Source organism: Pongo pygmaeus, chromosome 15, assembly GCF_028885625.2.
Source record: "Pongo pygmaeus isolate AG05252 chromosome 15, NHGRI_mPonPyg2-v2.0_pri, whole genome shotgun sequence".
NCBI lineage: Eukaryota > Metazoa > Chordata > Mammalia > Primates > Hominidae > Pongo > Pongo pygmaeus.
The window spans coordinates 101,037,794-101,150,158 of record NC_072388.2 but is presented as its reverse complement, the minus strand read 5'-3'; the positions used below and the strand labels follow the sequence as shown (position 1 = coordinate 101,150,158).

At 48.0% G+C, this 112,365-nt stretch overlaps 1 protein-coding gene across 1 annotated transcript; it reads right to left on the bottom strand.

Moving 5' to 3' along the window:
* Positions 1–15,228: 15,228 nt before the first annotated feature.
* Positions 15,229–103,849, bottom strand: DYNC1H1 (dynein cytoplasmic 1 heavy chain 1). Its single transcript, XM_054448399.2, has 78 exons — positions 101,428–103,849; positions 90,588–90,675; positions 86,902–87,075; positions 86,420–86,675; positions 85,844–86,030; positions 83,111–83,382; positions 82,792–83,019; positions 79,662–80,738; positions 78,794–78,973; positions 77,572–77,721; positions 74,721–74,867; positions 72,066–72,206; positions 71,539–71,715; positions 71,294–71,404; positions 71,090–71,209; positions 69,096–69,335; positions 65,794–65,949; positions 65,539–65,652; positions 64,872–64,982; positions 64,582–64,791; positions 64,255–64,401; positions 63,240–63,406; positions 62,978–63,151; positions 61,272–61,437; positions 61,005–61,193; positions 60,719–60,913; positions 59,787–60,069; positions 58,854–58,954; positions 57,619–57,778; positions 55,879–56,122; positions 55,508–55,691; positions 55,015–55,227; positions 53,851–54,089; positions 53,494–53,650; positions 50,643–50,870; positions 49,891–50,121; positions 49,487–49,627; positions 48,977–49,210; positions 48,682–48,888; positions 48,472–48,593; positions 47,362–47,527; positions 45,921–46,084; positions 43,128–43,257; positions 39,206–39,339; positions 38,625–38,739; positions 38,362–38,523; positions 38,073–38,287; positions 37,765–37,969; positions 36,194–36,367; positions 35,968–36,087; positions 35,610–35,730; positions 33,311–33,506; positions 32,601–32,718; positions 32,299–32,514; positions 31,598–31,810; positions 31,329–31,456; positions 29,145–29,298; positions 27,168–27,314; positions 26,926–27,076; positions 26,520–26,773; positions 26,268–26,402; positions 26,083–26,177; positions 25,416–25,590; positions 25,153–25,228; positions 24,095–24,255; positions 23,705–23,816; positions 23,541–23,601; positions 23,322–23,445; positions 23,080–23,193; positions 21,781–21,951; positions 21,336–21,553; positions 21,129–21,232; positions 18,026–18,237; positions 17,384–17,537; positions 16,466–16,608; positions 16,166–16,334; positions 15,831–15,958; positions 15,229–15,592 (listed from the first exon to the last, which is right to left on the bottom strand). Exons 1-78 carry the CDS (start codon positions 101,681–101,683, stop codon positions 15,464–15,466), a joined length of 13,941 nt encoding a protein of 4,646 aa, XP_054304374.1. The 5' UTR covers positions 101,684–103,849; the 3' UTR covers positions 15,229–15,463.
* Positions 103,850–112,365: the final 8,516 nt, after the last annotated feature.

Below are 112,365 nucleotides of genomic sequence, written 5' to 3'. Positions count from 1 at the left end.
TACTAAAAATAAAAAAAATAGCTGGGCATGGTGGCGGGCTCCTGTAATCCCAGCTACTCAGGGGGCTGAGGCAGGAGAATCACTAGAACCTGGGAGGTGGAGCTTGCAGTGAGCCAAGATTGCACCATTGCACTCTAGCCCGGGCGACAGTGCAAGACTCTGTCTCAAAAAACACACACACACAAAAAAAGATAAGAAAAAAGAAAAAAAACTGAGCAGCTAACATGACTTGTGGCAGATTCAGGTCACCAATTCCTTTTATTATTCATTCAAAAATGTTTTTGAAGGTTACTGTGCCAGACACTGTGCTAGGGGATTAGGAGATTAGGGTTCAGAATTTCTAGGCTCAGAGGTGACAGTATAGTAAGCATCATAGAATTCAACCGACACGGCCGAGCGCCGTAGTTCATGCCTGTAATCCTAGCACTTTGGGAGGCCAAGGCAGGTGGCTCATTTGAGCTCAGGAGTTTGAGACCACCCTGGGCAAATGGTGAAACCCCGTTTCTACTAAAATACAAAAAATTAGCCAGGTGTGGTGGCGCATGCATGTAGTAGTCTCAGCTACTTGGGAGGCTGAGGGAGGAGAATTGCTTGAACCTGGGAGGTGGAGGTTGCAGTGAGCCGAGATAGTGCCATTGCACTCCAGCCTGGGTGACAGAGTGAGACTCTGTCTCAAAAAAAAAAAAAAAAGAAAGAAAGAAATCAACAGACACTTTCTACACAGGCTGGTCTGGCCTGCTGTGGTAGTACAGAGGAGTTGGCTGGATCCTAACAAAGACTTGAGAGGTCAAGGAAGGGTCCCTGGAGGAGGTGTCAAACCCAAAGGTTAAGTCAGGGCCAGGGATGAGGGTGAAGGGAGCATTTTTGGCAAAAGAGCGAGCTGTGCGTGGCTGGAAGGAAAGGTGGCTTGGTGCCTCCCAGGAATGAGAGGAGGTGGGAGTCGCTGCAGCCTTGGGGTGAAAGGCTCTCAGATAAGGACTGAAAAAGGGGTTGCTGGGTGGCCGGGGCAGCGTGGGCCCTGTGGCCACGTTAAAGGATTTGGACGTCATCCCAGGGCATAGGGGAATTCCCCCAAAGTTTTGTGGCATAATCACGACCTCACAGAGGCCTCTCTGGCAGTGAGTGGAGCCCAGAGTGGGCCCAGAGCAGACAGGAGGAATCTGAGGAGCCTTGCGGGGGCCTGGGCTATGGGCAGGGCTGGCAGGAAACAGGCAGGGGATGGAGGAGCAGCGGGGCCTGCGGGGGAGGTCCTGGGTGGGTTGGCGGGGCCCTTCCATGCTGGGTTGCCGTGGGGACAGCAACATCATACAGGCTGGACCCCAGGACTCCCGCCACCCTTAACTCCTGGGTGATCACTCTGGGAACAAAATGGACATCCCATCCAAGAGGTAAGTGCAGAGTGGCAGCCCTGTGCCCTCTGACGGCCCTGGAGCCTCAGCCTCAAAGATTTTATATAAGTGTCACCCCCAAGGCCAAATTGATCTTGAGCCCGGATTCACAATGGCTCCAGTTTGAGTAACAACGCCCTCTGCTCATAGTCGGAGATCATGGACCAACTATTTGCTACACGAGGCTGAATTTGGGGCTGCTTTTCTGGGAACAGAGGAAGCTCTGGCCTAGCCCGGGTCTCGGTGCAGATGGGTGCAGACATGCTGGCTGAGAGTGTTCCCAGGTGCCCCCAGCCAGGTGTGTGGGCCGCTGGAGGGGCTGTCACCATCAAGAAGAGGCCCCCAGTGCCAAGAGAGGCCCGAGGCAGTCTGGCTCACCCGGGGAAGTGAGGACTCCTCCTCACACATAGAGGATGGGGGTGTCCCCGCCCCACGGGAGTGAGGATATGACTCCTTCAAGAGTGTGCTGGGTGCCAGTGGCTCACCCTGTAATCCCAGCACTTTGGGAGGCCGAGGCCGGAGGCTTGGTTGAGCCCAGGAGTTCAAGACCAGCCTTGGCAACATAGCAAGGCCCTGTTTCTACAAAAAATAAAACATTAGGCTGGGTGTGGTGGCTCACGCCTGTAATCCCAGCACTTTGGGAGGCCAAGGCGGGCAGATCACCTGAGGTCAGGGGTTTGAGACCAGTCTGGCAACATGGTGAAACCCCATCTCTACTAAAAATACAAAAATTAGCTGTGCATGTGTTGTACCTGAGCGAGTTAGAGAAAATGCCACACTTTGAGACGAATTAAGAGTCCATTTATTTAGCCGGTGGCCAAGAGACGGCTAACGTTCAAAATTCTCTTGGCCCCGAAGAAGGGGCTAGATTTTCTTTTATACTTTGGTTTAGAAAGGGGAGGGGGATCTAGTTAAAATAATTTTACAGAAATAAAGTAGGTAAAAAGTTAAAAGGATAAATGGTTACAGGAAAATAAACAGTTCCAGGTGCAGGGGCTTTAAGACTATTACAAGGTGATAGACTCGGGGCTTTGGGCGTGATCAATAAGACGAATTCCTGGGAACTGCGGATATTGCTTGCCACAGTATCTTATCAGTTAATTGCATTCTTGGATGTGCTGGGAGTCAGCTTGCACAAGTTAAGTCCTTGAGGAAGGGGCTGCCAGTGAAAGAGCCAAGATGGAGTCTGTCTGGCTCTCTCAGCTAAGGGAGAGTCAACTCAGGTGGAAACAAAGCTAGGTGAGTAAAGGAAAGGAGAGTCTAAGAACAGGGTTAGTAAAAACAAGGTTGGGCATTACACGTGGTGGCAGGTGCCTGTAATCCCAGCTACTCAGGAGGCTGAGGTGAGATAATCACTTGAACCCAGGAGGGGGAGGTTGCAGTGAGCCGAGGTCACGCCACTACACTCCAGCCTGGGCAACAAGAGCGAAACTCCATCTCAAAAAAAAAAAAAAAAAAATTGGCTGGGCGAGGTGGCATGCACCTGTAATCCCAACTACTTGGGAGGCTGAGGCAGGAGAATCGTTTGAATCTGGGAGGCAGAGGTTGCAGTGAGCCGAGATAATACCACTGCACTGTAGCCTGGGCAATGGAGTGAGACTGTCTCAAAAAAAAAAAAAAAAAAAAAGAAAAAGAAAGAAGTGTGTGTGTTCATCCTGGGAAAAAGGGCCTCTAGGGCCCTCTAGGGCTTCCTGCTTTCCCTGGTGCCTGATCCAGAAAAGGTGCTCAGATACTGAAAGCCTAAACCAGATCAGCATTGCAGGTGGGTGGAGGAGTAAAGATGCAGCACCCTGGGAACCCAGAGCATTTCAGTATTGCCCGAGAATGAAGGGGTCTGAGTCTCAGCTCACACTAAGGCTCTTAGGAACCACGCTGGGGAGAAGGAGCTTGAGAAAGCTTTCACAACACATTTCAAGGAAAGGATGTCTGGTTTTGAACTAAAACTATTGGTGAATTGTTAAATATTGTTAAGTGGGAACTTCTGAATCACGTTTTTCCTCTAAGGCAGAAATGTGGCATTGAGTTAAGCCCTGGTCTGAACCTGAGAGCAGTCTCGAGGTCAAGGCAGAGGTCATCTGTTCTGAATCCTGACACACCCACCATGCCTGGAGTGGGGGCCTGGAAGATTTTCTCTTTGCTCTTTGACTGTGTGGAGGGTGGGGACAGGTCTGGAGAGTACATTTGCTAACCCCTCTTTGTGGAAAGACCATTCTGCATCTGCTGGGACCCCAGTCTCCCCCGCTCTTCTCTCCGGAGCTTGCTCCCCAGACTACACTCCGCCTTCTGGATCCCAGGTAGGAGCTCTTGGAGGCGTTCTGGCCTCGCAGCCACCAGGCCCTACCGGCCGCCGCTCCCCAAGGCGTGGCTGCAGGGGCGGGGTGACAGGGCTGGTGGCTCCGGGAATCCGGTCAGTCCAGTCTCGGGGAGGGAGGCCGCCAGCGTGCCTGAGGCTTTGGGCTGTCTGGGGAAAGCCCTGGCCTGTCATCTTTGTCCTCTTACTGCCTGGTTGACAAGCATTTAATTATTATTATTATTATTATTAATGTTTTGCTATTATCCAGCATTTTACTAATGCATCAGACAATTGCATTTACAAACTAAAATGTTAAAGGCGTTCATGAGGAAACCTGTACTGATCCTTTGCCATCTGGCAGTGGTATGTGCAATTAGCAAAAGACTCCAGAAGACGCCTGGTGACAAATGCACCCTCTGGTGTTCCACTTGTGTTTTGCTGTTGGGTTTTTCATACTACTTAATCGTCACAGCTTATGAAGTTGGGAGCCGGCGTGGACGCGGGGGGCGGCGCCAGGGGGTTGGGGGCGGGGCAAAAATGGCCAGGGGTGGGGCCCACACTAACAAGGGGCGGAACCGAGGGCTGGTCAGAGTTGCTTTGCTACTCCCTAACGTTTCCATTCTATTTTCTTTTATTTATCTATTTATTTTTTATTTAATTTAATTTAATTTTATTTTATTTTTGAGACGGAGTCTCGCTGTCGCCCAGGCTGGAGTGCAGTGGCATGATCTCGGCTCACTGCAAGCTCCGCCTCCCGGGGTCACACCATTCTCCTGCCTCAGCCTCCCGAGTAACTGGGACTACAGGCGCCCGCCACCTCGCCCGGCTAATTTTTTGTATTTTTAGTAGAGACGGGGTTTCACTGTGTTAGCCAGGATGGTCTCCATCTCCTGACCTCGTGATCCGCCCGCCTCGGCCTCCCAAAGTGCTGGGATTACAGGCGTGAGCCACCGACTCAGCATAATGTTTCCATTTTAAAATGTCAGTTTTGCCGGGGCGGTGGTGCCTACCTGTAGTCCCAGCTACTTAGGAGGCTGAGGTGAGCAGATCCCTTGAGCCTAGGGTTTCAAGGCCAACCTGGGCAATATAGTGAGATGCCTCCATCTCTTTTAAATAAAAAAAAGGCCTGCACAATGGCTCACGCCTGTAATCCCAGCACTTTGGGAGGCTGAGGTGGGCGGATCATCTGAGGTCAGGAGTTCGAGACCAGCCTGGTCCACATGGTGAAACCCCATCTCTACTAAAAATACAAAAATTAGCTGTCATGGTGGCGGACACCTGTAATCTCAGCTACTTGGGAGGCTGAGGCAGGAGAATTGCTGGAATCCGGGTGGCAGAGGTTGCAGTGAGCTGAGATTGGGCCACTGCACTCCAGCCTGGGCTACAGAGCGTGACTCCGTCTCAAAAACAAACAAACAAACAGACAAACTGCATTCTAAAACTAAGCTATGAAGTTGAAGGATGATACCTTTGGAAAAATGAGACCATAGTTGCATTGAAACTACCCCCCACCCCTTTTATCTGTTTTCCCTACAAGTTGGAGTGTTTTGGAAATGTCACTTTGAAATGACTGAAGTTGTGGCGACCCACACTGAATACTAGATGATTTTTTGTCTAGTCTGGTCTTTTGCCTATCGTGGGTCCTTAAATGTTTGACTAAAGATGCCTCCAGTCCGGACTGATGCCTCTCCCTTTCCTCACTGAGTACTGGCATCGTGAGTGGCACTTGCTCTTCCTAACTTCAAGTGGAAGGAACAACATGTCTCTTAGATAATCTTTTTCTTTTTTTTGAGATGGAGTTTCGCTGTTGTCACCCAGGCCGGAGTGCAATGGCACGATCTCGGCTCACCGCAACCTCCACCTCCTGGGTTCAAGTGATTTTCCTGCCTCAGCCTCCTGAGTAGCTGGGATTACAGGCGTCTGCCACCATGCCCGGCTAATTTTGTATTTTTAGTAGAGATGGGGTTTTACCATGTTGGTCAGGTTGGTCTTTTTTTTTTTTTTTTTTTTTTTCCTGAGACATAGCCTCGCTATCTTGCAGGCTGGAGTGCAGTGGTGCGATCTCGGCTCACGGCAAGCTCCGCCTCCCGGGTTCACGCCATTCTCCTGCCTCAGCCTCCCGAGTAGCTGGGACTACAGGAGCTGCCACCACGCCCGGCTAATTTTTTGTATTTTTAATAGAGATGGGGTTTCACTGTGTTAGCCAGGATGGTCTCGATCTCCTGACCTCATGATCCACCCGTCTCGGCCTCCCAAAGTTCTGGGATGGTCAGGCTGGTCTTGAACCCCTGACCTCAGGTGATCCGCCCGCCTCGGCCTCCCAAAGTGCTGGGATTACAGGCGTGAGCCACCGCGCCTGGCCAGAAATCTATTCTTTCACAGTCCTGGAAACGGCCCTCTAGGGCTTCCTGCTTTCCCTGGTGGTCTTGGAGGTCAGAATTCTGACAGGGCGCGTCAGCGAGGCCGGTTTCCTCTGCAGGCTCGGAAGGAGAGTCTGCTGCAGGCCCCGCTTCCGGCTTCCGGTGGCTCCTGGCAGCCTGGAGCACTCCTTGGCTGGGGGATGCCTCTCCCCTGTCTCTGCTTCCGTGTGTGTGTGTGTGTGTGTGTGTGTGTGTGTGTGTGTTTGAAATCTCCTTCTGCCTTTCTCTTATAAGGACACCTGTCATTGGATTTAGGGTCTGTCCTAAATCCAGGATGATCTCATCTTGAGATCATTAATAATTTCTGCAAAGATTCCATTTCCAGATAAGGTCACAGTCACAGGTCCCAGGAGTTTCGACGTGGATATGTATTTTGGAGGGGTCACCATTCAACCCACTCCACAGGGCTTCCTGAGAGCATTTTAAACAAGACCCTCCCTGCAAAGAGGAAGACACTGGGCTGGGCACGGTGGCTCACGCCTTTAGCCCCAGCACATTGGGAGCGATGTGGGAGGAGTTTGAGACCAGCCTGGGCAACACAGCAAGACCTTGTCTCAAAAAAAAAAAAAAATAATAATAATAATAAATTATCTTAAAAAAAAAAATGGCCGGGCGCCGTGGCTCACACCTGTAATCGCAGCACTTTGGGAGGCCGAGGTGGGCAGATCACCTGTGGTCAGCAGTTCGAGACCAGCCTGACCAACATGGAGAAACCCCGTCTACACTAAGAATACACAATTAGCCGGGCGTGGTGGCGCATGCCTGTAATCCCAGCTACTCGGGAGGCTGAGGCAGGAGAATCGCTTGAACCTGGGAGGTGGAGGTTGCAGTGAGCCGAGATCACTCCACTGCACTCCAGCCTGAGCAACAAGAGCGAAACTCCATCTCAAAAAAATAAATAAATAAATAAAAGACACTGCGTGTGGCATGCAGACTTCCACTGTCCTGGGTGACAGGTGATGCTCTTATTTAAAAAATGCACTTTTCCGTGGCTGGATGTCCTTTGAGCCTTGTGATTCCCATGAGCAGTGATTTCTGTGGGAGTGGGAAGTTGGATGTTGAAGTGAAATGTTTACCTTGAGGTAGCCAATGAAATGAAAAGCCTCTTCACCTGTCACAGCGGGGACTCCTTACCGTTTTGTGCAGATTTACTGATGGGAAAACAGGCTAGGAGAAGCCACTTTAGATGTCTGAAGTCACACAGCTGGGTTCGTGGCAGATCCGTTTTTTGGAGTCATGTCACTGCACAGTGGGTTCTTCCTGCTGGCTGCACAGACAAAATCAATCTACTTTAGTGCATGGCATTGAACTAAAGAAAGAGTTTAGGAGGCCGAGCATGGTGCCTTGTGCCTGTAATCCCAGCACTTTGGGAGTCGAGGCCGGTGGATCACCTGAGGTCAGGAGTTCAAGACCAGCATGGCCAACATGGTGAAATCCCTTCTCTACTAAAAATACAAAAATTAGCTGGGCGTGGTGGCTCACATCTGTAATCCCAGCTACTTGGGAGGCTGAGGCAGGAGAATCGCTTGAACCCTGGAGGTGGAGGTTGCAGTGAGCCGAGATCACTCCACTGCACTCCAGCCTGGGCAACAAGAGCAAGACTCTGTCTCAAAAAAAAAAAAAAAAAAAGTTAAATTGACATGAGGCTGGCCACGCCACAGAGGAGACGGAGTTATTACTCAAATCAATCTCACCAAAGGCTCGGAGGTTACACGTTTTTCAAAGAAAGTACGGTGGGCAGGGGGCTAGGGTATGGGTGCTGCTGCCTGGTTGGGAATGGAATTGTAGGGGTGTGGAAAGTGGTCTTCATGCACTGAGTCGGCTCCTGGGCGGGGACCACAGGACTGGTTGAGTCATGATCTGGCTGGGGCCATCCTGTTATCAGAAATGCAAAATCCTAAAGACATCTCAAAAGGACAATCTTAGCTTAATTGCAAGAGTGATTGTGGAAGTTGCAATTCTCGTGACCTCCAGAACAATGGCTGGTAATGTTTTAACTAAGCCGACCGTTAGCAGAATTCAGGGCCCTCTCGTCCTCCTGACCTGGTGGTCTTTCATTAGTTTTACAAGTGCAGTTTAGTGTGGGGAAGGGCTGTTATCATTCAAACTTCAAACTAAATTTCTCCCAAAGTTAGTTTGAACGACTCCCAGGAATGAGTGAAGAGGCCAGGCTGTGAGGCTAGAAGCAAGATGGGGTCGGCCACATCAGATTTCCCTCGCTGCCATCATTTTGCAAAGGTGGTTTCACCCAGGGAGTCTGGTTCTAGACCCATCAGCTACTCAGCCTCCAGTGGAAGCTTTGTGGCTTCCAGCTCAGGAGTCTTTGTGGATGATGGGAGGCAGGTTTGCCCTAAGCAGTTCCCAGCTTGACTTTTCCCTTTAGCTTAGTGATTTTGGGGCACTCAAGGAACACTGCAGACAGAGGGGCACGTTTTGTGGGAAAGGCATTTGGTTTGGGTGTTAGGTGAGTGGTCTCATCCAGCAAATGCCTACTGAGCACCACTGCCTGCTCAGAGCCAGGGGTTTGGCTTCCAGGACCCAGCTGTTGACAAAGCAGCCGAGCCCCAGGCCCTGGAGCACAGGTCATTTTAGGAGGGAGTGACTCTGATCCTAACGTGATAGAGGTGGTAGATGTGAGCACGTTAAAGAGCGCAAGGACCAAATAGAAAAATGCAGCATGTGTGTGCACGTGTGTGCGTCTGTGCAGCGTGTGTGTGCACGTGTGTGCGTCTGTGCAGCGTGTGTGCATGTGTGTGCAACTATGCAGCGTGTGTGCAACTGTGCAGCATGTGTGTGCACGTGTGTGCACCTGTGGGTGTGTGAGGTGTGTTGAAATATGAGACAGGGACTCCAGGAAGGCCTCAGGGAAGGATGACCTTAGAGTAAAGACTGGATGGAAGGAGGGGATGGCCAGGTGGAGGGGTGCAGGTGGGCTGAGCTGCAGCGGGAGTTGGTGTGGCGAGGGTTCAGTCTCTCTGGTGTGCTGCGTGGTGGGGTTTAGCAACATGTGAAAAACAAATCTTGGGGCCCCCAAATCACTAAGCTGAAGGGAAAAGTCAAACTGGGAACTGCTTAGGGCAAACCTGCCTCCCATTCTATTCAAAGTCATCCCTCTGCTCACTGAGATAAATGCATGTCTGATCGCCTCTTTGGAAAGGCTCATCAGAAATTCAAAAGAATGCAACCATTTGTCTCTTACCTACCTGTGACCTGGAAGCCCCCTCCCCGCTTTGAGGCTTTTCCAGACGGAACCAATGTCCATCTTACGTATGTCGATGGATGTCTCCTATCTCCCTAAAATGTATAAAACCAAACTGGGCTCTGAGCACCTTGGGCGCGGCATGGCGTCAGTGCAGCAGGACGAGCCGCAGACAAAACCCCTCAGACACCGAGTTGTAGAAGGAAGGGCTTTATTCATCTGGGAGCATCGGCAAGCTACCATCTTAAAATCCGAGCTCCCCAAGTGCACAATTTCTGTCCCTTTTAAGGGCTCACAACACTAAAGATTTCATATGAAAGGGTTGTGATTGATTGAGCAGTCTAGGGGACACGTGACGGGGGTTTCATGCGCCTGGCGGTCAGAGTGAAACAACAGAGCAGGGAGTCTCACGATGTTCTTCCATACAATGCCTGAAATCTATGGGTAACGTCGGGTTCTAAGTCGTGAGCTGATTTTTAACTACTAGGTTTAGTCCAGGCAGGCCCAGGCCGCCTGTCTTTGATTTCACTTCCTTGTTTTTTTCTTAAAACAGGTACTGAGTATAAAACAATATAAAACAATATGAGAGAGTCTCTCTCTCCCCTCAGTCAGGACCTCCTGAGGCTGTGTCATGGGTGCCGGTCCTCAACCTTGACAAAATAAATTTCTTTTCTAAATTAACTGAGACCTGTTTCAGATTTTCAGAGTTCACAAGCATTGCTCTGGTCTGAGAGTGGACGCTGGGCTGGGGGCCAGAGCGGGAAGCCAGGGCAGAGATAGTGATGGAATAGTGGGGCCCAGGGCCAGGCAGGGAAGTGGGGAGATGTGGCTGAATTCTGGACATGTTTCCAGGTTAGAGTTAGCGTTTGCCAATCAGCTGCCTGTGGGGTTTGGAAGGAGGAGGAGCCAGGGCCTTGGGAAGCATTTCAGCCTGAGCAACCAGACACCTGGAGGTGCCGCGGAGCAGGGACAACCTCAGGGTTTTACCTTGGACAGGTGGAATCGGAAGAACCCATTAGAGAGACCTCAGCGGGGGGCTGGGCAGAGCGGGAAACCAGGGCGGTGCGTGGAGCCCTGGCCAGGTTGAGGGGGTGCTGGACAGATGTCCGGATGCCAGTGGGGACATGGGGGTGGAGCTTAATTGGAGGTGGAGGTTTGGTGGCTGTTGGCACAGAGGCGGTGACTCCAACAGAAGAGCATGAGGTCATATTCTCCTTGCTTCAGAGGTTGTCAAGGACCGGCCGATCCTGTTTCATTGCCCCACCCGCGCCCCGCGTGTCTCCCTCAAAGAGGAGGCCTTTGTAGACACAGCCACGCACCCCCGGTCTCGGTGTTCCCAGCCTTGTGGGCTCTGCCGGGCGGGGCGCTGCTGCAGGAGGAGCAGAGTGGTGATCATGAAGTGCACGCTGGATCTGTCACTTAGGTGGCTTGTCACCTGAGTCCAGAAGACAGCTGGGATTCTGAGGTCAGAAAGCTGACTTCCAGGGGTGGAAGAGAGAGGGTGGAAGTGAAGAGGAGGGGGCTTCTCCTCCAGGGTCCTCCCCAAGGCCCACTTTGACCTGGGCTAGGAAAGAAAAGTCCAGAAGGGGAGTGGCCAGGAGGAACTGTAGATGTTTGTGTGTAACAAGGCGACTTCAGTAATAATAAGGTTGCGCCGGGCACGGTGGCTCAGGCCCGTATCCTAGCACTTTGGGAGACCAAGGTGGGTGGATCACTTGAGCCCAGGAGACCAGCCTGGGCAACATGGCAAAACCCTGTCTCTACAAAGAAATACAAGAGGGCCAGGCGTGGTGGCTCATGCCTGTAATCTCAGCACTTTGGGAGGCCAAGGTGGGCAGATCACCTGAGGTCAGGAGTTCGAGACCAGCCTGGGCAACATGGCGAAACCCTTTCTCTACTAAAAATAGAAAAATTAACCGGGCATGGTGGTGGGCACCTGTAGTCCCACCTGCTTGGGTGGCTGAGGTAGGAGAATTGTTTGAACTTGGGAGGCGGAGGTTGCAGTGAGCCGAGATCGCACCACTGCACTTCAGCCTAGGCGACAGAGCAAGATTCCGTCTCAAAAAAAAAAAAGTTCTGCAAAGGCCATGTTGGCGATGGTGTTGTAACTGGTGTTTGGGTGGCCCTGGGGGTTGGGGATGGGCTGCGCCACCTGCCACTGCTTCTCAGGTGCATTGCTTTGAGAACAGGCAATGGGCATCTTTGAAAACAAGGTTCGGACTTAAATGCCCATTTCAGCTTCTTGCTAACCACCTTGGCGGCAGCCTTCGGTGTGAAGGTGGAGGCTCCCCAGAACGCCCTTCAGGCCCTGGATGCGGCAGAGGGAAGACTCGGGGGTGGGTCTGGCCTCAGCTTTGCTTGCCCCTCACCAGGAAAATGCTGCCTTGCCCTTTGGAAGAGCTGTTGAGAGGAAAAGACAGAGCTCTGCCCTGTCAACGGAGGGCAGGGTGCCAACAGAGGGCAGGGCGGTTTGGGCCAAGCCTCCCAGGTCTGTGCCCAGCACTGGGTTGAAGGCTTTCTGGGAACAAGGCTCAGGCTGAATCCCCAGCGGTGGCAGGCTCTCAGACTGTTTTTGTGTGATATGAATATTGATCTAACGCATTTTAAAAAATTCATTTGCAGCTGGGCACAATGGCTCATGCCTGTAATCCCAGCACTTTGGGAGGCTGAGGTGGGTGGATCGCTTGAGCCCTGGAGTTCAAGGCCATCCTGGGCAACATGGCAAAACTCCATCTCTACAAAAAATACAAAAATTAGCTGGTCGTGGTGGTGTGCACCTGTAGTCTCGGGAAGCTGAGGTGGGAGGATCACTTAAGCCCAGGAGGTTGAGGCTGCAGTGAGGTGAGGTTGCATCACTGCACTCCAGCCTCAGTGACAGAGCCAGACTGTGTCTCAAAAAAAAAAAAAAAACAAAGAGGCCGAGTGTGGTGGTTCACGCCTGTAATCCCAGAACTTTGGGAGGTGGGCGGATCACGAGGTCAGGAGATCAAGACCATCCTGGCTAACACAGTGAAACCCTGTCTCTACTAAAAATCCAAAAAATTAGCTGGGCGTGGTGGTGGGCGCCTGTAGTCCCAGCTACTTGGGAGGCTGAGGCAGAAGAATGGCGTGAACCTGGGAGGCAGAGCTTGCAGTGAGCCGAGATAGCGCCACTGCACTACAGCCTGGGCAACAGTGCGAGACTCAGTTTAAAAACAAAAACAAAAACAAAAAAAACAACAAAAATTCGGCCAGGCGTGGTGGCTCACATCTGTAATCCCAGCACCTTGGGAGGCTGAGGCAGGTGGATCACCTGAGTCAGGAGTTCAAGACCAGCCTGACCAATATGGTGAAACCCCGTCTCTACTGAAAATACAAAAATTAGCGGGTGCCTGTAGTCTCAGCTACTCAGGAGGCTGAGGCAGGAGAATCGCTTGAACCCGGGAGGTGGAGGTTGCAGTGAGCCCAGATTGCGCCACTGCACTCCAGCTTGGGCGACAGAGCAAGATTCTGTCTCAAAAAAAAAAAAAAAAAGAAAAATTCATTTGCAAGGCAGAGCCTGCAAAAACCAGCATCAGTGATGGGAGGAAGAGTCAGCGCATGCGAGCATGTTAGACTTGATTCCGCCTCGCAGAACTGCGCATGGACTGAGAAATACTTTTGTCCTCAGCTTTTAGATCTTTATGATGGCGATTCGGAAGACACCGCCAGTCATTCTGACTGGAGCTGCAATGACTATTCTCTGGTGACATGAGCTGTAAGGTGGCTTCCTACGCACTGAAGTCAGAGTCCAGAGGAAGTTCATATAGTAGACGCCCTGTCACCAAAAACCCACATTCTTGTCATAGAAGTGGCCAGCTGGGCCCGTGTCCCTGGAAGCCAAAGATGTGGACACGTAGCCTGAGGACTTGAGGGTGGCAGAGGAGGACCAGACGCCCAGGGCCGCCGAGCCCCTCCTCACTCCCATGGAGCCCCCTGAGACTGGCAGACACGTGCCAAGCAGAGCTCGAGGGGCATAGCCACCACCTAGGTTCGGGAGAGAGAAAAGGGGCCCAGAATCTCCTTCTCCAAGAGGAAGCTGGAGGGCTTCCTTGCAGAGCCTGAGAAAAGGAAGAGGAAGAAGCAGTAGGTGGCCTAATCCAAGGTGAGCAGACTCAGTCCAGGAAGGGGTCCCAGCCCAAGAAGAGCAGGGGCTCTTCTGATCAAAGCTGACGTCGATGCACATAAAAAGTGTTTTCAGGGGCTGGGTGTGGTGGCTTACACTTGTAATCCCAGCATTTTGGGAGGCCAAGGTAGGAGGACCACTTGAGCTCAGGAGTTGAAGACCAGCCCGGGCAACATGGTGAAACCTTGTCTCTACAAAAGATACAAAAATTAGCCGATGTGGTGGTGTGTGTCTGTGGTCCCAGCTGCTCAGAAGGCTGAGGTGGGAGGATCACTTGAGCCCGGGAGGTTGAGGCTGCAGTGAGCCATGATCACGCCACTGCATACCAGCCTGGGCAACCAAGTGAGACCCTGTCTCTAAAAAGAAAAAAAAAGTTTTTAGGGGCTGAACTCAGTGACTCACACCTATAATCCCGGCACTTTGGGAGGCTGAGATAGGAGAAGCCCTTAATGCCAGGAGTTTGAGACCAGCCCAGGGAAAATAGCGAGATGCCATCTCTACAAAAAATACAAAAATTTGGCTAGGCGCAGTGGCTTATGCCTGTCATCCCAGTACTTTGGGAGGATGAGGCAGGAGGATCACTTGAGGCCAGGAGCTTGAGACCGGCCTGGCCAACATGATGAAGCCCTGGCTCTACTAAAAATATAGTAATTAGCTGGGCATGGTGGCGCATGCCTGTAATCCCAGCTACTCAGGAGGCTGAGGCAGGAGGATCACTTGAACCCAGTAGGTGGAGGTTGCAGTGAGCTATCACACCACTGCACTGCAGCCTGGGCAACAAGAGCGAAACTTCATCTCAAAAATAAAATAAAAGACATTGAGATGCCAGAAGCCTGTTTCCACGGGTGTAGCACACCCATTACTTCTAGCACCGTGAACGTGAGATGCAAACAGTCAGCTGTATGGGCCACTGTCATCGTCACCACTGGAAGGTCGTGTGGGAATGGACGTGCTAGGGCACGTGCATGACCACGGGCGGCCATGGGCAACTCCCTTGTCTGGAGCAGAAAACTCCCTTGTCTGGAGCCAAGTCCTGGGGCCCCGGTCAAGAACACAAGCGGCTGGGGGCTGCCCTTTTTTTTTTTTTTCAGCTCACCGCAACCTCTGCCTCCCAGGTTCAAGCAATTCTCCTGCCTCAGCCTCCTGAGTAGCTGGGATTATAGGCATGTGCCACCACGCCCGGCTAATTCTGTATTTTTAGTAGAGACGGGGTTTCTCTATGTTGAGGCTGGTCTTGAACTCCTGACCTCAGGTGATCTGCCCACCTTGGCCTCCCAAAGTGCTGGGATTACAGGCGTGAGCCACCGCGCCCGGCTTTTTTTTTTTTCTGAGACAGGGTCTCGCTCTGTCACCCAGGCTGGAGTGCAGTGGTGAGATCACAGCTCACTGCAGCCTCGACCTCTTGGGCTTGGGTGATCGTCCCACCTCAGCCCTCAAGTAGCTGGGACTACAGGCACGCACCACCACACCTGGTTTAATTTCTTGTAGAGACGGGGTCTCACTATGTTGCCGAGGCTGGTCTTTAACTCAACTCCCAGACTCCCAAAGTGCTGCGATTAAAGGTGTGAACCACTGTGCCTGGGCCCCAGGGCTTTCAGAGCCACAGCTGGCTGCGTCTGTATCTGTGAAGGGGCCCCAAGGTCTTCATTCATGAGTGCTGTGGCCGCTCTGGAGCGAACTCATGATGAAAGTGAGGCGGGGAGGGGCATGGCTGCCGTGGGCTGCCCGGAAGGCAAGGCTCTGTGCCCTGGGACGAAAGCGGAGACAGAAGAGGCGGAGCCGGCTCATGCTTAGTGTTTTATTTCCTCAAAGGAGCCACGCCATTGGCCTTCCCAACTACCTCCTGGTATCCTTCCAATTTCCACCACTCCCAACCGTCACATTCCATTCAGCTTCCTCCAACCTCAGCCCAACCACTTTCTTTGCGCAAGCTCAGACCTTCCAAATATTTTAAAAATGAATAAATGTTAAATACCAACTTTCACTATTACAGAAAGGGGTAGCTAGAAAAGTTTAATTCTACTCTGTGCACAAGACCGCGACACCCCGCTCGTAGAAGCTGCGAGGATCCTCCTTTGTAGCAATTTCGAAGTCGACGGTGAAGATGAGGTCTGCACGGGTGAAGTTCAGGTACACGGGTAAGGTCACCTGCAGGAGACGCAGAGGGGTTTACTGGTGGCTTAAGGAAAAAGTAAGAAAACTGGAAGACTGCCCGGGACAGCTGATGGGGCCCGGCAAGGAGAGGTTTGGACAGGTGTGAAATGGATTTCCTCTGTGAACCTCATTTCCCGTTCCAAGTGGAACCCAGGCATAGAAGAGGAGCCGCCTCTGCCCTTGTTACCGCAGGGGCCCTGCAGAACGCCCGGGAAAGGCAGTGCCTCCTTACCACACTGGCCTTCTTCTCGGTGTTTGTCTGCTTGACCCAGCGCAGCTGCGTCAGGGGAAGGGCGGTTGAGATGGCGTTGGACAGTGACAGCTTGTTGTTGTTGCACGTGGCCCCTTGAAGTTTCAAACCTGTGAGGCAGAAGCCAAAACCCAGGCTGAGGTGAACACAACAGCCACGCAAACCCCGGTCACAGGGCGCCCAGAGGCTGACAAACACGGCGGCTCCACCCAACCACCAGCCGGTCACCGTAAGTGCATGTATCTGGGAACAATGGTCTCAGGCCACCGAGGTCACCGGCAAAGAAGAGCCAGTATTTTCTGTGAGACTCCACTCACCCGTGACTCCAAAGCTGCAAGCGTCAAGGGTGGCGCCCTGTGAGGTGGTGACGTTGACTTCCAGGCAGAGCTCCTCCAGGGACCAGCTGTTGGCCTGGGCCACGTACTGCCTAGTGGCAGTGATGTACGCCTCAGGCACGAACAGGCCACCCAGGCACACGTGGATGTTCTGTGGAAAGCAGCAGCCCCCAGGGGAAGGAGCTCAGGTCAGACCTGGGCCCTGTGTTTGTCCCCAGAGCCACTCCCACCCCAGCCCAGGATAGCTGCTGACCACCCCAGACTCGTCAGGAGCGCCTTCACCTTTAGCTCCTTGGCGCCACCAGACGCAGCCGCCAGTGAGATGTTCTGCAGCTGTTTGATCCTCTCGCTGAAGTCGGACACCCACTGGATGACGGTCATGCCGGCAGGCACCGTGTAGTGGGACCAGCTCCGAGGCAAGATCCCTGCAGCCAAAGCACACAGAGCCCAGGGCGTCAGCTCTCACAACTCACCCAGCACAGATGGGACAAATCTGCAAGTGCTCCGGCATCCTGGCTGCCCACACAGGCGGCTGGCGGCTCCACCTACTGCCTTTCCCAGGCTGCGCGTTATGCCCCTGGCGCCGCCCTCACCACATCTGCTCTAGCTCAGGCTGGTCCAGAGCATGTCTCAGAACCGTGCAGTTTCTAGGGTCAAATTAGTCCAGGTGTGTCTTTCTGGAGGACCATAATCACATTCAAGTAAAACCGCAGCTAAAAACTCATGTCACACAAGTGGCTCAGTGTTCCTGGCGATTAGGGCTTTTGGGGCAAATAGGAGGATGCTGGGGGCTCCCCACAACTTTGGATGAGCCCCCCATGCCTGCCTGCCCCTGCTTTTCCACTGTCCTGGGGGACACCCATTCTTCACAGACCGTAACCTACTACTGTCTGTCACCATCCTGGACCACCACATTCCCCATTCACTGTCTTGGAAGACCCCTAAAAAACTGCAGAAGTTGTGTAAAGATTTTGGTCGACATTCAGTGAACCAGCAGAGAAGAAAAACAAATTCTTCAGCATTTCTAAGCCCCTCCCCCTCCCCCCGCCCACCTTGAGGGTAAGAGCACAGAGCTGCTCTCAGAGGGAAGCTCCCACAGGCCTGGCTGTCCGCACGTGATGCTGTGTGGCTGGGCTGGGTCGTGGCCCCAGGCCAAGGTGCCCGCCGGAGGCCACACCACGAGTTCGGCCTCTCACGCACCTTTCACCAGCTCGTTGATCAGCGTGCGCAAGTAGTTGGTCTGCTTCTTCTTTCCTTCGCACACCTGGACGACATCCGCAAGGTCCTGGCGAACGTCCTGAAGCAGCTTCGCACCCATCTTCACTTCTCTCTCAAAGAACCTGAACAGAGGATCCTAAAATCGTTCAAAAGGGTGAAGAGAAGTTAGGAAGAGGTCCCTTCTCCAGCGTAAAGGTCAAACAGAAGTAACTCGGCCTCCGGTGAGAGCCCCAGAGCTTCCGAACTGTCCAGGGTCACGGACAGCTTTGGCAGAGCATGACTTGGAACCGAACTTGTGTGAAGCTGAGGCTGCTCAGAAACCCGCTGAGGCCCCTGCCTGAGTTGCAGCTCTCGGGGCTCTCTAGGGAGGAAGGGCTGCGGCTGCTCGCTGTGGAAGCTGTCTGCCTATCTCATAATCTTCTGGAGTGTTTTCAGTCCATTTCAAAAGGGCCAACTCATCTTGCCCAATGCCTGGGCTCAGCTGGACACCTGCCCTGAGGTGACACCGGTTTGAGTATGTTCTGTCCGGCACAATGGAACCAATGGTCCACGGAACAATGGTCCGTGACCATACCCAGCACCTGGGACCTTGAGACCTGGCCAGCCCACCACCCTCTCAGCTACCTTGATATTCTCCACAGTGCGCTTGAGGTGGCTCAGCGTCTGGGGGATGAGGTGGAGCCAGTTGGACGCGGTGGTGTGCAGCGTCCGCATCCAGGCAGGGCGCCCGTCGGATGTAGAGTCTGTCCTCGTCTTCTTCTCGGTCTCTGCATAGGCCAGGTCGTCCTCATCCTCCAACATCTGCATCTTCAGCATCTTACTGATCATGTCCACCCCTGGGCCACAGTCCCACAGTCGCAGCAGGAGGGAGGGAGGGGACGGGCAAGAAATCACAGAGGGAAAAGGGACTTGAATGTAAAGCCACATGGTGAGTGAGTCCACACTGGGAACTGCAGCAAAATCTGGAAGGTGCTCAGCCGTGTGTACATATATATATATATATATATATATTTTTTTTTTTTTGAGACGGAGTCTCACTCTGTCACCCAGACTGGAGTGCAGTGGCGTGACCTTGGCTCACTGCAACCTCTTCCTCCTGGGTTCAAGCGGTTCTCCTGACTCAGGCTCCCAAGTAGCTGGGATTACAGGCATGCGGCACCGCACCTGGCTAATTTTTTCTTGTATTTTTAGTGTAGACAGGGTTTCACCATGCTGGCCAGGCTGGTCTTGAACTCCTGACCTCAGGTGATCTGCTCGCTTCAGCCTCCCAAAGTGCTGGGATTACAGGCATAAGCCACCACACCTGGTCAGTCATATATGTTTTTAAAGCACAGACAATGGCCTGACCAGAAAGCTAAGGAGACAAATACAGAAGAAGAATTACCAGGTCAAGTACATGACTATTAAAACTGACCCAGCAAGACACCCACAGTGGCTCATGCCCACAATCCCAGCACTGTGGGAGGCTGAAACGGGAGCATCTCTAGAGCTCAGGGGTTCAAGACTAGCCTGGGCAACATAGTGAGACCCTCATCTCTACAAAAAATTAGGCAGGTGTGGTGGTGGCACCTGTGGTCCCAGCTACTTGGAAGGCTGAGGTGGGGGGATCGTTTGAGCCCAGAAAGCTGAGGTTGCAGTGAGCTGTGATTGCACCACTGCACTCCAGTCTGAGTGACAGAGCAAGACTCAGTCTCAAAGCAAAACAAAAAAACAGAACCAGCAGCCTGAGTCCAAAGACTCAAGGCTCTTCAGGACCCAGGGTTTGGGTTCACTGTGAGACCTGGGTCAAGCCCCGGCCCACTTTGAGCCCGACCATGAATGAGTGGGTGCTCGAGAAGGGCTCCAGGAAGGGGTGCCACCTGCCCTCTTAACTCAGAAAACTGGTCACCACAGTGTCCCTTGGCCTGTGACTGCCACCATGTGGCTGGGATTACCCTGAGCCTTGTGGTGCCTGCAGTGTGCTCTGGCCTCGCCCAGCTCACCTGGCTTTCCCTCCAGACCCGCCCAGATCACCTGGCTTTCCCTCCCGATTCTGTCCTGTTAACCAGCTGTGAGCTTCACCAATGCCCTTGTCTTCTTAGCTTTTCGTGACTTTTTCCCGTAACAAAAAGTTGAGATTTGATCAGCTGCTGTCAACCCCACGTGTTGTGCTTGGAGGCTTTGTGAAGGCCAATTGCGGGCCCGTCCCTAGTCCTGATAGAGTGCGTCTGGGCAGGGCCTGGGAACCTGTATTTCTTTCTTTCTTTCTTTTGACAAAGTCTTCCTCTGTCACCCAGGCTGGAGTGCAGTGGCACCATCTCGGCTCACTGCAAGCTCTGCCTCCCGGGTTCATGCCATTCTCCTGCCTCAGCCTCCTGAGTAGCTGGGACTACAGGTGCCCGCCACCATACCCGGCTAATTTTTTTTTGTATTTTTAGTAGAGACGGGGTTTCACCGTGTTAGCCAGGATGGTCTCCATCTCCTGACCTCGTGATCCGCCCACCTCGGCCTCCCAAAGTGCTGGGATTACAGGCTTGAGCCACCGCGCCTGGCTGGGAACCTGCATTTCTAAGAAGTTCTGGGGAGGCTGCTGCTGCTGCTGGTTTGGGAGCCACACTGTGAGATCCACTGGGGTAGAGAATTTCTTAGCTCCCTTCTGGCTCACAGCACTTGAAGTCTTAAAAAACATCTTGTAAGTGAAAAGGAAAAAAAGACTGCTAAAAAATTCTAGGGAAGATGAATCGTTTTAAAAAAATCACTTAATATCAGGTACTTTTCAACTTTTGAAGAAAAAAAAAAAGAAACTGATTTTCTTTTTCTTTTTTTGAGACAGAGTCTTGCTCTGTTGCCCAAGCTGGAGTGCAATGGCGCGTACTCGGCTCACTGAAACCTCTGCCTCCTGGGTTCAAGAGATTCTTCTGCTTCAGCCTCCCGAGTAGCTGGGATTACAGGCACCCACCACCACACCCAGCTAATTTTTGTATTTTTTGTAGAGATGGGATTTTACCATGTTGGCCAGGCTGGTCTCGAACTCCTGACCTCAGGTGATTCATCCACCTCGGCCTCCCAAAGTGCTGGAATTACAGGCGTGAGCCACTGCGCCTGGCCTTTTTTATTTTTTATTTTCTTTGAGACAGAGTCTCACTCTGTTGCCCAGGCTAGAGTAGAGTGACGCGATCTCGGCTCACTGCAACCTCCACCTCCCAAGTTCAAATGATTCTCCTGCCTCAGCCTCCTGAGTAGCTGGGATTACAGGTGCCTGCCACCACGCCCACCTAATTTTTGTATTTTTAGTAGAGACGGGGTTTTGCCATGTTGACCAGGCTGGTCTGGAAATCCTAACCTCGAGTGATCTGCCCGCCTTGGCCTCCCAAAGTGCTGGGATTATAGGTGTGAGCCAGTGTGCCCAGCCAGTAACTGCTTTTCAATATAAGATGATAATCTAAATGTTATTTCTAGGCTCATTTACATAAATATCAGGCCTTTTCTCTAAAACTGAGTTGATGCTGCAGAAAAGATCCCTGTTAGAGCCAGTTCTTTCCTCTGCCTCCCCTTGGAGTGGAGCTAGGAGCAGCTGGAGACTGGCAGGAAGGCCGAGGCTGACAGAGCCACACCCAGCATAACCAGGGAGGGCCCTGGGACAGCAGCACACACTCACTCTGCGTGTGGGGACCCTCGCCACCCACCCCGCGTGAGGGAAGGACCCTCGTCACCCACCCCGCGTGTGGGGAGGATCCTCGTTACCTACCCTGTGTGGTAAGGAGGACTCTCTCGGCGTTGTTGGGCAGGCCCAGCCAGGAGGGCGTCTGGGTGTCGGGGAGCAACTCCACCCACTGCACAAACTCCTCTCGCCTAGAAAACCAGTGCATTTGGAAATGATGTCAGGGGTCACCTCTGAGTGACACCAGATGCCCTGACGTCACAGCTGTCTCCCTTCCAGCAGGCAGCAGCATACCTGATGCCATCTGGCATTTGAATGTCTTTATGCCCGTCGACCTTGCATGCCAGCTTAAACTCACTGTCGAAACTCCTGGTTGTGAACAGGCGCTCCAGGAAGGTGTTGAGCAGACGCTGGTCAAACTCGTTGTCCACGCGCCCGCCATAAATGGACTGGGCCATTAAGGTCTTTAGTGCAGACCACGGGATCTTATCCGGCGAGATGTTCTGCCTGCCCTGGGGGAGGAAAAGCAGGGTTCGTGTGTGTGGTCGGAGGCGGGCAGGCCCAGGGCTTCCTTTCGAGGGGCACAGCTTTTCTCCTCACTCCCCATGCCAGCTGGGCTTTGGCGGTCACGAGGGGTCAGCTCGCTCTTCCACGCAGAGTCTGGCCTCTCAGCACCACGCCCTGCGGCATCCTTCCCGGGTACATGTCCGCTGCCTGTCCTGGCATGGCCCACACTTGCCTTGGCCGTGTCATCCAGCCACGTGTCCACCGTATCGCAAGCTGACCGCAGGTCAGACTCTCCAAACTCATACTTCTTTGACCACCCCAGTGGTGCGTATCGTAAGCGTTCTTGGATGATCGCATGGAACCAGGCCAGCAGGAAGTACAAGCGGGCACGCTCATTGGGAGACTGGTGAGGAAAGTGACCAAGCACAGAGTCATTAGAAAACAGCACTTCGCCAAGAACAGCGCAGATGCCAGGTCAGCCAAAGCTTTACAAAGAGCTCTCCACATCCTGACGATGGCAGCAGATTCACACGAGTGCTGTTGCTAGGAGAAAAGTATGCCAACTTTTCTATTAATAGACATGTCATCCAATGAGACCATCAGAGAATTTATTCAGCCAGTAAGAAATCTAGAGAAAACAGAGTTTCTAAGAATGTCAGAAAAGGTGAATGTGGCACAAAATAGAACAGAATTGACAGAACGAACCCCCTGCCACAATCCCCCTCCTCTCGCCCAAGAGTTTGGGTCTTCACTTGGCGCCTGGGAAGGTTCTGCTTGGTCTCGGGGGCCTGTGCTGGGGGAGAGGAGACTGCCTGCCACCGGGGGACACAGCTCTGAGTCCCAGCTTCTCTGTGGGCATCTCTGCTCTTCTAGGACCTCATCACACCCCATAATCAAACATGGCTTTTACTTTTCAACCTGCTCACAGGAAGGAAATTTTATATAGAGAGACACGATCTACGTTGCCCAGACAGGTCTTTTTTTTTTTTTTTTTTGAGATGGTGTCTTGCTCTTTCGCCCAGGCTGGAGTGCAGTGACGTGATCTCAGCTCACTGCCAACCTCTGCCTCCCGGGTTCAAGCGATTCTCCTTCCTCAGCCTCCCCAGTAGCTGGGATTACAGGCATCCACCACCACGCCTGGCTAATTTTTTACATTTCTAGTAGAGACGGAGTTTCACCATGTTGGCCATGCTGGTCTCGAACTCCTGACCTCAAGTGATCTGCCCACCTCGGCCTCCCAAAGTGCAGGGATTACAGGAGTGAGCCACCACACCTGGCCTGCCCAGACAGTCTTGAACTCCTGGGCTCAAGTGATCATCCCACCTCAACCTTCCAAAGTGCTAGGATTACCAGTGTGAGCCAAGGTGCCTGTCCATGGAAGGAAATTTTACCCATGGCTGAAAAGCAAAAGCAGCTGTGCAGTTCACCACATGGCACTTCCGGGGGCCCCAGAGACCCACTTCTGCATTTGGTGATGGGACTGGGCTTTGGCTTCTATGGAGAAAGCATACCAGGAGGACAAGGTACTTACCTTGCATATCCGTGAGACGGGAATGCTGCTGAACGTCCTCAGCATGTTGGCCTTCACCCCTGGCGGTGGCTCAAACACAAAGATGCGACCCGCACGGAGCAGATTCACAGGTACCTAAGGGAGAGCGCCGTTCCCGTTATGGCTCGGGTGTGGCTGCGGGCGCCTGTTCAATTCCACCACACACGTGCCAACAGGACAGTGCCAGGCCAGCCTGCAACGTCTCCACTCCTTCAACCACCCACCTTGGGGTTGATCTCCATGGTGAGGAAGAGTCGGAAGCAGGCATGCGGCTGCAGGGAATGCAGCTTCTTCTCCAGCTGCATCAGCCACCCTGGGGCCAGATGCACATTCTTCAGCATCACCCACCTGCACACACAAAGTGAGAGTCACACAGCACGCCAGGCTGCCTGCCTGAATGCCTGGGGACTAAGGCTTTCTTCAGCCAAAGAGAACAGGCCTACCTGCCCGACTTCACAGCAGTGTTTATTGCCTTATCTGCTTGGTTAAAGCCTTCTGCAGAGCCTGGTGCAGGGAAACTTAGTGTTAGCAGCGGCAGCCTCGGACATCAATGCCTACCACGAATCCTGCAGGGCTCCAGCCCATGAAGCCCATCAAGCATCCTTACCGATTGCAATTGAAGTGATCTGCGTGTTCTGCTCGGCTGCAAGGTCCTCGACATGCCCACTGGCATCATAACCAGGCACAGAGCACATTAAGACAGGAGTGTTGGGCTTCACCTGCAAACAAAGAAGGCAGAAGTTATTGCGGTGCCAGCAAATAGTGTGTACCTGTCAAGGGAGAGGAGAGCCCCGAGTGAGGGGCCTAAGAAGATGTTCTTTCTGGGCCCAGAGGGGTGGGCACCATGCAGCCAGTAATTGAGAATCTGCAGCGAGTTCCTGGTCTTAGGAGAAGACTGTAGCCCGGAGTGAGAGCAGATGCCAGGGCTGCTGCCAGCTGTGGTTGGGGAGGTGGGCATGGAGTCCCTTGGGAAGCCCGGGCTGTACCAGGACATTACCTCTGTGCCCACAATGTGGGTCAGGTCGAGCGGCTGCTCCATGATGGACATGAAAGACTCCCCAAGGTTTGTTGAAACAAACATGTGGGCCATGGCCAACAGGCGATCGGGCCGGAAAGCCTGGATCAGGAGCAGGCGGTGGATGGCCTGGCCAATGGGTGCTGAAACAGGTACAGAGGGTGGGTGCTGGGTGGAAGCCATGGACTCGGAGATGCCCTCCCCTGCCTGGACTGTTCTTCCCAAAGCACCCACTCAGCAAACGCTCAGCATTTCAGGATCAGCTCAAATCAGGAAATTCAGCCACATCTCCTGTGCCTTCCGTGAGCCCTCTGGGCACGCCTGTGAGAACACCTTACTACCTGGATGTATCCGTAGGACAAGGTGCCATTTGCTGATTTTTAAATTACTACACTAATACCTGCTCACTTCCTGAGAACACCTGAAGGTACTCAGGAAGGGGGCTCCACGCTCTGCCCTCCACAGTCTGACACTTCCTCTCAGCCTGGCTAGCCCAGGGTCTGGCCTAATACACTCAAAAACGGCTGATGGCATTCCATTCCTGTCTGCAGCATGAATACAGCCAGTTAACTCCTTACCGTCAGGCAGGAGCTCCCCATCTAGTTCTCTTGTGGTCTTGAAGCATGAGATGAATAGGAATTGGAAATTTCTGATTTACTTCTAAGCCAACACCTACCTAGAAGCGATCTCCCTAAGTGGTTTCCTTAAAAAGTTTTAACACTGAAATACTTATCTTGGGAATCAGTGACCATTCATTCAGAGACAGGCCTCTGTCTGCTGCCCAGGCTGGAGTGCAGTGGCGCAATCACAGCTCACATAACCTCGACCTCCCAGGCTCAAGTGACTTTCCTGCTTTAGCCTCCCAAGTAGATGGGACTACAGGTGTGCACCGCCATGCCTGGCTAAGGTTTTATTTTTTGTAGAGATGGGGCTTCACTATGTTGCCCAGGCTAGAAACTGTGTTTCTTGAAAGCATCCCTTTAAGTAGCAAAACCCAACTTTACATTCAGGTCCAGAAAGAAAACCACAGCGGGGCTTACTTGCAGGTGTTTCTTCACTCCAGAGGTAGGGCACGGTCTGCTCTGGGGAGCTGCTGTCCAGCCAGATGCCAAATTGCTGTGGAGACAACAGTGGAAGCACCCATGGAGCAGGGCTGGCCTCTGGGGCAGAACCCACGACTGACGCGAGAGTCTGACGCGAGAGCGCAGGCACAACATTCTGGGTTTTATACCACATGCAATTCCTTACATTTCCTGGGAAAAGGCCAATATTTATCACTGGGAACATTCAAGAGAACAATCACCTCGTCTGCCTGAACCTTTGCAATCAAGTCCTTAAACGCGGGAAGGCAGCTCAGCCTCACCACCGCCTCCGCCTGCTCCACAGTCAGGCCCTGGATCCTGGGGGTGGAGCCAGCACTCAGGACAATCTCGTTTCCTCTCAAGAAGTGCTGGAATTCTGCATCGTAAGTGGGCTCCCTGCGAAGGGTGCAACAGGTTAGCTAGGGTCTCTCACGTTCACTCCCACTGTCACTAAAATAACAGTTGTGATTCAAAGGAAAGAGAAAACAGGCCGGGTACAGTGGCTCAGGCCTATAATCTCAGCACTCTGGGAGGCCGAGGTGGGCGGATCACTTGAGGTCAGGAGTTTGAGACCAGGCTGGGCTGCCAACATGAAGAAAATCCGTCTCTACTAAAAATGCAAAAAAAATTAGCCGGGTGTGGTGGCCTGCATCGATAGTCCCAGCTACTTCGGAGACTGAGGCAGGAGAATTGCTTGAACCTGGGAGGTGGAGGTTGGAGTGAGGTGAGATTATACCACTGCACTCCAGCCTGGACAACAGAGGGAGACTCCGTCTCAAAAAATAAAATAAAGAAAAGAAAAGAAAAAATAAAAGCATGTATCTGATCATGAAAGCCTTGTGGGCCACCAGCCACACGGCACCCTCCTGTGGGTGTGGGTGCTCTTACCCCACGGTGCCCTTCAGTTTGATTCTCGCCAGCAGCATGGCAAAGGTGATGTGGTCCTGATGCAGCATGCCTCGCGCCACTCGGTTAAATGCCACCTGGGACAAGAGCAGGAGGCGATGTTGTTCCATAAGAGAAGCAGCACCCTGCTTCCCCCCGCCGGGCAGCGGCTAAGGACCTCACTCTACCTGGAAGAGGTCCTTCGTTATAATGGACAGGCGCTGTGTGTGGTCGGTGACACCCTTCAGGTTCGGGTTCTCGTATAAGACGTTGTGATAAATGTCCAGGAAAAACTGGAGGGAGTACTGGTACAAGAAGTGTATCTGAAAGGAAGCAGCGGGCAGCGGTGAGGCAGCTCCCTCGGCACCCCGCTGAACTTCTGCACGGCCAAGGAGCTACTGTGCGGGGCCCGCCAGCCTCTGCGCGGCCAAGGCACCCACCTGCTTGAGGGACTCCATGGTGAAGTAGATGCTGCTGCAGGCGGTAGAGAGTGGGAGGTACTGCTGGGACACGGTCTCCACCTCCTGCATGACAATGTCCGTCTCCTCAACTTTCCTGGTGACCTCTGCAGCCTCTCTCTTCAGGTTCTCCAGAGTGGTTATGATCGTGTCGTCATCCAAAATGCGCCCTTTCACCTCGTTCAGAGCTTGTAGTAGAGATTTTTCCAGCTGACGCAAACGGAGCTGAAATTCCCCTTAAATGAATAAAACATCCAGAGTTTGCAATAATCCTTCAAAAGGTATGCTCTCAGAAGTGTTTGCCACAAACGTGGAACATCGTAGTCACTTAAAAGTTCAGCCCCTTCACCTGCGCCAACCATCTAAAAGCCACAGGTCCAGATCCTACCTTGAAGTTTAAGAAGATCAGATCGTTTCTCGTCCACATCAGGTCTTTCTGCTTTAAGTACTTCATTTAGACACTGGCTTTGTAAACTGCTACGAGTAACTGTGAAGTTTACAAAAGTAACCCGGGAACAGAGATCTGGTGGGAACTCGACCTGCCAAAATAGGTAACAGAACAGTCTGTCTTAATCCAGCTTCAAAACCAAATCCTGCCAGATTTCCCTGGGGAAGGGTCCCATTCCTTACAGTTGGATCCCGGGTGGACAGGAAGATGACAAATGACGGCGACAGGTCTATGTCCTGGTCCCCGAGGGTGATCAGCACTCTCCCCCCTGTGCGCCGCACTTCACGGTTCAGCACTGGGTTCAAAACTGGATCGTAGCTTTCCACATCCTGCATACCACACGGGTGGAACTTGATGGTCAGGGCTTTGTAGCTTTATCTTCACCCAAATGCTTGTTGCTGTCCTACTCTAGATAAGCATACCTTTCCAAAAGCCACCCGCCACTTGTGTACGGTGGCCACTAGCTATGTGTGGCTACTTACATTTAAATGAACTAAAATTAAAAACTCAGCCAGGTGTGGTGGCTCATGCCTGTAATTCCAGCACTTTGGGAGGCTGAGGCAGGCAGATCACCTGAGGTCAGGAGTTTGAGACCAGCCTGGCCAACATGGTGAAACTCCATCTCTACTAAAAATATGAAAGTTAGCTGGGGGTGTATGGCACATGCCTGTAGTCCCAGCTACCTGGGAGGCTGAGGCAGAATTGCTTGAACCTGGGAGGTTCAGACTTGGGGACAGAGCAACACTCTGTCTCATAAAAAAAAAAAAAAAAAAAAAAAAAAAAATTAAAACTCAGTTCCTAGTCACACTAGCCATGGGAAGTGCTCAGTAGCCACCCGAGGCTAGTGGCTACCACACTAGACAGTGTGGACCATAAGGCATTCCTGCCCCTGCAGAAAGTTCTGGGGACAGTGCTGACACAGACCCTCTGAATGGCATTTTATTTCATTTCTTAAAAATTTTTTTCAATTTGCATAATGAATTCATCTCATTGCAAATCTGATGCTTCCTAGTGACCTTACGTGATTTAAAAACAAATTTTTAACTTTTAAGTTCAGGAATACAAGTGCAGGTTTGTTACATAGGTAAACTTGTCATGGGGTTAACTGTACAAATTATTTCATCACCCTGGTTATAAGCCTAAACCTCCATGCTCTGAAAGGTCCCAGTTTGTGTTGTTCCCTCTGTGTGTCCATGTGTTCTCATCATTTAGCTCCCACTTCTAAGTGAGAACATCTGGTACTTGGTTTTCTGCTCCTGCATTAGTTTGCTGAGGATAATGGCCTCCGGCTCCATCCATGTTCCTGCAAAGGAACATGTTCCTTGTTCTTGTCTCTTGAACATTTTTCTTGTTCTTTTTTTTTTTTTTTTTTTTTGAGATGGAGTCTCGCTCTGTCACCCAGGCTGGAGTGCAGTGGCGCGAACTCGGTTCACTGCAGCCTCCGCCTCCCGGGTTCAAGCAATTTTCCTGCCTCAGCCTCCCGAGTAGCTGGGACTACAGGTGTGTACCGCCACACCCAGCTAATTTTTGTATTTTAAATAGAGACGGGCTTTCACCATGTTGGCCAGGGTGGTCTTGATCTCCTGACCTTGTGATCTGCCTGCCTTGGCCTCCCAAAGTGCTGGGATTACAGGCATGAGCCACCACGCCTGGCTGTTTCTTGCTTTTTATGGCTGTACTGAATATAATTTTTTTTTTTTTTTTTTGAGATACAGTCTCTGTCTGTCTCCCAGGCTGGAGTGCAGTGGCATGATCTCGGCTCACTGCAACCTCTCCCCCTGGGTTCAAGTGATTCTCCTGCCTCAGCCTCCCGAGTAGCTGGGACTACAGGTGCCCGCCACCTCAACCGGCTAATTTTTGTATTTTTTGTAGAGACAGGGTTTAGCCAGGCTTTTCTCGAACTCCTGACCTTAGATGATCCACCCGCCTTGGCCTCCCAAAGTGCTGAGATTACAGGTGTGAGCCGCCGCGCCCGGCCTCTGAATAGAATTTTAAATGCAAATAATGATTCTGTTGAATTTATCTATTATAGAACCACCTCAAAGCTTTATCCTTCTGATACAAAATGAAGTCTTACAAAGTTGAAAACTAAATGCAGCCCCCAAAAAGGAATTCACTCTTGAATGCAGTGTTTCAAGAATTCAAAGGCCAACACCAACCTGGACCAGAAGGGGGTTACCGAATCTCAGTGCACTCTCTAAGTTCTTTCTGAAGGCGTCATCCAGGAAGCTGGTCCGTGTGATCTTACGATCCTTATATTCATTCATAATGAATTCTGTGGCCTGTCCAGAGGGGTCAATGATCAGCGGATACCTGAGGATGAGGCCACAGAAGAGAAGGTTGAAACACCGAATGGGGAAAGCACAGGATCACGGTTAGCCGAGTCCCTGATGAGAGACCCTGATAGGCTATTACCACCACCCGAGAGTGCTTTCCGGAGACGTTTTCAGGTTTACCAATAAAGCTTACATGCTTGATGCTAACATCACCTCATCCTTTTGAAGAACTACTGGCATGAGGAGGCAGCTTGAGTCATACACCAAGAGGGCCACAGTTAAAAATCTTTTTCCTTCTGGGACAATCATCCTCTCTCAGCATCCTGCACTGTTAGAATAGCTTTTTCATGTTTACGATCCTGCTAGACAGCAGGTATCGACACCAATGCTGTAGCAGCATCAAGGGATTAACATTATACAGAATTTTAATTGCCAAGGACCGTGTCAAATTACAGACACTACCTCACGTAATCCTCACAACAGCCCTATGGGGCTGACACTGTTATCAAACCATCTACAAATGAGGAAAGACAGGCACAAACAAGCTAATGTGATCTACCTGCGGCCTAGCCAGATAAAACGCTACAAAAAGCCCAACTGGTAATATACACACAAGCGTCTACAAAACTCAAACTATAAAACAGCGTAGGTGAGAAGAACCACGCTGCCCCGCCTTGCTGACCCTATTCTCTGGTCACCAAAGCCCCTTCCCCAGGTGATGGCTTTCACCAGTTTTTCATCTGTCTTTACAGAGAAGGTCTAAGCATTTACAGACACGTGTCAGTGTGGGAGTTGTGGCCTTGGGGGAGGCCTTCACCATCCGCTCTGCACCTGTCCAGCCTGTATTAGAATGTCCTGTGTTGGCAAAGACTACCCAGCACCACGGTGTGGTGAGACCTCAGGAGGGCCATCTGAGTTATCTCCAGTCTTCAGCTGGTACACACTTGGTACACACACACATTTTGTACCTAGGCCAGGCTACTGTTGAATGAACACCTAGAAGTGGAACTCCTAGGTCAAAGGGTCATTTAGGCAAATCCAGCCCTGTGCACAGGCTGTACTGATTGATTCATATTCTTGTTGGCACCAGCTGGTGAGACATGGAGCCCTCTCAGCACCTAGCCCATCTTCACTGCAGTTACGTCCCATTTCTTATTCTGTCCTTCCTAAGCAGAAAAACAGGTAGCACTTCCCCTTTAACTAGCTATTTTCAGTTCTTGTAACAGAGGAGGACTGTTTGAATGTCCACCCCCAAACACAACCCTGCCAATCCATTTTATTTTTAATTTTTTTGAGATGGAGTCTCGCACTGTCGCCCGGGTTGGAGTGCAGTGGCACCATCTCGGCTTGCTGCAACCTCTGCCTCCTGGGTTCAAGCAATTCTCCTGCCTCAGCCTCCTGAGTAGTTAGGATTACAGGCGCCTGCCACAACGCCCAGCTAATTTTTTGTGTTTTTAATAGATACAGGGTTTCACTATGTTGGCCAGGCTGGTCTCAAACTCCTGACTTCGTAATCTGCCCACCTTGGCCTCCCAAAGTGCTGGGATTACAGGTGTGAGCCACCGTGCCCGGCCTATTTTTATGTTTTTTTTTTGAGATGGATTCTCGCTCTGTTGCCCAGGCCGGGGTGCAGTGGCGTGATCTCGGCTCGCCGCAACCTCTGCCTCCTGGGTTCAAGAGATTTTCCTGTCTCAGCCTCCTGAGTAGCTGGGATTACAGGTGCATGCCACCACGCCTGGCTAATTTTTTTGTATTTTTAGTAGAGACAGGATTTCACCATGTTAGCCAGGCTGGTCTCAAACTCCTGACCTCACGTGATCCACTGCGCCTGGCCCCTGCCAATCAATTTTAGAAGGTTACAAGAAGCATTCACTGCAGAATAACTCAGACACTTGACAATAAAGAGAACAGCACACGCCCCACCATCAGAGGAGCACCAAGCTGCCAGCACTGTATGCCCACGCCCCATTTTCTATTCCTCTCTTCAAACAAGGGTGTATTTTGAAAAACATTCAAGATCACCACCCACATTCCTCCCATGCCTCTCCCTGGCACCCGAGCTCATACCTATTGAATCGTTTCAGCATGATGGCATTTTCTGTGCAAAGGTCATCAGCAGGCAAGGAGCTGGCCTGCCAGCGAAGACGCTCATCAGCATTGGAAAGGTATTCCGTCCTGGCAATATCTGTACGGAACTGAAAGGCAAGGCCGTTACCTTTCCTCCTCTTCAAAGCCACAGATGGGATTGTTCTCAAGTTAAGACTCTAACTGTGCACTAAACACCAGCTTGCCTCACACTGCTCGCACATCCTTTTTGAATTCCCCGCGATTCTCACCTGGATGTTGGCTTGCTGTAGGTGATGGGACCAGGTAGTGAACAAGTTCTGACGCATCTGCTGGTCAAAGTAACCCGCGTAGGCAATGAACGCAGCCGACAAGAGACAGTCCCCAGCAATGGTGGACATCTGGTTTTTGAAAGTTTCACTTGTTTTTTCCCATCGTTCACGTTCAGCAGACAAGCTCTTCAGAAGAGCAGTGCTCCGGTTTACCTAAAAGGAAAACCAAACAAGATGCTCAGGGATCAGGCCTTTCAGGATTTATACCGAATCCTGCAAATCGGTTCATCCACATTATGTGCAGGGTTTTGCGTGGGTTAGAAACGTGCCCAAGTTGTTCACAATCCCAAAGGAGATGAGACCCAGATCATATATAACTAATGACCACACAAGACTCAGAATCTCAGCGGGGCAGAAGCTGGGTACGGAGCGAGGCCCCCAGGCAGCAGAGCAAACAGGTCTGGGGCTGCCGTTGGGGGATTCAATGGCTGTAAAGTGTCCAGTTTGTATCAATCTATCCTAATTAACAACACTTAGTGAATACTCACTGTGTATTATTTTCCAGGAAAAAAGTCCTCAGGGGCCTTACAGATGTTAAAGAGCTAATTCACTGAGGCCAGCATGGTGCATACAGCGCATGTTAAAGTGTGTTAATCTCTGCTTCCACAGCAGGGACTGAGGATGAATGATGATAATCTTACTTTTGCCTCCACAGCTGCCAGGTCTGCCTTGATAGCCTGGGCCTCTGAGATCAGGACGGCGTATTCCTCCTTGTAGCGGGCGATGCTGGCTTCCAGGTCTCGGATCATCTGCTCCACCTCGTTGGCCTTCTGCTGGTTGTCCTTGGCGTCATCTTCCAGCTTCTGCAGCTCATTGCGTAGGGGCTCCACTCTCTTTAACATGTCTGCATAGTTAAGCTGGGAAGAACCAATTGATAATTGTTATTTAAGTGACAGGAAAAGAGGTCACCTTTCACACGGGAGCTCCTGGCTGTGTTAATCACCTGTGCAATTGCCCATTTCACCATAGGGCCGCAAGCCAGGGAAGCCCGATTCACAATTTCATAATTGTAACTTGGATTGGACATGTAATTTTTCTTCATCTTCTCCCTTATGGCGTCACTGTAAAAGATGAATGATATTTCTAAACACATGCAGGACAAAAGCAAGGAAGAGTTTTCATAAAATTAAAATGGAAGAGACCAGAGCCAGCTCCCATCTCATTGCCCCAGTGACTGACCACTGGGGATGAGCTAGACTGACCCTTGGTTCTCAGGCGAAAGCTGAAAATGTGCTCAACGTCGGAACAATTTCTTTCTTCTTTTTTAATGAGACAGGGTCTTTCTCTGTCACCCAGGTTGGAGTGCGGTGGTGTGATCTCGGTTCACCGAAGCCTTGATCCCCTGGGTTCAGGCAATCCTCCCACCTCAGCCTCCCAAGTAGCTAGGACTACAGGCGCATGCCACCCCACCCAGCTCATTTTTGTATTTTTTTGTAGAGACAGGGTGTCGCATGTAGCCCAGGTCGGTCTCTAACTCCTAGGCTCAAGCACTTCACCTGCCTCAGCCTCCCAAAGTTCTGGGATTGGAGCCGTGAGCCACCGTGCCTGGCCTGAAAAGCCGAAAGTTCCGGGATTGGAGGCGTGAGCCACCGTGCCTGGCCTGAACAGCTGATTTCAATTTCTGGCAATACCTTGGCACTTCCACTTTCTCACCTGATCTCTTCTGCAGAGAAGTTGACGATGGTGGGGATGAAGTTCTCCCGCATGATGATGGAGCGGATCTGCTTCCAGTCTGTGGTGCTCTCCCCCAGCAGCAGGCAGATGGACTCCAGCGCCAGCTTCACGGCAGCAGGAGGGTTGGCCATGGACCTCACCTCCACCAGGTGCTGCTTCTTGATCGACTTCACAGCTGAGTAGCAGCAGGAGTGGATGAGGGTCGATGGGTGGGAGAAGACAGAGCAAAGCATGGTGAGAATGAACCAAACAGCCAGGAGCTCCAACTCTAATGAGAGAAAGGACAGCTAGCTGCTCAGAAGAGCTAAGAAATGAGAGACTTTTCTGTATTAAACCCTCTGGAATAGGGTAAGTAGCTGATCTCTTAAATGATTATGAAGATCTTACAAAATGCAAGCATTCCTTAAAAAGCAGGATATTACCTTTAAAATGTCTCACAAGTCCTAATTTCTTTATCTCCATAAAGATTAAGAATATATTTACTATTTATTTGAGACAGAGTCTAGCTCTGTCGCCTAGGCTGGAGTGCAGTGGCGCGATCTCAGCTCACTGCAACCTCTGCCTCCCAGGTTCTAGCGATTCTCCTGCCTCAGCCTCCTGAGTAGCTGGGATTACAGGTACGCACCGCCACGCCCGGCTAATTTTCTGTTTTTAGTAGAGACGGGGTTTCTCCATGTTGGTCAGGCTGGTCTTGAACTCCCGACCTCAGGTGATCCACCCGCCTCGGCCTTCCAAAGTGTTGGGATTACAGGCATGAGCCACTGTGCCTGGCCAATTTTTTGTATTAAGTAGAGATGGGGTTTCGCCGTGTTGGCCAGGCTGGTCTTGAACTCCTGACCTCAGGTGATCCACCCGCCTCTGCCTCCCAAAGTGTTGGGATTACAGGTGTGAGCCACTGCGCCTGGCCAAAAATATTTTAAGTGCAATTGTGCACTTATTTTATATAATTTCAACAGACATTTTAAATTTGCTACAATTTAGAGGAATGAGTAAAGATGTGGAGTTAACAGTTCTAAAACAATGGCTGCCAGGCACAGTGGCTCACACATCTTAGTACTTCTGGAGGCTGAGGCAGGTGGATCGCTTGAGCCCAGGAGTTTGAAACCAGCCTGGGCAATATGGCAAAACCCTGACTCCACAAAAAATACAAAAATTAGCTGGGTGTGGTGGCGTGCACCTATAGTTCCAGCTACTCAGGAGGCTCAGGTGGGAGGATCATCTGAAACAGGGAAGGCTGAGGCTACAGTGAGCCATGGTTGCACCACTACACTCCAGCCTGGGGGACAGAGTGAGACCCTGTCTCAAACAAAGCAAAACAAAAACAATGGCCGATGACTTCTATACACTGAAACAGTTTTCTAGGCTGAAATTTTTGTAAAACAATTTTAAGTAATATTTAGAAGGTGAGAACTACATTAAATTATCATCCAAATCCAACTCTGAATGAAAATCTATAGGTTGAGAGGTGCATTTGAATTCGTCTTGTTGTATAAGGTAAAAACTACAGATAATTGGGTTATTTGAAACAGGTTAAATACAGTGGGCAAGAAGAAAGCACTCTTTTTTTTTTCTTTTGTTTTCATTTATTCATTTATTTTAAAATAGAGATGGGGGTCTAGCTATGTTGCCCAGGCTGGTCACAAACTCCTAAGTTCAAATGGTCCTCGTGCCTCAAATGATCCTCCTGCCTCGGCCTCCCAAAGTGCTGGGATTAGTGCGAGCCACCTCGCCTGGCTGAGAGCAGTCTTAATCACTGTGTAAATTGCAAACTAAAACAGGATGGCAGGTTATTGCCCTATTTCTATAGCATCTTATAGGCATGTAAGGAATGGAAAAAGAGAAGTAAGTGACTGCTATCAATACTTAAATTAGCAATTGGGTCATAGCCAGAACACTCAGAAACAATTACAAGACAGTTACACTGAATATTTTATATTTCTTGGTGAAATTCAAGTCAGGGATTGATAAATAGCATACTTACGTAATTATCAACAGATCTCTAAAAACGTATATTGACATAAAGCTTATATTGTGAGGTTTCTTTTATGAGAGGGGTTTCACTATGGTAAATACAATCTAGCTTTGTAGGAACTTTGCTTTGAGAGATGAAGACAATCTCAAGCATTCAGAAAAAGCTTCAGATGGTTACTAATGATATTTTTGGAAACCAGAACCTTTGAGGGAAGCGTATGTGCAATGTTCAGTGACCTGAACTCCACAGTAATGTTGACGGAGATCACCCTTCCTAGACATCAAAGCTCTGACAGTCTTTACATACCATTCTGGGCCTCAATGACGGCAGGTTCCACCTTATCAAGATCTTCTTTGACACTCATCTGTTTGTCCGCAATTACCTCCTGCTGCTTATGCAGCTGTTCCTGGATTTCTTGGCTCATAACCTAGAAAGGAGGGATGGCTTAGGTATGGGTTAAGCATTGCTTAATTTGCTGACTAAATTCTAAACAACATTCTTCACTCTGCCAACACACACACACACACACACACACACACACTCAGACACACACTCTCCCTCTCTCTCTCTAACCCTAAGACCCATTTTGAACTACATTTCCTACTCTCTCATTGGAGACTGAAAATGCTCAGTCCTTACAGGCCAGAATTCCCTGACACCATACCTTCTTCTTTTCAGCCTCCTGCTGGTCTTTCACCATCTTTTTCAGCTTGTCATTGGCTGCTGCATTCTTCACCTCCAGCTCTTGGCTCTTTATCCTCAAGTCACGACGCAGTTCTTCTACCTAAAGAGCAAAGCCCACACTCAGAGACGAGAAACATGCAGAAATCATATGGAAAGGGGTCCTCACTGCAGCTCACTCCCGTGAGGAATCTGTGCCTGTGACGCACCTGGTCGACTGTCTCTTTGATCTTCCTGAGCCCCACGTTCAAGTGCATCTGCTGCTCCTCCAGCTCGCTCCGCTTCTCGTGGAACAGGTTGGCATAGTGATTGATGAAGTCCAGGTAGTGGCGAGGGGTGATGGCCATGGTTCTGCCGCCTCGCTTTGCTAGCCGAGCATTTGCCTTTCAGAAAATAGTTACATCTTCTCACTCTTCAGGAAACTCTGTGACTTAACCTCAGAAAACAATTTTGGCCTTGGCAGATGGGTGTGACATGATAGAAGGAGCCCAGCCCTCGCGGCCAGAACACTCGAGTCGGGCCTCAGCTTAGCCACTTCGAGCTTTCGAGATACCCCTTACACTTCCAAACTTCTCTAAGCCCTTTAACTTCCCTAAACTGAGGATGGTGATTACACCAACTTTAGAGGTGTACTTATGTGAAAAGGCATCACAAATGTCAGTTACTATAGAAAGGTTAGCTAGCCTGCTTCCACCTTTTATTAGTAAGAAATGACAAGAAAGGGGCAAGGCAGGCCTGATGTGAGAAACTGCTCTGGTCCCTTGATTTCTGAAGCACAGCAAGATGATCAGACCACCAGGGGAAGCCAGGGCTGGACGATATTCCAAGGGCAATGGAGATGGCCTGCAGGGGCTGGGCGCAGGACACCTACAAGCTCAGAGTGGATTTCACAAAGCTCTTCTGGGAGAGAGGAGTAGACTGAGCTCTTCTATTACAGAGAATCTACAGCAAGGATTAGCAAAATATGGTTAGCAGGCGAAGCCTTGCATTTTTCAGTAATGAGGTTTTACTGGCCACAGCCACACCCTTTCATTTATATATGGTCTCTGGAGGCTTTTGCCCTACAATGGCAGCACTGAGTAGCTGTGCCCGAGACTACTCCAGCTGCAAAGGCTAAAACATTTATGATCTGGCTCTTTAAAGAGAAAGCGTGCTGATTCCTGATCTAGAGGAGAAAGTAAGGGCCTGAACATACAGCAGCAGTGGGAGACAAAGGCAAAGGAGATCATTTTATCAGAGGCAGAGTCAGTGGGGGCACTAAAGTGTTAGACGGCTCCAGAATTTGCAGCCCAGTGACAAGAATGAGATGTTATTAAAGAAGTAAGAGGTAAAAAACAAGTATTTCCTTTACAAATAACAGTACAATGTCAAACATGAAATGCCCTAAGGTCTATTTATGTTTTTTTGAGTCTGGGTCTCGCTCTGTTGCCCAGGCTGGATTGCAGTGGCGTGATCTCAGCTCAATGTAACCTCTGCCTCCTGGGCTTAAGTGATCCTCCCACCTCAGCTTCCTGAGTAGCTGGGACTATAGGTGCCCACCACCATGCCTGGCTGATTTTATTTGTATTTTTTTGTAGAGATGAGGTCTCACCATGTTGCCCAGGCTGGTCTTGCACTCCTGGGTTCAAGTGATCCTCCCGCCTTGGCCTCCTAAAGTGCTGGGATTATAGGCGTGAGTCACTGCACCTGGCCTTAAGGTCTATTTTTATAGCAATTTAGTTTTATATTAGCATGATGGTTAGTTTTGCATTTTATGTGTTGATCTCAAAACTGAACCCACCTGGTGAAGAGTCTGATGAACAAACACACAGCTGTTCACAATGGCTTCCCGATGGGATGGTGGCTGTGGCAGCTTATCATACACAACTGGCATGTAATCAGGCACGATATAATTTGGCTTCTCCAAGTCCATCTTACTTGTGAATTCTTTGCCAACCTGATACAGTGCTTCGGTGGACCAGTCTCCAAACCAATTCAACACACACCTGAGAAAGAGGCCCATGTTTCAGGACAGCTATGAGGGGCAGGCTTTGTCCCCTGGAAGGACACCGACTTTCCTGACCCAGAGCCAAGTAAAGGCCCGCGTACCTGTTGAAAAGTGCTGGCGATGTGGCTGCCCGGTCCTTGAGTCCCTCCGAGGACGGGTTCATGGTGAACACGACGTGGAGGTTGCGGATAACCTGGCTAGTGAACCACTTGTAGAGCTCCTCGTGCGAGTCCAGCATCAGGCCTTCCTTCTGCGCCCCCTCTTTGCACTGTGTCATCAAGGTGGCATACTCATCTCCTTCAAAGAGACCAGGCACCTGGGAAACAGCACAGTGCTGACTTACTGGTCCCCCGGTAACACGTAACGCAACGCAACACGTCACCTAATTACCTCTCCATTGGCCAGAAGGGTATTCATTCGCTCCAGGAATCCAGAATCTAATACATTAGATTCATCCATTATAAATGCTATCTTTTCATTTTTACAGCCAGAACGTCTCAATACTGTCCGTAGATCTTCATCAAAGTCTTCCCCTGTGTACTTCCTATGGACCTACAGAAGCAGAGGCAAGTTAGGTCCATTCCTACTCACTGAGCTCTGCACACACATCAAGAATCTGTTGCTGGGATTAAGAGGCCACCGACCAGACGCACCTTAATCTGGTACACACTTAAACCGTTCATCCAGGCGACGAAACGAGACAGAGTAGTTTTTCCTGCTCCACTAACACCAATCAGAAGCAAGTGGCCTTGAGGTTGACGGAATATTCTGAAACATTATGAGAACTGATCAATGTTAAGGCTTATAATGCCTCATTCCCCTTTTGACTCATATCTAGTGTCTACAGTATTTTGGACATGTTTTAACTTGAACTTGTATATTAAACATTTGCTGAGCAACTGTTATTTGTGAAGTCCAGGAGGAATGCAAAGACCAGTAAGACACGGTCCTGTCCTCTAGACTGACATGAGAGACTAATGCAATTCCAGCAGAAGGTCAAAGGGCCATAATCATGGCAGGTATGCAGTGCTGGGGGAGGAAGAATGAAGTTCTGCTTAGGATAAACTGAGGATGGTTAAGCTGGACTTAGAAAGAAGAGAAGGGGGAAGCTGCTTGGCGGAGAAGGCTGAGGTGGAGGTGGTAGGACAGCATGAGGCCTGGCGTGACCTGGCACACACACTTACTCAAGAGCAGCTTAGGCGAGAGGTGGGGCTGTAACAACAAAAAAGCCCACCTGTCAATCCTCAGCACGTGGTCTAGGACTTCATTAAACAGGACCAGCGGAACATCAAGTTCTTCTTCATAAAAGACCTTCAGCCTAGCCTTGACATAATCTCTTAACTCTTCTTGGTCTACTGGGATGTAATCCTATAGAAAAAAAGGTAATACCCAAATTACTTAGAAAAAAACATTAGTTATTAGACCAAAGTCAACTGTATTTCCACATACCATGAAGAAACTGTTGAAAAATGCAACAAAAAAGGTATCATTTACAACATAGCAAAAAAATATAAATTCACTAGGAATGGATCTAAAAACATGAAAAACTTTTATAGGGAAAACTGAACTTCACCAAAAGGCAATGAAGATGACCTCAATATATGAAGAGACATACCATGATCATGGAGGAAAAAACACTCTACTATAAAAATGCCAGTTCCATCAAACTCATCCATAAGTTCAATGTAATCCCAATCAAAATCTCAGTGGTGGGAGGTGCTTATTGTCCTGGTGCAACCTGACAAGCCAATTCTGTATTTCATTTGGAACAGCAAAGATCCCTCTAAAAAAGAACCAGGTGTGAGGGCCTGTCCTTTTTTTTTTTTGTAGCCTCGCTCTGTCACCAGGCTGGAGTGCGGTGGCGCAATCTCAGCTCACTGCAACCTCTGCCTCCCGGGTTCAAGCAATTCTCCTGCCTCAGCCTCCCAAGTAGCTGGGACTACAGGCACGTGCTACCATGCCCAGGTAATTTTTGTATTTTTAGTAGAGACGGGTTTCACCATGTTGGCCAGGATGGTCTTGATCTCTTGACCTTGTGATTTGCCGGTCTCGGCCTCCCAAAGTGCTGGGATTACAGGCATGAGCCACCACACCTGGCCTGGGCCTGCCTTATTAAACAGGCTTATTACCATAATCAGGACCATGTGGTTTTAGCACAGAGCGCAACTAACAGATACCTATGCACACAAGGAAACTATGATGACAGACAAATACTGCAGAGTAAATTATTATTTAATAAACTTTGCTGGGATAATGGGCGTCCACAAGGAAAGAACTGAAAACGGACCCACTGCTCACTCTATACACAAACTCAATTAGAGATGTGATTAAGGGTTTCAAAGATACATTTTTTTTTTTTTTTTTTTTCCTTGAGACAGGGTCTCACTCTGTCACCCAGGCTAGAGTGCAGTGGCCTGATCTCGGCTCACTGCAACCTCTGCCTCCTGGGTTCAAGTGATTCTCCTGCCTCTCAAGTAGCTGGAACTATAGGCACACGCCACCATACCCGGCAAATTTTTTTTTTTTTTGAGACAGAGTCTCCCTCTGTCGCCTGCCTCTCAAGTAGCTGGGACTATAGGCACACGCCACCATGCCCAGCAAATTTTTTTTTTTTTTTTTTTTTTTGGAGACAGAGTCTCCCTCTGTTGCCCAGGCTAGAGTGCAATGGCACAATCTCGGCTCACTGCAACCTCTGCCTCCTAGATTCAAGTGATTCTCCTGCCTCAGCCTCCTGAGTAGCTGAGATTACAGGCATGCACTACCACACCCGGCTAATTTTTGTATTTTTAGTAGAGATGGGTTTTCACCATGTTGGTAAGGCTGGTCTTGAACTCCTGACCTCGTGATCCACCCGCCTCGGCGAGACGGGGTTTCACCATGTTGGGCAGGCTGGTCTCGAACTCCTGACCTCAGGTGATCCACCCACCTTGGCCTCCCAAAGTGTTGGGATTACAGGTGTGAGCCACTGTGCCCAGCCTGAAAGATACATCTTTAAGAACGTTTGTTCTTCAAAAGACCTTATAAAGAGTAAAAAAACGGCTGGGCGCGGTGATTCATGCCTGTAATTCCAGCACTCTGGGAGGCTGAGATGGGCGGATCACGAGGTCAGGAGATCGAGACCATCCTGGCTAACATGGTGAAACCCCATCTCTACCAAAAATACAAAAAATTAGCTGGGGGTGGTGGCGGGCGCCTGTAGTCCCAGCTACTCGGGAGGCTGAGGCAGGAGAATGGCGTGAACCCAGGAGGCGGAGCTTGCAGTGAGCTGAGAAAGCGCCGCTGCACTCCAGCCTGGGCGACAGAGTGAGACTCCATCTTCAAAGAAAAAAAAAAAAAAAGTTAAAAAAAAGATAAGCCACAGGGAGAAGTTTCCTATAAATGAAAAAGAATGGGTACCTAGAGTCTTAAAATGTATAGAAAATTCTACCAATATTGAACACACTCACCTTACTACTCCCAGCTCCTATCAGGCCCTCTGCCTTGTATGCCCTCCCTGACGTGGTGAACCTTTCTAGAGAAAGCTGAACTTCACTGAAAGCCATTCAGAAGACCTAAACACACGAAGACCAATGCAAGGGTCAATCTCCCAGAAATCTCTTCCCAGCCTGAGTTATCTCCCTCTGTCCTGCTCTTTCCTCCACTGGAGTGGGAGCTGCCGAAAGGAAGCTCTTACTCATGTCTGTCACCTGGGGCTACTCAATGAAATGCATGTCAAGACTGTAACTCAGTAAACGTCCTCATCCTTTTCAGAGAAAAAGGACAACTCACAGCTATTCTGGAGAGGTGAACTCCATCTGGCATTTTAGCATATGAAACACTTTCACACAAGTTATTCACAATTGTCCTATTTTCAGTGTGAGGAATGTGAAAACAAATTTGTGAAGCAAAGATTTCTTTCCCTGCAAACCCGCTAAAGCAACACCTTCCACCGGCTCCAAATCCAATGGCTCGACCCTCACACAGAAGTCAGAACCCCAACAGCAGCCAGCCAGCCATACTCCTGGGAATTCCTGCCCTAAAGTATCAGTGACTGCAAACCTGTAGCACATCACTGCTGTAACCGCAGCCTGTTTTATAGTGCACTTTAGGACAAAGAGATTTTTCTTGTTTTTTAAGTGTTTTTTTGAGGTAAGGTATCACTTTGTCACCCAAGCTGGACTCTTTTTAAGTTTTTATTCTTTTTTTATTTTTTTTTTGAGACGGAATCTCGCTCTGTTGCCCAGGCTGGAGTGCAGTGGCGTGACCTTGGCTCACTGCAACCTCTGCCTCCTGGGTTCAAGTGATTCTCAGACTCCTGAGTAGCTGGGATTACAGGCACGTGCCACCATGCCTGGCTAATTTTTGTCTTTTTAGTAGAGATGGAGTTTCAGCATGTTGTCCAGGCTGGTCTTGAACTCCTGACCTCAAGTGATCTGCCTGCCTTGGCCTCCCAAAGTGCTAGGATTACAGGCGTGTGCCATTGCACCTCGCTGTATTTTTTTTTTTTGAGACAGAGTTTCGCTCTTGTTGCTGAGGCTGCAGTGCAATGGCACGATCTCAGCTCACCGCAACTTCTGACTCCTGGGTTCAAAAGATTGTCCTGCCTCAGCCTCCTAAATAGCTGGGATTACAGACATGTGTCACCACGCCCAGCTAATTTTGTATTTTTAGTAGAGATGGGGTTTCTCCATGTAGGTCAGGCTGGTCTCGAACTCCCGACCTCAGGTGATCCACTGCCTCAGCCTCCCAAAGTGCTTGGATTACAGGTGGGAGCCACTGCGCCCGGCCGATATTTTGTTTTTTAAAGTATTTTTTGAAACAGGGTTTTGCTCTTTTACCCAGGCCGCAGTTATGGTGGCGTGACCACAGCTCACTGTGACTTCCTGGGCTCAAGCCTCCCAAGTTGCTGGGACCATAGGCGTGAGTTACCTTGCCTGGCTAAATTTTCAAATTTTTTTGTACAGGTGGGGTCTTACTATGTTGCCCAGGCTGGTCTCAAACTCCTGGGATCAAGTGATCCTCCTGCCTCAGCCTCCCAAAGTGCTGGGATTACAAGTGTGAGACACCATACCCGGCCTAAAGATATTTTTGAGTAGAAGATAATTCGTTAGAATTCGTTAGAGTTAGAAAGGGATGGCAGAAAAAGAAGTATGTCTGAAATGATGTGAGTTTGCTACCTTTGACAGCCAGTTGCTGTACAAGATGGGTCGACTCATTGCCTTCTCTCTGTCGATGTTAGGGAAGTGCTTCAGAGCAACCGTGTCGATGTTCTCATCAGTCCAACGCCTCTCCTCATCCTCTACGAGTCTGTGGGGAGAGCAGCATGTGCATTTGGGTAACTAGATGGCATGGTGAAGAAGCACCATGTTTGTGGGTGCTGTGGGCTCTTCCAAAGGATGCAGTCAGTCTTTATCACACATCTTCCTTTACTATGCATGGACGAACCTAAAAGCTGAACTCATGACAGCTTAGGCAGCCTGAAATTTTATATATATATTTATTTATTTACTTACTTACAGAGTCTCACTTTTTTTTTTTTTGAGACGGAGTCTCTCTCTGTCGCCAAGGCTGGAGTGCAGTGGCGCTATCTTGGCTCACTGCAAGCTCCGCCTCCCGGGTTCACACCATTCTCCTGCCTCAGCCTCCCGAGTAGCTGGGACTACAGGCGCCCGCCACCACGCCTGGCTAATTTTTTGTATTTTTAGTAGAGACAGGGTTTCACCGTGTTAGCCAGGATGGTGTCCACCTCCTGACCTCGTGATCCACCTGCCTCGGCCTCCCAAAGTGCTGGGATTACAGGCGTGAGCCCCCTCAACCGGCCCAGAGTCTCATTCTTACTTACTTACTTAATTACAGCCTGGCAACAGGCTGAAGTGCAGTGGCGCGATCTTACTTACTTACAGAGTCTCACTCTGTTGCCCAGGCTGAAGTGCAGTGGCACGATCTTGGCTCACTGCAACCTCTGCTTCCCAGGTTCAAGCGATTCTCCTGCCTCAGCCTCCTGAGTAGCTGGGATTACAGGCATGTGCTACCATGCCCAGCTAATTTTTGTATTTTTAGTAGAGATGGGGTTTTGCTATGCTGGTCTCGAGCTGTAATCCCAGCACTCTGGGAGGGCAGAGGCAGGCAGATCACTTTAAGTCAGGAGTTCAAGACTAGCCTGGCCAATGTGGTGAAACCCTGTCTCTACTAAAAATATAAAAATCAGCCAGGCATGGTGGCACATGTCTGTAATCCCAGCTACTCTGGGGGCTGGGGCACAAGAATTGCTTTGAACCCAGGAGACGGAGGTTGCAGTGAGCTGAGATCATGCCACTGCACTCTAGCCTGGGTGACAAAGCGAGACTCTGTCTCAAAAAAAAAAAAAAAAAAAAAAAAAGAAAGAAATGGGAACTGTGATGCATGTAGTTTTAGAGGTGTTAAGACTTACTACAAGGCAAGCAGGCGAGACTGTGACTGTGCTGCTGTGTGAGGACCTTTTGAGAAGCTGACTGTAAGATCGCCTATGCAGGCTACCAGGTGAGGGTCTAGTGAAGGCAGGCATATACTTATTGAAGCCAATCTGAATTTGTAAGCACAACTGCTGTTGTTACATTTGAATTTAAACAAAATTCTCTGTGGTATTAGAAATCTGTGAAAACTATATTGTGGGAGACAGGGTCTTGCTCTGTCACTCAGGCTGGAATGTAGTGGCATGATCATGGCTCACTGTAGCTGCAGCCTCCCAGGCTCTATCAATCTTCCTGTCTCAGCCTCCCAAGTAGCTGGGACTACAGGTACACGCCACCACACCTGGCTAATTTTTTATTTTTTGTAGAGATGGGGGTTCTCACTATGTTGGTCAGGCTGGCCTTGAACTCCTGGGCTCAATGATCCTCCTGCCTCGACCTCCCAAAGTGCTGGGATTATAGATGTGAACCACTATGCCCAGCCAATTATTTTTTAATTGAAAAGGGGAGAGTGAAGGTAGCTGACACAGCAACAATAACGAAAGACTGTTTAAAAAGCAGCAGAACTCCAATAAGAAATAAAAACAGGGCTGCCACGGCCAACACGCTCTGCACTCTGCCTCGCCTGCTCATCTCTTACAGTGGCTCTCGGTAATGTACCCGGTGTTGCCCAAGAACGCCAAGGACTCGGGTTGGAAAGCCAGTAATTACAACTAGGCAGTATTCTGAGACTCCTTATACAGTAATGACAGGAAAAACTGCAGGATGACACCTGGTCCAGAGGCACAGCTGCCAAACACTTAAGCATTTCTTAGTCTGGAGGGAACCATCTGCCAAGTCATCTTACTGCAATTCAAACCACCAAACCTTCCACAGTTGATGCCAATCAGTCATCCGTTAGCAATTTTTTCCCTTAAGTATTGGTCACTTAACTAGAAAAACTCAAAACTTACCAGACAAGAATTGATCCAAGTGGGCAACAGGTAAAAGAGAAAACCAGTGCCCCAGAGCTGCAGCTGCAAAGCCTTTGATGAGAACACAGACTGAGAATCAGGAAGAGGGGTGGTGGTCACGGAGCATGCACACTGGGCAGTTGTTGGGAGACCTTTTAACTCAGCAGTGAACCCGTGCTCTGGTAAGGTTATCACAGGCAGCTGCTACTTTATATGGTCCCACCTGACAGTTCAAAAGGTTTATTTAAGTGCCCCGTTTTTTGACTTCTACGGTGTATCTTTAAAAAAAAGTACCCTGTTTACGGCCACAAGGTTTATGAAAGTGCCTTGTGTAAGCAGACAGTGGTGGGCCAGCCGGTGCATTCAGTGCACTGTGACTTTGTTACCCTGGGGCAACTGTGACCAGTGTCCAGACGGGAGGCTGCCCTGGCTGACTCTGCTCCTTCCACCACTGGCACCATCTGGCTCTCACTTAGGCAGGCCACCCCTGCAAAGACCCCAACTCCGACAGCTGTAAGAACTCAGAGCAGGGGACAATGGGACCAACTGGATCCTCGGCTTCCCTTACCTATCTTGGAAGAGACGCAGAGCTTCATGTGCCCAAATCCGAATGAGGCCTTCAACGGGCAGGGTCTCCAGAGGTCTCAGTGCTTCAAAGATGCCTCTCACCCACCTAGTCATTTCACGGGGTGAATAGATATAGTGAGGTTGTGTATCCTGGGTGAATCTCTCCTATGGGAATGAGAAAAATGGAAGTTACATGTAAATATCTTAAGACACAGAGAAGTGGTCAAAGGGTAAAATGCGGCAAACATGTTTACATTAAAGAACCTAGACCCTGAAATATTTAAGAAGATAGCTGGACATGGTGGTGGGTGCCTGTAGTCCCAGCTACTAGGGAGGCTGAGGCAGAAGAATCTCTTGAACCCAGGAGGCGGAGGTTGCAGTGAGCCGAGACTGTGCCACTGCACTCCAGCCTTGGCGACAGAGCGAGACTCCGTCTCCAAATGAGTAAACAATGTTGGAACAATTGGATAACTGTCCAGAACAAAGTTAGATTCAAGCTGCTCACTTTATGCTGAAATACATTATATTTAACGATTTAAATATTTAAACAATGAAACTACAAAAAATCCTTCTGGAAATACTTAAAATTAAAGGCAAATTAAATGCTGGGAAAAAGCATCTGCCACCTCTGACAAACAAGCCGTTCCAAAGCATGAAGAGTGAGGGAGACACAGCAGGGCAGTCAGCGGCTCCCACTCATCCCCCGCAGCCAGCGGCTCCATGGGAGGCTCAACAGAGAAATGCAAATAGCAACGAGAGTCATTTCTCACCAAATGGACAAAGACATTTTTGTTAATGACTATTTTTTAAATGTTGCAGAATATAGGGAAGCGGGTACTGCTGGTGGGAGCGTAGCTGGTCCAACTATCTTGAGAGCAATTTGGCAGATATGCAGCCTTTATATACATTTAGACACTGCATAGCTCTATTTTCATCATATACACATACATACACACATATAGGATAATGATTAAGCACGGAAATGTCAGCAGTCTTAGTACCTGCATAGAAAAGTGACTTTGATGACAGACCTTGGAGAAAGTCTCTTGGCTCAATAACATCTCTGAATAAAGTCCAATCTTTATTTCAATAGAGTTCTCATTTATTTTTGAGATAGAGTCTCACTCTGTCACTCAGGCTGGTGCAGTGGCACAATCACGGCTCACCGTAAGCTCTGCCTCCAGGTTCAAGCAACTCTCCCACCTCAGCCTCCTGGGAAGCTGACACTACAAGCATGCACCACCACGCCCACCTATTTTTTGTAGAGACAGGGTTTTGCCATGTTGTCCAGACTGGTCTCAAACTCCTGGGCTCAAAGGATCCACCCACCTCGGCCTCCCAAAATGCTGGGATTACAGGTGTGAGCCACCACACCTGGCCAATAGAGTGCCTTAATTATGAGAGGAAAACAATTTCTGGAAAAGCAAAGAAACTCTGCGTACCTGAGACATGGTGTAGAACTCCACCATGGCAGCAGTGAGCGGCTCTGCATACGTCCGCAGGGATGGAATAAGCCTCAGCATGGCGCGGTTGAAGGTGCCGTAGATCTGTGTGAGGGAGGCGGGGCCCGGGTAATCCACATACACCACAGGCACGTGACGCAGGAACCTGTGCACAGACAGCCCAGCTCAGCGCCCCTCCCTAACAGCGCCTCCAAGGAAGGGGCACTGTGCCAGTGGACTCGCCCTGTCCAGGGCCCTGTCTGGAGGTCGCTTCCTAACCCAGCTATGCAGACTTGACATCAGTGTTAGGTGAGATCACACACACACTGCTCAGGCTTGGGGTCTGACACACAACGGTTGATGGAAAACACTTAAAAAAGAAACCAGCAAAGATGAAAAAATAACCAAGGCTTATTTCAGCCTCATCTTGGCTCTACAGATGAGTCTGGAGCAGTTCATCACTACCAAGAGAGCAATGCTTTTATTTCATTTTATTTATTTATTTATTTTTTTGAGACGGAGTCTCGCTCTGTCGCCCAGGCTGGAGTGCAGTGGCGCGATCTCGGCTTACTGCAAGCTCCGCCTCCCAGGTTCAAGAGATTCTTCTGCCTCAGCCTCCCTAGTAGCTGGGACTACAGGCGCCCGCCACCATACATGGCTAATTTTTTGTATTTTTAGTAGAGATGGGGTTTCACTGTGTTAGCCAGGATGGTCTCAATCTCCTGACCTCGTGATCTGCCCGTCTCGGCCTCCCAAAGTGGTGGGATTACAGGCGTGAGCCACCACGCCCAGCCTTAATTTTTTGTATTTTCAGTAGAGATGGGGTTTCACTGTGTTAGCCAGGATGCTCTTGATCTCCTAACCTCGTGATCCACCCGCCTCGGCCTCTCAAAGTGTTGGGATTATAGGCGTGAGCCACCACGCCCGGCCAGTGCTTTTATTTTTAACATGTTTTCCTGGCATTACAGCACAGAGAAATAACCCAAGAGGAACTCACGATAAGCAGTATTGTTGTCTTTATTATCAAAATCAGGTTTTTGTGGCGTTGTGTTTACAGCAATCCTGGAGCTGTGTGTGTGTGAAGCAGAGCAGTCTACCAAGCTGTTTTACCTGTGTGAGAGGGGCTTTCTTCCAGGGTCCGTGGGGGGATTACAAGCCCCAACAAACTGGATTCTCTCCAGCTTCACCCACGTTTGATCTGAGGTACGGTAAAAGCCTCCATGCTCCACCATCTGAAGGAAGGGACAGGTACCACATTAGGGGCAAAATGTGAACAAGAAACACTGTGGGGCAGGAAGGGCCTTGTGTATAGAAACAAACCTGTCTGATGAAGGATATGACCCTCTGGGTCCCATATTTATCCATATCTGGCAAATTGATTTCATCACAGAACAACACCAGCCACTTTCCAAGTTGAACAGGAGCCAAAACAACTCCGTTAGGCGTGCGCCTGTACTCGCAGTAGTGATCGAAAGTCTTCAGAAGCAGCTCTGGAGTAGTAGCACTGGAGAAATTGAGACCCACCACCTTTGGAGGGAAGACACAAAACCGCACTGTAAGACCAACCCCACGCTCAACACCAAAAGGTCTGCTGTCCACCTCCTGGTCTCTTTACCTCCATGTCAGGCAAGGCCCGGAGGGCGCTGAAGAGTGTCATGGTCTTGCCAGACCCAGGAGGGCCACACAAGACCAGGGGTTTGTGCTCGGCCAGCCAAGTGTACAAGAGGGCTTCGTGGCGGACTGTGTCCAGTGTCGGCACGACGACATCAGGGGCTGCCACCTTGTGCGTCTCCACTTCAATCTGAGGCACCTTGGCCTGCCATGGAGACCACTCTCCGCTGATGGACACCTACACACAGAGATGGAAGTATGAGTCCGGCTGCAACCAAGGTGCCTCCTCACGAGGTTTGTTTACCTGAACACAAACTTGAACTTTCAGAACAAGGAAGAAATCGGTCAGGTTAATCTGAATTCTTTGCTAACACATGGAACTAAAAGGATAAAGTCCTTCTATGAAATGGAATAAAATGAAAAGATGAAGTCAAGGTCCATAGTCAGCTTGTTCCAGGATGAGTTAAATCAACAAGGCGAGAATCAGAAACACGGATGGTAACTGCATGCTCACCTCATAATCGATAATGGGTATGTTGGGCGCAGTGGGCAGAGGCACGGTCGTGATTCTTCTGATGTATTCACCCAGCTCTGCTCTCATTTTTAGCCGGCTGTCTCCAGACAGGGACCAGAGTATGGCATAAACCAGATATCGCTATTAAAAAAGGAATTAAACTTTGATTTTTATAAAATTTCAACAACAAAAGAAAGACACTTACAGCAAAGTTAACCTAATGACAGTGGTTCCCGGTCTTCTTGCATCACAGACACCCACTGCACCTTTCCTAGTCCCTCAATGAAGGCTCTGCCCTCGCCTAGGAGACAGCGCACATCCACACAGGTGCGGCATTTCAGAGGTCCTCAGACCTGTGGTCTGGCACAGTGGTGAGCTCTGTGAAGCCCCTGATGCCCCCTGACCTGAATGTAGCGCTCCAGCTGCTCGATCTGCATGGGGAAGTCGGGGTGGTTGGCGTTATACTGCGCCACGTTGCGGCAGGCCTGGTGCAGCATGGAGAAGAGCGAGCCCAGGCAGCGCAGGCGTGTTAGGTCCATGATGTGCTCCAGCTGGAAGGCGTGCTCTAGCGCCTTGGTGACCAGGCCGTTCGATGTGAAGTACGGTTGCATGATTGTAGCTGCATCTCTTTGGATCTAGAAAGTGGAATGAGTGATACTTAACTATCTTTCAAAAGGCAGGCGAGTCTCATCGATTCTAACCTGGTCCCAGGAGAAGATCATACGACCTTGGAAAATAATTTTGGATGAAGCTTCAATGACCAATCCTCATTCCTTCACCCTGGTGGTTCTCAAAAACCCTGCTTCCCAGGAACTTTGGTTTTCCCACTGAACATGGAAAAGGGCAGTCTTTCATCAATTTGTAGAGAAAAGTAAGATTATGGAAAGAATTCTTTAAATTTTCCCATACATGACTTTTAACATTTGTAGCTGCTACAGCTGGGCTTCCTTGTTTAAGCTGGCAGAAGACAACATTGATTACACAAAACTTGGCTGGGTACAGTGACTCATGCCTGTAATCCCAGCACTTTGAGAGGCCAAGGCAGGTGGATTGCTTGAGCCCAGGAGTTCAAGACCAGCCTGGGAAACACAGCGAGACCACATCTGAACATCCTAGCACCCTCAGGTCATGATATGTGGGTCCCACGTGGGCGTACCTGCAGCATGGGGGAAGCGGCCTCCTCCCCCTCATCCTCTTTGCCCTTACGCCGCCGCTGTGCCTCATCCTCCCCTTCATCCAGCGGGATGCTGCGCAGCCTGGCCAGGAAGTTGTTGAAAATCATGTCGGTGCTCAGCACATCCTCACTGAACCAGACCATGCCGCAGCGTGACACTGTAGCCAAGGTCGCGTATTTCAAGTCCTGTACCTCAAACATTATTCTCACCTTGAAAGAAAACATTAAGCAGATTTAATGACATAGATTTGGAAGAAACCTGGACATTAAGATTCTTTTACCTATATATACACTGAAAGGGTGACTTAAAACTTAATTTTCCTATACAGAAAGTAGCCGGCCATGGTGGCGTGTGCCTGTAATTGCAGCTACTTGGGAGGCTGAGGGAGAAGAATCACTTGAGCCTGGGAGGTGGAGGTTGCAGTGAGCCGAGATCATGCCACTGCACTCCAGCCTGGGTGACAGTGAAAACCTGTCTCAAAAAAAATTTTTTCTGCACTTATTTAAAAAAAACAAAAAGCACCTACAGCTCACATCACTACAGTATGCACCATTCTCTCTACAGGAATCTGGGCAGGACAAGTGTGTGTGGCAGTGAGAAGGGCAGGGCAAACCACCTTAAGGTTTCCCACTGTTCTTGAGGGCACAGAAGCAACAGCCCCTCCAAGTGTGATGTCAGCAGTGACTGTGTCCTGGGTGCGCACCGGGTGTGGATCCCTCCAGTCTCACATAACCTGACCAGGCAGGCACGCTGTCGTCTCCGGTGTTTTTCTTTTTTTTTTTTTGAGATGGAGTTTTGCTCCTGTTGCCCAGGCTCGAATGCAATGGCGTGATCTCAGCTCACTGCAATGCCTCCCGGGTTCAAGCGAGTCTCCTGTCTCAGCCTCCTGATTACAGGCATGCGCCACCACGCCCAGCTAATTTTTTGTCATTTTAGTAGAGACGGGGTTTCATCATGTTGGTCAGGTTGGTCTTGAACTCCTAACCACAGATGATCCACCTGCCTTGGCCTCCCAAAGTACTGGGATGACAGGCACGAACCACCGTGCCCGGCCTCATCTCCAGTTTAAAGATGGTGCAGGTGACTTGCTGGGGTCCCACTGCTAGTAAGTGGTTGAGATTCAAAGCAGGTGGTCGGACTCCAGAGCCTTAACTTCGGAGCTGTAATTGCCTCACAAGGAGATTAATCTCCTCTGACAAGAGTTAGACTCTACTGGATCAGCTGTCAGAGCAGAACTTGAGTTGCTGGAGTAAGTGCACACTTTCAGACAGTACTAAGAATCCATGGCTGGCTCCTGAAACTGAGATAAATACCAATCCTAAGCCTTGTTGTTAAAGGCTCATAAGCTGATCAGGCCAGAAACCTCACATCATCCTTGATTCCTTTCCCTCACACCCACATCTAGTCCATCAGCAAATCCCATGCATGCTTTAAACTCCAGCCACAGTCAGTCACCTCTCAGCACCTTCGCTGCTGCCAGCTCGCCCCCTGTCCCTGGTGCCTGGAGGTCTGAGGCAGCCTCCAACTGGCCTCCTGGCTTTCACCCTGCCCTCTTCGTTCTCCAAATGGCAGCCAGACGGATCTTCGTGGACATACATCAGGGAACATCGCTCCTGTCCAGGCTGCTCCATGGATCCCAGCTTGCCCAGTGTACAAACTCACACCCCCCACAATGACCTCCAAGGACCCTGACCTGCCTTGTTTCCTCTCCGGTCTCAGCCCTGACTTGTCCTCCCCAGTCCTCTCCGCTTCAGCCGACTGCCCCTTGCTGTCCTCACGTACACCGGCCCCCTGTCCCAGACCTGCTACTCCTGTGTGTTCCTTTGCTGAGAATACTTGGGAGACTTGGGACCTACTCCCTCACTCCCCTAAGTGTCTGCTCAAACCACGTTCTCAGGGAAGGCTTCACATTTTAACCTCCAACCCCCACCAACACCTGACAGCTCGCTTTCCATTTCTTTTTTTCTTTGCACCAATCACTATTCATTTTGTTTGTCCAATTGCATCACACGTGAGCAAGGGCTTTTGTCTTCCTGCTTTTGTTTTTTTTTTTTGAGACGGAGTCTCGCTCTGTCGCCCAGGCTGGAGTGCAGTGGCGCGATCTCGGCTCATTGCAACCTCCGCCTCCCATGTTCAAGCGATTCTCCTGCCTCAGCCTTTTGAGTAGCTGGGACTACAGGCACCCACCACCATGCCCCGCTAATTTTTTATATTTTTAGTAGAGACGGGGTTTCATCATGTTAGCCAGAATGGTCTCGATCTCCTGACTTCGTAGTCCACCCGCCTCGGCCTCCCAAAGTGCTGGGATTACAGGCGTGAGCCACCGCGCCCGGCCTGTCTTCTTGCTTTCTTACTGCTGTATTTTCAGCATCTAGAACAGGGTGTGACTCAGTGCAAATCCACACCGGGCCTGACTGTGTTTACTGATCAGTAGGTGTTGTCAGGCACCTGCATCATGCACTCATTTTCCAAGGGACAGCCTAGAAAGCCCCATTCCAAATTTCTCATTTTCCCAACTCTCTAGATGTATAACAGCTTTAGAAACCTTAACGACAACCCCACCATACAGGGTTAACTCATAATCATAGAGTGTGCTTATTACTCAATAAATGATAGAAAGCCATTAATAAAACCTATTAAAATGTTTCTCACTAGCCATGGAAATGGAAAAAAAATCTAGCAGTTGAGATGCTACCTTTGAAAATTACTTAGACAATGATCACTACTCCATGGAATGTGGGTCCATGACTCCAGAGCTGCACTTAGCTAGCACATGAAGTTTAGTTGGTCAAAAGGAATTACTCAGTTGATGACATACAAAAGGCTACTTACATTGGGTGGAAGACTGAGGCGCTCTCCATTGGGCAGAGTTAGGAGCTTATTGTCATCCAGCACTGAGTTCAAGTTCTCAACCCACTCTGGATCCACATCGCCATCAAAGACGATCCACTGGCGCTTCTGCAGCTCGCCTCTCACGCTGTCGATGATCCTGGTTGGGAAGGATTTTAAAATAGCTGCTGACTAAATCAAGATTTTAACATTAAGCATGTTTACAAATGATGGTTTCTGAAGTGACCTTTAATCTGCTCAGACTTCAGTTGAAAAATAATGTATACTCTGCTCTTGTGAGAGCAAAGTAATTAGGGCCCATATCCAGGAGAACACAAACACAGATCAAAGAAGACGTACTTTCTCAGCACGTGTGTGAAGAGCCCATCTGTCCATTCCCTGGTGTTGGGGTCCAGGGTTCCGTAGAGGTGGTCTTTGCTGATGGCCTTGGGGTCGATGATATGGGCCACACCTTCTACACCCTCAAGTCTCTCCAATGCCTTCAGCAGGACACGCCAGGCCATGCTCTTCCCACTTCCCGAGGGCCCCACCATCATCAGGCCATGATTGATCTGGGTGATCTGATAGAGCTGGAGAACCTGCAGGGCCCAACAGACCAGCACAGTGACCATCCCAGAGGAGGAATGGGGACAGCTCCTCACTCAGCCACCTCTTGTGAAAATGAGCAAGAAACATTATGTGTGGATTTTTTTTTTTTTTTTCTGAAACGGAGTCTCTCTCTGTAGCCCAGACTGGAGTGCAGTGGCATGATCTCAGCTCACGACAAGCTCCACCTCCCAGGTTCAAGTGATTCTCCTTCCTCACTCTCCCAAGTAGCTGGGATTACAAGTGCCTATCTATGGATTATTAAAGGCAAGTACTGAAACTCCCCAACTGGAGAGATGTTACACAGGTCACATCTAAGACAAACATTTCCAAACTGTGGCGAGTTCTTTACTAAGTCAGGAAGGCTGAAGCCAGTGGGAAAGGAGACACCAATGAGCAGCCTCAACAAGCACACATCAGATCCCGCCAAGGACAACAAGAGACCGAATGGATGAGCTGTGTGTTCAATCCCGTACAGCATCTCTCAGGCCAAACACACACAGCTTGTATAAACAATAAACTTTTTCTTAAATGAATCACATAGAGGAAGGAAAGAAGCCAATACAGAATGTAAACTACGTATTGATCAGCGATTTAGGTTGTTCATCTCTGGCACTGGAAAGTCTTGTAAGCAGAATTTTTACCAGTATAAACAACTTTCCAATATAGTCATGCACTTAGCATTTTCAGAAATTGAACTGTATCATGTAAAATTTTCAGGTTAAGTATTGTTTCCTCTTCATTTAAACAACAACAACAAAAAATTCAATTAGGCCTTGGGAAAATCTTCATAAAGCATATTATGCACCTCCACAGCCTTTGTGGACAGTTTCATCAAAGGGCCCACGGTTGTCATTACCGGACACTAAAGCCAGCAGGGTCTGTGAGGGCAGTGGCCAGTGAAACAATCCAAGTTACCTTTTCAACCCACATTCCACCAACTTCTTCTCCATCTCCATATGTCAAATACATCTCCTGACACACTTTCTTCAGCTCTTCTCGAAGGGCAGTCATCTCACCCCTGTGATACTGGACTCCAGGGAACACGTCCGACAGGAGGCTGAAGAGCAGCGGGATGTCCTCTGCCACCAGCTTCGGCACCATTGTCTCACAGACGCTCTGTATCAGAATCTACGGGGAGAGGGCTGGGCTGTGAGCAGCGGAGCATGGCTCAAGTACCGCCTGCTGCATCCCCAGGAGGTGCGTGATCAGTAACTGTTGGTGAACAAAGGGTACGAGCACCACTCGCCCACATTCGTGCACTCGACTCACTGGGTCAACATTACAGTCTATTTCAGCCATCCCAAGACATGTGAACTGCAAGAAAAACTCACAAGTCATGGCTTAAATGTTAAAAAGGTAAATTTAAATAACGTATAAGGTTTGAGTGATCAAAACGTTTGTAACGAACCTCTTGTTCAGGGAGATTTTCAGCAATTTCTCCTTCATCAACTGCTTCCCCTCGTTCCTCTTTCTCCCTCTTTATCTTCTGGATTCTCTCTCTCTTCACATTGCCTGCACTCACCAGCACACTCTTCAAAGCCCGAAGACCAAAGTCATAATGGCTTTGGGAAGAGAGCTGCTCATCGCATAGTCTAGAAAAGAAAAAAAAAGGCTTTCTTTAATAACAGTATACTTTAAGCAATAATAGGGTCAAGTGTCAAGAAATCAGAGATGGATATTTTAAAGACGTACCATCATTACACATAAAAATTTTAAGGTTAAATGGACACATTTAACATATGCAAGAAACATGATTATGAAGAATTCTAGGCTACTTACTTAAAAAACGGGACGATTTTGTTGGCAAGCACTTCAGCAGTGCGGAAACCCTGTGAGTACAGCATGACCTGGGCGATTAACTGCCGGTCAGGCTTGGTCATGGCCAAGCTCCGGAACAGTTTCTTCAAGTTGTCAGGAAGGTTAGACCGGCCCGCGTAGCCAGGGTTCATGGTGATGAAGATGGCCATGTCTGGGCTCACCTTGACTTGTTTGTTCAGCAGCTCACAAGTAATGGGGGCAGAGGCTAAGAATGAGATGATAGTGTTAAGACTAGAGATGTTTAAAAAAAAAAAAAAAAAAAACAGCCCATTCTAAAATGTCTCTAAAACAACAGACAAAGCTCTCATTCTCCCAGAGAGCTGGAGTAGAGGCTTCCTGGGGGGGCTGCTCTCTGGCCTTTCTTCGGGGACCACCAGCCACGTTCTCCCAGCCCAGGTGGACCCATTCCCAGGTACCTCATGTGCACATGTGTCCCAGGTCAAGCCACCAGAGGCAGAGATCACTATTTTACTTGGGCAACACAACACTGAGTGTCATGGAGAACTCGAGATAGAGATGCAGTCCAACAAATGTGCAAAAATAAAAAGGAATAAATGCCGTGACACTGACTGGCTTAGATCATGGGAATTACCTGCTCTTAGCATCATCAAAATAAAAAAAACCCAAACCTCCAAGCACCTCTGAGCCACTTTGGAACAAAGTGTATTCTCGCCTTAAGAGAATACTGATCACAAAGGCAAGTGTTGCTTTCCTCCACACTCCTTCTGTTTTATTTAGGAGGTCTGGGGAATTCTCCATAAGGCAAGTTGTTATTATGCAATAAAAGGAAACATTAAAAGCTACACTGTGCACATAAGACAGAATTTCACACCTACCCAATACCCAAATGTTTGCCTCCTTCAGCAACCCACCCTCCCTGACCCCACATGCTGGGACTTTGTGTTGAACCGGGAAGGGAAGTGGTCCCTGGGGCCTCTCCGACAGCTGCTCCTATCGTGATAAAGGGCTTGTTTCCAAAGACAGATGGCAGAACACTGGCCAGACAGGTGGCTGGGGAGGCTGGCTCTCTGATGATGTGAGAATGAAGAGGGGGCACCAAGGGCCTACACCAGAGGACACGCTCATCCCGTGGCAAAGACCATGGAGGGAACACACAAGCTCTAAGGGAGCACGGGGGCAGCTGGCTGGCTGAGGAAGGACTGCTCAGGTTTTTGGTTGTCCTAGGACATAGAAACCTCTATGCTGCTGCCCTAGAATGAGGACTAAAAGCTGTAATGCAGTACAGTCCTGGGTTTCTTTTTTTGGGGGGGACAGTTTTGCTCTGTGGCCCAGGCTGGAGTGCAGTCGCATGATCTCAGTTCACTACCACCTCTGCCTCTTGGGTTCACGGGACTCTCCCTGCCTCAGCCTCCTGAGTAGCTGGGATTATAGGCGTGCACCACCATGTCAGGCTAATTTTTATATTTTCAGTAGAGATGGGTTTCACCATGTTGGCCAGACTGGTCTTGAACTCCTGACCTCCTCGGCCTCCCAAAGTGCTGGGATTACACACGTGAGCCACTACGCCTGGCCTGGGTTTCTTACCTTCCGTCTTTAACCACAGCTCACTATACTGCCTGTAACAGTGAGTTCCTGTGAGCTAAATTCTTGCTTATTTCTAATGCAAGAGGTAGAAAATTAGTTCACTACGGAATTTCCCTCTACATTCTCTAAGTAATTTTTGAAGAAGAGGTGTCTTACTCTTGTCGTAGTTGGGGTTGGAATGTTCACGCAGTGCTTCCTGTATGCACTGCACCTGCTGTGACACAGCCGAGAGCATCCGCTCCTCCAGGCGGTTGAACTCGTCAAAGCAGCCCCAGGCACCCACCTGGCAAAGGCCCACAAAGATCCGGCCCATTGCCTGGAAAGGAGAGGAAGAAAGAAGCTAAAACCACCTGCTGTGCCCTCAATTGTCTCCCCTCTCCCTTGCCACAAATCAGTATGTTGATGCCCTAACCTTAGTGGGTTTGTCTTTAGCGAAAGAGCATGTAAGGCCATAACTAAGGTTAAATGAGGCCGTAAGGGTTGGGGCCGCTGATCCACAGGACTGGTGCCCTTATAAGAAGAGGAGGAGGAACCAGAGCACTCTCCCTGCATGTATTCCGAGGAAAGGCCTTGTGGCGACAAAATAGCCATGTGCAAGCCAGGAAGAGGGTCCTCATTGGGAACTGAACCTCGCTGGCACCTTGATCTTGGACTCCCCAGCCTCCAGAACTGTGAGGAAATACATTTCTATTGTTAAGCCACACAGCCTGTGCTGCTTGGATATGGTGGCCTGAGCAGACTACCATACCACCTGCCTCAGTGCAGTGCTGGCTTCACAGGGCTCAAACCCTGACTCTGACGATCTGGTTGGCCTTGGGCAAGTCATATCTTTTTGAAACGCACATCTCCTCATCTGTGAAATGGGAATAATACTACCTACGCCCACGGCGGTTGTGAAGGATAAATCAGAGTCACACCTCAGGTGAGGGGCCCAGTGCCTACATACAGCAGTTACTTCATGAACAACAGCCATTATCAGGACAGATGTAAAGTATAACACCTTCTTTCCTTCTGTGCCAATAAAATCTCAATGACAAAGCTACTGTTTTTATTCTATCACTTTTTGTTGATTAAAGATAAACCTCTTCCATAATATGTGCTTATTCCAAGACACAGGCACTAAAAATGTCTTCAAAAAACTGACATGTTAGAAAAATATTACACTAAAGATCTAACTTTGAAAACATAAAACTAAAGTCAACTTCAAAGCATGTATGCTGGACACCTCAAACACTTTAAAATAACACCTATCCCTACTACAGGACTCAGGAGGCCATATAAACCACGATGAGCTGTAAGGCCAATGGCTTTGAGAGAGGTATGAGCTTGATATTCCCCAAATGATCCCTGCAGGGCATTACATTTTAGGTGGATCCCATAAAGTGTCTCACCTGGAAATCAAAGGTTTCATCACAGTTGAAAACTAAAACAAACCGTCCAAGCTGATGGCCAAGAGCTTTGACAGACTCTGTTTTCCCAGTTCCAGCAGGTCCTGTTTAAAGAAAAGCAACAGAGTGCTTGAGTCCATTACCTAACTGAAAACATATCTTTAGCTTTAAAAGAACTACAAAAAGCAACTCATTTAAAAAATCCAAGTAGTGGCCAGGTGCGATGGCTCATGCCTGTAATCCCAGCACTTTGGGAGGCCAAGGCGGGCAGATCACCTGAGGTCAGGAGTTCGAGACCAGCCTGGCTAACATGGTGAAACTCCATCTCTACTAAAAATACAAAAATTAGCCGGGCATGGTGGTGGGCGCCTGTAGTCCCAGCTACTTGGGAGACTGAGGCAGGAGATCACTTGAACCTGGGAGGCAGAGGTTGCAGTGAGCCAAGGTTGCACCACTGAACTCCAGCATGGGAGACAGAGCAAGACTCCGTCTCAAAAAAAAAATCAAAGTAGTAATAAATGCAAACAAATTTAAGATTTTAGAATGTACACACCACATAATTAAGAAGTATATTCAGGCCGGGCATGGTGACTCATGCTTGTAATCCCAGCACTTTGGGAGGCCGAGGTGAGGGGGTCACCAGGTCAGGAGTTCAAGACCAGCCTGGCCAACATGGTGAAACCCTGTCTCTACGAAAAATATAAAAATTAGCCTGGTGTGACAGCGTGTGCCTGTAATCCCAGCTACTCAGGAGGCTGAGGCAGGAGAATGGCTTGAACCCAGGAGGTGGAGCTTGCAGTGAGCCAAGATTGCGCCACTGTGCTCCAGCCTGGGCGACAGAGACTCCATTTCAAAAAGAATCATTCAAATCATTAGCTTTATCTTTAAACATTTTAATATATGATTCCACCAGTCCAGATCCGTGGAAGAACTTACCAAATGGAGAACCCCCCAGCCTGGCCTCCAAGGCTTGTGTCATTGTCAAATAGCAGCGGTCAGTGAGGGGGGTCTGGACCAGTTTGTCCTGAACACCCAGGTACTCAAAGCCATAGTTAAATTTGGCATTTGCCATTTGAATTGACAACTGCTGTAACACATCAGTTTGCTTAGGGTCAAAGTAAAATCGCATCTGGCTGAGCCATTCAAAAGATTTGGCGTTGTCAATCTTGCTTTTGATCAAGGACCTTGTAACATCTCTCTGGTGAACCAACTCTGTAATCTGAAGAAAGAGAGTCACTTTAAAAGTTCATCTACACTAAAGCAATACAGTGCATTCTCCGGGTTTGTGGACTGTTAAACTGAAATTGAGGTTCTAGGTCCAGTTACAATAGCTTTCAGTAAATATTCCAAAAGGCAAATTCACTTTCAGAGATGAGAGAAATGTTACTCATGGGATGGTATTACAAAGAACCCACAGCTGCAGCAAAAACAAAGAAACAGAAACACCTGGCTTTAAATATTTTAAAATTCTGCAACTATCCTAAAACATGATAGAAGACTAGTTTTCTGATGTCTGTCCTAAGAGTCTGCCACATGCCGCCATGGGGCTCGGAGCAAGCACTGCCCGCGCCGTGCAGCTTAGCACTGCTGTGGCCACCTCTCTGGGGAGATGACAGGAAAGAGCAAGAGATCCTGACCAAGGTTGATCCCTTCCTCTCTACCGTGATGTCGTGTAACCCCTGCATGCCCGAGATTACCTTTCAATAGGGACAGGGAGCCAAATGCCCACCCTCAGAGGATATCCATACACCATCCACTGTTCTCCTTGATACTACCTGAAACCTTTTTCAAGCATGATTTCCATTTAACTGTGTGGTTGAGGGTGTAAGAGTCTAACTGGTAAGGAAGCAGCCAGGTGCGAGACTAACCAAGTGTTCTAGCTTCCGCCTTCGGAGTGGGGGCTGCTCCATGAGGACAGAGTCTGCTAACACATTGAGGGTGACCTCCACATTGCTCAGCACGGAGTGCAAGGGCGCGGCATCTCCACCTCCACCCATGCTGCTCAGTGCGGTCTCCACGTTCTCAGACCAGGCTATCTGGGCTGACAAAACCACAAGCTGCGCCTGAAAGACACAGAAACAAGATCTCAAAGGATCATTTTAAAGATTGGTCCGTGTTTTCACCATGAGCCCACTCACTTCTACTATAGATTACCTGGTATTTATCAATCCAAGTGATGTAGGTATTTGGGTCAATTGAAGTTGCTTTACCAAAAATCTCAACTTCCGTAACAGACTCAGCGAGCAGTTTGGCCAGAGTGACTCTCATCTCCTTTTCTACCAATGTGAGCCACTCATTGATTTTGGGATGTTCAGTAATTGACACAGGAGTTTTAAACATAACCTGAAATAAATACAATTTTAAAAAATGAGGTATGCAAAAATGTGAGAGAAGTTTTAAAAGTTACAAACATAAATTTACCTCCTCTCCTTCCCGAGATGAAATACCCAAAACAACAGAGTTATCCTCGTTCAGGATGATGCTCGAAACTCCAGCAAACATCTTCTTGAAGTGTTTCTGTAATTTAGCGACATTCTTGCTGTTTCCAATGATTTCAAGCAAATCTTCATCACCCACAAAATAGAACCTAAAATTAAAATAACACTCAAGTTGAGAAAATATTATACACACATATAAGGTGAATCAAGGCAAAATTTCAAACTGCAAGAAGGGAAAGAAGATGTGGCTGGTGGTGGCAATCTCCAGCCCGAATTCAGACCACATCAAAATTTCTTCCAGCCCTTGGCAAAAGATACACACTTACCTAACAAGATCTTGAAGAGGAATTCAATGAATGCAAAGAATTTCATGTCATTTGCCTTAGTAAGTTACTTTATTTATTTATTTTTGAGACGGAGTCTTGCCCTGTCACCCAGGCTGGAGTGCAGTGGCACTATCTCAGCTCACTGCAAGCTCCGCCTCCCGGGTTCACGCTATTCTCCTGCCTCAGCCTCCCGAGTAGCTGGGACTACAGGCGCCCACCACCACGCCCGGCTAATTTTTTTTTGTATTTTTAGTAGAGACGGGGTTTCACCATGTTAGCCAGGATGGTCTCGATCTCCTGACCTCGTGATCCGCCCGCCTCTACCTCCCAAAGTGCTGGGATTACAGGCGTGAGCCACCGCGCCTGGCCAGTAAGTTACTTTATTAACTCTTTTTTATTTTTTGAGATGGAGTCTTGCTCTGTCACCCCAGCTGGAGTGCAGCGGCGCAATCTTGGCTTACTGCAACCTCCGCCTCCTGGATTCAAGCGATTCTCTCGCCACAGCCTCGTGAGTACCTGGGATTATAGGCAGCCACCATCATGCCTGGCTAATTTTTGTATTTTTGTAGAGACAGGGTTTCACCATGTTGTCCAGGCTGGTCCTAAACTGACCTCAGGTGATCCGCCCACCTTGGCCTCCCAAAGTGCTGGGATTACAGGCGTGAGCCACCACGCCCGGCCTCTTAACTCATTTTTAAAAGAATCTGTCCAATTCAGCCTAAGCAAACTATTCAGAAAGGAAAAGATGCCACTTAGAAAACTGTCAGAGGCTGGGTGCAGTGGCTCATGCCTGTAATCCTAGCACTTAGGTGACTTAGGTGAGCGGATCACCTAAGGTCAGGAGCTCTAAACAAGTCTGACCAACATGGCGAAACCCCATCTCTACTAAAAATATAAAAATTAGCCGGGTGTGGTGGCAGGCACCTGTAATCCCAGCTACTCAGGAGGCTGAGGAAAGAGAATCACTTGAACCTGGGAGGAGGAGGTTGCAGGGAGCCGAGATTGCACTATGCGCTCCAGCCTGGGCGACAGAGTAAGACTCCATCTCAAAAAAAAAAAAAAAAAAACTGCCAGAGATAAACACTTAAGAGATGCAATGCAAGCTGCCTTGGAGGGTAGATGATAGTTAAATTAAGGATTTAAGAAATCCAAGGTAGGACAATTTAAAAAATCCAAGGTAGGTACAATTAATAATCACTGCATGACAAGGAAGGGAATGGTAATCATTATATGTATCATTGGCTAACAAAGTCCTTGATGTCAAAACTAACAAACACAGGCCCAGAAGAGAAAGAAGATCACTGGAAAAATGCACAACTGAAATTCAACTTGACTCCAGGCCAAGTCAAAGCAAGGATCTTACCTGGGGAAAGATGACCGCTCTCTTTCCAGATATTCTCCCAGTGCTTTCTGGATCTTTCCTAGCAGGTCTGCCAATCTTTCCAGAGACCTCTGTACTCCCTGGATGTTCAGAACATCCATAACAAGGGGAGACTTGGACACTTTTTTCATTAGAGCCAAAAACTCAGTGCTGATGCTACAAATGAAATTAAAACACGCGTCAGTCTTTGTGTAGAGTAGTTACTAGCCGCTGGCAAATTTGGCTCTCTGGCTGGAGGCCATACCTCTGAAACCGCTGGGTTTCCACTGGCAGCAGGTGCTTGATATCTGCACTGCCTGTGAAGATACCTTCCAGGTAGACCCATCGCCTCTGCACATCAATCCACACATCAAAGAGAGCCATGATCCTGTTCAGCTTATCTTCCCAGCTGAGAGCATCCTCTTCAAAAACCTGGTGGACAGACAAGAGGGCAGAGGTAAACTGCTAACCCTTCTACTCACAGATATGCCAAAACTCACTGAAAAAGTGCAGATCAGGATCTCATGAAGTAATCTGATTCACATTTTAAAAAACAAGTAGACGGGTACGGTGACTCACGCCTGTAATACCAGCATTTTGGGAGGCCGAGGCGGGTGGATTACTTGAAGTCAGAAGTTTGAGACCAGCCTGGCAAACATGGTGAAACCCTGTCTCAACCAAAAATACAAAAATTAGCCAGGCATGGTGGCAAGTAGCTGTAATCCCAGCTACTTGGGAGGCTGAGGCAGGAGAATCACTTCAACCCGGAAGGCAGAGGTTGCAGTGAGCCGAGATTGTGCCATTGCACTCCAGCCTGGGTGACAGAGCGAGACTCCATCTCAAAAAAAGAAAAGAAAAAAAAAAAGCAAGCAAATAAACAAAAAAACAAGTATTGACTGGCTGTGGTGACTCACGCCTGTAATCCCGGCACTTTAGGAGGCCAATGCAGAAGGACTGCTTCAGCCCCGGAGTTCGAGACCAGCCTGGGCAATATAGTGAGATGTTGTCTCTACAAAAAATAAAAAGTTAGCCCAGCATGGTCGCATGTGCCTGTGGTGCCAGCTACCTGGAGGCTGAGGTGGGAGGATCACTTGAGCCCAGGAAGTCAAGGCTGCAGCAGTGAGCTGTGATCGTACCACTGCACTCCAGCGTGGGAGATAGAGTGAGACCCTGTCTCAAAAAATAAAAAACAGGTACCTAATAACTATCAGTGAAAAGGTATTACAGTGAAAGTGTGGGAGACCACTGGTGGGGAGGGAAAGCTTCCCCAGCAACAGCACCTTGTAATATGGAGAGAGCTTCATGGCCGAGACGCTGTTGATGTGCTCTTTGACCTTGTTGAAGAGGTCATCCCAGCCACGGATCAAGCGGCACTTGTTCTGATAATTAACCAAGTCTAGTTCATAAGTATTCCACACTTCTCTTATCTGAATTCAAACCAGAAAGATGCACGTTATCACTATGTGGGCATTCACTAGTTGCACAAGGGACCAAGCATTATGAGAACCAAAAGGACCACATATGACAAGCCTCCAGTTTTACATAGCTCAGATCTATATAACAGCCCGAAACACAATGTAAAGCAGCCATTCAGTCCTATTACTTGCCTGCTTCAAAAATTCTTCCAAAGCCATCTCCCCTTGTGCCACAAGCAGTACATCCTTGACAATCGCTTCATTTTTCTGCAAGTCAACATCCCAGATTTGGCCAAGGGTTAGCTCAGAAACAACCCAATTAACATGAAGCCTTTTCATGAGCTGTTTCCAATGGCGGTCTTTAAGTGCTTCGGATTTCAGTTCAATCACCAGCATATTTATCTGTGGAGAAAGTAAGCAAAGTGATCTGTGCAGGTGCGTTTCTAATGGACACTCATCACCGTGTGATACTGGCTACCTACCTTCATATAACCTTTCAGAAGCCTCTGAACAAACTCATAGGACGCATACTGTCGCAAACGGGCAGGGAAGCTTTTCAGCTGGTTCAGGAGGGCATCCAAATTTTGTCGAAGCTGTCAAGAGAAACATAAGATGCTATTTAGCTTGCCAACATTTCTTTAAATGGTGAAATAGTTCTTTAAAAAATGGTTTCAGGCCAGGCGCGGTAGCTCATGCCTGTAATCCCAGCACTTTGGGAGGCCGGGGCGAGCAGATCACTTGAGGTCAGGAGTTCGAGACCAGCCTGACCAATATGGAGAAACCCCATCTCTACTAAAAATACAAAATTAGCCGGGCGTGGTGGCACATGCCTGTAATCCCAGCTACTAGAGAGGCTGAGGCAGGAGAATCGCTTGAACCCAGGAGGCGGAGGTTGCAGTGAGCCGAGATCGCGCCATTGCACTCCAGCCTGGGCAACAATAGCGAAACTCCGTCTCAAAAAAAAAAAAAAAAAAAGGTTTCAAAATAAGTTTTACAATATTTTGGACGAATAATGTAAATGACATGCAGGACATTAAATGACATCTTATGAACTCACAATACAAATACACAAACTTGGCTTGTCACATTCCTAAATAAGGTCGGTAACTGTTAAAATAGATGTACACAAACACCGATTTCATGATATACCTTTCGAGGCTGTACTGAAACCCAGGGTTGCTCCTTCATCTGATCGATTTGCTCCCAAACCTTAGAAAGTTCTGACCAAACGCCTTTGAGGTCCTGTAATTCTTCTAAGGCCACCTGCGATTGAGAGTAGTAAAGCAGTTGACTTTGGAAATAGAAATCACCCCAGAATCTGGCAGGGCCCTGAGGATGAACAAAGTCAATGGCAGAGTCCGGGTGGGGAGTGGGATTCTCTACCCCCTCCCCAGTGGTTCATACCTGCACGCGCTCTTCACTGCCACTGAGAAGCCCAGTATCTGTCAATTCCAGCGCCTCCTTGGCCTTTGCACACTTCTCTCTGTCGTCCTTCAGCCTACCAAACTTCCCCTCATATATGGTGAGAGCCTGAAGTGCCTCTTCTGGGCGAAGGTTGCCCTGAAAGCAGTCAGAGCACAGAGAATTGGAGCACAATGTCTCAGGAGAGATGAGCATTTAGGCTTTAAAATGGTGCACAGAGCCTACAGGGCTTCTGGACATTTCGCATTCTTTGCACACATCTTCATAAGGAAACATTCAACAAGATGTCCACTTTGGATGTGTGTACAGTAATGAATTTAATTTTTACATCAATATTTTACATAAATAAAATAGAATGGTGGAGCATCTCTTGATTTAGCCATTGTCTTATTCAGTACCCTGGAAGGCGGGAGAAGAAGCAGCACAGACACGGCCTCAAGTGCACATCCCCAGTGATAGAAGAGGACAAACCTCTGGGGCCTGCCAGCCACAACTTCCCCAGAGAACACAGTTGTTACATCAGTTACCCAGCCAAGAGAGGAATGAGAAATCACCAGAAACAGACCCTACTTCAGCATTAACACTACCATTTGCATACTTCCTTTTCATTTTAATAACTGTTGAGAGGTGTACAAAATATTACTGTTTTCCACTAAGGCAAGATATCAAAAAACATTTTACTTAGGCTGGACGTGGTGGCTCACGCCTGTAATCCTAGCACTTTGGGAGGTGAAGGCGGGGAGACTGCTTGAGTTCAGGAGTTTGAGACCAGCCTGGGACTTCATCTCTACTAAAAATAAACAGTAAGCTAGGTATGGTGGGGCACGCCTGTAGTCCCAGCTGCAATGCTTGATCCCAGGAAACGGAGGCTTCAGTGAGCTATGACCATGTCACTGCACTCCAGCCTGGGCAACACAATGAGACTCTGCCTCAAAAAAAATTTTTGGCTGGGCGCGGTGGTTCACGCCTATAATCCCAGCACTTTGGGAGGCCAAGGTGGGCGGATCACGAGGTGAAGCGATCGAGACCATCCTGGCTAACACGGTGAAACCCCGTCTCTACTAAAAAATCCAAAAAATTAGTCGGGTGTGGTGGCGGGTGCCTGTAGTCCCAGCTACTCGGGAGGCTGAGGCAGGAGAACGGCGTGAAGCCAGGAGGCAGAGCTTGCAGTGAGCGGAGATTGCGCCACTGCACTCACTCCAGCCTGGGAGACAGAGCAAGCAGAGCAAGACTCCATCTCAAAAAAAAAAAAAAAAAAAAAAGAAAAAGTTCTAACTCTAACACATTACTGGCACCAAGGTGAGGTGATGAGAAATATTCAAATTTTGATGACCAGAATCTTGCTACTGATTAATATTCAACTCCTCCACTGGAGCAAGCACTCATAACCCAGCAGTAACAGCAGCACTGGCAAAAGCAGAGACCATCAAATCAAAATTTTAAGCACACAGTAGAACCTGCAGGGGCCCAGCAGCACGGAAACGGTTACAGGCAGGATGGGACAATTAACCAGCAGATCTTTGTGTAAGGCTAAATCTGTCATTGTCATTAGGCCTACTATCCCCAAATGAGAAAAACAGATTAATATTCAAAATATGTTCACATCTTTTCCATTTGTCTTTTCTACGCTTATATTCCCTAAATAAATAAAAATTTGAAAATTAAAAAGAAAACAAACCAATTGCCTGGGACCCACCATAAACCAATTGGATCAGCGTGAGAGGGGTCCAGGCGTCTGTATTATCGGTTCAGCGTTTATAGAGGGGAGAGGGGTCCAGGCGTCTGTATTATCGGATCAGCGTTTATAGAGGGGAGAGGGGTCCAGGCGTCTGTATTATCGGATCAGCGTTTATAGAGGGGAGAGGGGTCCAGGCGTCTGTATTATCGGATCAGCGTTTATAGAGGGGAGAGGGGTCCAGGCGTCTGTATTATCGGATCAGCGTTTATAGAGGGGAGAGGGGTCCAGGCATTTGTATTTATATGCTCTCCAGATAATTTCATGCACCCTTAGAAAATAACAAATAAAAATAACAAAGCGACACCATGGAATACTATGCAGCCATAAAAAATGATGAGTTCACGTCCTTTGTAGGGACATGGATGAAATTGGAAATCATCATTCTCAGTAAACTATCGCAAGAACAAAAAACCAAACACCGCATATTCTCCCTCATAGGTGGGAATTGAACAATGAGAACACATGGACACAGGAAGGGGAACATCACACTCTGGGGACTGTTGTGGGGTGGGGGGAGGGGGGAGGGATAGCATTGGGAGATATACCTAATGCTAGATGACGAGTTGGTGGGTGCAGCGCACCAGCATGGCACATGTATACATATGTAACTTACCTGCACATTGCGCACATGTACCATAAAACCTAAAGTATAATAATAATTATAATAATAATAATAATAAAAGAAAAAAACAAAAACAAAAACAAAAACAAAAAAAAACAAAGCGAGCAAAAAATAAAATAAATAAAATTTTGAATTCCACTTCCAGTAAACCACACACACTGTTATCTACTATCACCTCTGCTATCAGCACGAGTTGCCAGCCCGCTTCCACACCACCCTCCCAGGCACAGCAGTAGCCACTGAGCCAGTGCCCTCTCATCTGCTTCTGTCGCAGCAGCACCACTACCTGCCTTTCCTGTCTCTTCTTGCTCATTTTTTCTCTCTCCCACTGAGCGTGATTCCAAGAAGGTAGGAGGCTCTTGTCCTTTTCACTCACTGCTATATCTCAATGACCTAGAACAAGGCCTGGAACACAGTCGGTGCTCAATAAATACTTGAATGCATGAAGAAAAGTGGATGTGGCAGTTTCTGGGTGGTGGAAGGTTTAAATGGCTACAATGACGAAGACAACAGAACCTGCCTTCCCACAATCCACCAGCAGCACTGGCAAAACCAGAGACCATCCAACCAAAATTAAATTAACTAGCAGCAGCAGTGGAAAGCTTGGCCTTTGTTTACAGGAAATTAAATTCTAATTTCTGCGCATATCTACGTAAGAGATATGCGTAAGAGAATGATCTAAGAACAGAAAAACTGTAATCCTTAAAACCAGCTCCTGAATGCCATTCTGAGTAAAAAGAGGTCTAAGCTGGGCTTCATATTTTCACATTTACTATCTCCATCTGCTTTTTTAACTACAAAAAGGAAAAGAGTCTTCAATACTAGAAAGCTCAGTCACAGCAAGGCCTTTTAGGCTTGAAAGAAAGTCACCAAATCACACTGCTGGGTGAGGAGTCTCCTGGGTCCCCACCCAGCGGGACTCACCGTGACAGGCTTGGTCTTCTCCCAGTCGGTCAGCAGGTCGGTGGTGCGGCTTTCCACGGCCCGATCCTCCTGGACAATCTTCATTTGCAGGTTTGCCACCTGCTGCTGAATGGCAGAGTCCTTTCGCCGCATGATGTCATTGAAGGCTCCCCACTCTCCCTCGATGTTGTCAATATAAAGCCAGGAAGGTGGGAACTGGAACCTTTGCTTTTCCAGTAAGCGCTGGCCATTGCGGTAGAGCTTTGAGAGTTAGAAAATAAATCAAGTTTTTTCTTCTATAATAATCATAGAAATTATTAATTAGAGCCCCATGAAAGAGAAGGCGCTTTATAGTTATAAAACACGTAAGACTGGCCAGACACAGTGGTTCTTGCCTGTAATCCCAACACTTTGGGAGGCTGAGGCAGGTGGATTGCTTGAGTCCAGGAGTTTAAGACCAGCCTGGGCAACATGGCAGGACTTCATCTCTACTTAAAAAGAAAAAAATTAGCCGGGCATGGTGGCATGTATCTGTAGTCCCAGCTACTCAAGAGACTGAAGTGGGAGGATTGTTTGAGCCCGGGAGATTGAGGCTACAGTGAGCTAGGATCCTGCCACTGCACTCCAGCCTGGGTGACAGGTGAGACACTGCCTCAAACAAAACAAAACACAGAAGACCAATACACGTGCTCTTCTCCTAAAACCATCCATCCTAAGACATCGTGGCCAGAGGGCAACATCCTCTGAGAGCCCACTGCAGCTAGTCTGGGTGTTGCACTCCACTGCATCTGGATGGCCCCAGACAGGATACAAAGCAAGGTGGAGCTGGGCTTCACCCTTTATTCCAAGTTATTAAAAGGGTACTTGGCCGGGCATGGTGGCTCATGCTTGTAATACCAGCACTTTGGGAGGTCAAGGCGGGCAGATCACTTGAGGCCAGGAGTTCGAGACCACCCTGGCCAACATGGAGAAACCCCGTCTCTACTAAAAATACAAAAATTAGCTAGGCACGGTGGTGGGTGCCTGTAATTCCAGCTACTTGGGAGGCTGAGGCAGGAGAATCGCTTGAACCTGGGAGCAGAGGCTGCAGTGAGCCGAGATCACACCACTGTACCCCAACCTAGGTGACAGAGCGAGACTCCATCTCAAAAAAAAAAAAAAAAAAAAAGAAAGAAAGAAAGAAAAAAAGAAAGAAAGAAAGAAAGAAAAATCTAGATGCCCAGTATCTGCACTGAGTTTTTCATTATTTATTTAGTTTTTTGAGACAGAGTCTTGCTCTGTCGCCCAGGCTGGAGTGCAGAGGCACGATCTCGGCTTGCTGCAACCTCCGCCTCCCAGCTTCAAGCGATTCTCCTGCCTCAGCCTCCCGAGTAACTGGGACTACAGGCACATGCCACCACACTCGGGTAATTTTTTGTGTATTTTTAGTAGAGATGGGGTTTCACTATGTTGGCCAGGCTGGTCTCAAACTCCTGACTTCAGGTGATCTGCCCACCTTGGCCTACCAAAGTGCTGGGATTATAGGCATGAGCCACTGCGCCCGGCCTACTCTTAAGTTTTAACAAGCACATCAGGCTGTTGTAATAGAGATGATCTGTGGGCCATACTAAGAAAAGAGTGCCTTAAGGGTTGAGTCAGGTCATTCTCTTAGAATGCAAAATACCATAGAAGCCAAATTAAACTAGAGATCTAGTGTGATTTTTTTGAGACAGAGTCTCGCTCTGTTGCCCAGGCTGGAACGCAGTGGCACAATTTCGGCTCACTGCAAGCTCCACCTCCCGGGTTCATGCCATTCTCCTGCCTCAGCCTCCTGAGTAGCTGGGACCACAGGTACCCGCCACCACACCCGGCTAATTTTTTGTATTTTTAGTAGAGACGGCATTTCACCGTGTTAGCCAGGATGGTCTCAATCTCCTGACCTTGTGATCTGCCTGCCTTGGCCTCCCAAAATGCTGGGATTACAGGCGTAAGCCACCGCGCCCAGCCAAAAATTTTTAAATATCCATAGAGCTCACCTCAACTTGCTTCTCAAACTGCTTGATCTTCCGTTTCAAAGACTGCACATAGGTGATGAAGGTCACTGCATCGGAGGTGCTGGCCGTGTCTACTGAATGCTGCTCCAACTCTTGGCGGGACTGTTCAGACAGAGGGGAGTATTTCATCACAGAGCCGGGGTTTACCAGTAGACTGGTTACAGAGGCAGAATCCTATGTCCTCACCTTTGAGATCTGGGAATGGAATTCCGTCATGTTTGATCCTAGCATCTGCCCAAATTTGCTAAGAACCTCCTTATGCCAAGAGTCATATTTCAAGTTCACCTTAGATTGTACCTGAGGGTGAAATAGCACACAACACATCATCAGCTCTTTCCTCCTGGCGTGTTTATCCTTCAAATGACTATCAGCAACAGAAATGTTGCTTTTACACTACCCTTGACACCTTTCAACCAGACAGCAGGGCTCACCTTGCCATAATCTATAACTACTGGTCCAAACTCTTTCTTGGTTTCTGCATTGTCAAAGGTTCCTCTGGCCTTCCTTATTTGGACCAGGAGAGCCTGCCATTTGTTGAGATCTTCTCCAAGTCTGTTATAGATGTTTTCAGCTTGCATATCCCATAAACACTGATACTGAAGCCAAACCTGCAAATGAAGAACACAGTTAAATAATAGTTTGAGTTTTCATTTTGTAGAATACTAGCACCTCTTATGTTCACATTCCATTAAGAAGGTTCATGTCTTTCACCACTATTAGAGAAATTCTCACTTCAGACTCTCGGAATTTTCATATCAAAAAAGATTCTCGAACGTCATGGTTAAAACTCCAAATAAGATGTATCTTATCATTTACTCTCTGCTTTGAAACAGCAAATAGTATCTAGTGAACCATACATACAGTCAAGACCTTGTAGCTCCATGTTCTTTATATCTTGTACTCTTAAGTGTCTAGAATAGACCATCTGCAGGTTTGAATGAAATTAGGAGTTTCTTACCTTGACATACTGTTCCACTTCAGATACAATGCCCATGACAGCAGAATACGACTCTTCCAGGGCAACAGGGCCATCAGGCATCCGTGTTAAAGCATTCCGATAGAATTTCTCTTCCTCAGTCAATTCGTAATGTACACCCACCTAGCCAACCAAAGCCGAAATGAATGCAAGTAGCGTATATGAAAATGGTAATCTAAGTGTCACCTTTTACTTAATTAAAATGAACTGAAAGAAAAGCTCATGACCAAAATGGCATTTAAGGGATAACATCCACTTACCCTGGCCACAAGTAACCAGAAAGCCTACTTATATTTAACTCACCAAACCAATACAAGAACATTAATGACAACAGAGAAATGTGGCAATGCAAAAACAGCCGAAAAGTGCATGAAGCCATTTGCTCATTTTAACTATCTGAGTGCCTGTTATGTGCTAGGCACTATTCTGGGTACAATAAGCAGATAAAAATCCCTGCTCACAGGGACTTACACTCTATGGGAGGAGAGACGCGATTAGGGAATAAGCAAAACACACAGAACGTCAGGTGGTGAGAGATAACTATGGAGCAAGAGTGAGAAGGAAAGGGAGTGTGGACGCAGCATGGGGAAGGCTGCATTTTCAATGGTGAGGTCAGGAAAGGCCTTGCTGAGAAGGGGAAAGTTTCGAGAAACCAGGAGGAGAGGGGTAAGTTGTGATTATTTGCCACCAAGGATTCTGAGTTGAGATCAACAAATGTGAAGGCACAGGGGCAAGAGTCTACCAGCATGTTTGAGGACCAGCAAGACTCCAGTGTGATGGGGCAGAGCCAGTGAAGGGAGAAGCAGCAGGAGCTGAAGTCAGAGAAACAATAAGCAACACATTACACGGGCCCAGCAAGCCACTGGGGCTTTGACTTTCATGATGAGTGAGATAGGAAGTCATTCAAGGGCTCCGAAAGTGTCAGGATTGACTTAGAATCTAAGACTTGCTTTGGGTGCTGTGTTGAAAACAGATTTTAGGGAGGCAAAGGCAGAGAGAACAGATAGAAGGGAACATTAATAATCCAAGTGAGAGGTGATGGTACCTTGTACGGAGTCGTGCCAGTGAAACAGCTCAGCATTCATTTTCAAGAGACACACAATGGGAATCAAGGACAATACCATGATTTTTGGCCTGAATGAGCTGAAGGATGGGAAGTGAAAGACTGAGGGAAGACCAAACTTGGGGAGGCAGGGCTCAAGAGGTGCTCAGTGTGACGCGACTCCGAGATAGCCAAGTGGAGATGCCATGCTGGCAGCTGGCCAGACAAGCCTGGAGTCGGGAGAAAGGTTAGCTGGAGATATGAACACAGAGCTGTCAGCTTGCAGGTGGCATTTAAAGTCAACAAGACTAGATGAGACCACAAAGAGAGTGCACAGGAGTGGAGAGGGAACGCAACATTTAGAGGGAGTTTAAGGGAAAGGCAAAAGAGGAACCGAGAAAGGAGACTAGCCACTGAGATGGGAGGAGAACCAGGAGGCACGGTGTTCTGAAGAGTCCAGAGCACCACGCAGGAGGGAGCCGCCATCAAATCTTGCAGTTAAGAGGTGAGACAAGGACAGAGAAGCCCACTAGTCAGCAGGGTGGGGCTATGGGTGATCACACAGAGCAGTGCTGGAGGAGGCTGGTTGAGTGCCTGAGAAGGGAGCTTCCTTATGAAGATTGCAGGGGACGTGGGGTCCCGTTTAGGTACTGAAAGAAGACCCAGAAGAGAGGGCAGAACAGCTAAACAAGAGTGAGGGGATGGGCTCTAGGGAAAAAGGAGGCTGCTGGCTTTAGTTTGTTAAATTTGGAGATAAGCAAGAGAACAATGCAAATGGAAACACGGCTGGTTAAAAACAGGAGGAACATCATGAGAATGATGCTAAGGATTGCATGTAGACTCCTTGAAGGTCAGAAGCCAATATCCATAGCTTGGTTCTGATTAGCTGGACAGTGCCCAGCATTAGGTGAAACACCACCACGATTTTAGCCATAGGCAATTAACTACCTCAAAAAAAATCCTAAAAGATCTGAGTTTATGTTCAAAGTTAAGAAAACGGTTAATGTCTTAAAAAGATCACTAAATTCTGGAAGAGTCTGCAATAGCAGAAGTTGTGCCATCTTTTTTTATGAAAGCCACTGGTTCTGTTTAGAAGTGACACTGGGGACTAAATGGTCTTTTGAGCTTTCCTTTTGTTCTAAAAATATACTAAGAGTATATCATATCTGAGATTTGCTTTAAGATAATCTGGTGGGGGTGGAGAGGTAGGGAAGAAAATATAAATAACACTGGCCACATATTGATAAAGCTGTGTGGTAGGGAGCTCTTGATTCCCTCAACTTTTGTGTATGTTTTAAAATTCCCCTAATAAAAAGTGTGGGGTGGGGAGGAGAGGGAGAAGCAGGAATTGAGATTCCCAAAGACGCTCATGGACAGAAGTTCAAAGAGACTACTGAGACCAAGCTACAAATGCCAAGTAACTAGTTGGAAAAAAAGGTCAGGGCACAAAAAGCCTCCCTAACTTTCCCCTGGGATGTCTGGAGTTTGTCAACAACATCAAGAGCTTATTTAAAGAAGCACCGTGAAGAAGTGGTATCACAGAGCCCATGAGAGGCCTGGTCAGAGGTGTGTGCCTCAAGTCGCCAAAGGCTCACCTGGTACCTCTGACTCTGGATCCTGGGGAGAGACAGCACAACCATCTTCCAGGCAAACATTTCCTGATACAGCTTGTATCTGCACTCTTCAATTGGCGGATTCAAGTAGATTACCTGATTGGTTATTCTTAGCTCATGAACGACATTCTGTGAAAGAAAGGTTTCATTTCTACTCAGCAATCTATTTCAATAAAAAAAACTTTTTTTAAGACAGAGTTTCACTCTTATTGCCCAGGCTACAGTGCAATGGCGCAACCTTGGCTCACTGCAACCTCCACCTCCCAGGTTCAAGCGATTCGCCTAAGCCTCCCAAGTAGTTGGGATTACGGGCATGCGCCAGCACGCCCAGCTAATTATATATTTTTAGTAGAGATGGGTTTCAGCATGTTCGTCAGGCTGGTCTCAAACTCCTGACCTCAGGTGATCCACCCGCCTCAGCCGCCCAAAGTGTTGGGATTACAGGTGTGAGCCACCATGCCAAGTCCTTTGCTTTTTGTTTTTTTTGAGATAGGGTCTCACTCTGTCACCCAGGCTGGAGTGCGGTGGCGACATGGCTCACTTGACATTCTGGGCTCAAACAATCCTCCTGCCTCAGCCCCTCCAAGTAGCTGGGACCACAGGCGTGCACCATCATGCCAATTTTTTTTTTTTGAGATGGCGTCTCACTCTGTCATCAGGCTGGAGTGCAGTGGCACCATCTCAGCTCACTGCAACCTCTACCTCCCGGGTTCAAGTGATTCTCTTACCTCAGCCTCCCGAGTGGCTGGGACTACAGGCATGTACCACCATGCCCAGCTAATTTTTGTATTTTTAGTAGAGACGGGGTTTCACCATGTTGGAGGGGATGGTCTCGATCTCCTGACCTTGTGATCCGCCCGCCTCGGCCTCTCAAAGTGCTGGAATTACAGGTGTGAGCCACCGCGCCCGGCCTAATTTTTGTATTTTTTATAGAGATGGGGTTTTGTCATGTTGCCCAGGCTGGTCTCGAACTTCAGAGCTCAAGTGATCTGCCCATCTTGGCCTCCCAAAGTGCTGGGATTACAGGCATGAGCCACCGTGCCTGGCCTCAATAAAATAGTTTTGATACTCAACACCTTCTCTTTCTAAATTACTAAACTACTTCAGTCTGAACCACAATGTCTGTCACTTATCAGACGTGCCCTTGTATAATGTCATGTTTGTCATTTGTGCCTTCCCCAAAAGAACATAAGTCAGAGAGCAGGTGCTGCTTCACCTCCTCCTCGGTCCCTGGTGCCCAGGCATTGAACACATAACAGGTACTCAATGAACCTTCATCTGGTTTGACATAAGTATATGACGATGTCTCAATATAACAACCTTGAGACCCGAGAAGCTAGCACCACTGAAGCAGTGATACAACTCAGGTTATCAGTTGTCGGGCAATGATTTAAGTTGACCAAGGTCAGGTAAGTCTGTGCCACCTGCCAGTGCTTTACGCTAAACAAGAATTCCAACTTAGTCTCCACTAGATAGTCATGTGTTGCTTAACAACAGGGATACATTCTGAGAATCACGGTGAGGTGATTCTGCCACTGTGCAAACTCCACAGCATGTACCCACACAAGTCTAGATGACAGAGCCCGCTGCCCACCTAGGCTATGTGGCGAGGCCTATTGCTCCCAGGCTACGAATCTGTACAGCATGTTACTGTACTGAATACTGTAGACAACTGGAACACAATGGTAAGTATTTGTGTATCTGAACATATTTCGACGTCAAAAAGGCACAGTAAAAATATGGTATTGTAATCTTCAGGACCACCATTGTATATGTGGTCTGTCGTTGACTGAAATGTCATTGTGCAGTGCATGACTGTAATTGTATCAATTTAGAAACACTCATTTGCTTCTCTGGGACTTGGTATTTTAAAAAGTATGTTCTGGGGATGAATATCCAATAATAGTAATATTCAAAGGTGGAAATAGAAATACTCAAAAGTGAAAACATTTTTCAAGTGTAAGGGAAAAAAATAAAAAGGTAAAGTGTAGGTAGGGGAAAAAAGCCAACTGTTTCTCTCAGATCAAAGTTTTTACTGTTTTGTGAGGCCTTTTTATTGGTAAATATAACACAAATACTTACTCACTGTAAGGTGTAAGGTGTAAGGTAAATATAACACAAATCCACTTACTTACTGTAAGGTGGATTCCTTTGTAACCACCACCAATAGCAGCAGATAGGGCCTACTTACACAGTGCTAGTTGACAGAATTATTCAGTTGTTTAGAAAGCTTGCTAAGCTCCACACAAATGGGAAAGAGATGGCTCGGGAGGCAGACTACTACTCTGGTGTGGTGGCCACTGTGTTGCCACCTTCTTCCCGGGGATGTGGACTGAGACCTTTGTTAAAACGGTGGAGTACGTTTCAATGTCATGGTCTGAACATTGACTTCTGGTGGATTACATGCAGTTCTTGAAACAATTTACTGCATGAATGTTTGGTAAGAAGTTTTTTCCACAGTGTAGTTTTTTTTCTAAAATTTAATTTTTCATTTTTTAGGACTTAAAATAATTATTTTAGATTTACAGGAGAGTTTCAAAGGAAGTACGAGGAGTTTCCACATATCCTCCACCAGCTTTCTCCAGTGTTAACATCTCACATGAGAGTGAGGGATTTTGGAGAAAGAGCGCAGAGGTGACCTGTCCTTCCCATCGCATCACATCAGAGGGCACATGACACCTGCACATTGCCACTGGTGAGGCTGACCTTCATCACCTCGTTAAGGTGGCATCTGCCAGGTGTCCACACTAAGTGACCTTTTCATAGGTACTTTTTAATGAGAGAGTTTTGTTATTTTACTTGTTAGTAAATAGAATGCCACAGAAGCACTCACTTTGATCTTTGGCTCTCCACCAGGCTTGTGACTAACTTGTGGAGCATCCGTGTCCATGTCAACTTCTGCTTTATCTTCAGCTTGTCCAAGAAGAACCTGGGTCCAAGCTCTCAGGCCAGCTTGCAGACGGACGCCCAATATTCTTTCAATCTACAGACAACGTTATATCAGAGAACAGTGTTTCTTCTAAAAGTTAGCTCACAAAGCAAGTTAATCAGAAAGTGGTAGGTGTTTCAGATAAAAGATACACAGTTCCTAACTAGAAGCCTTCATATCTCTCTTCTCAGAATCTCACTTTCTCACTTTCTCCCAGCCACAGATCACTTGTCAGGCTGTGTTCTCCATCTTTGGATACTGAATCACCAATCCTTCACAACCTGTAACCTCTGTTATAAAATATCCTCCTCCCCAACACTCTCTACTTGGGTGCTCTCTGAAGTCCACCAGTGAGAAAAGATATGGATTGGTAAGTGTGCTTTATGCATACATACCACACCTTCTACCCATCCCCACTTGTCTGTGGGGATACGGGTGGGGGCAGAATGTGGCTGTTTCTAAATTGGGTGTTGGGGAGGGGCAGGGTCATCAGAGGAGGACACCTGGAGGGCTAGAAAAGGTAACACGAATCATAAGGAAAGCAAGGAAGGGCAAATAGGAAGTTATCAAATATCCAGCAAATAAAGGCAACACTTTCTCCTCCCTCTTATCTCCCTGCTTCCAACTTAAACTTCATGTGAGTACTGACTGACATGTACTATCATAATTTGGTTCTTTTTTTGTGTGTGTGTGACAGGGTCTCACTCTGCTAGAGCGCAGTGGTGTGATGTCGGCTCATTGCAACCTCCGCCTCCTGGGCTCAAGTGATCCTCCCGCCTCAGTTTCCTGAGTAGCTGGGACTACAGGTACTCATCAGCACACCTGGCTAGTTTTTGTATTTATAGTAGAGACAGGGTCTTGCCATGTTGCCCAGGCTGTTCTCAAACTCCTGGGCTCAAGCGATCTGCCTGCCTCAGCCTCTGAAAATGCTGGGATTACAGGCATGATGAGCCACTGTGCCTGGCCACAATTCAGTTCTATCACTAGTTAAATGAGATTTTGTAGGGGAATTGAACTATCACAGATAATTTCCAGGAAAAAATGCTTTCTAGTGACAAACTAATAAGCTTACTGGAGGGTCAGCAGAAGAAAAAGGAGGAACACGCTAGCAAATTCTATCCCTTACCTCCATGTCAAGCTTGTTGACCCAGATGGGCAAATTGGAATAGGAGTGCAGATTTAAGTCATCCACTGCTTTCTGGACTCTGTTCAAGATCTCTGAGAATGTCTTATGGTCATACATACAAGTTTCCAAGGAACGGACTTCTAGGTCTATTTTTTCTTCAATGATCAGCAGATCATCCACCTGAAGGAAGAAATATTTAATACTTAAAACACCCACTCACACTCTGTTCCTTTATTCTCACATAACATTCTTCTCAAGTATTATACATTGACAAATGCTCCAGGCACAGTTCTTTCATAAGTAGCTAATCCTAGCTGCTGGGGTGAGAACACTAATCCCCACTCGCGTGTCCTTGCAGAGGGAAGGAAAATGCATGGAGCCTCCCCAGCTTCTCTTCCCTTACTCCCACTCACAGGAGAGGTGGCCTCTGATGGGTAAATCTGGGAGAAGGAAGTAAACGTGCTCTGTTCAGCTCCTCCTGTGCCTGGGGAGCCAGCCTCGCTGTTGTATGCATCTGGTCCGCTGGCAGCCGCAGGCTCTGGTTAAGGCCTTTGTGGCTGAGACCTAGAGCCTGCTCTGCTTTTGGCTGTAGCAGCAATAAAACTGCATTCTGCTCTCTGTCAGACTCCTGTGTCCTTTAGCTCTCCAATTGTTTCTAAACTCAGGTTGTTACTTAATGGCCTCCCTAAAACCCAGCACCATTAAATAGCCTGGTGAGTACAAAGGGTCCTCCTCCCTTGAAGCTCACATGGCCATATGCTGCATCAACCACGCACACCTTCTTCGGGAGAACTAGTGTTTTAACGGAGTTCGCTATTACCATGCTTCATTCGTTAGCAGGACACCTGAGGATTACATGAGAGCATACCTTTTCTTGGAAGTTGAAGACAGTCTCTGCTAAGCGCTGTACATATGGGTCAAGTTTGTAGGACTCCCACACCAACGCAATGCCTTCTGCGATCAGGGCTTGCACTTCCTTTTTCAAGCCAGCCACCAGAAGCGAAATGGTGTTCCGCTCCTCCACCTTCTCGCAGGTCCGTTCATAGGTACGAACGCTCTCGATCAGTGAGATGGCAAACGGGTAAAGCTGGTTTGCTTGATGGGCTTTGTTCACAATCGCCAGTGGGACGCGGAAACCAAGCCACTTGAGGTTCCGGACTTCTTTGGATAGTGTGATAATCTCAGGAAGAAAGTTAACTTTCAGCTTAAGCACATTTCCAGTTCGGCCCCGAACCCGAGTACTTTCGATGGTGAAAATGCGCCCCGAGACACCGAGGTTGCGCTGCTGCACCTTCCTTGCCCAGTCATCAAAGATCTCCTGTGTGTTGAGCTTCATGCGGAAGCTGTCTCCATCCTGCTTCAGCTTCTGCCCCTCCACGTGATTCTCCCAGCCCTTGCCAAGTACATCTTCCACCCGCTTCATGTAGGCCGTCAGCTGCCTGTCGATCTGTTTAGCCCAGATGATAGACCCTGACACAGGGGGCAAGTCACGAACGTGACTCATCTTACAAGCCTGACTCTGTGGGTACTGGACCTTGAACTTGTCGTGAAGAGACTCGATGTCATCTTTCACGCGCTGGATCAGCTGGGTCTGGTATTCACGAATGGCCCCACGGATGTGAGGCCTGACAAACAGCGCATTAAACCTGGAGAAAATCCTGAACATCTCGTTGGCATTCTTGGCTGTGCCAAGCTGATCCCGAAGGCGAGCGGTGATCCGGGTCTCCACTCTGTCGATCCTCTCATCGTACCTCTTCATAGCAGCCTCCCAGGCTTCCGTGCCCTCTTTGGAAACATCCAGTCCATCCACTTCCTTGACGTTCTCATAAGCAAGGTTTACTTCCTCAATGGCATTTGCATCTGCGGCATCAAAGAGAACCTCAGCCACTTTCATATCTTGGGGTTCAGGGACCTCTCCTTGATTCTGTTGTGCAACTGCCGTGACCTAAAGGAGAAAGATATGTAATCAAGAAATGCTGACCAAACGAAGGCTTTAAAATTTATTTTAAGCCGGGTGCAGTGGCTCATGCCTGTAATCCCTGCACTTTGGGAGGCCAAGGCGGCAGATCACGAGGTCAGGAGTTCGAGACCAGCCTGGCCAACATGGTGAAACCCCGTGTCTACTAAAAAATACAAAAAATTTGCCAGGCGTGGTGGTGCACGCCTGTATTCCCAGCTACTCGGGAAGTTGAGACAGGAGAAGCGCTTGAACCCGGGAGGCGGAGGTTGCAGTGAGCGGAGATCACACCACTGCACTCCAGCCTGGGCGACAGAGCAAGACCCTGTCTCAAAAAACAAAAAAGAATGAAAGACAAATTCAGAAGAGAAAAAAAAAAATGTATAAAGAAATTAGTCATTTAATTATTTTAATAAATCTCAGGCATATGTAATTACTATCCATGTTTTACAGAGGAGGACTCTCAGAAAAAGAGATTAAATAAAGCGTTCCAGTCACAGAGCTAGTAAATGGTGGAATTAGGATTTAAAACCCAGGAAGTCTGGCTCTAGGGTCCTTCCAAGATGGAGGAAGGGATAAATGGATGGAAAACACTAAAGATTTGGATAGGCTGGGCATGGTGGCTCAACGCCTGTAATCCCAGCACTTCGGGAGGCCGAGGCGGGTGGATCACTTGAAGCCAGGAGTTTAAGACCAGCCTGGCCAACATGGTGAAACGCTATTTCTTTTTTTCTTTTCCTCTTTTTTTTTTTTTTTGAGACGGAGTCTCGCTCTGTTGCCCAGGCTGGAATGCAGTGGTGCGATCTTGGCTCACTGCAAGCTCCGCCTCCTGGGTTCACGCCATTCTCCTGCCTCAGCCTCCCGAGTAGCTGGGATTACAGGCACCTGCCACCACGCCCAGCTAATTTTTTTGTATTTTCAGTAGAGATGGGGTTTCACCATGTTAGCCAGGATAGTCTCGATCTTCTGACCTCGTGATCCGCCCGCCTCGGCCTCCCAAAGTGCTGGGATTACAGGCGTGAGCCACCGCGCCCGGCTGGTGAAACCCTATTTCTACTAAAAATACAAAAATTAGCTGGGTGTGGAGGCTGGTGCCTGTAATCCCAGCTACTCGGAGGCTGAGGCAGAATTGCTTGAACCCCAGAGGCAGAGGTTACAGTGAGCCGAGATCATGCCACTGCACTCCAGCCCGGGTGACAGACCGAGACTCAGCCTCAAAAAAAAAAAAAAAAAAAAAAATATATATATATATATATATATATATATATATATATACACACACACACAATACAGAATCACCAGATCTTAAAGACAACAGAAAGAAGTAGTTAATGTTTCGAAAAACACATTAAAACAATGCATACGGGCAGGGCGTGGTGGCTCATGCCTGTAATCCCAGCACTTTGGGAGGTTGAGGTGGGCGAATCATTTGAGCTCAGGGGTTCGAGAATAGCCTGGGCAACATGGTGAGACCCCTCCTCTACATCACCACCCCCCCAACCTCCAACACACACACACAAATAAATTAGCTGGGCATGGTGGGGTACACCTATAGTCCCAGCTACTCAGGAAGCTGAGGTAGGAGGACTGCTTGAGCCTGGAAGGCAAAGGTTGCAGTGAGCCAAGATCACTTCACTGTACTCCAGCCTAGGTAACAGAATGAGACTGTCTCAAACAAAAACAGGCTGGGCATGCTGTCTCACATCTATAATCCCGGCACTTTGGGAGGCCGAGGCAGGTGGATCAATTGAAGGTCAGTTCAAGACCAGCCTGGCCAACATGGTGAAAGCCTGTCTCTACTTAAAATATAAACAATTAGCCGGGCGTGATGGCAGGCACCTGTAATCCCAGCTACTCGAGAGGCTGAGGCAGGAGAATCGCTTGAACCCAGGAGGCGGAGGTTGCAGTGAGCCAAGATCACGCCATTGCACTCCAGCCTGGGCAACAAGAGTGAAACCTCATCTCAAGAAAAAAAACCAAACAAACAAAAAACAAAACAAAAACAAAAACAAAACACAAAGTTTTAGAATGCAAATCTTACCTGCGGCCTCAGGACCCTGACGATAACAGCTCTTAGCTGTTCATGCTGGCGTCTAAATTTTCTCATCTGGTCAAGGCGGGCCTGCAGCTTCCTGTGGGCAGGGTTGATACGCCACACCATCTTCAGATTTTCTTCCCTTTTTCTTTTGACGATGTCTCTCAACAATACCTGAAGTTTCTCATACTCATCATCCCAAGTCTGAAAAACTTCAAAGCATGCTACCATAACCTAGGATATAATTTCAAAAATGAGGCTTATTATTAAGACATATTTTCATCTCAATGTCTTGAGGTTGGTTATCTTATATATTCAAACTTACTTTTTCAAATTCTTCATAAGCAACATGCATCAATTTCCTAGTGCCCAATACTTTGAGTAATTGAGAACTCAAGTCTCTTGAAATTGCTTCCACCAAACGCAGTGCCCTCTGAATAGGATATTTGGTGTTTCGGATCTTTCTCAAATGGGTGAAAATGGCAACAAGCGCCTGTCTTATTTTGTCCAGCTCCGTGGCAGACAGCAAATCATTCAGAGGGAAATCTTTCATCAGAGGATTGTAGTCATTCACAGTTTCCAAAGCCTGTTTTAGACCTATATTAACAGAGAAAGAGTTAATGGTTTTCACATAAAGTAACAAAACTAAGTAAACTAAAATATGCTATTACAATGGAACATTTTGATGTTGCAAAATATCTAGAGAGACAAAAACTATCCATATTTGAAAAAACAACACGTTATTAACAGGATAACCCTAGTGTTGTTCCATTTTTGCTTATTTAAGAGTATGAGTCAACTCATACATACTCTAAAGGCTGAAGGTGGCAGCCTCAGAGAATTTACTGTGCTTTGCTTTGCTTTCTATATCAGCAGCCCCCAACATTTTTGGCAACAGGGACCAGTTTCATGGAAGACGATTTTTCCACAGACGGTTGGGGGGGGGCGCGGAGGTGGGTAGTTTCTAGATGATTCGAGTGCATTACATTTATTGTGCACTTTATTTCTATTATTTTATTTTTTTGAGACGGAGTTTTGCTCTGTTGCCCAAGCTGGGGTGCAGTGGGGTGATCTGGGCTCACTGCAACCTCCGCCTCCCAGGTTCAAGCGATTCTCCTGCCTCAGCCTCCCAAGTAGCTGGGACTACAGGCGCCTGCCACCACGCCTGGATAATTTTTTGTATTTTTAGTAGAGACGGGGTTTCACCGTGTTAGCCAGGATGGTCTCCATCTCCTGACCTTGTGATCCGCCTGCCTAGGCCTCCCAACGTGCTAGGAGTACAGGCGTGAGCCACTGCACCCAGCCTATTTCTATTATTATTATTACATACTCACTATAATGTAGAATCTGTGGGAGCCCTGAGCTTGTTTTCCTGCAACTAGGAGGTCCCATCTGAGGGTGATGTAATGGGAGATAGTGGACAGATCATCAGGCATTAGATTCTCATAAGGAGTGCACAATCTACATCCCTCACGTGCACCGTTCACAACAGGGTTTGCGCCCCTATGAGAATCTAATGCCGCCACTGATGTAACAGGGGGCAGAGCTCAGGCAGTAATGCTCACTCACCGCTGCTGGCCTCCTGCTGCACAGCCTGGTTCCCAACAGGCCGCGGACCAGTACCAGTCTGGGGATTGGGGACCCCTGTTCTATATTATTTTAACGTTCTATCAGTAACAATTAAGTTTAGAAGAACTAAAATTTTATCCTTGAGAACATTAAAATTTAAGTTTTACATTCATGGCTTAATTTAGGTGAACGTATTACTAACTAAGGACATGGAATCACAAAAGTGTTTGGATCCTAATCTATTTATTGACTTTCTTTGGCATAAGATCAAAAAAAGTATTAGGAAAAAAACAAAGGTTTCAGAGGCGTTAAAAAAATCAAAGTACACATTTCAGCATAGTGAATGCACAGGTAATGTGTGCAATGTGATCTAAGTAACCAGAAGGTTTCTACTTGCAATTTCCTCTAACATTTAAGATGTGGGTACCACACGTTTTTTGGGGGAAGTGAGAACATGACAACTGCTGCTGTCTTACTTGTTCTAACATGTCTTTTGTGAGCACAGAGTTGAACAGAAATGCCTAATAATGCCTCGTGTTCAAACATTGTAGACCTAGTACGTACTAATGCAGCTCAGTCAAGTTATAAAGTTTTTAAAAGAATTTAAAAATAATTGTAATAATGACTGTGAGTGGTAGCTCACGCCTGTAATCCTAGCACTTTGGGAGGCCAAGGCAGGAGGATTGCTTGAGACTAGGAGTTTGATACCAGCATGGGCAACATGGCAAGTCCCCATTTCTACAAAAATTTAAAAATTAGTTGGACATGGTGGTGCATCCCTGTAGTCCCAGCTACTTGGGTGGCTGAGGTGGGAGGATGGCTTGAGCCTGGGAACTCCAGGCAGCAGTGAGCTATGATCATGCCACCGCATTCCAGCCTGGGCAACAAAGTGAGAGCCCATCTCTTAAAAAAAATAAATTTTAAAAATTGTAAAAAGAAATAAAAAAAAAAAAACCAACAAAACAACATCACTGGCACTGTTCTCCACTCAGAAAACTAAATTCATTTTGGCCACTTAGAATAGGGAGGAAGACAAAGAAGAGAAAGCGGCAAGTAAAAAGAAGAAGAGAAAGTGGTACTGACCAGTTCTTTTTCCACAACCCTCTGGGCAAATAGAACTGCTTCACTTAAACCACCTTCTTGCCTAGCCTGTCAAAAGCATACTTGACTTTGTGCCAATTGTACAGCCGACTCATGGAGATGACTCATGGAGCCCAGCAGTGGGGAAACAAGAAGGAATCTGTGCTCATACCTAGAGACTGTTTCATGTTCTTAAAACCCCTGAAGGGAAAGGGGAAAGCTAAGTGTGTAGGCGAATAATTTTCATTACTTGGAACTGAGGGAAAGATAAGATGTGATGTAAGAAAGGAAATGGTTAAAAACGACAGTACATCTATGAAAACTATAGTTTTCATTTAAATTATCAAGTAAGATCTCGTAAAAGCCAGATCAATAACTTACTGATCAGATTATTAGTTCTAGTTGTTACCTGTGTCAGTGTCAAAACTGACGGTGGCATGGAAGCGCTTGCCATGTTTCAAGATATCCAGAGTCAGGAGAACTTCCGGGCTCTCCCGTTTCTCCTGGATGCGATATAATGCACGTTCCAAGTTTAGCCAAAAACTAATTTCCTGTAAGGCAGTTCCTGATGCAGGATCTCGATCCAGTTTGGTCACCTTTGAAAATAAAATAACATCCAAGGGTATTCACTATTTAAACAAGGTAGAAAAGATATCGTTAACAAAACACATGCATTACAACTCAATTTTTGTATTTCAAGTAGATTTCCTTCCCTGTAAATCAAAAGTGGCTTGATTTGAAATCAAAGGTATGAGACTGCTGAGATTAATGCTCTATTAGGGTGACTACTCAAGCAATCTCACACTGTCCCCTGACCATTCCACCCAGACCAAGGCTAGTCCTGCAGTGGACAGTCCCAGGACCAAGAGGAGGCACCACTAACAAGTTATCACACAATTTACCTCACTGACAAAATCCAGATCAGTTTTCCCAAAGATATTAAAGAGTAACATATTTTACATAACTTTCAATCCTGTGCTCTTACTTTTTGAATTTCTCGGATCCAGCGGTTAACTCCAGATTGTAACTGATTAAGAAATGTTGGGTCTTCAACCTTATCACCGAAGTCTGTAACTTTTGGCTTTTCTCCACGCTCGTAACACTGTTTTGCAACATTTGTGATCATTGGATGAATCGGCAGGCTGATCTCCGGAATTTCAATATTCTGCTGCAAGTGAAGGAGTCCCATTTCGAGTTCTGCAATCTTCTTTTCAACTGAAGGAGCCATTTTATCACCATCCCTAAAAAGAGATTTCAGACCTCAACATTTAGTGTGCTATTGGTCTCCAAAGAGATCCTATCATTTCAGGTCTGTCAAACGGTAATGACACACATACTTATTAATACACAGGGTTTATATCCCCTTGGTTCACTAGCGTTACCCTCCCAATTCCCAAGTTTTACACCGAGTTCTATACTATCTTGTGAAGATTAAGTGAAATATAACATTCAAACCACAGTTTTTACCTGTCTGCCTTGCCAGACTCTCTAATATAAGACTTAAAAAAAGGAGCCACTGCATTGCTAATGAAAGAATGCAAAGTTTCATAGGGCGAGTCTTCACTGAGTGTAAGGACCCGGAGCTGAGAAGATACGGGTTTATCTGCATCAATCACGGGAGTACGTTTAATGAATGCCAAGCTAAAAAGAAAAATAAAACCAGAAATTAGAAAAGTTACACTCCTAATTAGGCTTATTAATTTAAAAATCATACTAAGAATATACTGAAGTGTTGCTTTTCTAATAGTGAAATGTACTGCTTGTCTTTCTTTAGTACATGAGAGCTACTGAATCAAGGTTATGGTTACAGAATGTGAACAAACATGAAACCAGGCAAAGTTAACTTGTCTCATACATGGGTTGAATTCATAATATTGGCCTAAAACTAACCTGCCCTAGAAATACAAGTAGTACTTAAATCTGATCTTACACTAATTTGTAACATTTATTTACTGTACTAAGTAAACAAAAGCTGCTCACTGGTTAAGGTGACAAGAGGGCATTCCAAGCTCCCCTTAGCCTGGTCCTACTCAGCTCTTCCTGCTTCACCTCCTGCTATGTATCCTCTTTCCCACCCTGAGACACCACTTAGACCAGATGTCCCATTCCCTAAACACATCAAGTGCTTTATGCCTTTGCTTAAGAAATCTATATCGATCTGCTGAAATTCTAACCCTCAAAACTCAATTCCAGTGTGACCTCTTCTGTGGGCTTCCCCTAATCAGAAGCAATCTCTCCGATCTTCATGTTTCCATTGTATTTTGACAAGTATTACAATTAGCTATGTATCTGCCAGTCTTTCTCCCAAAGACAAGCTTGAGAACAGGAAGCAGGTTTTATTTCTTTGTGTACTACTCTATACCTACTGCCACACCTTGCACACAACAGGCACTCAGAGTTGGTTAAATTAATGCCTTCAAGGTAATTAATAAAATTTGAATTTTCTAATTCCCTTGCCAGTACTTTATAAACAATACTTCATACGCCAGGTGTGGTGGTTCACGCCTGTAATCCCAGCACTTTGGGAGGCTAAGGTGAGTAGATCCCTTGAGGTCAGGAGATCGAGACCAGCCTGGCCAACATGGCGAAACCACATCTCTACTAAAGATACAAAAATTAGGCCGGGCACAGTAGCTCACACCTGTAATCCCAGCACTTTGGGAGGCCGAGGCGGGCGGATAACTTCAAAAAGTTATTCAAAAACTTCAAAACCACGTCTCTACTAAAAATACAAGAATTAGCTGGGCATGGTGGCACATCCCTGTAATCACAGCTACTCGGGAGGCTGATGGAGAATCACTTGAGCCCGGGAGGCAGAGGCTGCAGTGAGCCGAGATCGCGCCACTGCACTCCAGACTGGGCGACAGAGCGAGACTTTGTCTCAAGAAGAAAGAAAAAAAAATTAGCCAGGTGTGGCGGCAGGTGCCTGTAATCCCAACTATTCAGGAGGCTGAGGCAGGAGGATTGCTTGAGCCTGGAAGGCAGAGGCTGCAGTGAGCTAAGATTGCCCCACTGCACTCCAGCTTGGGCGACAGAGTGAGACTCCACCTCAAAATAAACAAACAACCCAAAAAACTTCATATAACTGTAAAGTCAATGAAACTTTCTGATGTAACACATTGAGAAAGAATGAAGTCACAATAGTATTTCTGCCAAAATCGAATAACCTGAATCTAAACATGAGGCAAACCCAACAGTTCCATGAAGCTATTGGTGTGCAAATGTCAAACAAGTCAGTGTCATAAAAGGTACACAAAGGCTGAAGTACTACTCCAGATTAAAGGAATTTAGAGTGACAAGAAACCAAAGTGTGATCCTGGACTGGACTCTGAATTAGGGGAAAATTACTATAAGGGACATCATTGAGACAATTTGAACATGTACTATAATTAGAGAATAATACTGCAGCAATCTTACACTTCTTGAATTTGATCATTGTACTGAGGCTACGAATGAGAATGTCCTTGTTCTTAGGAAATACACACAAGTATTTAGGGATAAAGGAGTATATTGTCTATAACTAACTGTCAAATGATTCAGGGGAAAAATGATAATGCAAAAGTGGCAAACATTAACAACTGATATCTGGGAGTTCTATATACTATTCACGCAACTCTTCCGTAACCTGAGATTACTCAAAATAAGCTTAAAAAAAAAGTGGAATCCATTATGACATTTACATATTTAAATTTGGATATGTCTACTAGGATAAATTAGCACAATCTTTCTGAAAGGTGGAAAATCTGGTAACATGCATTAAAAATTTTAATGATGTTTTGCATGTGAACTAGTAATGCTGTCTTTAGAATTTATCCTAAAAAGAATCAAACCTGTACATAGAATGTTTACTAGTTATTTGTAATAATGAAAAATCAGATATCCAGTTGTCCCTTGATATATGCGGGAAATTGGTTCCAGGACTCCCCTGGAACACCAAAATCCGCAATTGTTAACTTGCTTATATAAAATGGCACAGTATTTGCATATAGTCTATGCACATCCTCCAGCATACTTTAAATCATCTCTAGATTACTTACAATCCCTAACACAACATAAACAATATATAAATAGTTGTTATACTAGCTGTTTTTTACTTGCTTTCTTTTTTATTTTTGTATTCTATGTATTGCTTTCTTCCCACAAATATTTTCTATCTGTGGTTGGTTGAATCTGCAGATGTGGAACCACAGATATGGAGGGCCGACTGTAATCTGAGAGTATCATCAGACATATTACATATATTATAGCTCAAACAGAAGATAGATGCTATGACATGGCAATTAAAAGGACAGTATTTTAGAATTTATATTGTCTTGGAAATCTTCCTAATTTGAAGACATGAAATCAAAGACACTGAATTTAAAGACCAGAAATCTTTTGAGCGTTTTCTTTTCCTTTTTTTTTTTTTCTTTTTTGAGATGGAGTTTCGCTCTTGTTGCCAAGGCTGGAGTGCAATGGCACAATCTCGGTTCACTGCAACCTCTGCCTCCCGGGTTCAAGCTATTCTCCTGCCTCAGCCTCCGAAGCATCTGCGATTACAGGCATGCACCACCACGCCTGGCTAATTTTGTATTTTTAGTAGAGACAGGGTTTCCCCATGTTGGTCAGGGTGGTCTCAAACTCCCAACCTCACGTGATCCACCCGCCTCAGCCTCCCAAAGTGCTGGGATTACAGGCGTGAGCCACCATGCCAGGCTTGAGTGTTTTCTTAATGTGTTTGTCTGAGTCAATTAAGATTTATATTAATTTTAGGCCGGGCACAGTGGCTCACGCCTGTAATCCTAGCACTTTAGGAAGCTGAGGTGGGCAGATCTCCTGAGGTCAGGAGTTCGAGACCCGCCTGACCAACATGGAGAAACCCTGTCTCTACTAAAAATACAAAATTAGCCAGGCGTGGCGGTGCATGTCTGCAATCTCAGCTACTTGGAAGGCTGAGGCAGAACTGCTTGAACCCAGGGGGCGGAGGTTGCAGTGAGCCGAGATCGCGCCATTGTACTCCAGCCTGGGCAACAAGAGTGAAACTCCGTCTCAAAAATAAAAAAGATTTATATTAATTCTCTTGGTAAGAATTTCTGAGTTTGAAAAGAAAAAAGATTCAAATTAATTCTCACAAATTGATAACCTGACATAATGGTAATATTTGTACTACTCACCTATTGGATTTAACCCCATAATGAATGTCTATGTTGATGTTATAGGAAATGAATTCTTTTTCTTCTTCTCCTTCATCACCGACGTCCTCTACAAATCATAATAAATATATCAAATTAATATCAACATTCCCAATTTCTTATTTATCAACTGCTTAGACAATGACTATTCTCTCCCTATTCCCAGCCTGACACACCAACACCTACATGACTTGGCACTATTTTTCCCTTCCTATCCGTTTTTTTCCTCACTCCTGACTTTGCTGTGTGACTTTGGGCAAGGTGGTTGCCTGTGAAGTGGGGTAGTGTGAGCATGCCAGGGCTTCTGCAAGGATAACTGAGTTGGTGCATGAAAGCACTGGAACAGGGCCTGGCCGTGGGCAGTGCTAGCCGCTGCTGGCTATGGCCAAGTTCTCAGCATCCCATCCCAGGAAGCTCATCCATTGTGCTTCAAACACAGAAGTCACTTTCCACCCCTGCTCTCAAGAATATTCTGCTCAACTGTTCACTCAGCACCACCTGTGTGATAGGTATTTTACTAAGCACTTTACAGCTATCATACATTTAACCCTATGGGGTTGGTGTGACTATTATTATCCTTGTTTTCTCCGTAAAGAATATCAGTAACTTACCCACAGACACTTGGGTGGGAAGCAACAATGTGAGAATTCAGAAGTTTGTGATTCTGAAGTCCAGGCTCCTCACCACAATGTAGCATGGTCAGTTTTCATCAAGGCCAGGCCCAAGACAAACCCCAATCAAGAAAAGTATCAAGAAACATCCCAAGGGTCACTGAGAAGCATTCGTCTAGCCTTGCCCTCTGCTGCACCACATCACTTATCTGAGTCTGCTCTGGGTTTGACTTATGAATGTATCTTCCTCCCCAACTATGAGCTTTTGGAAGGCAGAGACCATGCTAGATTCCACACAGTACAACATGCACACGGTAGGCACTTTCTTATGGAGGCCGGGTGTGGTGGCTTACGTCAGTAATCTCAGCACTTTGGGAGGCTGAGGTGTGGACCACTTGAGCTCAGGATTATGAGACTAGTCTGGGCAACATGGTGAAACCATGTCTCAATTTTTTAATAATAAAATTAAAATTTAAAAAAGCTTACTGGAAATTAATAGTAAGATAGCCTCAAGAAGCATGTGAACCAAATTTCTAAATTAAAAATCAAGACTGAAAAACTAAAAAAAGTATAAGAATAGAAAATAATCTAAACCTCTACATCTAGTACTAATCCACACGATGCCTAAACATTCTAGTCAAATTATTTTTGCAATAACGTACCGTATGAAATATATGTTGGCAAAAATTACAATCTATGGATTAATTTAACATGATTATTTTATACATGGTTCACCTTTTAAAAGTCATGATGTAATAGAAAGGGAAGGCTGGATGCGGTGGCTCACGCCTGTAATCCCAGCACTTTGGGAGGCCAAGGCAGGTGGATCACCTCAGGTAGGGAGTTCGAGACCAGCCTGACAAACATGGAGAAACCCCATCTCTGCTAAAAATACAAAATTAGCCAGGCATGGTGGCGCACGCCTGTAATTCCAGCTACTAGGGAAGCTGAGGCAGGCGAATCGCTTGAACCCAGGAGGCGGAGGTTGTGGTGAGTTGAGATCGCGCCATTGCACTCCAGCCTGGGCAACAAGAGTGAAACTCCATCTCAAAAAAAAAAAAAAAAAAGGAAAGGGCAGTAGCTATAACAGATCAAGTTCTATTGCTGAGAAGATATGTGACCTTGAGAAAGTCATTTTTCTTTCTCTGGGCTTCAAATTTGTAAGGTGTAAAATGGGTGGTGGAGCAGGCAGTAGAATATTGAGTTAGGTGGTTATAGGGTTTCATTAAGCACTAAAAACTATGAAACCTGGTTACACAGGGTCTGAGCAAAAGCTATTTGCTTCCTTAGTTGTTGTTTTAAAAATCTTGCTCCTTCTGTAAGCATTTTATTTTAATTAATTAATTAATTAATTTAGAGACAATGTCTTGCTCTGTCGCCCAGGCTGGAATGCAGTGGCTTCATCACAGCTCACTGCAGTCCTGATCTTCTAGGTTCAAGAGATCCTCCTGCCTCAGCCTCCCAAATAGCTGGGACCACACGCTCATGCCACCACCTTCAGTGGATTTTTAAAACATTTTTTAGAGATGGGGTCTCTATGTTGCTCAGGCTGGTGTCAAACTCCTGGGGCTCAAGAGATCCTCATGCCTCAGCCTGGCATTACAGGCATAAGTCATTGCGCCCAACCCCTGCTTCCTTAGTTTTAAGATGAGACAAATACAAAATTCACACTAAAGAGTATAAAATATTAGTCTATCTGGCCAGGCGCGGTGGCTCATGCCTGTAATCTCAGCACTTTGGGAGGCCGAGGCGGGCAGATCACTTCAAGTCAGGAGTTCAATACCAGCCTGGCCAACATGGTGAAACCCTATATCTACTAAAAATTCAAAAATTAGCCAGGTGTGGTAGCTGGCACCTGTAATTTCAGTTATTTGGGAGGTTGGGGTGAGAGAATTGCTTGAACCTGGGAGGTGGAGGTTGCAGTGAGCTGAGATCGGTCTCAAAAAAAAAAAAAAAAAAATTAGTGTATCTATCGAGAGAACAATAATTCTTCCAAATTATTGTTTTGGGTATATTTGGATATAATTTTAGGAAGCGGAAGGAGCAAGCAGCAGAACATTCTAGTATCCCAGATACTTGCTAAGCTGTTTTTTAAAATGACTATTAAAAAAACTAAAGAAATCAACCAATTTTTCTAACCACTCAAATGTAGCTAGACCACAAGAGAAATCACACTGCCTGAAAGCAGCCACACACAATTACAACCTGTAAAATGTAAGCATACAGAGAATAAAGAACTATCTCCAAACTGAAACAGCTGTCAAAGTACTATGATGATTTTCTCCCTCAATTTTCTGAATTTTCCATAATATTGTTCTACCATTTATATAAAATATGCCATCAAAATAACACCGAAACAATATACAGAAAATAAAATTAACATTCTATAACGATCAAAGGAAATCACTGATGCAACTAAAAATATGGCTTGTTAACTCTGAATCATTTCTTCCCCCCGTAAAGAGTCATCATTGATACAAATAAAATCACGCAGAAATTGCGCAGTCCGGACACAGCATCTGAGCATGTGGCCTACACTTCCTAATGCAAACCGGGTTAGGGGAACTAGGTGCCATTCCAAGAGATGAGTCACCCCTGTGTGGTGAACGCTCCAGCTCTGTACTGGGAATACTGCAATGCAGTAGAATGCTGCTTCAGCTCAGGAAGGCACACCCAATGACATAATCCTCAAACAACGATAATGCAAATAGATATTCCCTGCTGCTTTGTTAAATTCTGACTTCTCTTGATAATAACTTATGGAAGTCACTATGAATCGGTCACAGAAAACATCTTGGACTAGTCTTTCTGTGCATATTCCCTATAAAGACACAGATCAAACACAGTTGAGTATGTCTGACTCCCATTTACAGTCACACAATTTAGGACATTGTTTCAAAAACTGCCATCAAATAATAATCTGACATTCTACTTTTTTTTTTTTAAATAGTTGTCCAGAGGAGGAAAGACACTTGATTATTAATTATCAATAACAAAGAGGCTATTAGCCCTGTTATAAGCTTACATACAAACACAATCTGCACGTTTGATTAGTTAATATCACTTTCAGTAAAATTTGAATCCATTTCCTTATGCTTGGCAAAGTTACTAGTTAATACAAAGTTACTGTTAACGTGTAACAGACCAATACTGTACTATCTGTCCATGCAGTCAGAGAATCAAAGTACTGGGCCTGCTTCACGAGTTCCTTCCCTGCAAGCTATACTGACACACACTACAACAACTTGTGAACACTTCCTTGGTTAACTGCTGAGAGTTTATTGAATTTCTAGAGATGTTCAAAATGGCATTTAGCACTAATGTGTGTATACTTTTATTCAAAGACTAGTTTAATGTATTTCAAACTACTACTAATTTGTATCATTAAACTATGAATTAGGTAAGCATTACGTCTGTTGGATTTTTTTTGAGACAGGATCTCACTCTGTCACCCAGGCTGGAGTGCAGTGGTGCAATCACAGTTCATCGCAGTCTTGACTTCTCTGGACTCAAGTGATTCTCCTACCTCAGCCTTCTGAGTAGCTGGGACTACAGGTGTGCATCACCACGCCTGGCTAACTTTTTTATTTTTGTAGAGACAAGTTTTCTCCATGTTGCTCAGGCTGGTCTTGAACTCCTGAGCTCAAGTGATCTGCCTGCCTCAGCCTCCCAAAGTTTTGGGATTACAGGCGTAAGCCACTGCACCCAGCCAGCATTATGTCTTGTTTAATGAAATACAAAAACTATGCAATTTCAATTACCTTAAGAACTATACCACCTCGACTGGGCCCAGTGGGTCATGCCTGTAATCCCAGTACTTTGAGGGGCCAAGGTGGGTAGATCACTCGAGCTCAGGAGTTTGAGACCAGTCTGGGCAAGATGGTGAAACCCAATCTCTACAAAAAATACAAAAATTAGCAGGGTGTGGTGGTGCATGTCTGTGGTGGGAGGCTCTCTTGAGCCCATGAGACCGAGGCTGCAGCAAGCTGAGACTGCACCACTGCACTCCAGCCTGGGTGACAGAGCAAGACCCTGCCTCAAAAAAAAAAAAAAAAAAAAAAAAAAAAAAGAATGATACGGCCCTCTCCTGAGTAGACAGGGCATGCCCTCTCAAAGTCTGGTGAATGGGCAGTTGGAAAAGGGACAAAGCACACTGGTAAAGTGCCAGGTGAGGCTGCCCAACTCCTGCACCCTTGCTCATTCCCTCATGTACTCTTCCTTCCAAACTTTCTCCCAGCCATAGAGCATAGAGCAAGTCTCTTCCTGGTCTTGAAGCCATTCATCTCCTTTGGCCCGCATATACTACCAAATTACACGTTAAATGTTCCTGGGGTTCTCTTTATCTTTGGTCTTCTTTCCCTTCTAAAATCCCAAACATGGGCTGGGCGCAGTGGGTCACGCCTGTAGTCCCAGCACTTTGGGAGGCTGAGGCAGGTGGATGATCACCTGAGGTCAGGAGTTCGAGACCAGCCTGGCCAACATGGTGAAACCCCATCTCTACTAAAAATACAAAAATTAGCCAGACGTGGTGGCACATGCCTGTAATCCCAGCTACTTAGGAGGCTGAGACAGGAGAATCACTTGAACCCGGGAGGCGGGGGTTGCAGTGAGTGGAGATCGTGCCACTGCACTCCAGCCTGGGTGACAGAGCAAGACGCCATCTCAAAAACAAAAACAAAACAAAAACACCCAAACATACTAATACCACCTTATTCTGGTCAATCACTATTATACATGGCCTCTCTTTTTTTCCCGCTTTAGCTTTCCCCTTTCTTGTCTCTGGCGCTTTCTCTTGTCACCTGGATGTCCACCCTTTCATCCTCCTGAGGGGCCATGACTTATTTCCCATAACCACTCCCTGCTCTGGTACAAGGCTCAGAACATGGTGAGAAAGTCGGAGCATTCTCCTCAACCTGAAGATTTCCATTATAACATCATTAGGAGTATGAAGAGAGCATGAAACGCCATATAATACTTATATTTAATGCAAACTGGAGCTCATTTTGGTATTTCCAGAAAAGAGAAAGAATCTTTAAAAACCTAATAAGTTATTAACACCAAAGGAACTTAAGACTTGGTACTTTTCAAGTTACTACTAATTCAAAATAAATAACAGATACCAAGACACTGCAGAGACGAGTTTTTAGGTTTCAGAACCCTCCTTAGAACATCCTTTTCCCAACTGTGTCTTAAAATCCTAGGGTTTTGGTTTCCTCATTCATGAAAGATGAGGGCTGGGCTAAATCTCTCTTGCTGCTCCCAATCTGACATTCTCCGATGCTGACACCCAATTTTCATCCATGTTTACTTTTTAAAAAGAAGTGATAACTGTTTTCCCTTTGCTGTACATAAATTTCGTTTACTATGCTACACTGCACATTCAAATTTATCTTGCTGCAGACGGTGTGTCCCACAGCGTGACAGCATGGGGCAGTAAGAGCCTCGCTGAAGTGCGGATACCACTGAGTCCAGAGCCTGGTAGCTAGGTTTGTTTTCTCCTTTTGAACTGGAAGCCCCTGGTGCAAACATGCGCTGTCAGATCTTCGGTCAGGCCAGGAAGCATCTCAGTCTGATCTCCCTCTTGCTGTCTGCTGGAGCTGGAGGTACTGGAGCAATACTGTATGGCCTGCATCTGGCACAGTTCAATCCAGATTTTACCAGGGACGGAAAGAATAACTGAGCACCCTAGAACAAACTAGGTCACAGGGATCAATACAAGTTCTACTCAGTCAATGCGGATTACAGTAAACCGAAGAAAGAAGGTCCAGATTTCTAAATAAAATGTTTCACTATAAAGCTGCTTTAGAAAGGTCTTGGCCAGGCATGGTGGCTCACGCCTGTAATCCCAGCACTTTGGGAGGCTAAGGCGGGTGGATCACGAGGTCAGGAGATCGAGACCATCCTGGCTAACACGGTGAAACCCCGTCTCTACTAAAAAAAAATAATAATAAAAAAATAAAATAAATTAGCCAGGCGTGGTGGCGGGCGCCTGTAGTCCCAGCTACTCGGGAGGCTGAGGCAGGAGAATGGCGTGAACCCGGGAGGCGGAGCTTGCAGTGAGCCGAGATCGTGCCACTGCACTCCAGCCTGGGAGACAGAGCGAGACTCTGTCTCAAAATAAAAAAAAAAAAGAAAAGAAAGAAGGTCTTGCAGAAGCCATCAGTACAATTTTCCACTTAACCAGAAAACGTTTCTCCTCTAAATGCATGAAATCATGTTGATATGTTGTGTTGGAGATTACATTGATTAAACTACATTTCTTCATCCTTTAGAATTAAATCCTCAGGATGGATGTCATGGCACACGCCTGTAATCCTGGCACTTTGGGATGCTGAGGTAGCAGGATCACTTGAGTCCAAGAGTTCAAGACCAGCCTGGGCAACATGGGGAGACCCTGCCTCTACAAAAAATACAAAAATGAGCCAGGCGTGGTGGTGTGTGCCTGTTATCCCAGCTACTCAGGAGGCTGAGATGGGTGGATCGCTTGAGACCGGAGGTTAAGGATGTGGTGGGCAGAGATTGTACCACTGCACTCCAACCTGCACAACAGTGAGACCCTGTCTCAAAAAAAAAAATTCCAAGTCTCAAACACTGGAGTATTAAACAAACAACCAAACACGTGGGGTGTGGTAGCTCAGTGGTAGCTCACACCTGTAATCCCAGCACTTTGGCAGGCGGAGGTGGAAGTACTGCTTGAGCCCAGAAGTTCCAGACCAGCCTGGGCAACATGGTGAGACCTCCTCTCTATAAAAAAAATGAGAAAATGAACTGGGAGCCCAGGAGGCCGAGGTGGCAATGAGCCATGATTGCGCCACTGCACTCCTGCCTGGGTGACAGAGTGAGACCCTGTCTCAAACAGAACAAAACAAAACCCTTGCCCCACCAAAAACAAACAAAAAACCCAAACTACACGCTCTCATCCAGACCAACCGACCTAGCACCCAGTTCCAGGCAGGTCATGAACAAGCTGCAGAGCACAGACAAGTCATGGAAATGTCAGTTCCATCAGCCGCAAACTGAAGCATACCCCACCCAATGGAGATATACAACCAAAAAATGGTCCTTGAAGTAAAAAATGCTACAAAAACGTCATTAATATAAAATGGCTAGTTAAGTAATGAGCACCTATTCTGTTACCATACTGTAAGCATACTATGAGGAAGATAATTTCCTACAGGCCAGGAACTATAGAAAGGTTTCTCTTTTTAAAATGAGGAGCTATAACTTAATCCCTTTTTCCCACAAACTCTCCAATTCCTCAGTATCAAGATGAGTTGTTAAATTCACAACATTTATTCTATACTTTGAGTAATGCTGTACTTGATTTATTTTAGAGATAGGGTCTCACTCTGTACCCAGGCTGGAGCAAAGTGGTGTGATCCTAGTTCACCACAGCGTCAAACTCCTGGGCTCAAGCAATCTTCTCAAGTAGCTGGAACTACTGGCATATACCACCATGCCTGGCTTATTTTTTAATTTTCTGTAGAGATAGGGTCTTGCTATGTTGCCCAGTCTGGTCTTGAACTCCTGGCCTCAAGTGATCCTCCTGCCTTGGTCTCCCAAAGTGCTGGGATTACATGTGTGAGCCACTGCACCCAGCTCAATGCCGCACTTTAACAACAAAATTTTATAGCTAGCTGGGGTAGCTAAAACAAACAAATAAAAAATATATATAGTTTCACATAAAAATGTTTCTATATTCAATTACAAGTGTTTGGATACTTCCTTCCATAAAAAAAGCGGAAGGAATAAAATAAATAAAAGTGATTTCTACTGTTGATTAAATTACATGACTTCATTATTGGTGATCTTTATTCAGTTTAAATAATTCAGCTCTGTTGTCTACATTAATGCATGCCCTACCTTTTCACTGTAATTAACTACTGGATGCACATATTTGATTAAATGTACAAATGCCAAAGCTAACTCACAAAAGCCACCAAGAAGAAAGCCCTCCTACCAAAAGTCCTGGGTCTCTACTTATATCTAAGGTGTCCTAGTGTAGCCAGGCTGCTAATAAGACAGATAGACCACCTATCATAAAACTGGATTCATTTTAAAATCTTTCCTTAGGTTTTTGTAAGTGAAAAATAAATTACAGACAGGTTGAATTGGTAGAAATACTTCAAGGATTGTTATAAATACAGAAATGAGGTAGGATTTCAATTTTAGATAGTCTCATTCCTTAGTCAACTTTCAAAAGTGCAAGTCATTATGGAGCCAAGATTTGGATACCTGCATATTTGTTTTGCTGAAAGAAAAAAAGGTACTCATAAGACAACAGAGAGAATTTGTACTAGATATTGTACTACATAAACATAGTCCCCCCACCCCAATAATTTTAGCAATGTCCAATTTTAAGATGCCTGGAAAAAGCGAATTACTGGTGATCACTCTAGAAGCAAAGTATAAAACTCAAATTTTTTTCATAAAAAGAAATGGTGACACAAGGTAAAAAAAAATAAAATCACTGATTCTAATACATAAACTATGCAATAAAAATATCAAGGATTAGCAATGGTCAAGCTACTCAAAATACAATTAACTTTAAAAATGCAGATTAAAATGTATTTTAATAAAATAACGAATATGCATTGAAAAATGACCACAAAGACATAGACCAAAAATGCTGACAGTGATTATATCTGGGTCAAACAATTCCCAGTGATTTTTACTTTAGCTGTATACTGCATTTTCTACAATGACTATATATGTTTTTTGGAAAAAAAAGAGTAGATAAGTTTTTTTTTTTTTTTAACTTTTGTGGCTTCCACTTAGGAATACACAACCCCAAACATCACAGTAAACAACCCTCAACAACATTAATACTCTGAATATGCTCAAATGGTTTATTTGCCTTGAACATTCCACATGGATATAGGAAAAATTATTCTTTTACACTCTGCTAACCTCTGGCAGGAAACCAAGGTTACAGGGAAGCATCTTCTGAATAAGAATAGCCTTTAAAAGAAACAAACTATCAGAAACACAGTTAAGGATGGGACAGACAGTACAGGTTCTCTTACTGAGAGAACCATACAGTTTTTTGAAATTTTAAGAACCTTGTTGGCAAATATTTTTAGACAATCTCCAATCCCTAGAGGCTAACAACCTTGGACATCATCCTTAGGTTCTTAGATGGACATGCCACACCCAAAGTGGTTGTAATGGGCTACAAGGTGGTTGTAATGAATCCATGAGAAAGCCTGCCTGTAGGCAAGCCCCAGACTTAGATGAATGTAACCTTGCTGGTGGGCGATCATTATTTGAGGAGACAGCTGGAACACGCTAACTCTAGCCTCTTCCCCCTACTAAGTGCCTAACCTGAATCTTTTTTTTTTTAATCTGTAAAATTAGACTCACATATTACAGGGTTATCGTTAGCATCATCGAAGCATTAAACAAATATGAGGTATGATCAGTGAAAACAAGCAGTGGATGGGGAACTGAGACACTGAGTCTAGTCTCAGGACTAGGATTAGCTGGTGACCTTGGGTGAAATCACTTAACCTGAGCCTCAGTTTCCTCAGGTGTAAAATCAGGATACACCCGTTCAGCAAGGATGCTGTGAGAGCATCCACCTACAACAGTGATGCTCGCAGGCCCGGGGCTGGCACCGTCGCTCTGTGGGCCTCGGCCTCTGGGTCCCCACAAGGCAGGGCTGGGACACCCACCCGACCTCCTCCCGAACCAGAACCCCGGCTGCCCCCGGCTCCGCGGGTCTGCCCCCGACACATCCCTCCCGAAGGCCACTTGGCCTGGACACAAATCGAAACCGAAAAGCTCATGTGTCATTGGAGGCAGGGATGCGGCCTCGCCCGCGTTCAGCCCAGGGAGACGCTGTCTCCACCCAACTCGGCCATCTTGAGAGGCCCGAGCAGACAAAGCGACCCCATTGTTTTGGGTGACGGCAGACAGGGACCCCTTTCCCCTCCCCGCGACCAGGAGCGGGTCGCCCTGGGGGCTCCGGGCCGGGCAGTGGGTGTGGCGAGGGCGAGCCTCGGGCGCCGCGCCGGCCTCTGCGGGGCGTCTGCGGCCCTGGGGACCCGGCCGGCGGGACGTCTGCGGCCGCCAGGCTCTGCCCATCCCGGGGTCATCTGCAGCCGCCGGGCTCCTCCCATCCCGGGGACATCCGCGGCCCAGGAGGAACTGGCAGGCCCTGCCTTCCGCGAGGCTTGGCCCTGGCGACCCTGCCCTCCGCGGCCCCGCACCTTTGAGCGTGGAGCGCTCCACCAGCACCGTGTGGACCTGCGGGTCCGAAAGGAACTTGCGCATCTGCTCCAGGGCGCTCTTCTCCTCCAGCGCCGCCTCCAGCGCGGCCGGAGCCTCGCCGCCGTCCTCCAGCAGCAGCGGCACCAGCTTGCGCAGGTGTTTCTGCAGCACCGACACGTCCGCCACATTCTGCACGGCCGACACTTCCAGACCGGCCGAGCCGTCCTCGCCGCCGCCGCCCCCGGGCTCCGACATGGTGCCGCGCTCGGGACCTTCCAGGAGCGGTGAGAAGGCGGCCGCGACTCAGCGAGACAGCCAGCAAGAGACAGAAACGGCCGCCGGAAGCCGGACCGTCCGCTAGCCCACCGCAGACTGAAGAGAGCGGGAGCCGGCTCCGCCCTAAAGGCAGCCACTGCCAGCTGGCCCCGCCCCGCCGGCCGCAGCCGTCGCAGCCACCCGCGCTCGCTCGTGGCCTTAGCGTCACGGCGCCGCGCGTGCGCGGGGGGCGGGCCCGGCGATGTCGCCGCGCGCCCTTCTGGGACTTGTAGTCTCGGCGCTGGTCGGGGCCCGCAGCCTGCGCACTGCGAGTCCTAGGAGATGCGGACTTGGCTTAACGTCCTGGCTCGGCGCCCGGGCTCGGCGAGGTTGGTCAGGGGCCGCGTCTGTCTTCTTCACTGCTGTGGACGCAGCGAACAGCACACAGCCAGAGAAACTTTATAGTGAATGAGTGATATTATTGGCGAGAGCTACGTTTAGTGAGCGCTTAGCCTGTGCCCGGCGTTGTTCTAAGCCCTTAACCTCTCATTGAATGTTCTCTCATTGAATGAATGAATGACTACATATCAGGTACCAAAATATAGGCACGACAGATGTGTTATTAGATATAGACAGGGAGATTGAGGATACTTTTCAGAGGGGGAGGAGATGAGGGGCGTGCTCAGAGGGTCCCATTACCAGGCTGGAAACGGACAGGTGGGGAGGGGGCCTTCGGGGCAGTGTAAGGATAAGCCAGGAATGACACCTTCACTGTACGTAAAGCAAAGCTGTGATGGGATCTGGTTCCTAATGACAAAAATCATTGTCTCCAAGGACGCTGTGAGGACCAAGAGGGAGACCTACTGAGAACAGCTACCTCCAGCAGTGGCTCTCCTCCAACCCCCTAGAGCTGGCACTGTCATTCTGTGGGCCTCAGTATCTGGGTCCGTACAAGGCAGGGGCTGGGTTGCCTGCCCACCAAGTTTCCCCCTAGTTCCGACCCACCACGACCTCCTCCCCTACACCATGACTACATAAGAGCCAGAATCCAGGCTGCCCAGCTGGGTGGGGTGGCTCACGTCTGTAATCCTAGCATTTTGAGAGGCTGAGATGGGAGGATTGCTTGAGGCCAGAAGTTCCAAGACCAGCCTGGTCAACATAGCGAGACCCTATCTCTATGTGTATTTAAAAATTAAAAATTTTGTAAAATAATAAAAAAATAGAATCCAGGCTGCCCATCTTTGTAGTTTAGAGATGGTAGGTTCTTCTAAGGGGTAGTAATTGGCCTTTGAAAATTCACATTCGTAACTTCTTTCTTAAGTTGGGTGGAGAGAGGGAAGCCAATGGCGTTTTTTTTGTTTTGTTTTGTTTTTTAACATCAAAGTGCACTGTCAGAGTGCTGAGTCCTGATTGGTGGAATGATGATGGTATGATTTGATTCTCCCAAATCATCTTTGAAAAACTGTGAAACATACAATAAGCTTATTCCTTGCCTAATTACCGGTTGCTGGGTCCCAGGGGGTTGCTGGAACATGGAGACTAATCAGATTCTTGTCTTTAAGGAGCATGTGGAAGAGGGGACAGATTAATACCCCATCTTCGTGCTCTCCATCGGTCCACCCTGGTGTGATGTGCCCAAGCAGTTCTGAATAATCTTCCTGGAAAAAATAAATAGGCAACTGCAATGAGTTTGTGCAATGATCCTAATGGTAATGAATAATAATAACACACCACTGACAACGAACGCTGAGTGCTCACTGCGTGCTAGGCACTATGCAAAGGGTTTCCCCTCACATGTACTTTAGGGGTAGAAAGAGGGACAAAGAGGAAACTCTATTAGGTGCAGATCAGTGAACTCTGAATAGGCCATCCACTATCTGAGACTCAGAAACCTGCAGGGACCTGGCTGATGGGCAGGCTGCATGCTGGCTGCACCATGAGTCAGCACCAGACTGGGAGACGCAGCCACTCGGGAATCCAAGGGACTCAAACATCTGCAACCTGGCCCCAGGCCAAGAGAACAAACTGCAGGCTCTGGATTTGCGGCCCTGTAGGATAGGCTCAAAATGAAACATGTTTGTTATTCCTAAGTGGATGGGAACTGAAGGAACCTGAACAATCAATGTACAAGGATTCATAAATGGACCAAACATGCTTGCTTTTTGTTCTTGAAAGATGTCTGTTGTATTTAATATATAATGAGAAGAGTGGTCGACGCTGACTGGGTGCTGAACACTTTAAGTGCATTACCTGGGTGGCTGGCTGGGCTGTGCCAGGGCTGAAGGGTGTGGGGAGCTTCTTTCAAGGTGCCCCTTCTGCCTCCTGGCACAGGACTCTGGCTCCAGCACACCCCAAGCTGACCCTGGTGGGGGTAGGGCCCCTCACCCAAACCTGGCCTCTCCCATCTCTTGTTCTGCTGCCTCAGCTTTCTCCTGTCTGTGGTAGAGTCTCCTTGGACAGACTCTGGGCAGGGCAGGGGGCAGGGCAAGCTGGAGAGAGAATTCGTTCTAGGTTGATGTGGGATGATAGTGGCTGGTAGGGCACTTGTATCCTATTGGAAATCCGTGATGAGATCCCATTCATTCCCACCCTTCTCTTAACAATGTCTCCTCAAGTCCAAGTCTCAAGTCGGGTGCCCAGTTTCATACCATCCTTCCTCTCCCTCTCATAACCCTCGGGCAGGACCAGCCCCCTCAGAGGAACCCCTGCTGCCCCAGCCCTTTCAGGCTCTGTGCCCAGGATCTCCCCTCTGCTCCCTGGAAATTCCACATTGGGCCAGGTGTGGTGGTGCACACCCTTGGTCCCACCTACTCAAAAGGCTGAGGTGGAGGTCGAGGCTGCAGTGAGCTGTGATCTCACTACTGCACTCCAGCCTATGCAAGAGAGTGAGACCCCGTCTCTAAATAATAATAATAATAATAATAATAATAAATTTAAAGAAAAAGAATTTCCATCTTGGGCTCATTCATTCATTCATTCATCCCCACTTGTGAGAGCAGGGAGGTCTAAGCTTCTCGGGATTCTCAGTACCAGCAGGGCCTGGACCAAAGCGTGTACTTGGTTGGTGGGTGTGAAACTAATGCCTTACCCCGAGGAAGGGGCACTGGCGGTGGCCGTGGGGACAGGGGTGCACCGTGGATCAGGACCTTCCTGGCCACATCTCTGGGGCTGTCAGGGTGCTGCTGGAGGGTAAGGCTGGGACTTCACAGGTTCGCAGGGCTGCAGGACGCTTTCTGAGGAAGCTCATTCCAGGATCCACCCCCTTTCTGTCTTGATTCCTTGTCAAATGAGCCTCAGGGTGAGGCTTGAGCCAGATATGGTTCCTGGAGGCTTTGACCCCAGCAGGTTGGAGTTTGAGGCGCGTGGTGAGAACGGAACGGTCTCTTGGCGCCGTCTAGTGGCAGCGGAGGACGTGTCGTATGGAATTTTCTTCTGCTTGCAGGGGGCCCACCTCCCCAGCTTGCTGCCCATCCATCCTGGTGACAGCAGGCTCACCTTCCCAAGGTCACCTGGCTTGCTTGTCCAGGGTCACAGAACAAGTAATGACAATGAGCAGAAGGAAAATGCCAGCCCGCACCCCACTGCCCATGGGGAAGACGTTAGTGAATCTTTTCCTGGGCAGACAATTCCCACCCGGCTCTCCTGACCCCTGGATTAACCCAGGCTGCCTGCAGACCCTCAAAACCTCTGACACCGCCCTGGCCCTTCCCTCTGGTAGTGTGTGGCCCCTTCTCTTACCAAAGGCTGTCGGTGTCCCCAGCCAGGACCGCTAACTCCCTTGGTGTGCTGGCTCCATCTCCTCTCAGGGTATCACCTCTGAAATTCTCCCCTCGCTCCCAGATGTTCTCTCTCCCTCCTAGATTTTTTCCACTGATGTCTGAGCTATTCTATCCCTTCTTTAAAAGGAAAAGAAGGAAGCCCTACTGTAGCCCACTGCCAGCACCTCTCCACTGCTTTGCTGCCCTTTCCAGCAAAACTCCTCGAGAATAAGCATATGTGGGCATTGCCTTTCCCACCCCATCCCCACATTCATGGGGCAGGTACTCTTGGCAAGGTCACCAGTGACTTCTGCGTGGCCAAATCCAGTGACCAGTTCTCAGTCCTCATCTTGCTTGACCCGTGGACACACTGATGCAGCCGGCACTCCCGCCTTCTCTGAACACCACCTTCACCTGGCTTTTGGTGGCCGCACTCTCCAGATCCTCCTCGTCACCAAGGTTCCTTCTCAGTCTCCTCTGCTGGATCCCGCTCTTCGCGACCTCTAAAGGTTGGAGGGGCCCAGGGCTTGGCCCTCAGGCTGCTTTGTGTTCTATCAACACGCCCTCTCCAGCGCCCTCTAGCCTTGGATTTTCTTTTTTTTTTTTTTTTGAGGTTGAGTTTCGCTCTTGTTGCCCAGGCTGGAGTGCAATGGCGCGATCTCTGCTCATCGCAACCTCTGCCTCCCAGGTTCAAGCGATTCTCCTGCCTCAGCCTCCCAAGTAGCTAGAATTATAGGCATGTGCCACCACATGTGGCTAATTTTGTATTTTTAGTAGAAACGGGGTTTCTCCACGTTGGTCAGGCTGGTCTCGAGCTCCCGACCTCAGGTGATCCGCCCGCCTCAGCCTCCCAAAGTGCTAGGATTACAGGTGTGAACCACCGCACCCGGCCCTTTTCTTTTTTTTTTTGAGACAGGATCTCACTCTGTCAATCTAGCTGGAGTGCAGTGGCACAATCGTGGCTCACTGCAGCCTCGACCTCCCTCCCAGCCTCAAATGATCCTCCCACCTCAGCCTCCTGAGTAGCTGGGACTACAGGCACATGCCACCACACCTAGGTAATTTTTGTTTGCTTGTTGTTATTTTTTGTAGAGACAAGGTTTTGCCAAGTTGCTCAGGCTGGTCTCAAATTCCTGGGCTCGAGGAGCCTCCTGCCTCAGCCTCCCAGAGGGCTGGGATTACAAGCATGAGCCACTATACCCACCCAAGGCTTCCTTGGATTTTCAATACAGCCATGCCTTGACTCCCAACTTTAAAAGGCGGTGCTCTGCTGTTGTTGGGTGGAATGTTCCAAGAAATGTCAATTAGGCCATGTTGGTTGACAGTGTTCAAGTGCTCTGTATCTTTACTGGCTGGGCATGGTGGCTCATGCCAGTAGCCCCAGCACTTTGGGAGGCTGAGGCAGGAGGATTGCTTCAGACTAGGAGTTTTAGGTTGCAGTGAGTCATGATTGCACCACTGCACTCCAGTCTGGGTGACAGAGACCTTGTCTCTATTTTTTAAAAAAATAGTAAAATAAATATTCATTTAGTACATTCTAACTTAAATGCTGAGAATTTTTTTTTTTTTTTTTTTTTTTTGAGACAGGGCCTTACTCTGTCACCCAGGCTGGAGTGCAGTGGCACAATCTCGGCTCACTGCAACCTCCGCCTCCTGGGATCAAGCGATTCTCCTGCCTCAGCCCCCTGAGTAGCTGGGATTACAGATGCATGCCACCATGCCTGGCTAAATATATATATATATATTTTTTGTATTTTTAGTAGGGACGGGGTTTTGCCGTGTTGGCCAAGCTGGTCTCGAACTCCTGACCTCAAGTGATCTGCCTGCCTCGGCCTCCTAAAGTGCTGGGATTACAGGCATAAGCCACCATGCCCGGCCCGGGCCGAGCATCTTCTCCGGGCCCTGGTGAGTTACCATGCTGCTTTCTAGTTGGATTAGCTTCCAATATTTTATCCTTTGCACTTCCAGAGTTTCAAAATATCTCCCAGAGTTCCTTTCATGTGAGATTTTTTTGCTGGTATCACACCCCCTAGGACATCATCATCCTTCTCATCTCAACTGTTTCCTTATTTATGTGGACAGGCCGCCCTCACTCAACCCCTCTCGCTGCACTGCTGGAGCCCCTCGTTGGCGGCAGCATCCACGTTCACTCCTGCAACTGTTGCCTCTATGACCTCACTTATATTTGATTGGAATGTCCCCTCCAGGGCTATCACATTTTATTTCTTTATCACACATTCACCTCTGTGGGTCAGTGATGTAATTGACCATGGATCATGACGTGCGTCTGTCATTTATGATGCAGTGATTTGTGGACTGAAGAGCTGGCAGCAAAGCTTGTACTTTATTCAATTACTCACAGGTAATTTACCATGGTAACTGGTACTTGAACCGTGTGGCTGGGAAACTGATGTTATTGAACTAAACCATGGTAAGGAAATCTTGTCCATATAGATTGGACCCATGCAAAGCTGGAACTGCCTATATTGACTGATTTTCTCCCTCCATTTCACATTCCTCCTCCCCATTCATGCAGGAGCCTAGCTTGGTCTGTGGTTCTAGGACTGAAAGTAGAAGGTGCCTATTGGTCTTTCAGGCTTTTGTTTTTTTTTTTTCCCCAAAAGTCCAAGCCCTTGAGAGTAAAAGGGCATATGGGGGAGAAAGGGGAAAGTTAGAATCTCTCATGTAGGCAAAGCATGCTGGGGAAGCAGGAGGTGACAGAGCCACAAGAAGACTCTTCAGGCTGGGGTGAGGAGAGGCAGGTGAGGGGGTCCTGCTGCCCACCGGCCCCTAGAGAGCAATGCTGGGGAAGTGGGAGCTGGCACCCAGGTGACAAGACCACAGGCAGGCTGGCCAAAGAGGCCCTCCTACCCATTGAGGCCAGGAGCAGCAGGAGAGGTGTGGGACCAGGGGGCCAGGGTAACTGGTGTGAGGCAAAGTAGCAAGCATAAGAAGCCATGTGTGCTCAGTTCTGCTTGTCAACATAATTTCACAAAGCCCTGCCTCTGTGACCACGTGTAGCTCTCCGGAAAGATGCTCTGAAGACAAAACAGGACAGAGCACACAGCCCATGTGTCTTGCTGGAGTCAATATATTCCTTAAAAGATAAATGGCCCGGTCAGGCGCGGTGGCTCAAACCTGTAATCCCAGCACTTTGGGAGGCCGAGGTGGGCGGATCACGAGGTCGGGAGATCGAGACCATCCTGGCTAACACGGTGAAACCCCATCTCTACTAAAATTACAAAAAATTAGCCGGGCGTGGTGGTGGGCACCTGTGGTCCCAGCTACTCAGGAGGCTGAAGCAGGAGAATGGCGTGAACCCGGGAGGCAGAGCTTGCAGCGAGCCGAGACCGCGCCACTGTGCTGCAGCCTGGGTGACAGAGCGAGACTCCATCTCAAAAAAAAAAAAAAAAAAAAAAAATAAATGGCCCTAGCCTTGCCTTTTCCTGCACATAAGATAACGTATGACAGGGTTAGTGCTGATTATAACCTGATGTGCTTATAAATCTACAATCTATAACCAGATGTACTCTCTCTCTCTTTTTTTTTTTTTTTTTTTTTTTTTGAGATGGAGTCTCACTCTGTCACTCAGGCTGGAGTGCAGTGGCACAATCTTGGCTCACTGCAACTTCCACCTCCCGGGTTCAAGTGATCCTCCTGCCTCAGCCTCCCGAGTAGCTAGGACTAGGAGCTACTTTTGCATGTACTAGGCGTGAGCCACCACACACGGCTAATTTTTGTATTTTTTTTTTTCAGACGGAGTTTCACTCTTTTGCCCAGGCTGGAGTACAGTGGCGCGATCTCGGCTCACCGCTGCCTCCACCTTCTGGGTTTCAAGCGATTCTCCTGCCTCAGCCTCCCAAGTAGCTGGGATTACAGGCACCCGCCACAACGCCCGGCTAATTTTTATATTTTTAGTGGAGACGGGGTTTCACCATGTTGGCCAGGCTGGTCTCAAACTCCTGACCTTATGATCTGCCTACCTTGGCCTCCCAAAGTGCTGGGATTACAGGCGTGAGCCACCACACCCAGCCTAATTTTTGTATGTTTAGTAGAGACAGAGTTTCACCATGTTGGCCAGGCTGGTCTCAAACTCCTGACCTTGTGATCCGGCCACCTCAACCTCTCAAAGTGCTGGGATTACAGGTGTGAGCCACTGTGCCTGGCCTATAACCAGATGTACTCTTGTACCCAGACTTTGATGTGATTTTGCATGCACTAAACCTCCACCACCTGGATATAAGCTATGATCTGAAATGCTGTTCTGGAGCATTCTGACAGTACCTCTCTCAAAGACTTCTCCTGGCCTGTATTCTTCAGCCTCCAGGCTTCCGTGAGGTTCCTGAATAAAATTAAATTTGCTTAAACGCTTGGGAAGGGACCAGGCACGGTGGCTCATGCCTGTAATCCTAGCACTTAGGGAGGCTGAGGAGGGAAGGTCCCTTGGGACCAGGAGCTCGAGACCAGCCGGGGCAACAAAGTGAAACCCCATCTCTACAAAAAATAAGCTGGGCATGGTGGCATGGACCTGTGGTCCCAGCCACTTTGGAGGCTGAGCTGGGAGGATCGCTTTGGGCACTGGGAGGTCGAGGCTGCAGTGAACCCTGATCACACCACACCAGCCCAGGCGACAGAGTGAGACGCTGTCTCAAAAAAAGAAAAAAAAAGTCTTGATGCTTTTCTTGCGTCAATACTGGTGTGACAGATGACAGATGACCTGGGCCAGCACGTTCTCCCCGGACAGAGCCTGTCCCTGCTGCGCTTTAGCTGACTCAGGAAGGGGCAGAACCCTGAAACTGAATCCTGGGATGTGCTGGCCGTGGAATCCCGGAGCTGTGGAATGGGAGCCTGGTCAGACACTAGGCTGTTGCATACACTGGAGCGGGGGGACTTGTGGGCACGCCCCGCTGCTGGAGGGAGAGGCCTGCGTCTCCGGCTGCGTCCTCACGACGCGCAGGGGGCTCCTAACGGCTTCCTCCAGCATCCCCAGATCCACCAGATGGATTAACTCCGCAATGCGAAGGGCAGGAACAGGTTTGGAAAGGGCAGTACCTTGCTGAAGTCTCAGAGATAACAGGAGGCGGAGGAGGGGTTCAAACCCGGAGGCCGACCGTGTCTAGAGCCTTCGAGCCACGAAGGGGCATGGGCCGGGTCGTCTCCTTCCACTTTCCCCGTGCCGAAGGGCTGGGAATCCTCTAACTTTCCCTCCCCCTCTCCCAAACGTCGACGAGCAGCTCTCTGGGCTGCAGCGTCCAGTGCAGAAAGCCGGATGCCAAGGGCCCGCCTGGGACGCCCGCGCAGCAGCAGCGGCGCCGGCGCATCGGGACGCCTGCAGGTCCCCACCAGCGCACAGCGCCCGCAGCTGCCCGCTGTCCTGCCACGTGGGGCTGGGTCTGACTCCGAGCAGGCGGTGGCAGATATTAACGTAGCTGTTTCCTTTAATTCCATGAGACCTTTCCTCCCAGGACTGCTGGAGAGGCAGCAGCAGAATCTCCTCCATCCGCCTGGCCAGCTGGGCATGCACGAAGGCCTGGAACCACCTAGAGCAAGCTTGTCTAACCCGTGGCCCGCATGCGGCCCAACACAAATTGTAAACTTTCTTAAAGCTTTTATTTGTTGTGATTTTGTGTTTCCCCGCTCATTAGCTGTCTTTAGTGTGTTTTATGTGCCCCAGGACGATTCTTATTCTTCTCACGTGGCCCAGGGAGGCCAAAAGATTGGACACCCTAGAATGACCTAGGTCACCTGCCTAGAACAACCTAGAACAACCGACAGGTCCGGCCGAGTCTTGGTCTTGTTGCTTAGACTGGAGTGCAGTGGCGCGATCTCTGCTCACTGCAACCTTCACCCCCTCAGCTTCAAGCAATTCTCCTGCCTCAGCCTCCTGAGTAGCTGGAATTACAGGCGCCTGCCACAGCGCCCGGCTAATTTTTGTATTTTTAGTAGAGACGGGGTTTCACTGTGTTGCCCAAGCTGGTCTCGAACTCCTGACCTCAGGTAATCTGCCCACTTCGGCCTCCCAAAGTGCTGGGATTACAGGCGTGAGCCACCACACCCAGCCTCACTTTGAAGAGAGAACTCCCCACTTTACTCCAAAGGACGTGCACATTTCACAGGCAACCCAAAGTTCCCAGAGGCTTGCCCGTATCTGCAAGACTGGGACTTTGCTGGGCCTCAGGACCGTGGTCTCTTCTCACCAGGGCAGTGGGGGGACATGTCAACATTTTTATTGACAAAACAAAACCCTATTTCACCCTTAAAGGTGATAGAACATAAAACGATTTATCAGAAAATAGTGTTAGTCTTTCCCTTATCACTGCAGAATACCCTAGTGCTGCCAGACAGCCTTATTGTAACTGTTATTTCTTTCTCTCTCTCCTGTATTTGAGACAAGGTCTCTTTCTGTCATCCAGGCTGGAGTGCAGTGGCACTATCATAGCTCACTGCAGCCTCGATCATAGCTCACTGCAGCCTCGATCATAGCTCACTGCAGCCTCAACCTCCTACCTCAGTCCCCCATCACCACCCAGTAGCTGGGACCACAGGTATGTGCCACCGCAGCCAGCTAATTTTTACGTATTTTTTGTAGAGACAGGATTCTGCCAAGTTGCCCAGGCTGGTCTTGAACTCCTGGACTCAAGTGATCCTCCTGCCTCAGCCTCCCCAAATGCTAGGATTACGCACGTGAGCCACTGTGCCCAGCCTGTAACTACTTTTTGTGTATATTAAAACTCTTTAGCATTTATTTTCTAAGTGGAGTGAGTAGGGGGCTGTGGATCAGCCATTGACCTCTCTACACTTGACTTCCATTCCTCGAGCATGAGGAGAAGACATGGCGAGACCGTGTTTAGAAGCACTGCTCAGGCTGTGTGCGGTGGCTCATGCCTGTAATCCCAGCACTTTGAGAGGCTGAGGCTGGTAGAT

What these genes read in the sequence shown, in the direction of transcription:
- DYNC1H1 (XM_054448399.2), bottom strand. Translation starts at nt 101,683, where the DNA reads ATGTCGGAGCCCGGGGGCGGCGGCGGCGAGGACGGCTCGGCCGGTCTG. An exon ending in GGATCCGAGAAATTCAAAAA is followed by an intron (nt 86,031 to 86,419) that starts GTAAGAGCACAG and finishes TTATTTTCAAAG; the next exon opens with GTGACCAAACTGGATCGAGA. An exon ending in TACCCATTATCGATTATGAG is followed by an intron (nt 49,211 to 49,486) that starts GTGAGCATGCAG and finishes CTCTGTGTGTAG; the next exon opens with GTGTCCATCAGCGGAGAGTG.